The following is a 133,494-nucleotide window of genomic DNA, read 5'->3' as shown; positions in this document are numbered from 1 at the left end:
AAGTAGCAAAATGCAAGATCCTTGTTCTCTTAAGGACCTTAGACCCAGCTCTATGAAATGGAGCATGAACCAGAACATGGGGGTGGTAGTGAAGTTTGTCTGTGGAAGCCAGGGAGGGGCACCACTTTCGCCTCCTTTCAACATCAAACTCACCATTGAGCTGAAAAGAGTACAGTTAGCTGACAGCATCCAGCTGCAGCACCTTCAGGAAAGAGATCATGCTCTTGCCAGCCAATAATGAGCACTGCAAGGGAACTCAGGGCCATTCCTTCCCAACAAGAACTGTCTTGAATGGGCAGCCTGATTCGGGGCTCCCTGATGATTTTGTCAGGCCAGCTTTATGGTCCAAGGCGTTTTGCACACTCCTGCTTCCTCTCCTTTATTCGTCATCACACCCCACTCCAATAAACGTTTTAAATTATTAACTTGGCATCAGCACCTGCTTCCCAGAGGACCCAATTAGCATACTATCCTGCTACTGTATCTCTAGTACCTTGGCAAGGCTTGGGGCAGAGTAGAGCTCCAAAATCTCTGCTGAGTAAAGAGTGAACAGATGCAAAGAGAAGGTGATGTTCTAAGCATAGGGCTTCCCATGAGCTGTGATGGGATCATCCACCCACGCTCCGGTTCTTTCTAATCAGACTTAAATTCTGGTCCTCCTGTTATTGTCAAGTGTGAATTGAGACTTTCATCCCCTGAGGCACTATAATGGCCCTCCTTCCTCTTGAAATGACAAAGGAGCTTTTGTAGATATTATTTGCAGCAGCTCCTTTTGACGACCCATGCCGTGTCCCTCAGCTTGAGGGGCATTATTAATACATGCCGACTATGCTCTAGCTCAAGTGTCTGCCTTGGTTCCCCATTTCTTTCCCTTTTACTGAAGCTGTGGGAACTCATTCATTCCACAAGCCAGTGAACTTGGATGTATAGGAAGTTAGTAGCCCCAGAGCATCCCCCAAAACAGAAAACAAGAATTGGTGGCCACATGCTCCAGCCTTTTATCCTTAGAAGGAACAGTTCAGAAGCTTCTCAGTGGGACTGAGGCTCAGTTTCCCACACTGGTAACCAACCCTATAACATCCTATTTACTGGCATTTTCTCCTTCCTTGTCTCACTCTGCCTTTCTCCCCATTCCTGTGGTCTGTTTTTTTTTTCCCCCAAAAAACCATCTGCAGCCAAGTTGTTAACTCAAATTCTCCTCTCGGGGGAACTCAAACTAAGATGGTATTAAATCTGCATGAAGTTTATGCTCTTCAGTGGCCTTGGATCCATTCCACAGAAGAGCCCATGGCCCTCACTTTTGCACCCAGCCCCGTGGTTTGGGAGTCCTGGTGGCTGCAGGACCCAGGGTAAGTGAGGTCCTCGTGTTCTCTCCCTTCCATGCCCTGTTCTGGTGCCCTCACACCAGAAGCAGGCGCTGATGCCAAGTTAATAATTTAAAATGTTTATTGGAGCGGGGTGTGATGAAGAATAAAGGAGAGGAAGCAGGAGTGTGCAAAACACCTTGGACCATGAAGCTGGCCTGACAAAATCATCAGGGAGCCCAGGATCAGGCTGCCCATTGAAGACATGCCATGGTGGGAAGGAATGGCCCTGAGTTCCCTTGCAGTGCTCATCATTGGCTGGGAAGAGCATGATCTCTATCCTGAAGGTGCTGCAGCTGGATGCTGTCAGCTAACTGTACTCTTTGCAGCTCAGTGGTGAATTTTACGTTGAAGGGAGGTAAAGGTGGTGCCTCTCTGTGGTTTCCACAGACAGACAATCCACTGGGACTGTTCTGTTTTCATTGACACTGACAGGGCTGTGTTTTCAGCTGGAGACACTGAGTGGATAAAACAGCACATAAATGTGACCTCCTTTCTTCCTTTCTTTCCTATGGGCTGACATGGCTATAGAAGTTTCCATGTCTATGGGGCCCATGTGTCAGCTGGCCTACTGTCTGCTTTTTTGCTTTCTCTCTGGCATCGCTCTCTTCTTCCTATCAGGCAGTTGAACTGGGTGACTGTCCTGGATGCCGAGGTCACCTTAGATCAATGAACTCCTTCTTGCGTATTGGCATTTTTCTGGTTAATCCCTAAGCTCCAATAAGTCTGCAGTATTGACTTTTGACTTGAAGCTGCTGAGGCTCACAAGTTCAGGCATTAGGACCAGTCCTCTCTTCCAGATGTGGCAGAGGCTGCTACGGATTCACCTGAACCTGTTTCTTTTTCCTCCTGCTCAAGCCCCCAGTTGACTCTTTCCAGCCTGTTGCAGCTATGACCTTGTGGCTGCATTTTAGCCACTGAACGTGGGTGACTGTGATGCAGTGATGCAGTAGATTTGGCTCACAGTGGCTCCAAGAGCTGGATGTTAAATTTTCAGGAATTTTGTGAGCTGGTTCTGAAGTTGCTGTTGGTTTGAAATTGAACAGGGTGGAGCATTTACATCATGAGAATTGGCAAATGCTACAGATCAGATTTTTATCAGGAGAGCTGGTTGTTAACCATTCACCAGCACACCACTACTTGGATACCTCCTCCAGGACTGACTTATAAAGTCCTCCCACACATAATCCATGTTCTTTCTCTTTCTGCCACTGAATGGAGAGAGCCATTGGGACTGAGGGGAGGGCAAAGCCACAAGATGGAAGAAGCCTAGGACCTGGAATGACCACATGGAAGACCTCTTGACCAGAAGCATCTATTTTGAATGACAATGCAAGAAATAAAATGTATTGTGTTCAGTCAACAAGAGTTCAGGTTTTATGTTACTGCTGTATTAGTCCTTTTTCACGCTGCTGATAAAGACATGCCTGAGACTGGATAATTTATAAAGAAAAAGAGGTGTAATTGACTCACAGTTCCATGTGGCTGGGGAGACCTCACAATCATGGTGGAAGGCAAAAGGCACGACTTAAGTGGCAGCAGGCAAGACAGAATGAGGCCAAGTGAGAGGGGAGGTAAACCCCTTATAAAACCATCAGATCTCATGAGAGTCATTCTCTACCACAAGAACAGTATGGGGGAATCACCCCCATGACTCAGTTATCTCCTACTGGGTCCCTCCCACAACACTTGGGAATTATAGGAGCTACAATTCAAGATGAGATTTGAGTGGAGACACAGCCAAACCATATCACATCAGATAGCATTACTTCCACTGACTAGTATATCAGAGTTTGGATAAGAGCAAAATTTGCATTAACTTAACAGTTATGGCCGGGTGCAGTGGCTCACGCCTGTAATCCTAGCACTTTGGGAAGCCAAGGTGGGCGGATCACGAGGTCAAGAGATCGAGACCATGGTGAAACTCCGTCTCTACTAAAAAATACAAAAATTAGCTGGACGTGGTGGCGCTCACCTGTGGCCCCAGCTACTCGGGAGGCTGAGGCAGGAGAATTGCTTGAACCTGGGAAGTGGAGGTTACAGTGAGCCGAGATTGTGCCACTGCACTCCAGCCTGGCTCCTGGCAACATAGTGAGACTCTGTCTCAAAAAAAAAAAAAAAAAAAAAAAAAAAAAAAAGTTATATGACTGTGGTTAGGTTGCGTGATCTAGTTCTTTTTTCTTCCCTCTCTGAAATGGAGATAATGAAAGCATCTATCTCCTAGGGTGCGTGAAGTTTCAAATGAGATAATGAGCATGAAGCCCAGTGCCTGGTGGAATAAGTACATAACCAGTGTCTGTGATTATTCATGTTATCCTTTGCATAGGGTTTTGGGTCTAAAACTTGATGTCCGCTTTCCATCTGGCATTGTTCCTTGTGTTACATCCTCTCTAGGAACCTCATGCAGTAAGGAGGCTTCATTCTGGAGCAGATTCTGGGCATTTACCAAATCCCTGGTTATGATATCTGCTCCAAGACCTAATCCCACTATCATTTTTCATGACTGACATAGTAATACAATGTAACATCTAACAGGGGAGAAGGTAGAACCAGCTTCCCTCCAGAAGAAGTGGGTTTCCTCCTGTGATTTCCTACTGAAGCTTTGCAAGTACCAAGGTATAACATGCTGAAATGTGAGGACTGTATCTCAGCTACTTTGAGCAACAGGCTATGTTCCCTAAATGAAAGGAAATTCAGCAGAGAAGGTATTGTACAATGCAATCCTAATGTAGCATCTTGGCTTAAGCCCTTAGCAGATAACCTTGAGTGGCTTTGGACACATATGCAGCTGGGTGTTTCTGCTCCTGCCTCTTAGGAAGAGCTCTCCTTTTGTGAAAGGATAATTTGTGAGTAGGTAAAAGAAATCAATTGATGCCTGGTCATTGCTGTGCATTTCTCTCAGGCACCATTACAAACCAGTTTGTTTTGATAAAGATTTACTGAGCACCTACTATGTGGCAGGCACCATGCTGGGCACTGAGGACATCACAGGGGAGTTGACGATGGGTGTGCCCACAGGAATCTCTCACAGTTTACTGGGGACCAGGGTGTGCCCTCAATCCTCAGAAGCCAAGGCAGGTGTGCTACTGTCCCTCTCCCCAAGGAGGCAGGAGAGGGTGGCCAGGGGCTCCAGGGAGGAGGAAGAGAACCAGGAATATGGGCTGGACCACATTAGAGGACCTTGAAATCCAAGCCAGACGTTTTAGAATCACTGATGGTTTTGAAGCAGAAAACATGTTCAGAGCTGGCTGTCAAGGAGAACAGCCGAAGGTGGGGCCAAGGTGGGAAGGGTGGGAAGAGAAAGAAAGCAGAGAGGTCAGGCTGCAGCAGGGAAACACGGTTGCTATCAAGCATGGGCTTGAGGGTCAACTGGCCCAGATTCAAATTCCAGCTCCACCAAGAATTGGCCGTGGGACCTTTGGTGGGTTCCTTAACCTTGCCATGCACCAGTTTCTTGCTCTGTAAAATGGGGATGGCAGCAGCACCGATCTCAGAAAGTTTTTGTAAGCACCAAATGGGGCCGTGATCCTGAAGACAGACACCTGGCACAACTGTTCACTTGGTAACCTGTAGCTCTAAGTATGCTCATCAATTAAGAGCCTATGATGTGGAATCAGGCACTGTTCTAGGCACCAGGATAAAATTAAAAAGATAAACCTGGTAACTGGCCCTGCTCCTGGAAGAGACAGACCAGCATCCTCATCCACTAGCATCTATTGACTGCTCACCACTTACTATTCAAAACACCTAATGTGCTTTATCTCAGCATCCTATGAGGTGGGTACTATTACTTATCTGTGTATTACAGATGAGGAAACTGAGGCACAGGGAAGTTAAAGAACTCAGCCAGGGTCATAGAGTTAGTAAGAGGTGGAAGCAGACTCAGCCCAGACCTGTTCTGACACCAGAGCCCAAGTACTACGTTCACACAAGAGCAGTGATAGCACACAGAGGACCCCCAGTAAAGAGCTGGGGGGCAGAGAAGGCGTCTCAGAAAACATGATGTCTAAGTCAGGACCAGAAGCCAGGTGAGTGTTAACTTGTCCACAACTCACCCATTCTAAGTGACTCATTTCCCTACATTGTAACAACTTTTTTTTTTTCGAGATGGAGTTTCACTCTTATCACCCAGGCTGGAGGACAATGGTGCGATCTCAGCTCACCGCAACCTTCGCCTCCCGGGTTCAAGCGATTCTCCTGCTTCAACCTCCCGAGTAGCTGGGATTGCAGGTGCCCACCACCACGCCCAGCTAATTTTTGTATTTTTAGTAGAGATGGGGTTTCACCATGTTGGCCAGCCTGGTCTCAAACTCCTGGCCTCAGGTGATCCACCTGCCTCGGCTTCTCAAAGTGCTGGGATTACAAGTGTGAGCCACCAAGCCCAGCCATTTGGAGTGCACCCTACAAATGATGGCATGCCATATGCAGTGGTCACTTTTTATTCATAAAATCATCCTAGAAAAAAGGATTAACAGGTAGGGGTTCAGGTGGAAGAGGAGAGGGAGACGTGTATCAGATAAATGGGGGGAACCATGCACAGGTCCTGAGGAGGGGAGGACCTAGCCCCCTGCCCAGGGGGACATGTACAGACTCTCCTATGCCCAGGGCTGGCAACTTCTTCCCCTTGTGGTTAGAGATGAAACATGGAGCTGAGCCTTCCAGGTGCTTTCTCCTGTGCAGAAGGAATGAACACTCCTGACCTTCCTCAGCAATCAATTCTGCTGAGATCGAAACAAGGAAGTGTTACTCTTGGCATCCCCATAAAGACTAGAGATGAGAGGCCCTGGGCTGCCCGTGGCACCAGGCAGGACCTGCAATGGGGTCAAAACCAGCACAAACAACCCTCCCTCTCTGAGTGGAATCCATATGACTTCCTGTTGTGCAGCCCCACACCCTGCAAAATGTCTCTTTTTCCCTCTGTTCCTTGTCCTTTTCATCCTGCTCTGCTATCTTCATTTTGCTTTTCTGGCCCACATGCCAGGCTGTCTCAGTATGGAATTATTCCCTCGCCCTAGAGAGAGCCACTGGGGGTTGGGGCTATATCTTATTCCTCATTATGACTCTCACTCCACCTTGTGATGTGTTGCACAATGTCCTGCACACTGAAAGTGCTAAATGAATGCTTGGTGCATTGAATCAGATGAAACCCAGAATCTCATTTCAGGCCACTGAACTTTACAGTGAATCATCATGCTGATGCTTATAAAAGATCTGGTTCAGGGCAGTCCCGACCATGAAGATGTCATTGTGGTTACCTGACTTTATTTTATTAGCATTCCTTCAATCCCGTCCCCAATAATGACAGCATGGAACCTGGGGAATTTTGAAAAGGTCCCAGATATAATCTCTGAATTTGAAATATCATCATTTCTAGGAACAAAGCTGTGAATCTAGATTTTTTTTAAAAGAAAACACAGAAATCCATTGAAAATTGGTTTACTCAAAAAGGAAAATGTATTGGTTCTTGCAATTGAAAATCAGAAGTGCACTGACATCAGGTGCAGCTTGATCAAGGGGCTTGGATGAAGTTATGCTCCAGCAGGCACCCCTGCTGCTTTATATTTAGGAGGTCCTGAGTCAGACACCAGGACATGTATGCAGGGCGAGGGGGAAGTGATGCTGTGACAGGTTTGTTTCACGTGCCTACCACCCTGGGGCCAGGGAAGCGGGCTGGTTCCATGCAGACCTCATGGATTAGAAACTGAGTTCTATTCCCAGAAAAAAAGGGAATGGATATACTGGGTGGGCAAAAAGAATGGCTGACCCTTATGGTTCCAAGAGAAATTCTAATGGACAACTGGGAAGATCCAGGGGAGAAGACAGAGCTGGCTTTGAGGTCAGACAGGCCTGGATTTGAATCCTGGGTCTGCTGGCTGCATGTCCCTGAAAAAGTCACTCTGCTGCTCAGGACCTCTGCATTTACCAACATAAAGTAGGAAGAACAACTCTCTGGCTGTGAGGGTGTGGTGAGGTTCAAATAAAGCAGTGGATCTATGCACCTGCCCTTATGTCATTCCTGGGATACAACAGGCCCTACCAAAGCTTGCCACTATTCCCCAGAGACAGAGCTGTGTGGAAGGGAAGCAGGGAAAGAGGAGGGAAAGGAAGTGACCTCAGGCCCCTGCCCACCAGCCCTTCATTCACTCAAACCAAATCACAGCTGGGGAAGGAAGCAGGCTGGAATTGTCACCAGGAGGCTGGGAGGAACAGCACTGAGGAATGAAAGGGTCCAGCCCTCTGCTGAGAGTAACCGGCCATTACTTATGAGCCACGCAACCTTAGCCAGTTATCAACCTTTCCTTCTCATCTGAAAGTCGGGCTGTTCATTCCTGGCCAGCTGGGCTGTTGTAAGGTTAATATTGTAGCACTAGGAACAGTGGCTGGTACAGACTCAGTGCATGGACAGTAGTTCTCTCTCCCCACCTTTGCCTGGAGGGGCAAAGCTGGACATCCACCCAAGCCAGAGAGCTGGAATAGCAGCAGGGTGAGAGTGAAAATATTCATTCATTCATTCATCTTACTGTGACTGCACACCTCTTATGTGCCAGACACTGTTTTTGGTGTTGGGCATGTAGTGTGCTCAAGGCTCTCCTAGCCCCAGCTCTCCAGAGCTTCTATTTCCGGAACGAGAACTTCAAAAACCAGAAAAGGTTAGCGGAGGCAGCTTGACAGCCCATGGGACTCCAGATCCAAGATGTCATCTATGCCGGAATCTTCCACTGACCCCCCACATCCACTCTCCACCCATCTCCTTCAACGATCTGCATGAACCATCAACAGGTGCCTTTGTCTTCTGACTTCCAGCTGGTCCAGCCAGTGGGAAGTTCCAGCAGGAGCTAGGGAGTGGGAGGGGAGTTGGGGTGTGATGTCTATGCCCCTGGTTCCCTCCCTGCCATGGTGCTGCAGGTTGGCTGACTTTCCTGGTGCCTGTGGAACACCTTCTCCTATAGCTGCTCTGTCTGAGTCTGGTGGGGGTGGATTCTCCCCTCATCTCTTAGGCTGGGGGTAACAGTTCTGCTCTGTTACTAGCCCTGAGGTACTGCATTGTTCTCTTCTGTTTAATTGAACTGGCCTAAACTTTTGAAAGAGTTCCTTCTGTACCCAACCAGCACTATGGTCAGCTGGCTTTGTGCTCTTTGAGACTGAGGAAGTCTAAAGCTGATTCTTCCCCAAGAGGGAACTTTTTATAGATTCTTGAGATCCATCCCACCCCAGTGGGGAAGGCCTCTTACCTCCAATTCTCTGGATCAGAGCACTTGCATTTTTCTCTGGCTGTCTCCAGCCTCTGCTGCTGGCAGTCAACTCCACAAGGTTGCCTTTGTGGGGCTTCCATTGCCTTTCCAGGTGGTCTTCTTGGGGAGGATTGAATGTGGGCTCGCCCCGGCTCTCTCATTCTGGAGTCACTCATGCAGTCCATGGGAAACATGATTTCTATGTCCTGACAAACTCAAGGCAGCTGGTCCCAATGGAGCCACCTCTCTTGGCTTGTGCCAACTTGTCATTCAGCTAAACTCTTGTCCTTGGGACGCCAGTCCTCTGTTATACACTTCTAACCTGCAGAAACTCCCTACTATATATACTCAGTCATCTCCTTGAAGCCCATCTTTAGACGTGAATGGGGAGGTACTCCCTGCCCTCCAGGAGGGGTGGGGCTTATCTCACATCTGGGTCTTTTAGAAAACACTCCCTGTAAGCCCTCTCCCAAGCTCCATGTTGACCCTTACAAACCCTCAGTGTGAGCAAGCAGTTGTCTAAAAATCTGCTTTGCTATCCATTGTCTGCCATATCTTGGTGCCTCACTCAAAGCTGTTAGACATCCCGTTGCATAATTTCTGTGCAGCTATAGGAGAAGACTGGAGATGGGATCCTATGGCTTAGAAAGAATCAGAGTGAGTGATGGAGGTTTGAGTGGTCTTCCTGTGGGATTGAGGGCAAAGGACCTCTTCCCCGAGTCCCTGTTTTTTCGTCAATAGGATTTCAAAAGCACTTCACGGGGAGTGATGAAGAATTCCATGAGGCAGAGCATTGCACAGGGTCATAGAGGGTTCTTGGTCATCAGAGTAAATGACTGTTCTTGGTCATCTGCATGTGTGAAAACTCATTTACTTTCCACAACAAGCCTATGTAGCAGGCTCTATTGTTAACTGTAGAAAATAAAAGTAAATAGAAGTTCCTTTTCAAAGCTTTCTTCTTAGCTTATTAAGGATGAATGATAGCTTCTTCAAAGGTTGATTTACTCTAAAGACTTTTGTTAATAATCCTAAGTAGCTGTTAGTTATAATAAAGAAACAGGTGTAGTCTGTGTTCCTAGTTCTTATACTGTAGCCCAGATATCTGCCCTGACATGTCTGGATAAGCCCAGGCAGGCCTCAGCCCATAGTTAATTGTCCTTCCTTATTTGGAAATGCTATTGTTTCTTTAAATCTTTCGTAAATGACTTCCTCTTTTCCTTTGTTCTCACTTTCCTTTACCCTTTTAGGAAAAGTTTTGAGTTATTAGCCAATCAGTATAGTTTAGATTGAGAGGCCCAGCTCCAGCTGGCCCCTCCTACTACACAGCATAGCGGTAGGGGCCAGTCCATAAGGGATAAATACGTCTGCCTTTCCTTTGTTCTTTGTACTCTTGTGGCAAACTGCTGGCAAATGTACCCTTTCTGCAGAAAGTAAAGGTGTCTTGCTGAGAGAAAATTTATATTCGAGTGCTACTTCTTTTGTGGCACCGAAAATTTACATATACGTTAACACTCCTGTTTCACAAGAAAGATATAAATCATGAAGATGTTGAGTAACTGGTTAAGGTCTTCTGTTTAGTAAGAAGTAAAGACAGGATCTGAACTTAGAGAGCTGAACTCTGGGATGTTGCTCATCACTGTGCCCTGTAATCTCCTGACAAGTGATGGTTCCTTCCCCCATCCCTTGAATTCAGTTCAGCTGGCTTGATCCCAGTCCTCCCTGCCATGCATCCCGCACCCAGCTCCATTCTCACAGTAGCTCAACAAGTTACACAGCAGATTGTGCCAAAAATTTGGAGTTATAGCTCATGGATGAGCATTTGGAGGCATTTGCACAAATCTGGGTTTTGGAACAAAGCTGGCTCTTTATATACCTGACAGCCTGCATGCCAGACTTCCAAAGCCAATCTAATCTCTGCTCTTGGACAAGGATAAAATCTACTAGCCAGCTGTTAACAAAGAAAACATATATCTCATAACTTGGCAGATAAGAGTGCCACACTTCCAGGCCACATCAGAAAAATGGTCTGTCTGCTTTCCACCACCTTGCTACCACCTCCTTGACAGGGTAGCCAGCCTGTAGCCCACAGCAGCCTGCACATCAGAAGCTGCCACCTGTTTCATCAGCCAGGCAGGCAGTTTTCACCTGGTTGTGCCTTTGGGCTAGTCATCTGCTTGGCCTGAGCCTCTTTCCATGGACTAGAGGATGCCAAAGGTCCCCCTGGCTATAACAATAGATTGTTGCAGGACAGTGAGGGGCTCAGATGCTGAGATAGGTCCACAGACAACCAGACAAAATAGAAGTCAGCATTTTGAGATCAGGTATGTTAAATAAAGGGGAAGAGGGAAGGAAGTAGAGCTTGTGTTCTCAGGATCTCAGAACCCGTTCTTATCTCTGTTCTTCATCCTGTTGCACATGGACCTTGACTGTGAAAGGAGATTCTGTGTGGTTGTCTTGGGTTGAGCTCTTTTGATTACAATTGATATAATGCAAACCCTTCTTCTTAAGTTCCTGGGACCACAGCCCAGGAAGGGAAGGGCTGCACGTGGGGCTCAAGGACGCCTATGCATCTTTGTGTTTTACGTCCTCCCTCTGTTCAGCCAGCTTCCCCCCACAGTCAGGAATCAAATAATGTGCTATGGAGTAGTGGGTAAGCATAGGGGCTCTCATATCAGTCTGCCTGGGTTACAACTGCAGCCCTTCTACTTAGGGAATCTGTCCCATGAGCAGTTTGTTAACCTCTCTGAGCCTCAGTATTCTCCTCTGTAAAATGTTATCTCATAAGGTTTTGCAAATATTATTGAGTATACAATAAATTCCAGCTATGGCGATGGTAATGATGATAATGATGATTATGTTGGCATCTCACAGCTTTGCCATTCAAGGGACTCTGATACTCTACCTAACCTTTTGTTCTAATTGTCCCAGCCAAGATAAGGTGACTAACACTAAACCATTCAACTCTGGCCACATGACAGTTTACTCTGATTGACTCACTCATGAGCCAGTTGAAAGTAAGGGGGGAATAGCTGAGAGGTGGGTTTTGAAAGATGGCAGCTTCTGCTAGAATCACATCATATTAGAGAAGAGCACCACACAGAAGAAGGAAATCCTGGTTTTGCAAACCAAAGTGAGGATGTTCACTAATAGGTACAGCAGTAGATTCACCATGAGGACTAATAGGACCTCTGACTGAACAGGACTTCATAAAACACCAGGCAGGGCTCTGGCAATGTGCTCACAGGGTCATATGTTTTGTTGAAGTACAATATTTTAACCACTGCTGGCTAATGCTACTAACTTTTTCCAATCTGGTTTCCCCTCCACCACATATTCCTTCATGTCTGGTGACACTGAGGTGTGTTTGAGCATATTTAGTGTCTGACTAAAGGAATTATCAAGTTAGGGACAGATTTATTTTGAGTTTTATGAAATAAATTGATTTCTTTCACAGTTACTTTCACATATAGTTAAGCTATTGCTAGCAAGAAGAGCTTCCAGGAAAATTGCCACTCATTGAACTGATTCAGCTGGCATCATGACCAAAGGTGAAAAGAGGCCAGACATGAATTCTTAATATGAACATTATCTATGGTACCCAGCACCAGAATTGTGTGGTTAATGGAGGAGAAGCAAGGTTTGAAATATATAAGAAGGAAGCTTGTCTGGAAAATTTCTGATTGTTTCAAGCTTCCAGAGTCTCATAGTTGGATGGTTTTAAACGTGACAATTTGGACTTTTCTTTAAAAAGATGAGGTTAATGAGAAAGTCTGCACCTTATACAACTGTTCAAGCCACATACTATGAAGTCTGAGAAGCTACAAGATGCAAAAACTTTATTCAAGATGTTGGTGTGTAGCGGCGTTTTGAATTTGCACTTCCCTGATAGCTAATGATGTTTTCAAAAGATTGTTGGTTATTTGCATGTGTTCCTCTGTGAAATGTCTGCTCAAGTCTTTTGTTCATTTTTAAAATTGGATTGTCTTTGTTTTTATTAATGAGTTATATACAATCTTTATGTATTCTGACTACAAGTTGTTTGTCAGATAATGACTATTTATTTTCTGATAGTATCTTTTGAGGAGTGGAAATTCTGAATTTAATGAAGTCTAATGTATTAACTTATTGTTTTGTAATGAGTGTTTTCTGTCTCTAGTCTGCCCAAGGTTGGGTAGATATTCCCTTGTGTTTTCTAACAGAAGCTTTATATATTTAGCTTTTACCTTGGTCTTTGACATATCTCAAATTAATTATATACATGGTGTGAGTGAAGGGTTTAGATTCATTTTTTTTCCAATAGGGATGCTTAATTGTTTGAGAACTATTTGCTGAAAAAACTCATTTCCCCATTAAATTGCATGGGTACCATCATCAAAATTAATTGGCCTATTAGTTATGGGCTTATTTTTGGCTTTCCTATTCTGTTCCATTGATCTCTTTGTTTCTCTTCAAACCAATGCCACGACATCTTGTTCACTGTAATTTTAAAGTGAGTCTTGAAATTAAGTGCTATAAATTCTCCCACTTTATTCTTTAAAAAACTGGTTGGTTATTATACATCCTTTGAATTTCAATATATATTTCAGAATCAGCTTCTCAGTTACAACTCAAAAAGACAGCTGAGATTTGATTGCGATTGTACCGAATGCATAGACCAAAGCTAGGGAAAACTGAAATCTTAATATTAAGCCTTTTGATTCATGAACATGTAATAATATCCACTTATTTAGATCTTTTTAAATATTTCTTGGGCCAGGCATGATGGTTTATACCTGTAATCCCAGTGCTTTGGGAGGCTGAAGCAGGAGGATCAATTGAGACCAGGAGTTTGAGACCAGCCTTGGGCAACATAGCAAGACTCCCTCTCTACCAAAAAAAGAAAAAAAAAAAAATCAGCTCGGTGTGGTGGTGAATGTCTATAATCCTAGCTACTCAGAGGCTGAGGAGAGAGGTTCCCTTCAGTCCAGGAGTTCAAGGCTGCAGTGAGCTATTATCATGCCACTGCACTCCAGCCTGGGTGACAGAATAAGATCTTGACTCTAAAAATCAATCAATCAATCAGTTGGTCACTCAATCAATCAATGTTTCTTAGCAAAAGTCTATAGCTTTCATGCACAAGTCTTAGACATATTTTTAAAATTTATTTTTAATTGCTTTGTATTTTTTGCATTTATATTTTGCTTCCAATTTGTGGGGGGAAAGCAGTTAGTTTTTCACCATTACATATAATTGGAGTTATAGTTTTTCTGTTTACATATGATTTAGCATGCTGAGAAAATTCTCTATATTTCTAGTTTGCCAAGATTTTTTAAAAATCATGAATGAATGTTAATTTTTTCAAATGCTTTTTCTGCGTCTACTGAAATGATCTTATGCTTTTCTGTCTTTATTCTGTTAATATGATAAGCTACATTGATTTTTAATTGTTAAACTAACCTTGTATTTCTGGGATAAGCCTCATTTTTCTCTTTATTTATGGAAAAGTGTAATTTGCAAATTTTAAAAGGACTCTTACATCTATAAAAATGTCTGTATTGATTTTGGAATGAGGCCAATGTTGGCCTCATATAATGAGTTGGGAAATGTTCCCAACTACTTTATTGTCTGAAAGTGTTTGAATAGCTTTGGTATTATTTATTCCTTACATGTTTGACAGAATTCAGAGAATTTATCCAGGCCAGCATTTTATTATGGGGGAGGTTTTAAATATCAAATTAAATTATTTTAATAGATATAAGGCTATTAGGTTTTCTATTTCTCCTTGAGTGAAGTTTGATAGCTTGTGTCTTTGCAAAATTTATTTCATCAAATTATCAAATTTATTAACAATAATTGTAATATGCCTACATAATCATCTTAACGTCTATTGGTATATAATGATGTCTCTTCTTTTACTTCTAATATTGGTAAAAGCATCTTCTCCCTTTTTTGATAAGTCTAGGTAGCTATTTATAACTTCTGTTGATCTTTCCTTAGAACCAGCTTTTAGTTCATTGACTTTCCTGGTTTTCTGTTTTCTATTCCATTGACTCTGTTCTTACCTTTATTATCTCCTTCTTTCTACTTAAGTTTAACTTGCTCTTCTTTTTATAGCTTCTTAATTTGGAAGTTTAGATTATGTGAGAGCTTAGATTTGTTTATAGGTGCATACTTTATGTTTCTTGATGCAAATGACAATTCTACTTTTACTATAATTTTCCATTTTTTCATTTCTAGTATGTAAAATAAAATTTATTTTTAGGCCAGGTGTGGTGGTTTACACCTGTAATCCTAGAACTGTGGGAGACTGAGGCAGGCAGACTGCCTGAGCTTTGGAGTTGGCGATCAGCCTGGGCAACATGGCAAAACCCCATCTCTACTAAAAATGCAAAAAATTAACCAGATGTAGTGGAGTGTGCCTGTAATCTCAACTACTGGGGAGGCTGAGGCACAAGAATTGCTTAAACCTGGGTGGTGGAGTTTGCAGTAAGCCGAAATCGTGCCACTTCACTCCAGCCTGGGTGACAGAGTGAGACTCTGTCTCAAAAACAAAATTATTTTTGTATGTTGATTTAGATTTCACAATCTTGGTAAATTCACTTATAAGAAGATCTAGTAGTTATTTGGTAGATTCCTTAGGGTTTTTATGCACAACTATTGTCTGTGAATGAAGCCAGTTTTACTTTTTCTTGTCCAACCTTTGTAATTTTTATTAATTTTTCTTTCCTTATTGCACTGGCTGGAATCTCCAGTACAATACTAAATAGAAGTAGTGACAGCAGATGTACTGGTATTAATACATTTCTAATCTTTTACCATTAAATACTATGTTGGCTTTTAGTTTTTCTTCAATGTCCTATTAGGTTGAGGAAGTTATTTTTGGTCTCTATTTTGATGAAATAGAAATAATTTTTTTAATGCCTCCTTTGAATTGAGTATTTTCATAGTGTTTTATTACAATTCATTTATTGGCTTTTTATTTATATCTATTTTTAGATTTTTTTGTGGTTCCTCTAGGGATGATAACCACATTTTCAATTTATCACAGATTTCCATTTATTAATATTATGCCACTTCACACGGGCCATAGGAAGTGATCATCCATTCAACCTTGCACTTCTTCACACAGTCTTCTTCATACATTTTATTTCTGTGTGTGTTCTAAGTCTCTCATTATATTGTTACTCAAGTTGATATAAATACCCCCATTTTATTTTGAAGAGATTAAGAAGGAAAAGGTGTTTTTATACTTACCACATAATTACTATTTCTGGAGATCTTCATTCTTTCATGAAGGTCAGTTTCTATCTGGTATAATTTTCCTTCAGCCTGAAGACCTTCTGTAACATTGTTTTGTTTCTGTTCATACAGTTCTTCTAGTGACAACTTTCTCATCTTTGGATTTATTTTTATGTCTTGATTTTATCTTCATTTTGATGGATATTTTTGTTTGGCATATAATTCATTTTAGGTTGCCATTTTTTTTTTTCTTTTAGCATTTAAAAAGTTTCATTCATTGTCTTTCATATTTTATTCTTTATTAAAAGTTCATGGTATTTTTTATTACTGCTTCTTTGTGTGACTGTTTTCCCCACTCATACCCCTAGTGGCTTTTTTTTTTGAGTCAGAGTCTCGCTCTGTGCCCAGGCTGGAGTGCAGTGGCATGATTTCGGTTCACTGCAACCTCCACCTCTCGGGTTCAAGTGATTCTCCTGTCTCAGCTTCCCGAGTAGCTGGGACTACAGGCACATGCCACCACACCCGGCTAATTTTTTTATTTTTTGATAGTGATGGGGTTTCACCATGATGGCCAGGATGGTCTCAATCTCCTGACCTTGTGATCCACACACCTTGGCCTTCCCAAGTGCTGGGATTAAAGGTGTGAGCCACCGTGCCCAGCCCCTAGTTGCTTTTAATATTCTTTTTTTAATAACTGGTTTTCAGCAATTTGATTATGATGAATCTTGCTATGGTTTTCTTGGGATTTGTTAAGTTTCTTGGCTCTCTGAGTTGAACATTTTTTATAAAATATGAAATATTTTTTGCTGTTATTCTAAAAGAACATTTCTGTGGCAAACTTTCTCTCCTCTCCTATGGCTCCAATACATTAGACTGCCTGATGTGTCTCATGTGTCAGCAAGACTCTGTTCATTATTTCTGAGCCATTTTTCTCTTTAAACTTCAGTTCGCACAGTTTCTATTGCCCTGTTTTCAAGTCTAGTGACATTTTCTTATGTAGTATCCAAACTGCCATTAACTCCAGCCAGTGAATTTTTATTTTTATTTTAGATATTGTCTTTTTTGGTTTTAAAATGTCCACTTCGTCTTTTTATAAAAACTTTCACTTCTCTAAGAGAATGTCCTCATCTGTTTATTCCTTATGTCCATCTTTTCCTTTATTTCTAAAATACATTTTAACAACTGCTTTGAAGTCTTTTCCTGCTAATTACAAAGTCCCTGTTATCTCTGGGTCTGTTTTCTTTTTTGTTTGTGTCATACTTCTTTTATTGCATATTTGAAATTGTGGATGCCATGTTGTTGAGAGTCTGGATTTTATTGTCTTTCTTTATAGAATATTGTATTTGGTTTTATTTGGCAGTTAATTTACTTGCAGACTAGCATGATTTGTTTTTATAGGCTGTTTTAACCTTTGTTTGGGAGTTAGAGTAGTCTTGATTCTATGGCATGACTTTTAGAGGGCCTCAAATGCATGGTGCATTTAGCAAAGCCTCTCTACTATGGATAATTGGAACTCCTATATGTCCTGGCACTGTTTGATATCCAGAATCTCTGTTTAGCTCACAGACTCTCCCAGCAGCTACTCTCTGCCACACAATCAGCCTTCTAACACACAACATATTATATTGCAATAAACTTAAGGGAACTCCTATGCAGGTTTCTGGAGATCTTTCCCTGGGAAGTTTGTCTTTCTCCAACTCTACACTGCAGATCCCAGGCACCTCAGCAGCCCCAAACTCTGGTTTCTGTCTCGTCAGCTCAGTGACACTGCTGTACTCTGCCTGGGTTCTTCCTTCCCATACTGTGATCCAGATCATGCCTCCAGATAGAATGCCAGGGTCATCTTAGGGCCCATCTCATTCCCCTCTGTCAGAGATCAAAATCCTGTCCTTCCTGTTGCCTAATGATGCTGAAAGCAGTTGCTTTATATATTTTGTTTAGTTCCTAGTTGTTTATGGCAAGACGGCTAATCTGGTATCAGTTACTCCATCATGGTCCAAAGAAGAAGTCCCTTCAGAGTTTTAAAATAGGTACGTTGTTGTGGGTTTTTTTAAATTATTAAAAAAGTTCCCTTTAGCATCTAATTTTTCATTTGTGATTTTGCATTCTTTTTCTTAAGGAGGAACCTCAAATAGTAGAACCCACAAAACCGAATAAGCCTCTTCTAAGATTATGTTCTTGAATGAAAATGAAAGTTCATTGCACAAACGTAACAAAAACTTCCACAGAAATCAGTGAGGAGGAATGGGGTGCTGCTAGGTTCAGGACAATTCAACTGGGGAGTGTCTGAAATGGAAGCTTCTCCATGTCATGGTGTATCCACCTCTCTCTGCTTGTGTCAGCTAGTGCTGAAAACAACCAGAGAATCCCAGTGGTATACAACATGTCACATTCACATGTCTTTGGGTTTACAAGGGTGGCTCTATGCAGGCTGCAGGTGTGTGGGCTTCCTGGAAAAACTTGGATCCTTGTTGTATTAGTCAGGGTTCTCTCGAGGAACAGAACTAAAATAGGGGAGTTTATTAAGGAGTATTGACTCATAGAATTACAAGGCGAGGTCCCACAATAGGCCGTCTGCAAGCTGAGGAGCAAGGAAGCCCATCCGAGTCCCAAAGCTGAAGAACTTGGAGTCCACCACGGGAGAAAGATGTAGGCCAGAAGACTAAACCAGTCTAGTCTTTCCTCGTTCTTCTGCCTGTTTTCATTGTGGCTGCTCTGGCAGCTGGTATAGATGAATGCCCACCCAGACCGAGGGTGGGTCTGCTTTTCCCAGTCCACTGACTCAAATGCTAATCTTATTTGGCAAAACCCTCACAGACACACCCAGGAACAATACTTTGCATCCTTCAACCCAATCAAGTTGACACTCAATATTAACCATCACACTGGTGTGTCATTTCCAGACTCAGGTTGTGGTGGCAGCAGACACCCAGAATACATTCTCTCATGATGATGTCAGAAGCTGAAGTGGGAAAAATCCAAATGTAAAAGCACATGCCAAGCTCTGCTTGCATCACGTCCACTAACATTCCTTTAGCCAAAGCAAGCTATGTAGGCAAACCCAAAGCACACAGCCAGGAAATTAAACTTTGCCATTCTCAAGTCATGGGACATGAGGAAAAGGCAAACACATGACACTCTCTTCATCTATATATAATATATAACTCTTTTCTATTATATCATCCATATATAACATACAACTCTTAGAGTTATAATTAGACCAATTAGAATAAATCATTCGATCTACCACACTGTCCATGTTTTCTGCTCCTCTTCTGGTCACCTTACTCAAGCCTTTAGGCATGCATAGTCCCTTAGAGTTTCCCATCCCTCTGTATGTCATGGAAGCTCTCAATAGACTCATTCTTCTGACCAACATTTTTACTAGAATCTCCTATTTCTGTCTCTTGGAAACTGGATTGGCTCAGCCCATCCTTTTAAGCCAAGCTATATATATACATCAAGGGTCCTCAGACTGTCCATAGAAAGGTCAATGCTTGGGTCAGGCATTCATCCTTGGACCAAAATAGGGGCTGTTCTTGAGCAAACAAGAGTCTGGTACTGTTCTCCTGCAGAGTACTTTCCAATGGCAAGACAGCCACCGCTAGAGAGGAAGCTGGGCATGGATGGCATCATGACTGGCACTACTGAGTGAATCATAAGAACGCCTGAAGCAGTATTTGCCTCAAAGAGTCTTGTACCTGGCAGGAGGCATGAGAGGTGGCTGGGGCTGGCAGAGGTTGGGAAAGTAGTAAGGGAGGATATTGCAAAAGAAGGAGTGTACTGGTCTCTTCTGGGAAGACTGGGGATAAGATAATAGACAGGAACTAAGTGATATTTAAAACATCTGCTCACCTGTATGGCATGGGCACCAGCCAGTAAGAACAAGCTACTAACCAATCAGAACAGGTGTCGGCCATGACACCCAGTACATCTGTACTGGCTCCTACCAGCTGAAGACCAGCTCTGGAAGAAGGAAAGGAAACAGAAGGGAGGATCTAGGATAAGACTCCCAAACCTTGTTGTACCTAAATTTTTGGAGGCATAATTGAATAATATGAAGTATTTTTACTGCAAGGAGCAACAATTAGTCTAGTGTGTTTTTATCCATCTCTGGAGATTCTATTTAGATATCATTGTGTCCTCTAAGCAAAAAATGCTCTGACAATTCATTTGTCTTAAGTCCACACAGCTAGTAAGTGGTAGAACCATTAAGTTCCATATACTTTTCAGTGAGAGCTCACTTAGCAAGAGGGGTCTAGAGTGACACGCTGGTGGTTAGAGGCAGTTACTAAGATTAATCTTGAAGAAGCTGAATGGAGCCTGTTACTCCTATGTCTTTGGGAAATAATGATAATAACATTGATTCAGCAAGCACCTTGCATGTGCCAAGGACCATGCTAAACGCTGGGCATGCACGATCTACAAATCCTTACAAAGCCCTTGACAGGGGGCATCCCATTTTGTAGATAATGAAGCTGAGGCCCAGAGAAATGATAAACCTCAGAAATTTAAATGTCATCTACTGGCGCAGAGACCCAGAACACTATGGTGACTTCTTTCAGCAGCTGTGACTGGTTAAGTCTCTGCAAAAGTAAGGAGGCAGAGGAGGAGACGTGAGCACTGGCCCGAGAGCACAAGGATGTGGCTAACTCCTGACTGTGACTGGTTCGAGGTGTCCTGTCTCATCCACGCCACAAAAATTCTTCTGAGGACCACCTGGAACAAAGAGGTTAAGCTATCTGTCTACACAGAGGGCTCTGAAATCGCAACACGCACACCTTTGCCTTATGAATAAATATTTCTGTTTGTTCTCTTTATGGATAGAAGACAGCGTTCAAATCCTAAATCACTGAGGAAGAGACTATTGTGCTTACATTTCAATATGTAGCTACTTCCAAGTTCCTACTATTTAGTTTTCCAATCACATAGATCTTCGCCACCATCCCAAGTGAAACTGCACTTAATTTTGACAATAAAAGGATTTTGAATAATATGAAGTATTATTGTTGCATCTGAATCTTGTATCTTTATCATTTTTTAGGGAAAAAATTTAAATACACATATCTATCTAAATATATCTATCTCTATAAATTCTTTCATCTCTGCTATATATTTACTTTTTATCTATCTATCATCTCTATAAAATTTGTAATTTCTGTGATTAACCGCTAGCAGAAGCACATATTTCTCAGTTCCCCGCATGATATTATATAAAGATGTAATCCACACAATGCTGAGAGACCAGAATTAGTAAACTCAAAACAAGAAAATGAAGGCTCAGCAACATTGAAGGTGTGATCCAAGATCAACAGGCAATACGTGGCAGTCTTGGGACTTGAACACGGGTTTTCTACTTCTGAATCCCAGTTCCATTTCTGGATAACTTCCTGGCTCTCAGGAAAAAAGGGGGATGGTCCTTGAGGAGTGAGGATTGGCTTTCTGCCACACTTATTGCTTCAGTACTCACAGGCAATGGAATGACCCATCAACTTTTCTGGTGGAAGATGTGATAGGTGAGAACTATTGGCAGCTTGGGTGGCCAAGCCAACATGAAGCCAGAACAGCCCCTTGAAGCTGAGTTCGCATTCCTCTTCAACACTGAGGCAGTCTCAGAACTTCAGAACCCAAAGTTCCACAGCACAGTCTTTAGAACTAAAAACACTAAAGCGGGCTCTTTAGAAACAAAAACAAAGTTACCAAAGAAAGAACATGGCCACAGCCGGGCGTGTGGCTCACACCTGTAATCCCAGCACTTTGGGAGGCCAAGGCGGGTGGATCACGAGGTCAGGAGTTCAAGACCAGTCTGGCCAACATAGTGAAATCCCGTCTCTACTAAAAATACAAAAAAATTAGCCAGGCATGGTGGTGGCCACCTGTAATCCCATCTACTCAAGAGGCTGAGGAAGGAGAATCACTTATACCCAGGAGGTGGAGTGTGCAGTGAACCGAGATTACGCCATTGCACGCCAGACTGGGCAACAGTGAGAGATTCCATCTGAAACGAAAAGAAAAAAAAGAAAAGAAGAAAAGAAAAAAAGAAGATGGCCAACCTCAGTCAGGCAGTGACTCCAGAAGCTGCGACGACAGAGTCTTGGATGGTGAGAAGGGGAGAGTTATGGTAACTGTGGGCAGGATGCCGCATTGTGGCGGCTGCCTGGTTCTGTTGTGAGAATTATGAATCTCTTCGAAAACTGACCGAGGGTCTAGGCAAGCTAACCACGTATCCACTCCAATAGAAGCTACCACTGTTCATCCTGTCATGCGCAGGCTTGTGAGGAAGCGCCTGAAGTCAACCTTCCCTGGCTCAAGGTCTTGGCGATGAAATGTCCTGTCTGCTTTGATTTGTGGCTGGCCCACACGGATGGGTCAGTCAATCTGTGCCGTTGGCCTTTCGTGCTAGAAACAACCCCTTCCCGGTTAAGAGAAAGATGACATAAGGGAGACATAAAGTGCCGGCTTTAAATCTTGCCAGAATTAAGGCTGACTCACCTCTCTGTGTTTGTTCTAACTTTGATACCTTTAGTCCCAGTGAGACAGATCCTAGTTAAAAGCACTGTCCTCTTATTTTTGATTAACTGCAATGCTTAGGGCTATTCAGCTACGACCCCCCTGCTTCCTGCTCTTGGCTGGGAGGTGGAATGTTGCCAGTGCCCCAGGAGGATGTTGAGATGTGCTGTCTTCTTGGTAGTTAGGGGTGGATGACAGAGTTGGACGCCCGGGCTTTGAAGCTGAGCCATGTACCTGGTGGGCTGCTGTGTCAGGAGGCAGGGACGATGACCTTTTATACCTTCCCATGGAGACATGCAACTATGACTCATCTCATTCTGGAAAAGTTTCCCCATGACTCCCTAAGGAAATGGAGAAAGTAAACAAGCACACCTCTTAACAAAGTCTTTTAAGAGAAAATTGACAGTTACAGAATCTTGTTTCTTGTGGCGACGTGTAGCCCATCTTCTGGGAAAAGTATCCACAGTTTTATGTAACATGTTTATGAACAACAGAAAATATTGACAGTCTGTTCATCCCATCTGCTTCCCATGACAGGGAGGAATCATTACAGAGTACTGCCAGAGGGTCTCCCGGTCCACACGGGCATCTTTCTGGAGGTGTCCTGTTATAGGGGTCCTGCCTTTAGGGAGGTAGAGGCCACAAGTCTCCTAGGTGGGCTCTTTCAGAAGAGGAATCAGGAATTTGGCCTCTGAAACTTTCTCTTCCCAATGCGTGGCGTGGTCCTGGCCAGTCTGGGCTCATGAAGTCCCTGTTAGGAAAGTGCCTAAAGGGCCAATGGGATTGTTGGCGGAGAACAGTGAGACAGGGAAGGGGATGGCTTTCTCATGCTCCGCAGGCAGCTGGTAGGAAGGGAGCCCCCCAGCCAAGCATGGGGGTGGCCACATGTAAAGGAGAGGAAAGTGAGCTGATGCCCTGGTGCTTAGAGGAGGAGGAAGGGGAGGGAGAAAGAGGGAAGCATAAAGAGGGGGACAGAGGGAGAAGGGGAGGCAGAATGGGAGGGAGAAGAAGAGGCAGAAAGAGAGAGAGGAAGAAGGAGAGGCAGAGAGGGACCGGGAAAGAGGGAGAGGGAGAGAGGAAGGGAGGGAGGAGAGGGAGAGGCAGAGAAGGAGGGAGGAAGAGAGGGACTGAGGGAGAGGCAGAGAGAGTGGAAGAAAGAGGGAGAGGCAGAGAGAGGGAAGAAGGAGAGAGGAGAGGCAGGGAGGGAGGAAGAGAGGCAGAGAAGGATAGAAGGAGAGGGAGAGGGAGAGGCAAAGGGAAAGGGAGAGGGAGAGAGAGAGGGAGGGAGAGGCAGAGAGAGGGAGGGAGAGGCAGAGAGAGGGAGGGAGAGGCAGAGAAGGAGGGAGGAAGAGAGGGACTGAGGGAGAGTCAGAGAGAGTGGAAGAAAGAGGGAGAGGAAGAGAGAGAGGGAAGGAGGAGAGAGGAGAGGCAGGGAGGGAGGAAGAGAGGCAGAGAAGGATAGAAGGAGAGGGAGAGGGAGAGGCAAAGGGAGAGGGAGAGGGAGAGAGAGAGGGAGGGAGAGGCAGAGAAGGACAGAGGGAGAGAGGGACAGAGGGAGAAGGAGGGGGAGTGACGGAGAGGGAGAGAAGAAGAGAAAGTCAGAGAGGGACAGGGAGAGATGGATGGAGGCAGAGGGAGATGCAGAGATGGAGGGAGAGGGAGATGCAGAGAGGGAGGGAGAGGGAGATGCAGAGATGGAGGGAGAGGGAGAGGCGGGGGGGAGGGAGGGGTGGAGGGAGGGAGGGAGAGAGGTATATGTCCTTGAAACTTGCTGTAAAGGACACCACCTGAGACCACTCTAGGGGATCATGGGGGAGGTAAGGGCAATGCTTGGGATGCTTTGAAGAGGAAGGCTGCGTGGTTCGTAGCAAAACATTGACAATGACCTTAAGGGTCAGCAATAAGAGAACAGGGGACTTTGCGTCGGTGCGTCTAAACCACAGAGTGCCGAACAACCATCACAAGGGCTTGCCCATATAGATCCATTGACATGAAAACATATCCATAATTGCCAGGGACAAAATTATCTGGGGGCCGTGCTCATAGCATGAGGCCATTTTTTGTAAATTACAATATCCAATCTATTGTTTATAGGTCAATTTCTGGATGGCCATTCAAAGATGTCATCTAGAACATCTTGTGACTCTGGGGACAGTAGCTGAGGAGTGTGCCCTGCCTGAGGGCAAGCAGATTTCAAAATTCAAGGAAAGTGGACTCATCAAACAGATATGCAAGCCACCTGCTCTATAAATTACACACTAAATATTAATTGTGGTTGCTTCTGGGTGGTGAGATTTGGGAATTACCTGAATTTTTAAAAAGTGCTTGTATAGAATTTTTAGAATTGTAATTCTTTTTTGACTGTGACTATGCGTGTGTGATTTATGAAAAGACAGGAGTAGGACCGAGCTGCCATGTGAACTTCCATTTCTGTGGCTGGCATGAGGCCCCTCTCTGGGCCTCCCTGCAGGTAAGGGCAGCATGCAGACTGGAGGGAGCGAGGCCAGGAGGGGCCCCAAAAAACGTTTGCCCAGTGGCTCCCTGAGTGCCTTCATGAAGCAGCAGGAGTTTAGCATGACCTGAGCATGAGCTGTGGGCCAGGCCTGGCGCTGGCAGCTTCAGCTGATCAGGCTCCTTTAATCCTTACAAAGCTCCTCCAGGTGGGGCTGTTGTTATCCCCTCCTACAGATGAGGAAAACTGAAGCTCAGAGTTCCTGTGAGCTGCCTGCAAAGTCACTTAGATTGAAAGAGGCAGAGATGGGACTCAGGATCAGGTTTCTGGCCATAGGGCAAGTGCCCCGCGGCTCCAAGCCACCAGGCTACACTGCCAGCAGCACACTGGCCCTCCACTGCTGGGACCTGAGCTTTCAAATTTGCTTTCCCAGGGGAGAGGTGAAAGGCCAGTTGGATTATGATCAATACAGGGCCAGCTGTATTGTGATCAAGAAGTGCCAGGGTGATGGGAATCCGTATCTTGTGAGACTGAGCTAGCCAGATGGCTCATCACACACACCACCTGGGGCAGGCAAGGTGCTGACGGCTGGTGGACGTGGGGCAAAGATCTAGTTCTGCTGGGTTCTGGCTGCAATTCTGGAAAAGTCAATTTGCTTCTTTTCCTCATCTTGTAAAGTGGGGATAAACACGCACATCTCATGCGATTATTCTGTGCCCCACGGGATGAGAGGAAAGTGCTTGGTAGAGTATATGGCCTTGGCGTTGTTTTGGGTATTGCTACTGCTGGCCAAGTCTGGGCTCGGGGCTCACTCAGATGTTGAGGATCGAGGGGCACTGCCTGCCTCTCCCTTCCATGTCCCTTCGCGATGACTTCAGATCTGGGGAAAGCTGAGTTTGCCCAGTGCGTGTTCGTGGTCTCTACTAAATTAGAAAGGAAATAAGACAGGGCACGCTGGAGCCGTGGGTGATGCTGCTCTGTCCAACCCTGAACAGGCAGCTTTATTTCCAGGCTGTGGATTAGGACAACCTAGAAGAACCATCCAGGGAGCAGAGGACTGGAAAGGCCCTTTTCCCCCTTAATACATTTCAAATTAGTATACTTGAAAAATCACTGAGACTTCCGCAGTCCAAACAAAACAGTCTCCATTTAACAGCATCACACTCAGTTTTTTAAAAAAATAACACTATGTATAGGCAAAGGAATGACATTGAATTATTTCATATCCCATAATGTTGAAAGAAGAGACATCAAGTACTTTTTTCCATTGCACCTTTATTGTTTATTCTGTTAACTGTTCAGAATTTTCATACAGTCTTTCTAGAATCACACAGAGCCTGAGTAGCTCCTTCTCCCTGACATTAATTTCTAACCAGCCTCCCCTCGTCTCTTGTCCTTAGTGTATGATATTCTGCCAGTGTCCAAAAAGTTCCCAGGGTTTTTACGGGGAGGGAGAAGGGCGTGCGGTGGTCTTCCTGCGGCTTTCTCACCTCTCCACCTCCTCTCTTGCTCAGCAGCCTCTGGAGCCCCAAGGGTGAAGGAATCAGATGCATCGGGTTTGGATCCTGACTCCACTAGTAGCCGTCTGATCTCAGGGACATTTCTTGATCTCTCTGAGCCCTTTATTCTTCTCTACAATGTGTGGGAAAGACTCCCTCTCTCACGGCGTTACTATGAGAATTCAATGACTCTAGGTAGCTAAAGCATCTGGCACAGTGCCTGGGCACACAGTATGTCCTATATGCACCCTAGCTTCCTTCCTTCTGGCTGGGAAGAGAAGACATCTGATAAATCAATGCCAGGGCCAGCTGCTCAGGGGCATTTGCTTTATAAAAGAGCATGTTTCCCTTAACAGAGCACAAGAAAGGACTCTCTAATGGTGGAATTTCAGACACCATGGCATGGGTGAGGGAGAGATCTGGAGGCATAGACAATAGAAGCCTCAGAATCATTTGATCCAGCCAGGCAGACTGCTGCTGCTTCTGCCCAGGGTCAAGGCTGGTGATACAGTTTGGCTGTGCCCCCACTTAAATCTCATCTTAAATTCCCACATGTTGTGGAAGGGACCCAGTGGGAGGTAACTGAATCACGGGGGCAGGTTTCTCATGCTATTCGCGTGACAGTGAGTAAGTCTCACGAGATCTGATTGTTTTAAAAAGGGGAGTCTCCCTGCACACGTGTTCACTTCTCATCTGCCACCACGTGAGACTTGTCTTTCACCTTCCACCGTGATTGTGAGGCCTCCTCAGCCACGTGGAACTGTAAGTCCAATAAACCTCTTTCTCTGGAAATTGCCGAGTCTTGGGGATGTCTTTATCAGCAGGGTGAAGACGGACTAATTCAGCTGACAATGGCAGAAGGAATACTAACTCTCTCGTTAAGGCCATGCCACTGTAGCCAGGCAAGGGCCTATTTCAGGGAGCCAGGAGAAGGGAGCTAATTTGTTTTAATTCAACCATCCCTACCAGAGAGGAAGTAGCTTCATGTGGGTGTAAACCAGGGGCTTTAAAAATGCAACAGTCCTTTAGGGCAATCATTAAATCCCCTCCTCGTGCCCATTAAAACTCACTTGTCACAGGGCTATCCTCACAGCCTGAACCACCATGAGCTCTCAGGTGGGAGTTTACGTGTCATTTACACCCCACCCACTTTTGAAGAGGATCCCGGGTATCTTGTAAAGGAAGGAGTAATGCACCTAGTACTGAGCTTTCTGCTTTGTTCTTCCTAACTCTCACGGTACATGACCACTAAAATCAAAATCTGATAAACAAATGGTCACAAGAATGAAATAATAATGCTGCCAGTAAGAAGGTGAATATTCCGTTCAGAAGTTCATCTGCAAACATAGCCATGCTCTTCTTTCTCAATGGTAGTCCTTTTCATTTTAAGCTGATCTATCACTCAGCCCTTATTCATCATGCATAATTCTCAGTAAAGATATGGTGCATCTAGGTCTGCATGCCCACAATCGTTTTATATCTCCGATATAACAACAAAAACCACTCAATGGACAATCTTAAAACATGCGCCAACCAAAACCATGGCTGGTAGTATGGGAAAATGTCCTTCAGACGAAAGAGGCAGAGAAACAGAGAACAAGAGAGAGAGAGAGAGAGAGAGAGACAGACAGACAGACAGACAGAACAAGAGCGCAAAAGTAAAAGACTCAAGATGAGACAGGAGAACATCTGCAGTTGGGGAGGGGCAAAGCAGATAAAACCAAGGAAAGCTCTATGGATCTGGGAGTGCCTCTCCAAGTATTTGGTTCATGCTAAAAAATAGAGCACATTTATTAAAAAATATATATTTATAAACCTTGATATGAACAGATACACACGTCGAGCCAATGAAAAAAGAAAAATAAGTTATCTCCCTGGTATCAAATAGACACTTTTGATGAATGGGATGCCTGTCAAAGGGTTGTCCCTGTGGTTTTTCCACTAAATAGCTCATCAAGTGAAGATGAAACACTTGTCCTGGGAGACACGCGTCTGAGCCATGTCCGCCCTATTCATCTTTTCAAATACGTGATATCTGTCAGTGATCTGGAATAATGAATGTCTGCACCCATCCGCTCACCGATGGTGTCAGAGGCTGGTCTTCCAAGCATTCTTCTGGGCCCCCTGCCAAAGACGTTGAGTTCCTAGTGCTGCGATTGAGTTTTGTTGGAATCATTGTGCTTTAGTGTCTTCTGCTCCCTGCAGCAGGACTGGTCTATTTGTGTGACCTTTTATAAAGTGTGAAGGTGCATTTGATTGGGTGGCGTGTGTGGGTCAAGTCTGCTTGTTCCTGCAGGGTTCGGCCAGTGATCCGCCAACACGCAGGACTCCTGTCTTTGGCCATCCTGAGGGCGCTGAGGATGCTCTGGGCCATTCACAGGGTGGTGTATATGTAGACAAATATGATCACAATCAGGTTCAGAATGGTCCCGATGATCCCCAGCATTGCCAAGACACTCTCCTCTTTGCTTTCTTTTTCTTGACCTCCTCTGTCTTCATCATTTCCACTCGTGATTACCATCTTGGTTGTAAATGTCTTTATCTTCCTCGCCAGGCTAACCTGTAATTGGAAAGAGACAGCACAAAAGACGGTCATTTATAAGCATCCCCTCCAAGCCAGGCAGAGCTGCAGGGGGTGGTGATCCCACGCTCGCAGGCGAGACCATGGCGGGGGAATGACAAATCACACACACGGATCCCATCTTGGGACACCTTGCTCTTGGCCATGGGAAAATGGCAGAACACAACTCATCAGTTTAGAAGATGAGCGTCCTGACACTGGTACTGAGAGAGGAGGCTAGAAGTCTACCCGGGCACCACCCACTTGGTTGAGCTTGTTTTCTTCCTTTCCCTTGAAGGAGAAGCCGGGACAGCTGCACTGCAGTCAAACTAAAGTCTGTGCCCTCCGCCCTGTGGTGGGAATTTCACACACGCTCACATACTGTGTTACACTCAAGAAACGTGCTGTCCTGAGTATCCATGAAGTACGTAGGGTGCATCACAGTCCTACCATACTAAAGCTCTGACTGCAGTATGGGTAGGGGTGGCTGGAAGCCAGGGAAGGTGATTCATTGAGACCAGGCAGGATGGTAAGGGGTCTATGCACGGTGTGGATGACTAGTACCATGAGAAATTCTCATAATCTCTGGTAGAAATAGATATTGCTACAATCATTCCAGAGAATTTCCTGGCATTAGCTAGAAAAGTGAAGAGACGTATTCTACCACGGGGCACCTGCTCTGCCAGGTGTATACCCTAGAGAAAGCCTCACTTCTGTGCACCTGGAGACGTGAGCAGGACTGCTCCCATGGGCTTCAACTGCCATAGCAGAGAACTGGAGGTTACCCAGATATGCACCGAGCGGGGAGCAGATGAACATGTGGTGGTCAGTCTCTACAGTGGAATATTATATGCCAGTGAAATGAATCAATGACAGCTACATGCAACAATGTGAACAAAGCCCAGACACTCAGCGGAGGGAGAGAGCACATGGCAGACAAATTTGTGCAGCAGTTTGATTCTTAAAGGCTCAAAACAGGCAAAACTAAGTCATCTATTGTTTTAGAGATGTGCTCTTTGATTTTCATAAAAAGCAACAGAATGATTAGCACTAAAATGGCTAGCACAAAACTCAGGAGAGTGGCTTTCTCCAGGCAAGAGTGGAGAGGCTGCCTTTAGGGAGGGGAACCAGTGGCCTTTAGACACTAGTCATCTGCCATCTGCTAAGCTTTAAACTGTTCCTTTAAACTGCAGGCATATCTTCCAGCTACTCTTTTTGTATGCATGATATATTTTGCAATAATCAAAATAACTTTTTATTTTCTAAGACAGAAAACATCGCCATCCAGGAGGCAGACTGGGCAGCCAAAGCCTTCTTTTCCACCAATGACTGATCCACACCTTATGTAAAATAGGACCAAAGTGCATGGTGGTGACAGCCTGTCCACTTGTGATGTGATGTGCACCAGGCCAGGCCCCTGGCTACACCTCCTCCATTACAGGGCTGCACCTTCAGAGCCAGAAGGCTTTTCATGCTTCAGGGTTTGATGATGGTTAAGTTTATGTGTTAGCGTGACTGGGTCATGCATGCCCAGATAGTTGGTCATGTGATATTCTGGGTGTGTGTGTCAGGATGAGATTAACATTTGAATTAGGAGACTGAAGAAAGCAGACTGCCCTCCTAAATGTGGGTGGTCACTGGCCAATCAGCTGAAGGCCCGAATGAAACAAAAAGGCTGACATCCCCCAAAATTCCTCCTGCCTGCCTGCCTTCAAGCTAGGACACTGGCTTTTTCCTGCCTTTGAACTCAAACTGTCAATTTTCAGGCAGCTCTTCCTGGGCCTTGACCCTGCAGACCTTCGGATGGAACCACACCACTGGCCATCCTGGGTCTCCTGCTTGCTGACTCACCCGACAGATCTGGGCTTGCTGGTCTCCAAAATCAAGAGTCAGTTCCGTATAAGACATCTCTTTATATGCACCTATATCTATCTTACTGGTTCTGTTTCTCTCATTCAAATGCTAACTTAGGGCACATACCCAGGAAGGATCACAAATGGGAATCCAGGAATGTGGAAATGTGGCTGGGAAACGAAATGCCAGCATGCCTCTCTCTCTGTGCATGTGAGCTCCTGAAAGGGCTGGGTCGCTCCTTACAGAGCAGCTCTGGATCCGGAGCACAGTGCATGTGAATGAACATCTGTATGAAGGAGAGGCAAGCACATCAGTGAAGAATGGAGGGACTGATGCAACATGAATGTATGCCTAAGTGAACAAATGAACGCCCTAAAGGCAAGTTTCATATCTTCACAACTCTGGTTTACTAGAGAGGCCTACAGAGGCCTATAGCTTGGCTAGGGAAAGCTTCTAGTTGATTCGTTTGATCTTCCTGCTTTTTCTCCCCTTGTATGCTTTTACTGATGTACAGTAAACATATAGGAAAGTGCACAAAGTCTAAATGTACAGCTTGATGCATTTTCATATCTGTTTAGCACTGAGATCAAGAAACAGAGCCTTCCAGCACCCAGGAGCCCTCTACAGTGCCCTGTCCAGTCACTATCCCTACCTCCTGAAAACCACTGTCATGGCTTCTAACACCATCGACGAGTTTTGCCTGGTTTTGAATTCTACCTAAATGGAATCACACAGCACATCCTCTTTCGAGTTGGATTTCTTACTCTCGACACTGTATTTGTGAGATCTGCTCACATCGTTGTGTATAGCTGTGGCTCATTCACTCTCATACGTGAACAGTATTCCATTGGATCACTACACCCACAATTTATGTCTCTATTCTATGGTTGATGGGCATTTTTACTGCTTCAAGTTTGGAGCTATTATGAATAATGCTGCTATGAACATTCTTGTACATATCTCCGGGCAAGCATGTGTATACATGTTTCCCAATATTTCATATGAAGTTTATTAACATAAAGCTGAAAAATTTTACAGTGAGCACCCATAAACTCACCATCTCAACTCCATGACTAACATGTTTCCATAGTTGCTTTATCTCATATCTGCCCATTTCTTATTCATCTATCTTCTTTTATGAGTGCATTTTAAACTACATATGTTATCATCACTATTATTAATTATTATTTTGACACAGGCTCTTGTTCTTTTGTCCAGGCTGGAGTGCAGTGGTGTGATCACGGCTCACTACAGCCTTGACCTCCTGGGCTCAAGCGATCCTCTTGCCTCAACCTCCCAAGCAGCTGGGACCACAGGCATGCACCACCATGCCCAGCTAAATTTTTAAAATTTTTTTTGTAGAGACTGGGTCCAACTATGTTGCTAGGCTGGTCTTGAACTCTTGGGTTCAAGCAATTCTCCTGCCTCAGCTTTCCTAAATGCTAAGATGACAAGCGTGAGCCACCATGCTTGGCCTAAACTGCAGATATTATTTCACTTCCCCTTAAACACTGCAGCCTGCTGCACGTTTTAATTACAGGTCAGTATTTATTTAGTTTTCTCTTTTAATATAAAATTCACATGTGCATTTCCTATTGACTATATACAGACCTAGAAAAGGAGCTGCCAGGCACAGCGTATGTATACATTTGATGTTAGTGGATACTGCTCAACAATTTTTCTTTTTTGAGATGAAGTCTTGCTTTGTAGCCCAAGCTGGAATACAGTAGCGCAATCTTGACTCACTGCAACCTCCGCCTCCCGGGTCTCGTTTCAAGCAATTCTCCTGCCTCAACCTCCCAAGTAGCTGGGATTACAGGTGCATGCCACCATGCCCAGCTAATTTTTGTACTTTTAGTAGAGATGGGGTTTCACCATGTTGGCCAGGCTGGCCTTGAACTCCTAACCTCATGACCTGCCCTCCCTGGCTTCCCAAAGTGCTGGGATTATAGGCATGAGTCAATGCGCCAGGCCAACAGTTTTTCAAAGTGGTTGTGTCTGTTTGCTAGTTTGCAGGTGTCAGTGGACACCCCCTTTTTATTTTGGTGATGCCATGCCTCAAACTTCGCATAAAGTCATGAGAAGTTGGTTGTAAGAACCTTAGAAATTCATTCCCTTTACTGCCCTGGACAGATGTCTATCCAAGCACTAGTCATCTCTTTAATGGAGTCTCTGATTTATCATCTATCTTCTTAGAAAGACCGCAAGCCCTTGGAGGCAGAGCTTTTGAATCCCCACCTCCCAGCATGGTGCCAGGCACAAAGCGGGCACTTAAGAAAATTGTGCTGAATGAGTGGGTGCTGTGGGGTAACCTGGCATCTCCCAGTCTCTGCAGGCCAGGGAATAGATGGCCACAGTTGGTCTAAGAAGATGCAATTAGTGCTGCCCTTATAACCAAAGACCCATCATCACAGTCACTCAAGCAAAACAAAGTGCCTGTCATGAAGGCTACTTGGTTTCAAGGCTTAATTTAGCCTCTTCCCTGAGTTAACCTGAGATAACTCTGACTCAGGAGGAAGTGGAGGGGAATAATCAGGTCAGCTGTGTTTACTTTCTGAGGACTCTGAAGCAAACAAAGACCTAGAAGAGACCTTCTCTGACTCACAGAAGGGTTGCAAGCGTTTGTTCCCAAGTTGCCTAAGTCATCAACTTGGAAACTTGAATTCCCATATAGACGCCACGTTGGGAGTGTGGCTTGATTCCCAGGGAAGTAACTGAGGGCTTCCTTAAACAGAGTGGTTAGAATATTGTTTTCTTTGGGAAAAGCTGTCTGGTCAAGGTCTGGAGGATGAACAATGATGGAGGAGACTCACAGAACCCAGAAGATTAGCCTAGAAACCAGAGCAATGACAGAGATGGGAGAGGAAAGCAGAAACAATAAGCAGCAAGTACAATAATAACTGTACATTTTTAAATGGTTTAGAGAGTGTAATTGGAATGTTTGCAACTCAATGGATAGATGCTTGAGGGGATGGACACCCCATTCTTTATGATGTGTTATTTCATATCATGTGCCTGTATCAAAACATCTAAAGTACCCCATACGTATATACACCCATTATGTAGCCACAAAAATTAAAAATTAAAATTAAAAAAATTAAAAATAAATAACAGGCAAAGGCTGGGGCCAATGTCTGACATAAAGCTTGCTAAAGGGTATACATTCATTTATCCACTCACTCATTTACTCATTTCACCTAGGGGCTGGGTGAAGGGAGAAGTAGGGATTGACTGATAACAGTAAAGGCGTTTCTTTTTGGAGTAATGTGACAATATTCTAACTTAGATTTTTAGTGATGGTTGCACAATTCTAAATACATTAAAGCCATGAAACTGTACACTTCAAATAGGTGAATTTTGTGGTTTGTGAATTATATCTCAATAAAGATGTTAATTTTTAAAAGACAGTATTAGCAATAGTATCTGAAGTACAAAGTGCCCTGAAATAAATCTAATAAAGATGTGTGAAATTTTTATAAAGAATATTGTAAAACTTGACTGAAAGACATAAAAGCAGACAAACATGAAAAGGAAGATATACCATCTTCATGGAATGCTAGATTCAATATGCACAATTCAATATCCTAAAAACCTCAGTTTTTCCTAAAGTATTCTATAGGTTTGTTGCAGTTCCAGTCAAAATTTCTACAGGGTTTTTGGTGATATTTGACAAGTAGATTCTAAAATGTATATCAAAGTGCAAAGGGATAATAACACCCAAGATATTTACTAAAGAATAAGGTAGGAAGATCTGTCTCATAAGACATCAATATGTCTTAGGTCTAAGGCTTACACAAGGCGAAAATGGGTCTTTAATGAGCAGTGTTGGAACAACTGAGTCTCTATATGAAAAAATAAATGAAGTCAAACCAGCAGCTCATCAGTTCCAGATAGATTTAGATTATAGATAAGAATAGAAAGAGAACACTTTAAAACTTTTATAAGGCAATATAAAGGAATATCTGTATGACCTTGGGTTAGAGAAGGTCCATCTTAACAAGACATAAAAGCTCAAACTATAAGGAAAACTATGAAATTCAATGACCTTAAATTCAATACCTGTTTATCAAAAAAAAAAAATCATCAAAAGTGAAAAGTTAAGCCTCAAGCTGGGATATATACTATACATCATTCTAGTCTCAAATGAGTAAGAAAATGATAACTATCCAGTAGAAAACTGGGCAAAACCATGTCCAGCCATTTCTCAAAAGAGTAAACAGCCATGAAGAAGCTAAACCTCAGTATCAGAGAAATGCAAATTAAAACACAGTGAGCTACCATCAAACAGCCATCAGATTGGCAAGAACCAAAACATCTGAGAAGACCACCAAACACTGACAGAGTCTGTCGAGCAACAGGGACTCTCCAATACCTACTGCAGGAGTAGCAGTGGATACTGTCACTTTGGAAAACAGGATGGCATTATCTTGTAAAGCCAAGCATACTCACAGCAGGGGACCCTGCCATGCCACCTTGATATACACACTGAGTACAGCTGCATATGTGCAGCAGGGTACATGGATAAGAGCATTTATAGACAGCAACATCAGCAGAAATGGAATGCTGGACACAGCATCAACGGCCATCTGCTATGGCCTGGATCTACCATTGTATGTTCTAACACTGGAATAACACACAGTGCTGAAGAAAAAATGAAATGCTGGAACATGCCATCACATGGATGAATTGCAAATACAATATCAAGTGAAAAAGCATGTTGCAAAAAACCACAGTAAGGATGCTTCCACTTATGCAGGAAGTTCAGATATAGGGAGAATCTAACTATACATATATATATATATATATATATATATGTATGTATTATTTTTTTCCCCTAAGATGAAGTCTTGCTCTGTCACCCAGGCTAGAGTGCAGTGGTGCAATCCTGGCTCCCTACAACCTCCACCTCCGGGTTCAAGCAGGTCTCCTGTCTCAGCCTCCCAAGTAGCTGGGATTACAGGCATCCACCACTGCACACAGCTAATTTTTGTATTTTTAGTAGAGACAGCGTTTCACAATGTTAGTCAGGCTGGTCTCGAACTCCTGACCTCACGATCTGCTGGCTTTGGACTCCCAAAGTGTTGGGATTACAGGCGTGAGCCACTGCGCCTGGCCGAATCTAACAATATTTTTTTATGGAGATATAAGTGTGATAAAAACACAAAGAAAAGCAAGAGAATAATAAACCCTAAAGCTGGCATAGTGGTTCCCACTAAGTGGACAGGATGGAGAGGATGCTCAGGGACTCTCTAAGCCACTCATAATATTTCTCAAGCTGGTGGTGGGCTTGTTCTTTATACTTACATTCTAAATATGCTTCTCATATCTATTCCATAATTAATAAGTCAATTAGTGATTTAATACTTGTTAGTTAATTGCATAATTAACAATAAAACAATACTGATATTAAATAACCAATTAGCAAAAAACATTATTTTTAAAAACATAGGGTTTTAAGGACTGGGCATATTCAGTGCTGTGCTGAATGCCAAAAGAAGCCCTGCATGGTAACCAGGAAGGGAGCCACTTTTCTGAAAAGACAGAGTGCTCCTCATCAGCACCCCTACTGTGCCAAGGCGACAGGCAACTCGCTTTCAAACACAGTTCCCAGCAAGCCAGTCCTCTGCCGGGCTGCTTCTGATGAGCACACTTGAGAGTTTTTAATCATTTGCTTAATTAGGATGCATGTCTTGGAAAATAAGCCACATGAGTATACAGTGACACAGTGCAGTGTGTGGCCTAGGCCTCGAGGCTGCAGGGCAGCTGGGGAGAGCCCTGAAGCGGGAGGCAGGGTTCAAGGTGGAATCTCAGCTAGTCAGGGCTAGAAGGCACCCAGGTCGCAGCTCACTGAGTCTGCTCAGCATCCATTGTCTTTCTTTTGATATCAGTGTCTTGATTTTCCTCTGGAAAATTACCCTTCCCAATGGAGGCTGTCAATCAGGCTGCCATTGGGATGGGTCTGGATCCAGGCTAAGCCTATAAGATGCTCTCTCTCTAGAGCTTAGTCTTAGGTAGGGTGATAGCAGATGGGTCAACTATAAACACTGACTCATGCTAGCCATGGTGCTGAAATGAGATTCCATTAGCTGCTGCTGCCTGGATGCCTGGAGCCAGGCTGATTTCTGCCCTTTTTAATGCTCAGTTCACCACTTCCATCTAACCCATGAACTATCCCATATCCCTGCAAAAATAATGTTTTTGCTTAAGGCAGTACGAACCCATTTCTTACCAGTATCTGTTGCACACAACCAAAGAGATTTTACTTGTACAGAAAAGGTATTCAAGTTTACTTGTTGGCTTCTTTGAACTCCCCCTAGAAGAACAGTCAGTGCTAACCAAGCCTCCTCTTAAAGAGTTCCCATTATTCTGGAATTTACCACCTCTCAGGATGTATATTCTACCTGCCAACAGCTCAGTCAGGACAGTTCTTTGCTTTAAAACAAAATATTCTTGCTTAGCTTGCATACACTGAAACTACTTTTATAACCAGGAACTAAACAAAAGCAAGTCCTTGTTATCCTCTGCAAGGTAGCACCAGAGTTTTTGAAAAATTGAAACTGAAGGAATGACAATTCTGGCTTCAGATATAGCTGGGATCCAATCTTGTGTCAGTGGTTTATCAGCTGTGGGACTGGGGCAAGCTGCTTCATCTCTCTGAGCTTCAGTTTCCTCATTGATAAAGTATGGGTAACAGTAGCTTATAGGATTAAACATAATGGTTCTAAGTCTCCTAGCTTGATGAATGATGGCTACTATGATTAAGTGGTGATGATGATGACAGCAATGATGACAGAGGCTCATTCTCATGACTTCAAGCCCTTTTGTCCAGCTAAGCGCCTTCTGTTCCCTGCTTGTCCACATGGCCCCTCCTAAGCACGATCCCTTCTCCTGGGAAGGCCCACCCTAAAATCACAGCACGCATATGGAAAACACTACTCAGAAAAAGTTTTTTCAGCCCAAACTGGGCAGGATTGTCCTCTCCCTCTGGGATGTGGCACACCCATGGATGCTAATAAGACCCACTTCATTCAGGCTGCCACAGCATGCCGTGACTCATAATGCTGCAAAGCCACATTGCTTCCTCCTGTTTGTGGAAGGTGAGCACTTTTAAGCCAAGAATCAGACTTAGTATTTACATGACAGTCCAGGGGGCTGAAATCTGTCCACGGTGCCAATCTGCTGAGTTCACCTTGGCTCCTAGGTGACTGTTTTCCTACATAGCCACTCTCCTCCCAGCTTCTGATCATCCACACTGGATGTGCACACTCTCCATACAGTTGTCTAAATGACTCACCTTCCAGTTTTTGACTAGGTTTCCAGCTTAAGGCCAACTAGTTCATTAGCAGTCTTCCAAGGTTGTCCATCAGTTACTGTTTGCCTTCTTCTTTGGCTCACATTTCTCCAAGGTTGCTATAAAGTCCACCTAGGGACTGGGCATGGTGGTTCATATCTGTAATCAATCCCAGCACTTTGGGAGGCTGGGGCAGGTGGATCACAAGGTCAAGTGATCGAGACCATCCTGGCCAACATGGAGAAACCGCATCGCTACTAAAAATACAAAAATTAGCTGGACATGGGTGTGTGTGCCAGTAGTCCCAGCTCTTGGGAGACTGAGGCAGGAGAATCACTTGAACCTGGAAGACGGAGGTTGCAGTGAGCCGAGATCACACTACTGCACTCCAGCCTGGGTGACAGAGTAAGACTCCATCTCAAAAAAAAAAAAAAAAAAGAAGTCCACCTAGGACTTAGAGGTCTGTAGGTTAATGACCCTGTTGGACAGGTCACGGCTGAGCAATATGCAAGATGCTGGGTCCTGGCGCATTCTGTGGCCTCTATTTGCTGCTGTGGTTCCCTCTTTATTACTTCTCTAGACCAATTTCTCAGAGTCAGTTCTAAGAATTGGAGCTTGTCCCTTGCCATGCCAGTCAATGATCGATAGTAAATTGGGGAATGAAAAATCCGTGTGATTATGACTCACTGATACATTACCTGGCAGTTGAAAATAACGGTGACCATTCTCAGCAAACTAACATAGGAACAGAAAAGCAAACACTACATGTTCTCACTCATAAGTGGGAGTTGAACAATGAGAACACATGGACACAGGAAGGGAGACATCACACACCGGGGCCTGTCAGGGGATGGAGGGAAAGGGGAGGGAGAGCATTAGGAGAAATACCTAATAAATACGGGGCTTAAAACCTTGATGATGGGTTGATAGGTGCAGCAAACCACCATGGCACACGTATGCTTATGTAACAAACCTGCATGTTCTGTGCGTGTATCCCAGAACTTAAAGTAAAATTTAAAAAAAAGAAAGAAAGAAAAAAGATGGTGACAAAGACCATGTGGTAAAAAAGGAAGATTCCCATGATGTGATAAGGGGAAAAACACAGGATATTAAAATTCAGTTCTACTTACGATTGCAAGTAATATTTTTAAAACCTCACTTGTCGGCCGGGCACGGTGGCTCATGCCTGTAATCTCAGCACTTTGGGAGGCCAAGGTGGACGGATCACGAGGTCAGGAGTTCAATACCAGCCTGACCAACATGGTGAAACCTCATCCCTACTAAAAACGTAAAAATTAGCTGGGCATGGTGGCACCCACCTGTAATCCCAGCTACTCAGGAGGCTGAGGCAGGAGAATCGCTTGAACACGGGAGGCAGAGGTTGCAGTGAGCTGAGATTGTGTCACCACACTCCATCCTGGGCAGCAGAGTGAGACTCCGTCTCAAAAAAAGAAAACAGTAACAACAACAAAAAAAACCCAACCAACCAAACAAAAGACCTCCCTTGTCTAGGAAAAACGTGCCTGGGAAAAAATTCAGAAATGTTCTGTAACACAGTTGATTATGTTAATTTACTTTTATCACGTTCCAAGAAATCAATATATAAATAAATAAAACTACGAAGACTAAACACCGCATGTTCTCAGAGTGCTTCTGTTTTCCAACAATCCTGGAAGAACCTCAGCAGCCAAGTGACAAGAACAATGTCAGCGTGCAAGGAGAAATCTTTGTGTCAGTACCTCTCTGCTTGAGAGGCTGGAATCTGAAAACCAAAAGGGGTCATTGCTGTCTGTGAAAAATGACACACGAGGGAGGTTCTGACAGCCTTTCTATAATACAGCAGAGATGTTCAGGCTGAATAGGAGTTGGCTTCGGTGTCATTTACTTCTAGTACCAACTTGTTTGTCACAATAATGCCAGTCTCAGAACTAAATCTTTGCTCCCCGATGTGCTGAAAGGTACCAGACATTCTGGAAAAGGAAGATGGGGACTATTCTATCCAAATTCTTTCTATTAGTTGCTGCCTGCCTTCAGTGGAGTGGCTCAGGCTCAGCTGTAATCCCAAGTGTTTCTCCATCTTGAGAACATTTCCATATTTTAGAGTGAGGAAGGTTCACGCTGAACCTATCTACAAGGGCAAGCTCCTGCCTGGAAATTTAGCATAGCTGTTTGACAAATCGAGCAGATAAGGCCAGAGCACAGAGGAAGCAGCAACTTCTCCCCTCCAAGAAGAGACCTCAGTGGTCACCTAAAACACAGCCGCCCATAGCCATGGGCATATACAAATGGAAGACAAGACCTCTGGCCCTTAAGGAGCTCATGGCGCAGTGAGGGGAAAACACAAACTGATCATTATAGTGATGAGTGCCCAGAGCACTGCAGAGAGGTCATGCAGCAAACTGTCCCCAGAAGATGGGAGGTCTGAGCTGAGATGTCAAAGGCCAGTAGGACCATCTCAGCTGACAGCAGGAGAAAGGCACTGAGGCAGGTACATGGAGAGGCCATGAGAGGCAGCTGAGATGGGTGGTGGGGGCAGATGCGAAGAAAATGTGGAAATGCAGAATGGGAGGTCGAGTGGGGATGGTGCAGCAGCATGGTGAAGGGGTTGTCATACGAGCTGAGGCTGGAGGGGGAAGCAGGGACCAGAACAGAGGCCCTTGTAAGCCATGCAAGGAACTTGTGGAATTTATTCATTAGACGCAATGGGTACGTGGATGTTCAATTCCTGTTTGTTTTCTCAATCACACACATGCACTATGTATACTCTTGTATGCATTAGATACTTTATAAGAAACTTTTGAAACTCACTTAGCTCCTAAAATCAAACCACAGTAAGTAAAAGGGTAACCGGCTCTCTAGGACTAAACCTCTGGACAGGGTGGCCACCAGCTCTGGTGACATTCTACAGCTGTCTTCCAGGCTTTCAGGAGATTTGCTGGGAGCCTCTGAGTGGCAGAGAGCCTGCACCCAGGCAAGGTCTTCGTCAGGGGCTGGGCAAGAGTTTTCCAAAGGACAAGCTCCTCCACATGTGCCCATGCCCAGCACAGAATGGCCTGGCTGTCAACAGACGGCCACTCAAAGCAGATGGCAGGCAGGCCATCCCTGGTGATAGGAATTAGTCCCAGGAGTTCCAAAGAGCCAGTGAAGAGACAAAACACCTGTAAAGCATTCAGTCTGATCAACGAAGGTTCATGATGATTAGCATTAATTACAGTGCTGCCCCTCCCTAATTGCCAAGATGTTGCTGGATCTAGCTTTGTACTTCGTATCTGCCATGGTGGGGCCAGTTGCTACTGTCCAGCCATACAGCCACACATGACAGAAGTCATAGCTACTAATTAGTAAATACAAAGTCCCTCCATTCATCTGCCCACTCTACAAATATTTATTTAGTATTTATGCTGGCCCCATTTTGTTTTTTAGAGATGGGGTCTCACTCTGTTGCCTAGGCTGGTCTCAAACTCTTGGACTCGAGTGATCTGCCCAGCTCTGCCCATCTCTGCCCAATGTTGGGATTACAGGCGTGAGCCACCATGCTCAGCCAAGACCCTATTCTAGAGACACAGCGACAGCACAGACAAAAATAAACGTCATCCGCATTTTAGAGATAATGAACTGAGACTTAAAATAATTAGTGAATCTCTGCAACATTCCAGGAACTGTTTGCAGGTACTAGGGATATGGCAGTGAAAAAACGAAAGAAATGATCATAAACTGAGTTGCGATTTAAATCATGTAGCTGACATGACTCCCAGATATCTGCCATTTCCTGCCTGCCCTCAAATGCCCACCACGGTCCATTTCCGCCACTGCCTGCTGGGGCTCCAACCCCTGTGCATTGGGTCACACGCTCTTCCTGGCTTGGATAACTACTGCTGGCCGTTTGAGGCCTGACTCCACTGGGAGCATTTGCCAGGACCCCGTCTTTAGATGTCAGGGCAACTCCTGCCTTATTCTGTGACCATCTCTTTATTTGGGTCCTTCCCCACTAAACTGAGCTCCTTAGGAGGGACAGGCCTGAGTGGGTCTGATTCACCTCCATGTCCTCTGGACCCTGAGCTGGCCTGGAGCAGCTGCGGTGCTCAGTACTGAGAGTGAGTGCATGCCCTGGCCATGGGAGGCAGCTGAGATGGGTGGTGGGGACAGCCTAGCCCAGCCCGCCTAGCTGGACTTCCCCATAAAGAGATGGCAGCAAGGAGAACCTTGCTTATTTTCCTTCTCCACTTGAAGTCTGATGAAAAGGAGGATTAGTGTGTCACGTGTTGAGTGAGAAAAGTTTAAACACTGATCTAAAGAGAGAAAAAACAGCTCCCTGTACTGACACTTAAGGGTAATCAGTATTTCCCTTGCTCACCGAGAACACATATTTCAGTTGTGGGAAAAGTTAATTCTGTTAGTCTAGACTTCCCCGGGGAACACAAGTCATCAGGTAGCTCTGAGACACAAGGATGCTTCAACAGCAGAGATGAGACCCAGGTCTATGGTGCGGATCTCCCGCCCAGCAACGTCGCCCCCCTGCCTGCCTGCCACTTCCACGGGGCCATGGACCCCACTTGCCAGGCAGACTCTACTTCCAATTCCCAGGACTAATGGGAGTAGGGGAAGGACCCAGGGATTTGGGTTCCAGGTATGGCCCTCAACGAGCTGTGTCACCTAAAATACATCAACCTCCCTCTCTGGTCCTCATCTGTAATGGACTCATGATGGGCTCAAACTGGGTGATAGCCAAGGCCTCTTATGGCTCCAATAGTGTACATGGAGAGGGGAAGAAGGCCATAATCTGAGAAAACTGACTTTGAGACTCTTGTGATCCCAACTGTGTGACCAAGGGCAAATCTCTTAACTACTCTGAACCTCAGTTTCCTTGCCTCTAAAATGGAGCCAATAGTAGAGTAACCCCAGCTTCTTCATGAGGTTGTTAGAGGACAAAATGAGGCAGCGTATATGAGAGCCCTCAGTAAGCGGTCAGGGGGAAACCAGCATCTGCTCTTCCTTGATTCTAAGAGGACAGATGGGAGGACGCACTTTGCCTGACAGATCATTGCCTGATGAGAAAGAGCCTCTATCAGAGTGATGGAGCAGCAGGCCGTCTGGAGCGGCTGAGTAGGCAGGAGCCCCACCCCACCGGGTGCAGCTGCAGCTGCCCAAACCACGGCTGCAGACTCAGGCCTTCCTGCACTCTTGGGGACCCAGGAAGTCACTCCTGCCCTCACAGCCTTGGAAGTGCCTACTCCCACTGTCTGGCTTCTCTCTGCTGTTGACAGAGAGAATAATTTAAAAAATAAAAATCTATTCTGGCTGAATAAACCATGGCACATCCACACACAGAGTACTATGTGGTGGCAAAAAGGAAGGAGGCTGGACCTTATAAATGGACTTGGAGAGATTTCAAGGACACAATGTTAACTTAGAAAAGCAAAATGTGAAAGCGCATGCCACATACATGTGACATACAACAGCATGCTACACTTCATGGTAGAAAGGGACTACGAAAATGTATGCATGCATCTGCTCATTTGTGCAAAAGAAATACAGGAAGGGTAAACTAGAAATGAAAGAGACTGGTTCCCTGGAGGAGGTGGGAGAGAAAGGGGTGCAGAGATGAGTGGGGTGGGACCACGATGGCAAGGATGCGGAGGAAGTGATGTTTCTCTGAGTGTATCTTATGCTATAATCTGACCTTCAGGACCATTGCTATGTTTAGCATGTCTTTCATAGGTCCACACAAAACAGTTCAACCCAACCAAGACCTGAAGGGAACCCAAAATGGAATGTAAACATTAATAAGTGGACCAAACCATCGCAAATAAATAGTATTACCACACAAGCGGGTGGGGAAGAAAAGAACTCACCTAAGTAAGTTTGGAAAACAGTATTTTGATTGGATAGCATAAGGCTGAAGACAAAAAGACTGTCCATAAACACTGTCACCCACTCAGTAATTGAGTAAATATGCTTCTCACGGGGGCATGGGTTAATAAACCTGAAACTACTTTAGTGTATACTAAAATTAAATAAATACATTTTAGCTAACAAAAGCTGGGTTTCTCGCCGTTGGAGAAAAAAGTTGCAGGAAAGGAGAAAGTTAAAATGAGCCTTGTGATGTTGGACTAGAATCAGAGATACCTGTACAAACACATGGTTTTTAATATACATTTAGGTAGGTGGACACAGAAATACAGATGAATGTGCATGTCTGTATTAGCGCCTGTCCATGTCATTCCCAGCTATGTCCCCTAAGAGGCCTAAAAGCAAAGACAGCTGAGTAGCAATAAACGTACCTGGCACCCAAACCTTGGTTTCTTTAAGCCATTCTCCAATAAAAAGAACCAGGGTTCCTTGGAGAAGTGGTTGATTCCACAATTGAGGAAGGGAACATACAAGATAAGCCTTGAACATCCTGTGATGCCAGAAAGTTAAGGAAGTGTGCCCCAAAAAGGTGGAGCTGGAGGGGCTGCTTGAAAACGCAAGAGCAAAGCTGAAGAAACTCCTAACGGCCAAAGCTGGGACAGTTTGAGCCAGAAAATAAATAACCACAGTATTAGATTATAAATCACAGGATGAAAGAAATATCTATGAGTTTTTATTGACATAAATAATCAAATAAATGGGGGAGAAAGACCAGTTCTTTCTCACAGTAGAGTTCCAATAAACAAATGCAGGAATAAAAAGAGAGAGAAACAGAAAAATCACCAGTAGGCAATCACCACAGTAATAATTACTGCGGACAACATCTATCAATGGATGCTAAAACGAATGAATTCATGTTTGAGGAGAAAGAGATTCACATGGTCTCAAAGTATGTCTTCCACGATATTTATCAATTAGAAAGAAAAGATAGTAACTTCACAGTGAAACCTGGCAGACATCCCTTTAACCAAGTGATCGAGGTCAATGTCACGTGATGTCAACACCATGAATCCCAATATGAGGCACCAGGACGGTCAGCACTTCACCTCTGTAAGATCCTTACCAAAAATGCACAACCTCAGTCCAAAAAAGAACTTCAGACACAATTAAACTGAGGGACATTCAACAAAACAACTGACAAGTGCTCTTCGGAAGTTAGGGTCACGAAGATGAAAAAAGACTGAGGGACAGCCCCAGATTGGAGGGGACTAAGGAGACATGGCAACTGAGCAGTGTGGGATTGGGAAAGGGATCCTAGAATGGAAGGACATTCGTGGGAAGACTGGTGCAATCTGAATCGGTGTGCAATTGAGTTAGCAGTACTGCACACTGGTAACTTCCTGGGTTTGCTGATTATACTCAGGTTATGCAAGATGTTCACTGGAGGGGAAGCTGGGTGCAGAAACTCCTTCTACATTAGCTCAAAATTTTAAAAAGAGGATGCTTAAGTCCGTTATTCAATGATTTCACAAACACTTAGGCCAAACCACCAGGGCCTTTGCTAAGTCCTACTTAAGGATTTGTGCTAGTATCAATCCCTCAAGAGGATACAGCAAACAGAGGCTAAGGAGTGTTGGATTTGAACCAGAGCTTCCAGGGCCCTGGTGGAATGAGCTGGTTTTTGGTGACAGGCTCTGGGTCAGTCTTTGGCTATGGAAAGCCCCAGAATGGAAGGGAGCTCTGGAACACCCTGCACAGGTCCTCAGCCGGGGCTCGTGTCCTGAGGGGAAGAGGCTATAAACTCAAGCCCTGTGAGGTACCCAGCCAGGGCAGCCCCTCCACCTCCTGGACTTTTCTCTGCAGACTTACCTGCCATGGTTCTCAGAAGCAATCAGGGCCCAAGGCCTGGAAGGGGCTCCCCACCTCTCTGGAGCTGAGCCTCGAGGGCTCTGTGTTCTGAGAACCCCAGTTTCTGTGTTTCAGGGCTGACACGTGGGCTTTACCAGTACACAGCCGTGGCCCACTTCTTCAGATTCTGGCTGAGCTCCTGTCCCAGGAGCCTGCTTGGTGACCCTGGCCTGGGCTGCTGACTTTCATGCTTCTCCCTCACCCACCAGAGAGAGGGGTCTGCCCTGCACCTGCCTGGTGGCGTTGGCTGTGCTCCTGAGGCCTGGAAGTCAGCCTGCCTGCCTTCCTGAGTCCTGCCAGGGCCCACCTGTCCTCTCCCACTCCCTCCCACCGTGCTCTGCCCATCACCTGCATGTCCTCCACACCCGGTGCCCCCACGAGCCTTGTATGTTGACTGCTTGCCTAGGTTCAGTCTGTGGCCAGATTGACCTTTTCCCACATCCCCAAAGAGGCAGGTCCTGGCCTAAGCCAAATATTCAGGCCCCCTCCACCCAGGAGACAGTGATGGCCTGTCTCCAGCAGAATCAAGAAAGGCTCCAAGTTTGTGCTGAGGGACTTAGCAGAACCCATTTACAGAGGAGTGGACTATTACACATACTTAGCTCTCCAGGATCTAAGAAATCCACCTTGCCCAGCGATGGGGAATTACAGATGGCCACAAGTCCTTTGACACTCTCCCCTTCCAATCAGGAGTCAGGGGTCCATCCTCCATACCCTTGGGTGAGGGCCCATGCAGGTTCCTGGGCCAGCCTTATAGCCCAGCAGCTTCCATTTCCTGTGTCTTGGAAGCTGGCTGCCATGTCAGTATCTAACTCCCCTGAGGCTACCTGCTGTGAGGAAGCCCAGCTAGCCAGGTGGAGAGGAATGGGGACAGAGAAACTCTACAGCCCTGGCTCTGCCAGCCAGCCCAGCCCAGTTGCCAGCCAGTGGCTCCAGCCCCAGCCACCATCTGCCCCTAGTGCCTGGGAGACGCAAAGTGAGAACCACTAGCTGAGTCCAGTCAACCCACAGAACCCCCATGAGATAATAACAATCTTCTGTTTCAAGCCACTGAGTTTTAGGTTGGCTTGTTACACAGCTATAGGCAACAGGAACACTGGCTAAAAGAGGCTTTTGTTTGCAATCCTTAAGGAAAAGAAGGTTTTTTTATGAACATCAATTTTTTTTTAATCTGTAAAGTGAGGAGAGTAATTCCACGGGTAACTGAGCAAGAACTGTGTGAGCAGGCCAATGCTCATTTGCGATCTCTGTCGAATGCTTGTCGCTAGCGATCTCAAGGGGACCCTGGGCTTCAAGCTTGGTCTTCCTGCACAGGGACAATCGTGCTGATGTCATCATCTCTTACTTCCTGCTCCCTGAGTGACTGTGGTCAGCAGTCAGCAGAGCCCCTAGCATTGCTGACTGCTTCCCACAGGCCAGGAAATGTTGATGGATGTTTATATCCATCAACAATTTTAATCCTTGCAACAACAGAAGAGAGGAAGGTGCTATTATCACATTTTATAAATAGGCAAAATGGAGTCCGCGAGATGGAGAAACATCCCCCCATTCCTCAAGGTGTGAGACAGCTGGGCTGTGCTCTGAACGGCCCCACTCTATTGTTCCTGAGCCTCAGTTTCCCTATCTACAAAACGGAATAACAACGCCCACCTGATTACTGCTGTATGGATTCAAGGGGAACACAGTAGTGGTGCCTGGTACACATTTTTCTCTCTCTCTCTTCACTGCCACGTTTTATGGCTCAAAGTTGCAAATAAAGGATATTTACTAAGAAAATCTATGTTCTCATTGTTTTTCCAAAGACCCACACATGAAAAGAGAACGATTTTTAAGGAAATCCAGCTTAGAGACCCTGCCAGGATCAGAAACAGAAGCTGAAAGGAGTTCAGGGAAATGCAGACACCTTCCTCTTGGCAAGACGGAGGTGACACTGTCTCTAGTCTTTGTCCCCAAGGTCCATGCTGAGAGGTTCAAATAGAGCATGAAAGTGATGTGGCCAGACTGTCCTTTTATGAAGCCGGCCTCCCCACCCCATCCCATGATTACCCAGCACTTGTGCGTCCCCATTTCCAAATGCTCCTGGGGAGATTGGGGTTTGCTAAGGGCACAGAACAACTCCTGTAATTGTGATTTCCTAGCGCTCAGGTCTTGCTGAGCAAAAGGCTTGGCCGTGCTAGTGATGGATCAACAGCCTGTATTTCATGAATATTTTTCTTTGGCGGGCTGCACCCATCAACATTTCACTTAGGCAGGAGCATTTGCATTTTAATGTGATTTTTTTCCGACATGACTAGACAGCTGGGTGGGTTTTACCATCTCCTGAGCTACAAAAAAAAAATCTCATCTCTGCATATGGATTCCTCCAACTGTGTTTGTGTCCAGGTTGGAAATAGTATCCTTCTGAATGATAACTTTTTGAAGAAACTACAACTGACATGCAGGGAGAAGTCAAGCTTGCAATTTTGACCCAATACTTGTCTAGACTAATGGGGGTTAAAAAAAAACTTGAAAAAAAATGACTTTGCTGTAAGGTGCTACATTGAAAACATACACATCATGCTACCCCTGCCTAGCTGTCTAAATTCCTGCTATTTTCCCCTCTCTTTCAATCTCAGCACAACTGAAGGACTGAGGGTCCTTGATCTGCTTGAAAATACTACCCCAGGGCCTTTACACTGACTGTCTCTTCTACTGGAACACACTCTGCCCAAACTTGTGCACTGGCTGTTTCCACCACAGCATTCAGATTGCTCAGACACTGTGTCCCTGCAGCAAGTCTTCCAGGACACCCTGTCTATAAAGGTCCCCCATTCCCATCACTCCCTCCATGTGCTCTATTTCATTTTCATCAAAATGCTGAAGGAAGTAGGATTCTCTACTCCAAAGTATGTTAGTTTTTTCATTTCTCCTCCCAACTTTGAAGAGAAGCCACTTGACAGCAATCTTGTCCTTCACTTCAGCCCCTATGCCAAGAACAATGCCGTCTGGCGGAGGCTCAGTAAGTATTTTGTGAATGAATGAACATGTGCCCATTGTCCAGAAAAGGAAGTTGTGGCTCCCTGGGGTTAAGTAATTTGCCCACAATGGCACTGCTAGGTGCCAGGGCTGTTAACCCTTGGGCTGTCTTGGGCCCAAGTCCACAGGATGAACTCCTGTGCTCTACATCTGCAAAATTGACATCTCCTGCCTCTGTCCCAGAATATCCTGATTTACTGGCATCTATATGGAGCCTGGTGCCCAGGAGAGGCTCACAAAATGCTTTCAGGAGGAGGGTCTGAGTACATGAGCAGAATCCCTGGCCCCTGATTCTCTGGGGAGGAAGAGAATGTTCAGGCTTTCCCAGTCTGACCACTCATTGAACCCTCATCCCCTTCTCTACTAGTTTCACCAGATGGTTGCCCAGATTTCTGCTTCAGTATTTCAAGGGCTGCATGAATCACCTCCCAGAGCAGTCCACAAGCAATGGCTCCTGTCAGCTCTGCCGGTCAGAAAGATCTAACGCCGAGCCAGACAATGGCACTTACTTGCTTCTCCGTTAAACGCACACCTTCTGAAGCTGTTGCCTGGACTGTCTCTTACCCATTTCAAACATTATGCTAGAAAATATGAGAGAGAAATCAACGCATGAGTACTGAAAATAAAAAGGGGGGGGAATATGCTCCTAAAACATATGTAAAGGGCGCAAAAGTAACTAACCAACTAAACAAACAAACAAAAGAAGCAAAGAACCACATGCCTTCAGCCTTGTCTCACCACACACAAAGGCCGGCTACATTTTTCCTTTAAGAGCCTCTGTTTGCCTGTCCACAAAATGGCGAAGTGGAGTAGGAGGCTGCACCCCTTCTAAGGGGAATTGCTTCTCCCCTTTTGCCATGATCTGTTTTTAATGCCAACGGTTCCTGAAATGTGGCACAATTTGCTCTCCAAACTAGTATGCACTCCAAGGCTATGTGGAACCACTGGCCACCCTGTCATAAGCAATGACAGCTAACTTGGATTAAGGCTTACTATGCAACCAGCACGGAGCCCAGCACCTGCCCCGGCTGGCTCATTTACTCCCCAGCACAGACCTAGCATGAAGGAGGCATTGTGCCCTCCCCAGACAAGAAACCCAAACCGCATGGCCAAGTCCTTTGCTGCCCTGGACCCCCGCTGACTGCAGCCAGCAGCCCTGGGACAGTCCTGGCACGTGTGCGCCTTTGACCCCTGGTTCTTGCTCAAGCCATGCCTTGCCCCCTTTACTGGTTCCATCTAATAACACTCAACTTGCTGTCCAGCCCAGCCCCAGTGCCGTCTCTGTTCCAGTCTGCCTCAGTTCCCCCGAACACAATTCATGGCTCCTATCCCCGCAATCACGCAGCCCACTAACTGTACCTCCCAGCAGCGCAGCCTTCCCTCCGCCTCACCATGCACCTGTTCACACGCTTGTCTCTCCCTCTGAGCTGTAGGGCCCTTGAGGGCAGTTGCCACATCTTAACTGCCTCGGCACCCTTCTCATCTCTCGTATTTAAGCACAGTTTTATGCTTACGGGAAGATTTCATATACATCTGCTGAATAAATGGAAAACAAATAAAGGAATAAAGGAAAGCTCCTAGTAAATGGCTCCATCTCAGATTCTATGTGATCTAAGGAGCTTCCCAAAGCTGGAGGACTGAGAAATTCCTTTAAATGATTTTACTGTTTCCTCTCTGCAAGCTGGAACATTCCAATGTTCCAGGAGCAGAAGATGAGGGTGACATGAGCTAAAGTATCTATGGTTTCATGGTTTCTTCCACATTTTCCTAATAAAAAGGGGGGGAAAAATGTGTCCCCCTAAAATTCATATGTTGAAATCTTCACCCCCCAGGTGATGGTATTAGGACGTAGGACCTTTGGAAGGAGATTGGGTCCTGAGGGTAGAGCCCACATGAACAGAATTAGTGTCCTTATAAAAGGGACCCCAGACAGCGCTCCACCCCTCCCTCCACTAGGTGAGGAGGCAGCATGAAGACGATCATCTGCAAACCATGGCAGACCCTCTGCAGGCACTCAATCTACCTGCACCTCGATCTTGGAATCTCCAGCCTCCAGAACTGTGAGAAATCAATGTGCGTAGTTTATAAGCCACTCAATTTATGCTATTTTGTTATAGCAGCCCAAACGGACTAAGATATGCAGCCTGCCTGCAGTCAAACACCCCCTTGAATTATTCCGCATGCAGGTGAAGATTTACTTCTAACCAAGCCTCAGGGACCCAAGAGTCCTTCCAGTGGGTGCTGCTCCATCGTGGTCCTGAACTCAGGGCAGAGGGTCTCTTGTTCTGAAAGGGAGAAGCCTGAGATTTTTGTGGGGGCTATAGGATACCTGGGAGTGGATTCTGGGGCGTCACCTTTGGCAAAGGACATCAGGCCAGTGAGAAGCAACCAACCATCCCAGATGTGGCTGCATGGCCTCCTGACAACCACAGAACTTCTGGGACCTCCCGCATACCATGCAGGAGGCACAGACCAGTGATGGGAAAGTCAGCTTCTCCCACAGCCCCAATTACCGAGAGATGCTGGCCTCCATACAATCTGTGAAGTACTGGCCTAAACTCTACCTGAAATCAATCAAGTTTTGGGGGGAAGGGAAGCAGAGTAGAAATCAAGACTAGGGGTTGGTTACCAGCTACACATTTCTACATGGGTGACCCTGGTCAGTTACGCAGTCTTTCTCAGCCTGTTTACTCATTGGCCAAAGAAGAATCTCACAACAGCTGCTAGACTTTTTTCAACTCGAAATGAAAAGGCACAGGAGAAAGTGAGTGGCAGGAAGAGAAGGGTCAAAACAAGCAAAAACTGACCCTAGAGGAGACAGAAATAATTCATGGACTAAAGCAAGCAAACAAAATGCTCTAATTACTATTCCAGCACTCAGTATACTAGTAGCTATGAAATGAAAATAGATTCTAGGAAAAGAAATGATCAGAGACAAAAGTTCTCAGAGGTTAAAAATGTTAGTGCCAACATGTTTTTTAAAGTAAAAAATAATCAAAACGACAAACTGGAAAATGAAGTCAATAAAATCTAGAATAAAGAGCAAAAAGGCAAAGAAATGAGAAAAATGTAGAAGAATACAGTCCCGTTCTGGAAGATTTTAGAGCTGACAAGTAAGAGGCTCAAATATGGAGAATGGAAAACAAATGACAGTTTTAAAACAATCAATTCCATTACAGTCTCCCAGAGCTGAAGGATGTGGGCTTTCAGAAGAAAGGGGTCCACTGGACACCCAGAACAATGAATAAATGAAGACCCACCCTGGGGACTATCCTCATGTAATACATGAACCCCACAGATGAAGAATTCTTAAAATCTTCCAGAAGAGAAAAATAGAAAATAGATTATCTACAAAGAACCAGGAATCAGACTTCTTATCAGCAACAATGAAAACTCTAAAGTCTTCAAAATTCTGAAGGCAAATGATTTAGAACCTGGAAATCTACCCTCAGTGTGAGCATAAAATACAGACATTTTCAGACAGTTCATTTTCCATGTACCTTTTCTTAGGAATTAACTTGAGCAACCAGAGGCTCCAACCCAGGAAAGCAATGACGGTGAGCAAGCCCAAGATGCCCGGGGGCAGCAGCCTTGGAGAGGATGCAGTACCCTGGGTAAACGAGGGGAGAGCATCCTGAGAGGGGTGAGCTCTCCAGAAAAAAAAACAAAAACAAAAACAAAAACAGTGGGGAAAGGCTCAATGGAAAAGGTGGTATGAAAAAAGGAAGACTATGAAAAAGGCACATAAGACAAGAAGAGAAAAAGAAAGGCAGCCAGAAATCCCAGAAAAAATATCCTGAACAATCAAGTCATGATCCAAAGATGAAGCAAACTACAATATGGCATGCTTCCAAGAACTGACATTGTGTAGGGAGGAGAACCCACTCAATTCTGTTCTGGGCCATTCTGCTTTGAGTGGTCCAGAGGTTCTGACATTGATCTCCAGAGAAGAAAAGGTCATCCCAGTGCATGAGTTAACCCAGCATTAGATATCCCTGATGTAGCAATAATTATATCAATGTCACCTACTGTTCTCAACATTCAGAGTCGAGCTATGGACAGTGCATATGCTAGAACATTCGGGATGGGATGCAAACTTCAGCAACCTTGAAGGAATGTCAGCCTGGAGGTAGTAGGTGGGTGGCACTGTGAAGCTTGAGAGGAAAGACAGGAGAAACAATATGGATTAACAACCTCACCTTACAAAATAAGGAGACAGATGCACTGCGCAAGGATGCTGGAGAAAAATGCATCCAAAGATTAAAAAGCAACGGATAGAAGCACTTTAATAAGCATGGATGAAACTGGGAGGAGGCGGAGCCACTAGTATGGCGGTGGCTTCCGCTTCCACATCAGGAAGTCCACGACTGGGGCCCAGATGCACTGTCTGGATGCAAACCATGGATCACTCAAAGTGGGGACAAGGTTGTGATGAGGATTAAATGAGTTTATAGGAAAAACATTCCCAGAACAGTGCCTGGCACAAAGCAAGCATTCAGGATGTGTCAGGACTTTTATGATACATTTGCCTACACAATTTGATCTGTGACAATGTGCATGTGTTAATTAAAAAAATTTTTTTTTACTGTGAAATAAAAAAATATGCCAAACAGAGCCATGTGAAGGAACAAATGCCAACGCAATCCCGAATCATGGCATAAACTGTAAAGTATGATTTTAGACCCTGCTAAGCAGGCAAGGCAGCCTGCTCCTGGAGCTGGAGAGTGTCATGGAAAATACGGAGGGTTGTGGTGAGGAGGCTTCCCAAAGCCAGGCCTGCAAGGAGACCCTGCCCTTTCCCACACTGCACACTGCAGAGCACTCTGCTGCCGCATGATACGGACATAACCAAGTGTTATTTTTTGCAAGCGGAAAATAAATGTTTCCACCTTTTGGGGTAGCTGGGCACTTTTCACAAATGGCTCGCAAGTGGGATTCAAATTGTTACTCTCCTGATTCCATTTTTATTTGCAGAGTAAGGCAAACGGAGGGGAGGCTTTCTACCTCTGATTTTGTGAAAAGAAAAGAGAGGCTCGGAATGGCCTCTAGAGTTCCGGAGGGTGTAGTCCAGCTCCTGGCCCGCCCTGGCCCATCCCAGTCCCTTAATGGAAGTACCAGCTTTATTCCAAGCAAAACAGGCAGGAGGTGCTTCGTCCCAGGAGGTGGGGCTGCAGTGAATCTTGTTGCCACAAACGAAGTCTCCAGTGGGTAGAGGGTCATGCCTGTGCACTCCCCCTACTTAGCTGGAACAGCCTAATCTCTATTTCTGGGCTTCTGCCTCAGTTTCCACACTGAGCTTGAACACTGACACCCTGAAACCCTGTCTGGCTCACTCCAGTGGCCTCCTTCTAGAAGACCAGACTCTGAGCTCCATTCTCCCACAGCTGATTGCATAATCGTTGAGATCAGTAGGAAAGGCAGCAAATGTGTAGATGCAGTGAGAGGCGTCGAGGGGTTGGGCCAGAGAGAAGGGCGGGTTTGAATGTCCACTCTGTTCCTCACTGGCAGAAACATTTCTTAACCTTGCTGAGCTTGGGCTTTCTCAAGGATTCAATAATTTAACAAATATGCAACCAAGTGCCCACCTGGGGCCAGGTACCATCCTAGGTGTCAAAGATTTGAGAGATGCACAAAGCACATTGCATGCCTGCAAGGAACTTACCAAGAAAACCACCATCTTGTGGTGGATGCTATGACCGGCAGGCGCCGGGTGACAGCAGCCCAGAGACACCAGAGCAACAGCCTGCAGTGGGAGGGGCTAGGGTCAGAGAGGCGGGCTAAGATCTGAAGGAGGAACTGAAGGGGGAAAGTGTTCCGGTGGAGGAAACAGCATGTGCCATGGCTCAAAGGAAGGAAAAACAGGGCCTGAAACGCCTTCCTGAGGTCTGGGGCGCAGGGTGCTGGGGCTCAGCGAGATGCCAGAGAACTATGTCAGGAAGATCAGAGGCCCTGGAAGTCCTTGGAAGGGCTTTAAATCATTGGTAAAATTCCCACTTCGTAGCAACGTGAAGTTGAGTGAATCGTGATCCTTGGAGGATCCAGTATTGTTTTGTGTCGGGAACTACCTTGTAAAACAGTTGTTAACATGACCAGCCCACTTCCTGGGTTGTGACTTGCCTCATTTGACAACTCTCCACTGCTTTGCCTCCCATGCACACGCACGTGCACACACACACACACACATATACACACACGCTTGCATCACACACACTCCAAGAACATGCACACGTGTGCTTTGCTGGAACTCAGCTCTTTGACTCCTGAGCTAGAACAGGGCCCCACATTTCCCTCACCCAATCAAACCAGCATGCAGATCTTTCTATGCTGCCCAGTCCTAGCTTCCTGCCCTTCCCACTGGCCCATGCTCTCCTCCCACTGGCCCATGCTGTCCTCCCACTGGCCCATGCTCTCCTCCCACTGGCCCATGCTGTCCTCCCACTGGCCCATGCTCTCCTCCCGCTGGTCCATGCTGTCCTCCCACTGGCCCATGCTCTCCTCCCACTGGCCCATGCTCTCTCCTCCCACTGGCCCATGCTCTCCTCCCACTGGCCCATGCTGTCCTCCCACTGGCCCATGCTCTCCTCCCGCTGGTCCATGCTGTCCTCCCACTGGCCCATGCTCTCCTCCCACTGGCCCATGCTGTCCTCCCACTGGCCCATGCTCTCTCCTCCCACTGGCCCATGCTCTCCTCCCACTGGCCCATGCTCTCCTCCTGGGTTAGCCACATCTGCTCTTCCTGCCTGGACTGCCCTCCTGCACATGGCTCACTGCTACTCTTCCTTCAAGACGCAGCTCAGATGTTCCCTCTCTGGAACACCTTCTATGACCCTCATCTGGCTTCAAGGCTGGTTCTGCACTTCCTGCACTTACCCGGCAGACAGCATCTGCCACCATTCTCTGGAGATGCTGGCTGTCTGGCCTGACGCCCTGCCTTGGCCATTTCTGCGCTCTCAGCTCCAACCTATTGCCAGGAGAGAGGCAGTGCCCAGCAAGAATGTGTGGCTGGGAAGGACACTCCATCCCGCGTACCCTGCAGCAACATGCATGTGCTGTGGACTCCAAGAGGGAGCCCCCTGCGGCTGAGGACAGGAGGTCTCTGGGTCCTCACTCTCTCCTTCACTGCAACTGTACCTACACCTTCCCTGTGAGTCATCCCAATCCCATCTGAGCCTAGCTTAAAAGAGTCCTTTCTTTTAAGATCTCTTGAAGCTCTGCAATGTGCAGAGAAGGAGGCTGACCTGTGGCAAAGCTTGCTCTTCCAGGCATGGCCTTAGGGGCCTTTTGTTTTATGTAACATCCCAACAATCTATAGACCTACAGCTCAGCACCTGCAGAAGGTCATGGGCCGGGTTCCAAATCTCCTTTCTCAGTCGATTGGGAACAGTTTACACCAAGAAAAAAATGTTTTGATGAGCAGGACCGCTGCCAGGGGCCCCGCAAACCCTGCTCTTCTTCAAGGTCTCAAATCCCGATCCTCACGTGTCAATCTCTCCCTCTCCGCCCTCCTCCTGCTAGTGTGGCTGTCCTGGGTTAAGGTGCTGGGGAAGGGGGACCCAGAGCCCGCTGGGTTCCAACAGAGCATGACGTTGTCTAATTTGTCTAACTCATTTAGGGGTCCCCAAGCCCTTGCACAGATGCAGCACATAGCGTGTGTTCAATGAGAGCTCGTTAACATCAAACACACTGCCTGATCCCCAAAGAGAGGCATTTCTGACAAAATGGCATTTTTCACTGAAAGGAGACCTAGACCAAGGAGATGTGTTCTTTCCCCTCAAACACTCTCAACATCCCACGGGACCTTAACGCTCACCTTACACCAGTGCTCAAAATCACACGCTAACCCAGCATGGATAATCCAATCAGCCATGGCTGCTCCTCTTCCCTCTTCTAGAAATCTGTCAGCTTCTCTGAGCAGTCATTCCACAAGGGGAGCTACCCAACCAAATAAGGCAAAATCGTCCTGCAACTTTGAATCAGCATTAGCCAGGGTGGCTCTGTGTGCCAGGCACTCATGGGACCCCCATGTACATTTCTGCAAGGCTGTTTGCAAATGACTGAACAGACCCAGGAAGACTGGGCATGTGCCCACATGGTGTAGCCACAATTCAGAGCTGGTGGTGAATCTTTACAATGAATGCAGCGTCCGTGAGCAGCTTTTAAAATGCCTGGTGCCAGGGTCCAGCTCAGACCAACTGAATCATTAATACAAAGTGAGGAGGCCCGGGCATGAACATTTTCAAATGCTCCTGGGAAGATTATTCTCATAGACAGCTGGGTTGAGAACTCCAGCACTTGAGCTGGAGCCTTTGGCAATGGGTCTTGTCTATTCTTGTTAACTGAGCATCTGCTGTGCCCCTGGCATTCTGCTGGCTGCTTGGGGGGTCCACGGTCTTTCAGAAGCAGCTACTGCTCTCAGGGAGCATCCAGGTAGCTTTAGGAATCAGGGCCACACACATGACCCGAGGACAGACCCAATCCCTTAAGGCCATAAGGCGTAAGGGCAGCCCCTTCCCTGTTAGCCCCTGACCACTTTTGATTCTACTTTGCAGCAAACTTTTCCTTTAAGGGTCAAGCAGTCAATATTCTTAGGTCTGCTGACGGCACTCCCCAGCCAGGTTACTCCAGGTTTCTCTCTCCTAAAACCCTGGATTCCCATTCTGCAATGCTGACTTTCCCAGGCTGCCTCCCATGCTGCCAAAAGGAAGCTTCCTCTTTTCTAAGATCCCAGGTTGCACCCCACCTCTCCCATTCCCCCCATACCCACTCCCTTGGGTTTCCACTAGTCCTTGGCAGGGACCCTCACGGAACTCTCTAGAGAGTCTGTATTCCCTCTCTCTGGTCTCCTCTAGAGAGAACATTTTCCCATCCCATTGGCCATAGTCACTGCAGACTCAGTAGATCTGAAGCTTGACACATCTTCAGAAACTCACTTTAAACTGCAACAAGTTTTCAGAGGGGCCACCTCCTTGCCCAAATCTACCACCTTTTCCTATAAGTGGCTCCCACTGGGCTACATGGCCACCTATCCCAGCACTGAGAGACCCATCAAGGTGCTGTCTTCAACCCTATTCTTCAGTCAGGTCCTGCCACTTCATCCTGAGGCATCTCCCAGATAATAAGGAGAGCTGTGGGCATTTCAAGTCGTGCATGGTTTTAATACGCATCATCTCATGGAACCCCACAGCAGCCCTGCAGGGTACTCAGAGAGTGAAGAGACTGCCCAGGGGAATCTCACGGGGTCACAGCAACATGGGACTAAAACTGCAGAAACATGGCAGCACCCATGCACCTGAAACTGCTGGAGGGGAAATGGAAGATGGGCAGGCATCCCTGCCCTAGTGACGCTTGTCATTTGGTGTGGAAAAAGAATCAGGCCAGCTCGAATACCTAAGCTCCATGCCACTTCCCCAAACACAGCTTCCTCGGCCACCCTGAGATTGAAATGATGCCCTGACCCAGTAATGCACCAGGTGCTGCCAGGAACCCTGAGGAAGGCGACACATCCAGCCGGAGGTGGCCCTGCTCCCTGGAACACACAATGTGCTCGCACTGCCACCCACTCACTGAGGCCATGCACTTGCAGCATCTCAAACAGATGCCAAAGCGGTGCAGCCAGTCCCCAGCCTGGCAGCAGCTGACTTCATGCCCCTCCTGGCAGAGGGACTCGTGTGCACAGCCCCTCCTGGAAGCATCTCATGGGCCTGAGCAGGGGATGGAGGAGAACCCAGGGGTGGGGGGGTCACTGACCAGGCACAGAACCTTCTGGGTAAGAGCATGGTCCACTAGGGGCCCCCCGGTAGTGTCTCGTTGTAATAGGGGACCTGTGTCCCCCCAAAAAACATGCTCAAGTCCTAACTGCTAGTACCTGTGACTTTAATTGGAAATGGCATCTTTGCAGATGTCATCAAGTTAAAATTTGGTCACAAGAGTCAGGGTGACTAAACCCAATGACTAATAGGTTTTTCTCTTCATAAGAGAAAAAGAGAGGATTTGGACACAGATAAACAGACACACAGGGAGAAGGTCATGCAAAGACAGAGCCAGAAGCTGGAGTGGTACCGCTACAAGCCAAGGATGCCAAGGATTGTGGGCAACCACCAACAACCAGGAAGAGGCAAGGCTCCTCCCCTGGAGCCTTCTGATGGAACGTAGCCCTGCTGACACTTGGACTGCAGACTTCCCATCTCCAGAACTGCAAGGCCATACATTTCTGTTGTCTTAAGTCACCCAGCTTGTGGTATTGTTATGGTAACCCCAGAAGACTAAGCACCCAGCTAGGACACGTAACACACACCAGAGCCAAGATCAGAAAGAGCCTGTCACCTGTCTGTGTAGTGAGCACATAGTAACAGGGATATGAACTTGGCAGCAGAGACTATGGTCCAATTCCTGCTCCATCCCTTAGGAGTTGTGTGGCCCTGGGCAGGCTCCTGAGCAAGTCTGAGCCTTTTTCTTCGTCTGCCATTTGGGGCCAGTAAGCCTTGCCCACCTATCCCAGACTTGCTAAATTTGATCTGTGCCTGTGAACGGGCTTTCTAAACAGAACTCATATGAATCTCAGAGCTCTTGTGGAGAGAGGGCAGAAGCTATTCCAAAAGACAGTGGTTTTCTCCAAGAAAAGAATCAACCGTCAAAGTCGACGTCATGAACACAATTGCTGCCAGCCTGTGTCTTCAGACTCAGAAGTGGGCAAGTGACATGTTCCTTTCAAGCTCCAGGGAAAACCCCCAAGAAGGTGAGACCTCGGCTCTGGCTTCTAAATGGGGATGCACTTTCAGAAGTCAGTCAATTTGAGTGTGTCTGCATACGCCAAACATTTGCTCTATTTAAAAGTGTTTGCCAGCACAGATTTCTAATTTGTGAATGTTAGTTCAACCTCCACATGGCTGAAGGGCTATGTTTCTAAATCACAGACTAGATCACGTCACTTCCCTGCCCCGCAACTTTGGCTGGCTCCAGACACAGGTCGACTCTTTTTGTTGCTGTCTGGGTTGCATTATTTTTGTTAAAAATGATCTCAGAGGACTTCGAGTGCTGTGGGTCCCAGTGAAAGCCCAGAGACTGATTCAGCTCTGTGACCAAAGTCTCAGAGGTTAGTGGTGAAATGGGAAAACCAAGAACAATACACTCTGATTAATTTAATTACATGTGATTAGTTTGATTCATGAATAAATTTAAAATACTTTCAAAATTCTAATATTAAGGTCTTCCAGTTGTCTAAAATTATTTATCATATGCTGATGAGAGAGGGCAGATTAAAATTGGGCAATCTTACACCAATTCCTCAACTAAATAAATGTCTTCTTCTGTGGACATCAAAGGCTGGCAACCACCACCCTAAACCATGAATTAGTTTTGAGGCAAAGGCATAGCGAATGTGCTATTTCTTTCTCTCCTCCTGCACACCCTATCTGGGAACCTGTCCCAGTGACAGAGGCAGCTTTCCCTACCATGTGACCCCACCTCCCAGCCGCAGCTGTTTAGAGCAGAGGGCTCCTCACCAAGCCAGGCCACTCCACTTCTCTCCTGGGAATTTAGGCCCCAGGGAGATGGAGTGAGCTTTGAGGCCACACAAATATAGGACTGGGGCTGCCATATTGGGGTGACCATTGTTTGGCCATATGCTCAGAGGACAAGAAGAAAAACCCAAAGTTGGGAAGGGAGGTTAGAGACAAAAGGTGCCAGATGGTGAGACCTGGGGCTCCAGACAGAGAGGAAGGAAGACATCCTGGTCGCTGATGGTTTCATTTCTCCTTCACGAAGCCAGACTACGCTTCTTGCTTCGATTTCCATGAAATGCCCATTTCTTATAAAAAAAAATCTCCCATCGCTGGGAAGCTAGAAAAGGAGAAGTGCCTGAGCGCAGGAATTCAAGGCTGTGGTGTGCAATGATTGTGCCTGTGAATAGCCACTGCACTCCAGCCTGGGAAACACAGTGAGACCCCATCCCTTGGGGGAAAGAATCTTCCATTGTTCAGAATCATTTGTCAGTTTTGTTTTTTTGTCTTTGTGTCCCTCAAAATTCCGTGAGGACAGAGACCAGATAGGCCTCATGAAATGCTCACCATTAGGCCTGGCACAGGGCGGCTGCTCAGTAAAAAGTTGTTTCCTAAATGGCTGAGTGGAGGATTCATGGATGGATGGGCTGGCTGGGGTGTCGGATGTAGGAGCCGTGAGAGCAGCCATCTCTGCGCCACCACCACCCTGCACGTGCACAAGAAGTGAGGTCCTTCCGGGGCTCTGCTTTGAGAGACCAGCCAGAAGCCAGACAGGGGTGATGGCTCCATGGGCTTACAGGGAAGACGAGTCTCTGCTTAAGTTCTTCCTCACAAGGGAGGTCTACCCTTGGTGAAGGACCAGGAGACAGGAAGGCCAGAGTCACCAGGAACAGTCAGCTCCCAGTCACGGGGCTTGCCAGGGATGCAGAGAACCTGAGAGTTCACAGCTTAGGAGAGGACAGCAGCCTGCTAAGTGGTGGCCGGGGCAGAAGAGTGAATAGTGGAGGTGGAGGAAGAGGAGGCAGTGGGGGGTAAAGAGGGAGGGAGAGAAGGTGATAGGGGGTGGAGGGGTGGAGAGGGAGGGAGAGGGGGTGATGGGGGGTGGAGGGGAAGGGAGAGGAGGTGATGGGGGAGGAGGAGGGAGAGGAGGCAGTGGGGGGTGGAGAGGGAGGGAGAGGGGGTGATGAGGAGTGGAGGGGGAGGGAGAGGAGGTGATAGGGGGTGGAGAGGGAGGGAGAGGAGGTGATGGGGGTGGAGAGGGAGGGAGAGGAGGTGATGGGGGGTGGAGAGGGAGGGAGAGGAGGTGATGGGGGTGGAGAGGGAGGGAGAGGAGGCAGTTGGGGGTGGAGAGGGAGGGAGAAGAGGCGATGGGGGGTGGACAAGCCAACTTCTCCTTCAGCTGCATCAGGCACAGTAACCAGGGCCCACAAAAATGTTCCAATTTAAAATCAGAAGAAAAACAATGAACTTCTGGGTAGGAGAAAATGTTTAAATATACACATTAATGTGTTCATCTTTATTATGAGCTCAGTCCTAAGAAATAATTTTTAATTTTTCTTTTTTTTTTTTTAATTGCGTTTTAGGTTTTGGGGTACATGTGAAGAACATGCAAGATTGTTGCATAGGTGCATATGTGGCAGTGTGATTTGCTGCCTTCCTTCCCTTCACCTATATGTGGCGGCCCAGGATCCAAGAAAGTGAGAATGTGGCTCCAGGTGAAGGGAAGGGAGGCCAGGGACAGCAGGGGAGGGGCAGGGAGTTGGTCTGCCCCAAGGGCGGTACCAAGGCCTCTCTGAACCTGAGGGGCAGCACCTGGACTCGCACACAGCTTTGCGTCCTTCTTCAGAAAGGACATCTGAAGAGGCAATAGCGCACGTGCTTACAGAGGTCCTGTGTCAGGAGCCTGCGGTGGTTAACATTTTACACTTCAGAGGGGTGACGGGCCATGCTCAGGATCTGACGCCCCACTCTGCTGCCTTCCAGGGGTCTACCTCGTGTAAGTCACCTAAACACTCCATGGTGACATAAAATGTACTAGCATCTCTCGGTACTCCTCCCATCAAAGGATGGAGTCTAACTGCCCCTCATCCTCTCGAATATGGACTGGCTTTAGGGACTTGCTTCCAACGATATGCCAGAAGTGATACTATGTGACTTCCGAGGCTCGATCACCAAAAAGTATACAGACAGACACCCCCATCCCCTACAACTGCTTGCTCTCTCTTGGGGCAATGGAGCCCTAGGTTACAGGTGGGTAGTACAGCTACCCAGTCACAGGGAGCATCCGCAGAGCGATGGGGAGTCTCAGCCGCAGGCTGTGCGCTTCTTCTCACGCAGGCACCAGATACGCGAGTGAGGAGGCCTCCCAGATGACTCCAGCCCCAGCCATGGTCTCACTGCAACCTCACAGGAGGCCCCTGGCAAGACCACCTAGTTGAGCAAAATGAGTGATTACTCCTGTGTTCAAAACCATTATCTGAGGTGTTTTTGCATGCACCAATATGCCAAGCCTCAGTATCTTCGTCTGTAAAATGGGAATAATAAAAGTAACTTCTTTATCAAGCTGTTATACACATTCAGTGGAAGAGTGTGGGAAGGACTTATTGCACAGGGTCCTCACCCCAGTAAGCATCCAGCATATATTAATAAAAGCTGGGATGACCATTAACTGTTGTTATGCCCATTTTTCAGAAGAGAAAACAGGACTCACAAGGGCTGAAGCAAATTGTCCAGGAATCACACAGGGAGCTTGAGCATAAGCTCAGATTTCAATCCAGGTCCGTCCAGTGCCTCACAATCTGATTCTGAGAACAGCTTCAAATAAAAGGTGCACGTCCCCCAAAGTGACTGTGGCAGCCATCAAAATCCTGTTGAAGAACTGCCATTTCAGTGGTGGGATTGTAGGCACAGAGCGTCATCAGCCAAGTGCAGCAGAATCTGGGAGATACTAGGTTCTTTCCCAGGAAAACAAAAGGAACTGAGGTCAGGTGCTCAAAATGTCTTAATACTAATTACCCTGAATAGCCACATGTAACTCATAGACGCTCTTTGGATATCCATCATCTGGTCGGGTCCCCAACCCATGAGGACAGTTTTCATAGCTTTGCTCTCCTCTTTCATTAAAATGAGAGTCAATAAGGTGGCGAAACCTGTGAAATGTGCCAGCAGGTAGATTAGCTCTGCCCGAAACTGCAAACATTTACGGACCTCCCAGGATTATTTATCTAATACATGTATTCACTAAGTTTGGGGGTAATAACCTGGGAAAGTTTGCAAACAATTCCTTTATGTTCCACGGGGCTGCGATGGATGCATTTTATGAGCAGGAACTGTACTTACAGATCTGCCTAATAAAGCCCTGAAGGTTTTACTGTTTTGAAGTCAGCCAGTGGGGCTGTCATCAGCTTCACATGCATCTAGGAGAACCTGCTTGATAAGGTGAGAAACAGTCGGGAGAGCCAGGCTGCCCCAAAAGCTCGGCCAGCCTGACCGGGGCACCAGTCCCTTCGCACACTGCATCCCCATCCGGTCACTCACAGGCCAGGAGTAACTTCGAGGCACAAGCAAGGTTCACCCCAGGTACTGAGGATCCAGGAACAGACAGTTGAGAGAAGGAGACAGAGCCAGCGATGATATCTCACGAGGTGGTTTGGGCTAAGTGATGTATGTACCTAAGTGTGCACTAGGAGCTCTGAGAACCAGGATGCAAGGCTTTCCTGGGACCTGAAGGTGCATTTCAGGAGCCCTGGAGCTCCTAACAGGGAACTCGGCCCCATCAATTTCTATGCCCAGATCCTGACAACCGTTCTAGTTTGCTCTGATAACTTGCTACTCAATTCCTTTCTCTGTTTGCATTAAACTTCCATACAAGCTTCAGAAACCAAGAAGCAAACAAAGGGCCAGACATCTAGGGGTCATGCCCAGCCCCCTGCTCTGGGTCTGGCTTCTAAGAGGGAAGACAGATGAACAAGGAGAAAGCCATGTCCTCCATGCCTGGTGGGCAGCAAGGCAGTGTGAGGACAAACTGTCCATTTCCAGGTGGACTGCTGCCAGCATTGGGCACTGGGCACTGGCTGGCCTCAAAGATCACGACCGACTCCAGAACGATTTGATGTCCTGCTCGGCCACAATTCCACTTCTCTTCTCTTGGCCTCGATTTTTTGACCTGTAAATGGGACCCATGGAGGGTGCAGCTGCGTTCTTTTCCCAGGCCCTGGGGTGGGGAACCCTCCAGAGGGTGGCAATCTTCACTAGGAGGCTGACTGCCCGGGATGCCATGCCCTTGGCACCATCTGGCAGTCAGCCAGCCATGAAGTGGGCTCTCTGCCAGGCCCAGACTCCACAGAAAACAGCTAAGAATTTGCCCACTGGCTTGTGGAACACGCTTTCTCTCTCTCTCTCCCTCCTTTTCTCTCTCTCTCTCTCTCTCTCTCTCTCTCCCCCCTCCCTCCCTCCACCCCCCCACTCTCTCTCTCTCTCCCCTCCTTAGAAATAAGAAGGTAAAGGTCAAGGATAGTATGACACCCGTGAGCCTGAGACACTTCTTCCCTTCCTCATGTTCCTCTGTCCAGCCAGGTCTGCAAAAGTCACTGGCCCTGCTGAGCATGTGATTACAAAGCGAATGGTCACTGAGTGGCACCACCCTTTGATTCCAGACCATGACCCCCTTTCCCACCCACTGAGCCCACTGCTGGGGGAAGCTGGCTGGTAAAGTGTGCCCTGGATTCTTTCAGCTGTGGATGTAGGTCTAGGAGCATTGTTTTTAGGCCAGGAGCAGCCTGAATGCATTTGCAGAGGCACAGGGAGACCCACGGCTCGGTGAATCAGGCTGGGACACTGCCCGCTCCATTTCCTGTTGGCTAGAGTCCACAATGGCTGGGCAGCAAGTGCTGAAGCCAGCAGCTACCTCGCTTTCCTTCCGAGCCCCAGCGGGGTTGGCAAAGTTGGGGCCTGGGCGGCAGGGCCCAGAGGGTCAGTCAATAGATAGACAAGCAGAGACACCGCAATCAGAGAAACGGTGCCTGAGGTTACACCCGGGACAACCACGCTCATTTCTGCACAGTATTTCCTCCGAATGTTTTACACATCTTCACTATCCTATAATATAGAGGGTATGGGGGGGTCATAAACAGGGCTACCAGCTATTTTTTTTAAATGCAAACCCTCATTCAAACCCCTCCCACAGCTTCCTGTCACCTGTAAGATGTGGAACGCTCCCGAATCTAGCATTCAAGACCCACTCCCATCTAAGCAGGAGTGACCCAGCCTCGTCTCTGCCCCGCAGCCCCAGCCTGACTACAGACCTACAACCCACCAGTCCCCTCTAACCGCTGTGCTTCCGCTCACACTTCCCTCCTACGTGGAATGCCTTTCCCGCTCATCTCTGCTCAACAAATTCCTTCTCATCTCTCAGGGCTCAAGTCAAATGCCTCCATCCTCCCCTGGCCAAACCCATCTTTCCCATCTCTGCCTTCTCAGAGCGCATTAATCTCTCAAATTAGCTACAGGTAGTTACATAACACATTTTCCCCAACTGTTTCTGAATCCGTAAAAAGCTGGGAACATCTCTACCTTCATCCTCCACCCTGCTTTGCTAATGGCCTCTCAGTGAAGGCTTGGCCAATGTGTCCAGAGCAAGATTCCCAAAGAAGACCGATGCTGAGAGTGAAAATACTTCCCTCCATATGATTCAAGGTAAAGCATCTGCAATGCCAGACCCCAGAGGGTCTGGAATTGTCCGGCGTTTTTCACTCCGATGCACTGCTGGGCAGAGTGGCCTTCAGAAAACCAAGCCCCGGCCCCACATGCCAAGCACATGTCCCATCTGAGAGACTCCACAGATCTTCCAGCTATGCACTCAGCTCGCCTTGGAGGTCAATCTCACAACTGGGTCCATCTTTCCCTCCTACTTGCCAAGGGATTGATACTTCTGAGTACAGTTTGCTTAACCTAGGCCCCAGGAGGGTTACTATTGATAAATAGGCCAAAGCAATTTCTCAGTAGGCTGGGGAAAGAAAGTCCAGAGAAATACTTTCCAGACCACACCATTTCATCTGTCAGCAAGAGCGGCAGTCAGAGATAAAACCACACAGACACATATTGTGGGGACCGCAGTGACTTGACATAGCAGGTGTCTTGTGAATAACTGTCCAAAGAGGAGAAGGAGAGATGACAGGGCCCTGGGATGAAAAGTGGCCGAGTTCATAGTCCAGCCCAAGAGGGATGCAGTCTAGATCCAGAAACTTCCTCTGAAATAGAGTTCTCGAGCCACTTTGACAATGCAGTCCCATGATAAGTGACCCCATAACACAGTGCCCGGAATTAAAGAGCTGCTTCTAAATTTACTTTTACTATGGTGGTGGGCAAGCACAGAAACAGATTTGCCCAAGTGGGCTTAGGAGTATCAGGCTTCAGGGGTTTTCAGCATAGCGGCAGGACAGAAAACAGAGCTTCACAGGGCTGCTCCCCACCTACCAGGGTTAGCACCCTGCCTTGCCAGTCCCCAGGTCCTGTGGCTCCTCAAAGTGAACGCCTGGCAGCTGGGTGGGTTCTAGGGCTGTGGCACAAAGAGGGAAGCAAGGGGGCAGGTGGTGGCAGAGGAGGTGAGATGGAGGGCCAGATTGTGCAGGGCCCTGAGGGTCACCTTAAGGTCCTCGGCTACTGCCCTTAGAGGTACAGGGGCCCTGAAGCTCTCCCAGCCTAGGAGAAATGAGATCCTTTAAAAGGCCTACTCTAGCTACCATATGGGAAACTAACTGTAATGCACAGAGGAGGAGGAGCAGGAAGCCTGGTGAAAAGAGAGCCGAGTGGCTTGGCCAGCACGGCGGTGGATGAAGGTGGGGACAGTGGCCAAAGTTGGGGATAGTGGCCAGCATGAGGGTGAGTGCCACACTCTGAGTACTTTAGAGCAGGGAGAGGCATTACTGATCTGCTACCCGTGAGAACCAGTGCTTCTCGAACTTCACTGTGCCCGAGATGACAGTGACCTGGGAGTAGGTTAAAAATACAGATTCTGGGCTCCCATCCCCACGGGTTCTATTCAGCAAGTCTACAGCAAGGTCCACTGCATGCATTGTAATAAGCTCACCTGGTGTTTCCAAGGAAGTGGTCCCTGGATCACACTTGGAAAAACCTGCAGTGGCCCAATCTTTGCACCTGAGACCAGTGAAGGGCCAGAGTGGGGGGTGTGGCTTGGCCCTAGGCACTCAGGTGAGAGGAGAGAGAAGACCCCCTGCCTCCCAGCCTGGGTTCTCCCCACCAGCCCCAGCATGCCTCCAAGTCTGCAACAGCGAAGTTCCTCTAGATTCTGAACAGACTCCTTAAAAAGAGCAGAGGGCAACACTCCAGGCCCACTGAAACAGTAGCAGCCTCTGACACACTACAGCTGTCTGTGTCCACCAATGCAGCCTCAACGCCTAGCAGTGCCTAGACCAGAGCCAGTGCTCAGTAACTCTTTGTGAAACTGTTGCCCCTGACATCTGCCTGAGGAAACAATGATGGTGTGTGTGTGGGGGGGTGAATCCCAGTAATCAGACAGGACCAGAGAGAGGCATGCCGTGTGGAGGAGATGGCTCCATGCCTGCACAGATGGACAGAGCTGCTCTCAATTGCCACAGGGACGTCCTCAAGCAGACCCGAGGACAATCGCCCTGGTGTAGAAGCTGCATCTACGGAGAATTTTCAGACCGAAGCAATGTTATCTTGTCAGTAAAACTGAGACAGGAACAGTCTCAACATTCCCTTTGAGAAGCCAGGTGTATTTTTCCACTCCTTCTTTTCAGAGGAAGAACACGAGATGTGGCTTTCAGTTCTACCTCTAGACTTTAACACTGCGAAACTGGGCTTACTGTTTTGGAAGCATGCGATAAAGCCCTCTGAGCAAGTTAAAGGAAACTCTATCCATTCATAAATCATTTTAAACTTGCATGCGATGCTCTCCAGGTGTGTTCACGTTATTTAAAAATATAAGACTTACCAATATTGATCATTAAAAAATGACTGTCATTATCATCCACTTTCTGAATTAAAGGAATCAAGAAGTGGATCAGGATCCCCAGACCATATTAGCAGATAGAGGCGGAGAAACGTGGCACATCAGGAAAAATATCCTGGGCATTCTGTGTTTGCTCTTTTGCTCGGTGATGTTAAATGAGGTACATATAGCAGCTCATCACAGATTATTAAGAAACAGAAGCACCTGGGAATACACTGACCCTCACAAAGACCTTGGGAGTCAGGTTTCAAAAATGCCAGTCCGCCAAGGCATTCAGCCTCGCCTCTCTTAGCCACCAGGAAGGACTTAGGAAGGTGGAGGTTTTCAACCACATGAAGTACCATCCGCACCTGTCATAAGCCACATACAAAGACAACAAGAAACACAGCTAAATTTCTTCAGTGAACTGATTCTGTGCTTCTTGTTGCTGGAAATGATGTGAAATAACCGTTCACAATAATCACATCCAGAGGCCGTGAACTTCTCTCTTCTTATCCCCTCTGGTGACTGCAAAGCTACTCCTGCATTTCTACTTTTTAATAACTACACATATTAGAAATCTAGCCCCAAGCTGAAGCCACGGGGCACCTGTTCTCTCAAAGTTTGGGGGCAGAAGATGCAGACTCCACAGGCCGCACTGAGGACACACACTGGTTTTCCTCATTTACCAAATCAAAAACCTGTGCTGAATGCTGAGATGTGGTATTTTACGGACTGTAGATGAATCACAGTAGAGCTTTCTAACTCACTCCATCTGCTTTTTCTCATTCATCACCTATCAAGAAACTTGAGGCTTTCTGGCACATAAGCAGCTCAGTGATCAGAGGAGATGGAAGGAGGGGTCTGTTGGTGAAGACATCATTCGCATGACACGGGCAAGGCCGGCATCAGAGATGGAAGCATCGTCAACTGCTAGCGAAGAAACCCAGCCTGAGAATCATTACCAGGATGTAAAGCCGAGCGATGGGGCCCGAGTATTTCAGGGATTTTCCTTTGCTCTTTGTAAATTGTGTGTTACAGACAGGACTCTGGAATCTCCGGTCCTGGGAATGGCGGATGTTTGGCCAGCTCGGCACACGGCGAAGAACAGCAGCAGCTACACTCACGAGTGACATTCCGAAAGCTGTCCCCAACATCAGATATGACGGCATCTCTACTAGGTGAGACCTACCTTTCCTCCTGAGTCCCAGAAATTCCTAAGAGCTGTAGGTGAACCGTGAAGGTCTTACATATGTTCCTCAGAATATCTTCTCTAGTCTGTTGTTTGGGGGAGGATTAACTCACGGACATCCTGGAGGAGGAGAAATGGTTCTTTTGAAAGTGTCCGTTACTTCTATTGTGTCCCTTTTTTAGGAGGCGCAGCCTAGCAACAACTTCTCAGACTGACGTCCCATACGTCAGTTTGTGTTTACCTCCCACAGAACCCCAGGGGGATGAACGTGGGACCCAGAGGAATTCTTTTAGCTTTTCCCAAAGAACTATCAGCACGAACCCTTTTAGGGTTTATACTGGCTTATTTAGGGATCTTTTTGGAAACAGACACATTTGGCATCATGCAGTTAAAAGAAATCTAATCTCCTAACAAAAGTCCTAGTGAATTTAGAAGTTTATTGACAGCAAAATCACCTCCGTATGTTACTGATGTCAAATCATCTACACACTTTTTTTACTGCCATGGTTATCTAGAAATTGGGGAAGAAAGACACAATTTGGTTGCCAGACAGACACACTGCAGTAGCGGTGGAAATGAGGGCTAGCAAGCATTGATTTAAACCCCAGCAGAGTCCACTGAAAACCTTGCTTGGTTCTGCCATTCAATAATTATTAGAGACTGAGAAAGACACTTGAGCTGTCTGAGCCCAGGTTCCTCAACTCGAACGCAGGGTTAATAATACCTACTTTGCAGAGTTGCAAGGACAAAATGTTTAAGGCTGGTGGTTCCTTTCTCACGCCCTCTCTATCTGAAAATGACTGTAGCTTCACCAGGGAGCCTGACCTCAGACAACACACTTCCTTAGATGTTACAAGGGTGCCTGCATGCAAAACCTGGCAAAAATACCACTGCCAAATTGACAAACTTCTTTCTTACCACTTTCCAGCTTCAGCCGAGTTCAAGGCTGTAACTTAAGCACTCTCCATTTTCAAAACAACTGCAAACAGTAATTACATACTTCCTCTTCTTACCTTCCAGGAATAGCCTGAGATTGAGGTATAATCTCCAAGTCCCCTGAACCCTAAAGCTACACAGATAGAACGTCATATTCTTCTTACCCCATTGACCCAAATTACATAATGGTTCTTGCAGGGATCCTAGAGAGGGTCATGGCCCATTCTAGTGCTCTCGGATTTGTGGTGAGCCTCTACCGTGCAAGGGGACTCTGATAGGGAAGCTGGCATAATCATCTTTAAGATCACAGCTCCATCTTCCTTCACGCATTCAGGGTACGGAGTCTCCACGTGGGGTAATAAATAGCATATCTTCTATAATCACCAATTCCTTATTGTTTATAGGAATGTCTAATTGAAATGTTATGTAACCTGAAAGTACAGAGCATTCTGGAGCTATTAATAACCAGCTATATCCCAATTTTGAGGATTCTTCAAACTTAGAATTGGAGGGCGATGTCTGGTATCAATAATATACACACATATACATGCAAACATACACACCCATTGCCTATATGTAAACCCAGACCCAGCCAATGGAAATGATTCGTCCAAGGCCACAAAGCCAATTAACAACTGGGTCGGGAATAAACTCCAGGTTTCCTGGCCTTTGGAAGCTGCACCCCGATCAGTCCAGGTGTGCCTCCTTCACGGATGCAGAAACGCCACAGCACTCAGGGTGAGTCCCCATGATGCTGTGTGGCAGCTGCAATCATGAGTGCATGGTCTCACCCCTGACTTAAAGTAGTAAGCAAACAAGGGAAATGTCTCCTTATTTTTTACTTATGACACATAACCCTCTCGTTCTCCCAAAGAAACCCAAGGCACTTAAAACATATTTTAACATGAGGCCATTTTATGTATGGTGGGGAAGAGTTCAGCTTTAGAGATCTTATAGAAAAAAAAATGTGGGTTTAAGACAAAAAAGGAAGAATTTATTCTTGATTGCTTATTTTCACATTGAGAGAAAAAAAGCAAAAAATATGAGAAAACTAATGAATTAAAAAATAAATATCAGTAACAAGAGTAATGTTTTGTGATGTAATTCAGCTTTGGCTGTGAGTAGTATGCTCTATGACACAAAAATCATTAGCATTTTCAAAAGCAACTTAATGAAGATTGTTTCTCTGCATTCATTTTTATTCAAAACCTTACCAGTTAATCCTGAGAAGCTAAAACACACAATGCTGGGAGATTAATATCCCCACACAAGATGCATTCTTTTTCCTTTGTAGACCCTATGAGCCTGTCAAAAATGAAAGCCTCTGATTCTGTGAATTTCAAACAGTCACAAAACCCACTGAGAGCCAAGTTTCTGGGAAAAAGGTGGGACATGCCTGTTTCATTTGGGATTCAGCAGCACTTTAAGAGGTTCATTAATCCACATCTTGAAAAGACCAATGACAACCCCATTAACAGCCCATAGGTCAAAGTGATGGATTTAGCTCTAATTCACAGCCAAAAACTAACTCAGGGTCTGAACATCCTTGAGGCCCACCTTCCCTGTCCCAGGCCCTCTGCAGCCAAGCAAAGGCAGGCTCCACGCATCACTAGTATACTCAGCAAACAACGGAGTTGAGAGTCTGAAAAAATCACTTTATTTACTTGCAGTAATTGTTTGGGCTGGGAACACTTTACCTATGCAAATATGATTGATTCTTTCTGGGGAAGGGGCAGGAAAAGCTCCCCAGCTTGCTGCTTTCTAGCCTGCTGGGCATCTTGTTAATTAATTGTATGTCATCATTTCTTAGGGGCTAATGTCATCTCTCCTCCTGAAATGCCTAACCCATCCCATAACCCCAATCTGACACCTTGGAACATTTTATAGCCACCATGTGTTAGCCCAATAAATAATCTATTAAGCACAGCTCAAACTTCACCTCTTTTGGGCTGAACCTGAATCTCGCAGCTCCCTGGATACCAAGTCCTCTTCTTGGAAATCAACAACCCATTCAGTGTAGAACGTTAGTACAAACGACTGGACTAAGACACCCCAGCTCAGGCCTGTAACTTACTAGTTCTTTCACTCATAGAATCACTTAGTTGAAGGGTGTCTGAGGGGCCAGTCAGTCCAACCTTGCTCTTCACGAACAGAGACACAGAGGCCCCTTACTGCTAAAGGGACTTTCTCTGCACAAATGTACGTGTAGACAACTGAGCTCAACACTGTGACTCCACCGATGGAACAAGCCCCTCAGACCAGGACCAAATGATTCCATGTGGCTTCCCCCTTCAGGATTAAACTACATGCATTTAAACAAACAGTTAACAGTGGCAAGCCAGGGAACTGGGGCATGCATCAGGCATCGTATCTGCATTAAAACTCCTTTTCTTTTGGGCTGAGAAGTGTGAAGTTCTGCTGATACTGAGGGCTGGCAAATATGAACCAACACTGGGCCAGCACCTACACAGATCTGGGATCAGCCCCTGCTCCGGTTAAAACCAGGGGCAGGTAACCTTGAGGAGCCCTCCCCCCAGGGAAAGGTTTAGTATGCAGTTCTCAGGCCTAGCATGTGCTGGGCACAAAGGAGGAACCACTGTCCTTTCCATCCTTCAAGAGGCCTGGGAAAACAGAATCCCAGGAAAAAGAACACCTAAGAAAACCTATTAGCCTCTCACCTGAACTAAAAAGTAGCTTTACACTTGCAGTCCACATTAGGGGTTAGCAGCAACGTGATGGCAGGATGGACAAAAAGTGCCTGCTATCAGCAATTCATTTCAGCAGAACAGAAACTCATTGGAACAAGTATTTTCACACACATGAAATGACTCTTGAGACGGAAGCAGTTAGTAGAAGAAATGAGACAGGTGTGTTTGTTACAAAGGGATCAGTCTGACAGGGAAGGAGAGGACCCTGGTTTCCAATCCTGGTCTCCCACTTCCTCACCTTGTGACCTTCATTAAGTCATTCAACCTCTCTGAGCCTCAGTTTCCTCATCTGGGCAACGGAGAAACGGGGACCTATTTCCCAGAGCGGTTTTAAGGCACATTGCCCGGCATGGCCTGGACACCCACTAAATAAGTTGTTGCCCCCAAATGCTAAGTCTGAACCCAGCTGCATACACATGCCATTATCTAGACCAGACAGGTCTCCCGCCTGCATGTCAAGCCCACATCTTTCTCCAGAAGGCAGAGAAAAGCACCAGGTCTCCAGGGCGCCCAGGCAGTTCAGCCTCCAGGCGGGGTTTCCGGGCAGGGGAAAATGAGGGATTCATTCGGAAGCCCCGAAGGTTTCCAGGCTCCGGCTGGGAAAGGAGGGTAGGACAGGGACTTGGAGGCGGCCTCCGGGCCCTGCGAAGGGGGCTTTGTTCGCGAGGGGGAGGGCCTGGCTTACCGAGAAGCGCATCCGGAGGCGGTTGGGGGGCGCGCGGGGCACGCAGCAGAGCCACAGCCCGGCCCGGGCTCGGAGCGTCGGAGCCGCAGGAAGACGAGGAGGAGGAAAAAAAGGAGGCTGTCGCCGGCTCCTGCCTCATTCTCCCGGGCAGCGTTGACCCGCGGGCAGCCGCCGGATGGGGCTGGCCGCCGGGCGCGGGACCCCGTGCGCGCTGCTCATGTCCCCGTCTGCCGCTGGCGAGGTGTGCGCGCAGCCAGCTCGTCTCTGGGCGGCACCCGGGGGCTCCTCATGCCCCGCGCCGGGGCTCGGCGGGAGGACTTCGGGGAGACATCGCGAAGGGAAAAAGAAAGAGAGAGACAGTGTGAGAGCGCGCAGAGCTGCGCCCCGCAGGGGCCGGGGCGGGCGGGCGCCAGCAGGACCGCGCTGCCCCACCCACCGCGCCTCCGCGCCTCCGCGCCCCGCGCTGCGCGCCCAGCGGGGTGCCGAGGCCCAGAAACTTTAGCACATGGCCGGTCCAGCGGCCGTGGTGGCCGAAGCTGCCCTGCTCTTCGAGCGCCCCACACTGCTTCCTGCCCCAGCCCCAGAGCGCAGCTTACCGGCGCCGACCGCGACCGCAGCGGCGGGCGCCCACCCGGCCGCGCGCAGAGCAGTGCGCACCTGCGGGGAAGGAGGAAGGCGCTGGCGGCGTCGGGGTCTCTTCGGGTGGGGTGGGGGGAGAGGGGACCTCGGCGGCAGCGATCGGCGCGGGTTAAGGCATCCTGGGCGGGGGCTGCGAGCGAGCCGGGTGTCCGCAGGCCCGGATAGGGGAGGGTCCGTGCGCCCCCCGCCGCTGCGCCGCTGCTGACGACGCGCGCGGGCTTCCCCGGCTCTGGTCTGCGGAGCCAGCACCGTTACCTAGCGACTCGCTCCGGGGAGCCCACGCTGACGCGCGCGACGAGCCGGGCTGCGGCAGGCGAGGGGCGGGGAGGGAGGGAGGGGAGGGGGAGCTCCAGTGCGGCGAGAGCCGGCGGTTGCGGGCCGAGCTCCTCCCTCCGCCTCCCTCTCTGCTTTGGGGAGGTGTCCCGGGGAAGACGTGGCCTCCGCCCGGCCCTGGAGGATGGGAGGCCTGTGCGGGGCGAGGGGACCGAGGGAGACACTGAGATGCTCCTGTCCCCGCAGTGGGGATGCAGCAGCAGGTGGCGGCGACGTGACCCGTGGCGGCTTGGCACCCACAGGCGAGCGAGGAGCCCGGCCCGGGCAGGAGGGTGGCGAACGTGGCTGTGGGTGTACGGGACACGCTCCTACCCACGTGGCGTACATGGGGACCTGGGGACGCGGGTGGAAGAGGCGCCTCCTCCTTCCTCTGGTCTCCCTCCCTCCTTCCTGGACATTTTGCTCCTGCGCTGTCTCTTCATCATGGAAGCCCAGGTTGCTCCGTTCCCCACTCCCAGTTCCTTCTATCTTCCAGGTAACAGGAGGCTAGCCCGGCAGCTGAAGGCAGTTACATCGTGGTCAAACCACTACACCCCCAACCCCTGCCGCCCTTTGGCGCCTCCTATCCCATCCCCATGTCCAGTTGCCCGCCTTGTGGGCCCTGTAACCTGCCTCGGGGCGCCTTCCGCTTTCAGGACTTGGGACCTCTGACACAGACTTGGGTTCAAATCCAGGCCCCTCCAATTGCTTGAGGTACGCAGGACGTTTTTACCGTCTTCAGTAAGATGGAGTCTTTATCCCCAAAGATAATAGCTAAGTACTAGTACCTAAAGCCTTCCATGAATGTGAACATAGATTTCTAGAAGCTAAGCAGCCTGTCTCCTACCCCCCAACGTCCAGAGAAGTGAGGCAAGTGCCGGGAAACGTGGGCAGAGCAAGCAGCCACCATGGCCTCTACCAACGAGGGGGGCAAATTGCCCGGATCCGCTGGGTGCCTCAGAAGCAGAGCTGGGGGAAGAACCCAGACATCCTGATTAGCAGGTTCCAGGGCCCTCCGCTGGGCCCCTTCCCCAGTTGGGTGGGGCAAGGAACCTTCTGCCCCTACTTCTCAGAAGATCCTCTCGCCTACGGAAAGGCTGCCTGCCACAGAATAGGACCTGCCTGCCACCTCACCCACAAGACCAACCCACACCCTCTCTAGCTGGCCTTTCTGTCTTCCTCTCTGGTCTGGATGTGGGAAGAAAGATGCAGAGGACAGACCCTGCAGAGATTTAGGGGAATCAGGCCTGCCCAGGAACGCCCACACCCCAGCCCTGCATCTCTACAGGAAAGAGCCCCTCCAGGAGGGGCTTTGGGAAACCCCAGAGCCTGAGTGGTTTTTGTTGGCTTAGTGACAAGACATGTCCTCCAATTATTATTACTGAGATGCCAGTAACTCCTGTTGAAAGACCCTGCAAGTCGATTGAAACAGAAACCTGTGTCAAGAAACCAGGGTCCAAAGGCCACACTTTTCTGAGAAAGGCACTTTGCATCCCAGCCTGCGTATGACAGTTGCATTCCAACATTTTCCAGTGAAATTGGGAGTAACATCTGAATCTCCCAACCAGTTATTATGGGTGGTTACAAACTGGGAGCTGGTCCCCAGAAACTCCAGAAGGACTATTTCTTGGTGCCAAATTGGCAGCCGGCTCTTTATCCAGCCCCAATTTCCCAATCTGCAGGTAGAGTTTGACACCTAATTTAGTCAGGGAGTCCAGTGCTTACAATAAATGAAACCTCAGAGCTTGGATTCCAGGCATCCAACTATTCCAGGAAACAAAGCAGCCTGCAAGGAAGTGTCTCATTCAGGGTTTGCAGAGATTTGAAAAATGTTTGGGCATAGCAAAAGCCGGCACATACATCTTTTATTGGTGCATATACGGCTGGAGAAAAGGGCAGCAGGGAAGACTCTTACATTACATAGTCATTCTTCATTTTTTCTCAAATATTAGGAAGTGGGGAGTGCACAGGAAAGCCAGGATTGAGGAAGCCCATGATCCCTATGGCCACACAGGGATTGTTCCTCAGCAATACAGTGGAAGAATATCTCCCTAAATTTGTAAGGAGTATCTACTGAAGTCAGGCACAGTGTTAGGCACCAGAGATGCAAAAATGACTTAGATAAGTCCTCTGTCTTCTGGGTCCTCGTAGGGGCTTTTATTGAGGGCTTAACCCATGCCAGAAACTCCAGGTACCAAGAGTTTTATTTAGGAAAGCTCATTTTAACCTCACCAAATGCTGTAAAGTAGGTCCATTATCTTTTTTTAGGAAGGGAAGCTCAAAAAGGTTATGTAAGTTTCCTAAAGTCATGCAGCTGGCAAATGACGGACTTGGGGAATTGTAACCCAGTCTTCCTGACCCCCAAACCCAAGTTCCTAATTTCCTATGCGGTCTGCCAGGCTGAAGGAAAAGAACAATAATAACATAGCTAGTGGCTACTTGAGACAGGATTGCCAATGAGATGTGTATATGAGTCACCAGCATAGTTCCTGGAAGAGTGAGCACTTGATAAAAAGGTAGTTATTATCATCATTAGACCCCCACAGTTGTGAATCGATATGCTCTATCTTATAGAGGTTACCAAATACTATTCTTGGAGGGGTAGAGGAAAGTGTCTATACCTGTCTGCAGGAATGGCAGCTGGCTGCCCAGAGGAGGTGGCATCTGAGTTGGGTCCCCAAGGATGCATAAATATTGGGCAGGTGATAAGGCAGAAGCAAGAACAAGCTAATCAGGAGGAATATGCAGGGTAATAAGCAGCTCTTGTGTGCAGGAGCTGAGCGAGACTCAAGGCAGGAAGACAAGAAGTTGCAGAGATGGAGCAAGTCCTAGGGATGCTGAAGGACACAGGTGGAAGAAACACCTTGAAACTGTGCAGGAACTGCCCTTCTTTTGAGCCCTTAGGGAGGCAAGTAGAGAGGGAGCTCGGGGAGTCCATGACTCCTGTTAGTGCTGGTTTCCTCCCTGAAGGAGCAGGCAAGGCCATCAGCTGAGTCTGGCCCATGGGGTGGTGAGTGTGAAACAGTGGAGCAGCTAGCTGGAAAAGAGGATGCAGCCTCCAGGCAGCCACCCAAGCCAAGACTTAGTAGCTGTGCTTGACTGAGTTGCCTCCCATCATTCAAAAGGACAATGGGGTCCTGATCCCTACCAACCGCCACACTTTGCAGGGACGTGGCAAGGCACACAGTACACTTCACCAGTCCCTCTGTGTGAGAGGGCTCCGCAATCTGCAATGAGTGTATTGTTTGCATGAGGGACATAAATAGTACATCTGTTCCAAGCTTTTTGCAGATATTAGCCTATTGGATCCATTAATCCATTTGTGCGGTCATTCATTTAATAAGTGTTTAATTGAGCACTTACTAAGTCATGGGGTTGCACCAAAGAGAGACCCTTCCTTGGATCTAGGAGACTGAGGAAGGCTTCCTGATGAGGGAGACTTCTAAGATGAATCTGAAAGATAAGTGGGAGTCAGTCAAATGAAAGGGAAATGGTTTGGGGGTTGGGGGGCAGAAATATTTCAAGTACAGGAACAGCACTTGCAAAGACTTTCAAATACTGAAAAATAGAGCCCACTGAGAAAGGTCAAACTTAGCTGTTCCTTTTAGAGAAGAAACACTATGTGTCGTGCAGTCAGATAAGTGTGTGATACAGGGTTGGGGGTAGTAGGACCCAAGAGGGAGAAAGGACTTCCTTAGAAATGACTCAGGAAAGATTGGAAGCATCCTTCCTTTCTAAAAATCATTATCTCTACTGTTAATGACTTTTTTTTTGTATAGTGCTCTGAGGTTTTCAGAACCTCTCATTTCCCACATTTCATTGGCTCCCATCATATACATGGGGGTTTGGTCTGGAGGATTTTTCAGTCTCAAAGCTGATACCTGATAGACCCTGTGACTTGAAGCTGGGGCTTCCTCCTGGGTGGTCTTGTCCTGAAAATTGTTAATACTTGCATGTGGCTCTTTACAGTTCACAAAGCATGTCCATCTTCCTGAGCTCACCTGGCTCTGTCAGCATCTCCACCTTCAAAGGAAGAAAATGCTAGTCCAGGGAGGGGCAGCATCAATCCAGCAGAGCCCCCTGGTTAGTGGGAGGCCAGGAGGTTGACTGGCCGGGCTTACCCAGACAGGCTGCAGCCGCTGGGCTGAGCAGAAGTTTGACTCATTTGCATTCACGCGAATAGGACAGCCTGCGTCAGTGGCAGGGCCTGAGTGAACAGTGCCATAAAGCACAGGTGAAATGAAGTGAGGAGGACTCAAACATTTGTTTAGGATCGGCTTTCGGGTTGGAAAGGAGGTGGTGAAAGATTGAAACTAGGACAACTGGGAAGAGCTGAGAGAAGTGGCGAACACAAAAGAGATCATTTGGAAAGAGGATACCATCAATTTCAAATAGCTACAGGGTTTTCTTAAAGGAGAGAGCTTGATTAGCTCTTACAGGTGGCCCCAAGAGTTGGAACTAGGCCACCAGGAAGATGATTGCTTTTCTTCAAGACAAGGAAGAACACCTTAACACTTAGAGCAGTGGTCAGCAAACCACAGTTCATGGGTCAAATCAAACTAACTGACCACTTTTGTAAACAAGGTTCTAGTGCCCACCCATTAGTTTTTGTCTTGTTTGTGCTGTGAGAACAGAGATGAGTACTTGCTACAGAGACTGAATGGCCCACTAAGCCTAAAGTATTTAGTATCCATCCCTTTACAGAAACAATTTGCCAATTCCTGACTCACAGCAATCCAAATAACAAATGGGCTCTCTTGGTAAGTAGTGAGTTCCCCATCACTTGTGGCATTCAAGCAAAAGCTGAAGCCTTGTTAAGCAGTCATGTTGAAAAGGGTCTGAGTAACCCGTAAGGTCCCTTTGAGATTGTAAGGGTCCAGCAGTTAATGACAATTATTCAAATTTCTTTGCTGCCTGCCAGTTACAATTGTCACAACTATAGATGAATAATCTATTTATGGCGCAGCCTCAGCAGGCTTTCAGGACTATAGCTTTTCATGGCAGTATCTGACACCCATCAAAGTGAGCAGTAGCTTTCTCTGCCTAACATGACAAGATAGATGAGGTACAAATTCAGGCAATCTCAAGGGTGAACATCTGTTGGCAATTTTACACCCAAGCCTCCCCTGCTGGGAAAGGGGCACTCATTGATGAATAAGCTCATTAATGAAGAACTTCGTGGATCATTTCTGGGCCACCATTATACCCACGTGGCTCAGAATTACTGTGTGTGTGAAAGGGATTAGGTACAGCATCAGCAGAGTTAGTTTTGTTGGGCTTCTGTTGGTGTGTCTGGGGACATCATTCTGCAAACTTGTTGCCAGAGCTTGAGCTGGACAAAGCACTTGCCCTTGAGGAGCTGATCACCCCAGCCCCACCTAGCTTGACCAGACTGTGATGAGGACCTGGTAGATTCCAAAAGCAGGCAGAGATGTACTCGGGCGGTGATGTATCTCTCTAGCAAAGCAACAATACTGCACAATGCTATTAACTGAAATTTGCTTTCTTTCCAAGTAGGATCACACGCAGAAAAATAAATAAATAAAAATCATCTCTTAGAAAAAAACAAGGCTGTGACTGTTTCGTTATCTTTTTCTCAACCAGATTGAATACTAACAGGTTCAATTTTCCCATCTCAGACTGTCTTGCAAACACCATGATGTGATGGAAACGAAAGAAAATGTTCTTATGTGGTAACCCACAGCCTGTGTGCAGAAGCAAAGATTTCCCAACCAGAAACGAGTAATGTTCCCTTATGAATAGCATCGGCACAGGCCAAATTGATTAAATCCTGTTTCTACTGTCTTTGCACAAAGACTGCTTCCCTGATCCTAAGTGGCCCGATCCAGTCCACACCACAGTGAATTCCAGGAACTGATTTTTCTAAATCCCTCATTGCTTTGAGTTTTCATTCTTTTCTCTCATCAAAGTAAGACGGCAGCAACAAACTCATTTTACATTTTTATATTTTACATTTTTCTTGCTGCTGTTTTTGTTTGCAGGTGACAGTTACATAATCAAGGTGGTTGGTTGCCATTGGCAGGATTCCCCAGCTGAGAGGCAGATACCCCTAAGAGCTTTTCACCTGAGAAGCATTCGGATATTATTTAGGCCTTAACGCATCCATTCTCATTCATTTAATCATGCTCAAAACCTATTTGAACCAAACTCACGCCTGCTCTCCGGCTAAGAGAAATCTTGGTGTGGTGGCTGTATTTATTTAGAATTTTAAAAGACCACAGAAAATGTCAGGGATGTCCACCTGGTGAGACATAAAAGAAGCATCCCATAAAAATTCTGCAGATGGGGCCAGGCGCAGTGGCTCACGCCTGTTATCCCAGCAGTTTGAGAGGCCGAGGCGGGTGGATCACGAGGTGAGGAGTTCAAGACCAACCTTGCCAAGATGGTGAAACCCCCGTCTTTACTACAAATACAAAAATTAGCCAGGCGTGGTGGCAGGCACCTGTAATCCCAGCTACTCGGGAGGCTGAGGCAGAGAATCGCTTGAACCTGGGGACAGAGATTGCAGTGAGCTGAGATCACGCGACTGCACTCCCGCTGGGTGACAGAGCAAGACTCCATCTCAAAAAAAAAAGCCGCAGACATTTCATGCCTTCTCAGGGATACCCTAAGTCCAATACCCTTTCATCTTCTATTCTCATTTTTACCTGTGATGTGGATTGTCCAGTCTCAGTGCTGAGGTCTCCTCTCTAGCCCAAACTTCCCCTTTGACCTCCCCACCAGGCTAGAGGACACACAAACCTTAGCCCCGTTTTATTTCTCTCCCCACCACCAAAGCTTGGACAGTGTTGAATTCCTAAATGAGAGAGTTCTTGTGTTGTTGTTATTGTTTTAATGATAACTCACGGTGCAGGGGGCACGATAGTAATAGCCTTGTCCCCAGTTAATTACAAACAAAATGATTCTTAGATATTTTATTTATAATTACTCGATGTCAGCATGCTTAGTTTCAGCTCCCAAGGTAAGATGGGAGAGCACTGTTAAATTAATTGCTTCATGCACACTCGAGCACACTTTACTTTATTCCAAGGATTAATATTAATGTAGTAATTCAGTTCTGCTGGGGAGATTGTCCATAAAATAGACATATCCATAAAATTACTAAAAATGTAAAGGTTGTTGACGTCCCTCATTCTTCCTCTTAGTCTCAACTCTCCATAATGTTAATTGTTCTAAAAGCTGACAAATATTCTCCAGTGACAGGGAAGCCACGGTAATTAAGAGACGACATGCCACAGAGCTGATCTGGGATCAGAGACCATTTCTCGAACCACCACCCCCCACCCAGTTAACCACGTCATCTGCCGAGTTTGAAGCAAAACATCATATGATCTCCTCAGTCACGTTGAAGGAGAGTCTCTTAGTGAATGATGAGGAAGGCAAAGGACTCCTCATCTTGTCTTTCAATCTAGATCCTTCCTAATACTTCTATTTATTTTCACAAACCAGCCAGAGGCTGACTTGGCCTGTCTGAAGCTCTGCATAAAGCCAAATCCAGCTGGAGTTCCTTGAACTAGATTTCTCTAAACGAGTAAGGAAGGCGGGGCTTTGGATGACTTACAAATATCTCATAAAACATAGGAATGTTTAATTGCTAGGGTGACCATATTAACAATCCATTTAGAAAAATGTCTAAAGACATTTTGTTGATTAAAGAAAGATTATGTTTTCCATAGGAAAAATGAAGATATACACATCCCTGCTTAGTTTTTTCATCATCATCATCATCATCACCATCATTGCCAGCATTAATTGAGCCTCTATTCTGTGCCAGGCCCTTTCATGTGTATGATTTCAACTTAAAAATAAAACCACCACAAGCACACATCATGATTCCCATTTTTCAGATGAAAAAGCAGTGACTGAAAAAGGCTATTTTTAATCTTCAACGATCCAAACTTAGCTAATGAATATTTCCAGCTGTTAGAAGCCATTAATTTAAAGCTAACAGTAAAATATACATATATATGAGTAGGCAAAGGCTATTGCTAATAAAATGCAACAGCTGTTACATCAATGAACAAAAATGCAGAACTTTCAAGAAATAATTGCTCACTTTTCAGACTAACAAAACAAGCAGTGGCTGACAGACTTACCTCTTTGCCTTCTGAATTGCAGGTATGTCAAATTACTGTTATTTTCAGAGTTCACCCACTCAAAACACACTCACCGTACATACTCTGGACAAAGAAATAACGTTCTTTCATCTCTTATCTTTTTTTTCTAAGCAGTTAAGATTTAGGTATCAGCAACCTTGTTAAAACGTCATTGGAATTCATTACATTTTTCGGGATCACTGAAAATACAAGTCCAGAGGGTACCTCTCTGTTAGCTGCCAACCCACTTCAGTCTTCTTAATTCCTTTCAAAGTTCGGTCGCTAACTGCATTTCATAGCAGCCTTTACATTTAAAGAGCAAAGTCCTGCTGTTGGCTTGAGTAGACCGGGAAAGGCAGATGAAAGTGAAATGGGTGGATACGAAAATGCCTTTATGAACTCTCCATTTTCCAATCAAATTGTTTCCATTTTAGAAGTGGATGGCATCCTCAAGGGGTGTGTGTGTGTGTGTTTGTGTGTCTTTAATCAAATGGCTGGAGAAGTTACAAAAGAGAGAGATGCACGTGATAGTACAAAAAGCAGGAAGCAGCGATGGGTCTCTCGTGATGGCTTTGAGTGAATACTCCTCTGGGGAAGAAAGAACAAAAAAAGGAAAGCACAAATACAGCAAAATCTGTCCTACAGAGTCAAAATCTGTTGGATCAGCCAAGTTTTTCTGGCAAAGCCTGTTACCCTGTTTACCCTGTTTACCCTGTTAATCTTAACTCTTACAACGGGAGAGTGACTAATATCTAAAGGTTGTAATCTTCGTTGGGGGTTGAACATGATGGAGGAATGATAAAGAAAATGCAGACTTTTTTTTTTACATTAACTTGGGAATGCTACATTAAAAAACTAGCACAATGTTGTCCTTCTTTCCCCTGACATAAAGCCACCTCATGAATGTGGATTACAAATCCAGCCATGGTCCTGGACCTTGGTGCAGTGCCATCAAGAAACATGTACGGTCAGCACCAACCCTAGAAACTGAGGGGTTTAAAGCACCGAGAGATATTTTGTCTGTCTTTCGCTCTTATTCCAGAGCTAGATTTCTGGGAGAGGTTCACAGGGCCATACTGGTTCTTCCAGTAAGTGACAGACATGCACAGATTGTGAAAATCTACTAAGGGTTATTTCTCCCTTATGCATAGGTGATGTTAGTGCTGGTGGCTGTAGCTACTGTTCATTGAACATCTACCATTAACCCTACAGAATGCTGGCATTCCATATCTTGTTTTATATAATCCCTCCACCAAACCTGACAGGTGGTCCACATATTCCCCACACTTACAGAGTAGAAAGCCAAGGGTCAGAAACGTTAAGAACATGCCCAAAGTCACTGCATCAGCTGTCTTTTGCTGTGTAACACATTCTCAACGCTTAGTGACTTAAACCAACACACACTTATGATCTCACAGTTATATGGGCACAGCTCAGTTGAGCTTTCTTCTCAGGGTCTCTCTCAAGGCTGAAATCTGTGTCAACCAGGGCTAGGAGCTCATCTGAAGGCTCAACTGGGGATGTATCCACTCCAAGCCTTTTCTCAGGATATTGTTGACACAATTTAGCTCCTTGAGGGTGCTGGACTGAGGGTCTCACTTCCTAGATGACTGTCGGCTAGCAGCTACCGTCAGTTCTTTGCCACATGGCCCTCTCTGGTATTGCAGCTTGCTTCATCAAAGTGTGCAAGGCAAGAAGACAAAAGGGAGAGCTGCATGGAAGACAGAAACCATGATCTCATGTAACCCAATGATAGAAGTGATATCCCATTACCATTGCTGTATTCTATTTGTTAAAAGCAGGTCCTGCTCACATTCAAGAAGAGGAGATTATACCAGTGTGTTAATCCCAGGAGACAAGGACCAGTGAGGATATCTTATAGTATGCCCACCACACCACCCATCTAATTCCAGTAAGTGCCCTTGCCAGCATCTGCTGTTCGCAAAGCACTCCTATTGCTACTTCCTCCTTGGCACACATTTCTTATCCTTGGAGGCTCAGCACCAGCCACCTTCCTCCAAGAAACCTTCTCTGGTAGCTCCCACCTTCCTTTATCTCTCTCTCCCCAGTGAATCTACCTAGTACTTAATTAAGTACAACATGCCACAGAGTAATTGATACAGCAGCAGATACAGCAACTGAGAGTCAGTTCCACTTTTTGTGTAAGTTCTATACACACTTTAAAGGGGCACATGTTCTCAAACCATGCACTGTGAGGACCCAGGGTTCTGCAGCGCTTCCTCCAGGCTGATATTTTGGAACAAAAAGGAGGGCAGAGTTCTAAACCCAAAGACACCACACTCCTCTTATTGACTTTATATTAGATTTAATTTGAAGAAAGATTCCATGCTCAGTGTATATTTAAAAGACACTTGTCAGAGAAGCTATATTACAAATGACAGGTTTCCCACATAGTCCACCACTGTAATATTTCTTTAGTAAAATGCATTTAAAAATTCAAATTTAACCCTAGGTGGAGAGGAATATCCCCAAGAGTTGCTAAGATGGGGTGGGGGGAGGATGTGCAGAAAAGAATGGTAATTTACTAAGTATTTTTGTCTACTTAAGAGAAAGTACTTCTTTATGTGCCTCCTAGGATCCACCCAGAGTTATCCTTCTCTCCATTCCCATTGCCTCAACTTTATTTCCGGCACTTGTACTTCCTCACCCGAATGCATCAACAGGTTTCCACCTGGCCTCCTTGCCTCCAATTCATCCTCCACCCTCTACGACAAGAGAGCTTCCTAAACTACAAGAGTAAGCATGCCATGCCCTTACCCAAACCCCATTGATGACATCCCCTAAGACAAAGGTAAAATTCTGGGTTGGCTCATGAAGCCTTTCATGGGCAGCTGTCATTCATGAATGTCTTTATCTGTCGAACAACCTCTCTACACTTTGACAGTTCCCATATATGATTCCCACATTCCCATGGTGGAATAAAATCAGCATCCACAGTAACACATTCCAGCCTTTCTTGCAGCTCAGAGGCAGGCAAGTGACCTGGCTTCTTCCAATGAGACCACTCCTGTGACATCTGGATGCCAAAGCATTACATGAGGCAGCAGACCCAGTGGTGACCTGGGAGATAGTCTCCTGACAGGCAGAAGGATAGGGAATCTAACTTCTCTGGGACAGCTTGTGTTATCCAGTAAGGGATGATTGGTGCCAACAGTAGGCATGGGCAACCCATGTAGGATGACACCCAATAGGATGTCATCAATGGGGTTTGGGTAAGGGCATGGCATGCTTACTCTTACAGATGTTCTGGTTCTACCACCATGGCTGCATAGTTTCTGACTGCATGGTGTCTTAACCCTGTGAGCCACCTAAGAGAATGGAGTCTGTGATGTGTCACTAGGAATTCTGACTAATACCAGGTCTTTTACGTCCCAGTCCTGGAAAATTTCTTCAGCCTCTTTCTTGGCACTTCCCTAGCATACTCTCCACACTGTCATCTGAGTGTATTATAGATGTTTGGAATCAACCTGATACTTCATTTTTTTTTTCTCCAGCACCTGGGCTTTTTCACATGATGTCGTCTGTGTCTGAGGCATTCATAGTTGTCCCTTATTTACCCAATTACTTTTAGTTCTCAGTTGTTATCTTAGGTGTCCCTTTCCCTGGATACTTTTTCCTGACTCTCGAGTCTGTGTAAATGTCCTTCTTCAAGATATGTACTTCCCTTATGGCAGCACACAACTGATTCTAACAGGCAATTAACTCATCTACACCTGCCTCTATATCACAGGCAAAGAACATGTGTACAGTGTTCACCGTTTGCTGTGGGCAACTACAGTTTGGCATGCCCATAATTGCACTTTTTCTCTTGCCATGGGAAATGTTCTATCCAATTCAATCAGCCAGAATGGGGGCTGCTGTCTCCTGCTAATTTCCACCTCCCTGGCCTCAGTGGTGAGTAGTGTGGACACCTGACATGAGCTGGGATGATCAGAGCTCTTCATTAGGAATTTTCAACAGGAAAGGAGAAAAACTGGTTTTCAGATCCACCCAGGGTTCTGATATGGGTTCAGGGATTTTAGTGGCCATGGCCTTCATGTTGTTCACCTATTGTACAACAAATTACCACAAACTCAGTGGCTTAAAAAACATACATTTGTTATCTCACAGTTTCTGTGGGTCACAAATCTGAGTACAGCTTTGCTGGGTCCTCTGCACTAGGGCCTCATCTGAAAGCTATAATCAAGGTGGGGGCTGATAGCCCTGTCTCATCTCAAGGCTCAGATGAGGAAGGATCCCCTTCTGAGTTCACATGGCTGTTGACAGAATTGGGTGCTGTTGCCCATTGCCTGAGGATCTGAGTTTATTGTTGGCTGATGTTGGCCAGAGGCTGCCTTCAGTTGCTACCTGGCTGTTGGCAGAGGCTGCCGCCCTCAATTCCTTGTCAGTGGGGCCTCCCTAACAGGCCCACTGGCTTCATCCAAGCCAGCAAGTAAAAACACGTTAGCAAGAAACATATTACAGTCTTAGGTAACATAATCACAGAAGTGACATCATTTTACATGTGCTACATTTATTGGTGAGAGGTAACTCTCAAGTCATGCCCATACTTAAGAATAGGAAATTGCGTAAGGTTGTAAGTGCTAAAAGGCTGGGATAATTGGGGCCACCTGAAACTGTCTGCCACACACCTTCTGGGTAAAAGTCATTTTGGAATAAAAGAATAAAGCAGAAAAGAAAACTAAGATTTGAGAGTGTTGCACGTTCTCACTCCAATTGCACCAGACTCCCAGATGGAATCCTACACGTTTGGTTCATGACCCAATAAATTACCTGACATTATTACCCTTTCCCCCTACATAAGCCAGTATGTTTTGTGTGCATTTCAACCAAAAAGAAAGTTTCTAACAACTAATATATAATTGTACTTTTAGTACCTAGAATAGTACATGAAATATGAGAGATGACCTTTAATTATACTTTGTTAAATCAAATTGAGAATGCTGCCAGTTGTTCAAATATTTTGGTAATTTCTTTTCTTTTTTTCTCTTTTCTTTTTTCTTTTTCTTTGTTGCTTTTTTTTTTTTTTTTTTTTTTTTTGAGACAGGGTCTCACTGTGTCACCCAGGCTGGAGTGCAGTGGTGCAGTCATGGCTCACGGCAGCCTCAACCTACCTGGGCCTCAGGTGATCCTCCCTCCTCAGCCTCCCAAGCAGCTAGGACCACAGGCACACATCACCATACCCAGCTAATTTTTGTGGAACCTGGATTTCGCCATATTGCCCAGGCTGGTCTCAAACTCCTGGCTCAAGCAATCTGCCAGCCACAGCCTCCCAAAGTGCTAGGATTACAGGCTTGAGTCACCACTCCTGCCCTGCTTTGGCAATTTTAAATCACCAAATCATAGGATGTTGGAGCTTAGAGCCCTCTTTTCAATGTGCTCGTTTTACATTCTGAAGAAATTGAGGGTGAGAGAGAATAAGTGAATAATGTGACCTTGGTTATACAAGTAGTTACATAGTGATGGAGCTGGAACAGAGTTCTAAATCCTGACTCTGCATCTGGTCCTCTCGGCGGGAAAGAAACACAACTAGACCCTAATGGGAGAGGATGGGTAACTCAGGACCATGGAGAGAGACTTCCATATGCCGGCTCCTCTGTACCCTTAGCCTTGAGTGGCCAATGGTTTGAGTCCCTGAATTAAGTATTGCAATAAGAATATCTGGTATACCAAGTAAAAACTTAACTGAGTGAAATTCTTTGTTTTGATATGATTAACAGTCTTAACAGTCTCAACAATATGAGAACTATATAGCACATTCCTCTTGTGGCTGTGAGTACTACATAATTTTCCTTAATGCTTGTCAAAACATGAAATTTAGATAAGTTGCTGTTTTTAACAGAATTTCAGTGATTCTTGATAATCAATTTGTTTTAGAAAGAAATCAGCATTCTTGCAGTACAATGATCTAAAAATATGCTCTAGGAAAAAAATTATTTTATAGCCTTATGCAGAATGCATGTCTTTTTTGCTGAATAATGTTCTTTGCTTCTGCAGAGTCATGTGCATTCCCCACTGGCTTGGTTCACATAGTCCAAATAGTTGAAATGTTTTGCTTGCTCTTTTTAATACTTAAAAGACGTCAGCATGCATTTTGGCATAGTTGGAAATGGCCCGCAAGGACTTCTCTTTACAATATTTGAAAAAAGTTAATAATGTCTCAAATTTGCTAGTTCTAGAAAATTGAACATAAATATTTTCAGCTGAAAAATATTACCTGATTCAAACTTCTCTGATTCTGCAGTTTTAAGGCAAATTGCGTGTGACTGTGGTTTGTAAGCATTAAAGCATGATACAAATGTTAATCGTCCTTGTTAGCAATAATAGTATTATTGCTGTGAAATTTATTAGTAACAGACCTGGGGGCAGATGCACCTTCTTCGTTTGACACACCCATAAAAGAGATAGCTGCAAAGATGGTAAAAAATGGTACTTCCGTACAAGAAGCTGGGAGAGGACGGTTATAGAACTCACTAAGTGGGGTTGGATCCATCTTGGCCAGCAGATTTTGAACTCCTCAAAGTCTATTCATCTGCCCCTTCCCCATGCCAAACACTAGATTCACAACAAATGTTCCTTGCTTTGCAATGAATGACTTTCAAAGCCAAGTTACTCAAACTGAGCAGTTACGCTTCTTGTGGAAGAGCTGAGTTTACCTTCTCCATCAATCACATCCTTCTCTTTTGATTTCCTTTGAAATACCAGTAGTTGTAAAACTTCAAAATGATGCTAATTAGAAATTGGTGTAACTCATAGAGAAAATCAAAGATCTTTAAAATGGCAGCAGTGAAGATGAAATATGACAAAGGAATGGACAAAACGGGTGGCTGTTTTATTATGCTATGTAGCATTTAATTAAAATTTTAACATAGGAATCTCAGTGTAGGAAATCTCTTGAATGTTTTAAACAAAGCCGCATCTTTCAAAAAATGAGACATCGTTGATTTTTGTCATTGTAACTCAATTACTGACCTATGTTGATTACTGTTATCTGATAAGGCAGGTTCACTATCACTTTGTTTTGGCCAGCTGGGGGTAGTGGGGGAGGCTGGTGGTGATGGCCCTTATGTGTCTAATACTGGTTTTTGATCTTTCTCTTTCCTATCCTATTGTCAACTCCATAGAATAGAAACTCAAGATGACCATGATTGATGTTTCTGCCTTTTACTAACAATAAGACCTTAGCAAGAGATTTATCTAAGTCTTTGTCCTTTTATCTGTAAAACGGAGACCATAGGCTTGCTTCAGGGGCTTCTTACGGTAATTAAATTAATCTACATAAAAGTACTTTGTAATCTTATAGGGTTTTCTCTGCTTCTTCCTCCCTCTCCCTCTTTCCCTCCCTCTCTTCCTCCCTCTCTCCTTCCTTCTTTCCTTTCTCCCCACCCCACTGCAAACAATAGTTGTAAGAGCATTTCTACTTGGGAAAGGCATGGAAATCAGCAGCAGCAAAGGTCTTCCAGGGGATTTGCAGGTAATGGGGTGGATCATGGTTAGGGTATTACTTACAAGCGATTAAATTTCACATTGAATCTAGTAAGTTTGTTTCTAAGAAACCTTTCAGATTTTATCTTTCTTATTATTTTTGTTACATTTGCTGTTGATCGTTGAACACTTGGACAATAAGCCTACTACTTGTCACTTTACTGGAAAAGTTCTGTCTTCCTTACTAGCCTTCGAATCATCCATGTCTTTCCAAATGAGTTTTAGAGATATAAACACACAGAGCTCGAGAACTTGGAAGGGACTTAGAGAAAATGTATTCTGGTTCCCTCATATTGTGAAAATGTGAGATACCCCGAGAGACCAGTAAGTCAGTAACAGAATTGAAAATATAATCCAGGTTCTCGTCAGAGGCTCTTGTTGCTACTTGAAACCACTCCCAACTCTGAAATCTGTTCCCATCTTCCTGTTGTCAACGCCTTCCTCTCAAGGCATCATCACCTGTTTTGTAATCCAGTCATTCAGGATACAAGGTGAAACTAGCAATGCCCTGGATACCGTTCTTCCAGAGAAGAAGCCACTGATGAGTGATCGAGTTTGGCATCACGGGCAGACACATTCTGGTTTGGTCACTTTGGGATGACTCCTACTTGCTTGGTGTGTTCTGTGGCACTCTAGAGACCTGGAAAAAAATTCTAAAGCTAGTGAAATCCCCAGCTTCTTATCTACACTGGGACATGTTGGAAAGAACAGAGAACTGAAGGCCTGAGCCCTGGGTCCTGGCCCTAGCTCTTCCCCTTGCTCTCCATACGACCGTGGGAATACGTCCCTGAGCTTTTTCATTCATGTATATGGCCAGACAGCGTTTCAGTTCATTCAGTCATTAACACTCATGCTGGGCACCGGGAATCAACCCACATTCAAAACATTGTCTCTGTTCTCTGGTGGGACAGTCTAGTGGGGAAGGCAGACACACAGAAAATATATACTGGGCTGCAGTACCTGGGATCAGGAAAGGCTTGATGAAATTGTACCAGACGTAGACTGGAGGTAATGTCCAGGAGAGACTTTACAACAGAGGTAAGGTTGAAGGTGAGGAAGCACTGAAGGAGTCTTGGAAAACAGGTGGATATCAGAGGTAGAAAATAGTATTCACACATTTGTTTACATTCATCCACCCATCCATCCATTTATTCCATTAACAGGTGGTAAGCATCCCCTACAGACCAAGAAATTAGGAAATGAAAAGCACAGTCTCTGTTTCCAAGGAACTTCTATGAGCTTGAGCAAAGATTTCAGGGCCACAAAAGAACGGATGGGTTCAGGAAACAGCAAGTGACTCACTCTGGCTGGAGCAAAAGCCTCCTATGTAGCAACAACAGGAAAGACTCGAGAAATGGGCGGGGCCTCGTATACCATGAAAGGCCTGCATGTGCAGACAGGTCTCCACCCACCTTCTCTCTGCTCTTTGAAACCATGGTGCAGACAGTCTAGGCTTGTGCTTCAGAATGCTGGCTCCCTCTCCAGTCTCACATACTCAACCTCTCTGTGCCTTGGTTTACCCATGTGCAATACGGGATTAGTAATAATAGGACTAGCACATTGTGTCTGTTGAAATGGTGAAAGGAAATAATTCATGCAGGTCCCTAGCACAGTGCATGGCATACAGTAAGAGCTCAATGCAGACTGGCTATTGCTTTCATTTCGGAGGGGCTCACTGGGTCCTGAGTATTCTGGCCTGGCTGGTATGTTTTACAAGGAATGTCTTTGCGTTGGTCCTCCAGCCCCACCCTCCGAACCCTGAGCTACTTCTCAACCAGCAATGTGATTCTTTCATTCCCTAAAAGACTCCTGTCAGTTTCAAACATTTTGCATGAACCCCTTCGCTTTAGAAAGTGGGTTTTCAAAAATAAACGCAATTTAGGATGACATACTTTCCCCCTGCCTCCTACATTTCCATGAGCCCTGTTCGGCTGGGAAGAAAATCAGCCAGGGGTTCTCAGTGAGTAGCTCAGCTGTGGAAACCCTTGGGCTATAAATAGTGAATGTGTGTGGGTATTTTTTTTTATAATATGATGGACTCATTTTCCCTGATCATAAAATCCATGGCTTCTATTTATAGCTACAATGTTGCTTGCTAGTACTGAGGGATTTTAAAAATAGGCTCCGGGAAAGGAGATGTGCTTGGCTAACTCTCTCGGTGTGGAGGCAGCAGAAGGGGCCTGGAGATTTGAGCCCGGGATTTAGGGTCTTTGTGTTAACCCCATGCTGTCTCTGAGTTGTCCTTGGTTCCAGGGTCCCTCAGGTCTTGTGCTTTCAATTTGCATTACATTGCTTGGGTGAAGAGATTTATTTATTCGCTCATTGAGAACTTGCTCTGAGCCAGCCATGCTGCTATGCTTTGGGAAAATAAACAGAAAGTTCACAGTGCTGAGGCGCTCGCAGCCCAATGGGCGACCCGTAAATACATACAGGATTACAGGATGAAAATGTGATAAATGCCACTGCACAGGTGTGAAGAAAGGCTTAGGAAGCACCAAGAAGGTACATGTAATTATGCCCATGGCAGCAGGAGAGCCCTGGAACAATGGCCTCAAAGATGTACAGGTCCTAATCCCTGGAACCTGTGAATGTCATATAGCAAAAGAAACTTCACAGATGAGATTGATTTCAAGATCTTGAATGGGGGATGGGAGATGATCCTAGATTGCCTTGTGGGCTCAATGTGGTCACAAGGGCCTCATGAGAGGACAGCAGTAGGGTCCGAGGAGAGAGAGAGAGAGAGGAGGTGATGTGACCACAGAAGCAGAGATTGGAAGGTGCTATGCTGCTGGCTTTGATGATGGAGGAAGGGACCATGACCCAAGGGACGCAGCCCCAGGAGATGGAAAAGGCCAGGACACAGCTTCTCTCCTAGAGCTGCTGCAGGAGAGCACGGCCCTGCCAACACCTTGGTTTCAACCCAGTGAAAGTGATTTTGGACCTCAGGCCTCCAGAACTGTAAGAAAATTAATTTGTTTTTTTAAGCCACCAAGGTTGTGGTAATTTCTTTCAGCAGAAGCCATCAGAAACTAATATACCGCCCAAGGTACTGATTGGTATTGGTACTAATATATCAACCAAGGACTGTTGCAAGGCCCATCTGATGACCAGAGTCACCCATCCTCATTCTCTTCGGATGGCACCTGAACGCCAGTTGTTTAGCTGAACCCCCTCTTTAGCGGAGCTTGCATTTCAGTGAGGCAGGCTCACCTCCGGCTCTAGGGTAGGCACAGGGTTTTGGCCTAAACTAATTAGTACAGTCACTTTTCAGGCTCAGGGCTGAGCATGTGACATACATGGATCCAGTTAGGTGAAAGCCCAGGTTTTTGTTTGTTTTAGAAACAGGGTCTCACTCTGTTGCTCAGGCTGGAGTGTCATGCTGTGATCATAACTCACTGCAACCTTGAATTCCTGGGCTTAAGCGATCCTCCCACCTCAACCCCCGCAGTAGCTGGGACTATAGTTATACATCACCATACCCAGTTAATTTGTTAATTTTTTTGTCGAGACGAAGTCTTGCTCTGTCACCCAGGCTGGATGGAGTGCAGTGGTGCGATCACAACTCACTGCAACCTTGACCTCCTGGGCCCAAGAAATTCTCCTGCTTCAGCCTACCAAAGTGTTGGGATTACAGGCATGAGCTACCATGCCCGGCCAAAAGTCCAGGGTTTTGTTGGATGGTGGTACAAGGAGATGCTTTCTCACTGCACCCCTGCCTCCCACCTTTGAGGATAAACAAGGAAGCGCATCTTCCCAGGAGGCAGGGTCCATCTGGAAACCATGGAGGAAGACTCATCCTGAAAAGAATGCCAACACTAAACAAGTGGAACCTGGAGATACTGAGAGAAACAGGATCCTGGTTGTGTCCCCTGAGCTGCTGGACTTTTCAGATGCATAAACCCATTACATTTTCTTATTAAAAATGGTTTGAGTCTGGTTTTCTCTTACTTCCTCCTAAAGTATCAAAATAAAGACTAGAGAGGCTCTGCTATGAGCAGAGTGGGGGGAAAGGGGAAAGAAGATGAGAGACAGGTATTGTGATTGGAATCTGCATTTGGTAGAGAGCCCAGAAGGCCAGCCTCCCTCCCATTGCAGGAAAGTGTGACCTGGGATCAGGTCCCAGTACTGTGGGTTGTCAGAGCTGAAAGAAGCTTGGCCAGGATTGATTATAAACCCTTTGTTTTGCAGATGAGGAGACAGAGACACACAGATAGAGAGGGGCTTGTTCAAGATCACACAGTGAGTTAGTGACTGACACAGAACGGAAGCCTCGTCTTCATTTTCCTGAGCTGGTCCATCGGACTCTGCTCAGGCCCAGCTCTACTGAATGGCGACAGGTCAGCCCAGGGCCAGATCAGCCGCATATACACAGATGCCCAGAACCCCACCTGGGCAGTCCACACACAGGGATTCTAGGCGACCCAGGTTCAAATGAGAAATGCTTTTGTGTTTGCTGTATGTATGTGACTCACTGAGGAGACTAAGACAGTTGAACAGGACCGTGAATTTTTATTCTTTTCTGTAGCCACAGCAGCCTGGAGTGGGGACAGAATATGAGACTCAGAGTCCTGGAGCTGAGTTGCAGCAAAATCTGCCTCTTACTCTGTCTATGCCCATGGATAGGTTGTTTAACCCACTGTTACTTCACTTGACCTTTCTACATTTCAAAGGAAGCAAAACGACAGAGATATTGGAGGCAAGGTGTTTTCTGAATTGTAAAGTGCTGGACATCCACCACGATGCACATCACTCGGCTGATTCCTTCTCCCCTGAAGGAGCTTTACAGAGACCGGGGACCTTGACGGGCATCTTTGAACTCAAATGCTCCAGCCTTCCTTTGTTGGATATTTTCCCTGGCCAGAAAACACATGGGATCAGCATGTCAAATAAGACAACGATATTTATTTGTTAAGCTTTGGAGACATGCGAAAATCTTTCCGGGAGGTTTGACAGTATGCAAGCTATTTCTTTCTGGGAAACGGTATGAGATTGTAGCTAAAAAGTGCATTTCAACAAATACGAATGCTCTTTTCAAGCCATCATTGTTCCTAGCTCTGGGTTCAGAAGGAATGTCTCATTTCCTCTGCAACAACCACAACACACTACAAGTCAATGTCTAGTCCATGAAAGTGCAAGATGAGCTATCCTGGGTTCAATCAAACAGAGCTTTGAAGTCAAATCTGGGTTTGCTTCCCAGCTCTACCAAGAGCTCACTGTGTGACCTTGGCCAAGGGGCTAGGGACTCTTCTCTGGAAGTCAGCTCCCTCTCTAACTGTCACTGCCTTTCAGGTTTGCAGAAGGATTAGATAGCGTATGTGCTACCTAGTTTATAACTTGGTCTGTGGTGGTCATTATTCCATTGGTGTTGTCATCCTAACCATCATGATGGGCAGAAACAACAGTGGGAGATGGAGCGGGAACAGGCTTTCAGTAGTCCACAGCATCCTTAGGCAAGGACCTAACTCCACAAGAGGATTCCATTTATTTAGCCAGTATTAATAAGGATCCACAAGATGCCCACGGAAGGGATGCTGCTGGGATGAAAGAACCAAGATCATTGCTCTCAAACAGCCCACAGTAGTGTGGATATAAATGTGAAAATTATCACACAAGACAGAAATAAAGAAATGCTGAGAGATGAACAGACAAAGAGACCTATAAGAGGAAACCATGAATGCGAGCACTGGGGATCATACAATTGTAAACCCAGTAGGAACTTCAGCGATCAAATGATACAACTTCTATTTTGGTGGACAGACTGGTTCAATTCCACAAATAGTCAAAACGGAAAGTTAAAGATAAACCTCCAAGTGTTAGGGACAGTGGAGATTTTGATGGTGCAATCAAGCAGGGATCGTTCAATCATTGATTTCCGTGCAGTGAGAAAGATTTTTTTTTTCAGTTAAAACACTTTCAAAATTTTGTCCTTCCTGCCAAATTCAGGGATACATGAACTTTCCCTCGACCACAATGGAGTGTGCAGTGCAGAAGAGTCTGCACATTGGCGAAGACAAACTAATTTGTGCTTTTATCACTGAGTGCATCTGTGTAGTATTAAACTAGGAACTATGAATCGCAAATAGTGAAGACTGTTCCTGAATTGTGACCTTTGAGCAATTACAGACGGAGAGAAAGCAACACTCTCTGTAGTGTCCTAAGAAGGCCCTATGATGCTGCTGATTGTCCACTGATATCCACTATCTCTGACTTCTTTGCTTAAAAATCCCAATTTTCAGGAGACAGCAAGAAACCCAGCTTAAAAATAACCCCTGCATTCCCCAGCTATTCTTTCATAGAGTTCCAGTCAATGAGATGTAGGTAGAAATTTTGGGATTGGGTTCTAAGAAAGCTCCCCAAAGGGAGCAAATTCTTCTCTGGTGCACCTTTTCTCTTTTTCCATCCTCCTGCCTGAAACGCAGATGTGATGGCTGGAACTACTGCACCACATTGCAGCCATGCAAACAAGACTGGAACATCAGAATGTCACTGGCCCTGAGCCAATGCTGGCCACCCTCTACTTCTGAACTTACCTATTTATGAGAACAATAAACCTATAATGCTTATGTCCTTGCTATTTGGGTTTTCTGCCATGTCACTCGAATGCAAATCCCTAAGTGATAAATGCTGATAATATGAATATAATCCAACAAAAACTTGTTTTTAATTTAATTCAGTTTGTTTTAAACAGTTTTATTGAGATATAATTAATATACAAAAACTGTACATATGGAACATATATAACTGGATGAGTTTGGATGTATGCATGCACCCCTGAGGCCATTACCATAATCAGGTAATAAACATATCCATCTTATCCAAAACTTCCTCATGCCCTTTTGTCTTTGTTTCTTATGGTAAGAATACTTAACATGAGATCTACCCCCTTAAATTTTAAGTACACAATACAGTATTGTTAACTATAGGCACGATATCCCATCTCTAGAACTTATTCATCTTATATAACTGCATCTTTTATACCCATTGATCAACAAATCCCCATCTCTCCCTGGCAACCACATTTTTCACTCTCTGCTTCTATGAGTTTGACTACTTAGACACCTCATACAAGTGGAATCACAGTATTTGTCCTTCTGTGGCTGACTTATTTCCCTTAGCGTAATGTCCTCCGGGTTCATCTATTTGGTCACACATGGCAAGATTTTATTCTTTTTAAAGGCTGAATACTATTCCATTGTGTGGATATACCACATTTCCTTTGCCCATTTCTCCATTAATGGATATTTAGGTTGTTTCCAAATCTTGGCTGTTGTGAATATGCTGTAATGAACATGGGAGTGCAGATAGCTCTTAAAAATCCTGATGTCAATGAATTTGGATATATATATATATATATATATATATATATATATATGCACTCAAAGTGGAATTACTGTAATTTTAACTACTGTAAAAATACCTAAATTCAGTAATAGCTTTTTTTTAAGTAGCATTGTTAAATGTACATTAAAGAAAATTTAGATTACGATGTCACCCATTTATGCCACCTTCTTCTCTAGTTTCATAATTCAAGTTTAAGCCCAGGGCTTACATAAGTCAGAGTCTGAAGTTTCACTCACCTTGGGCCATTGGCATTGATGCAGAGCAGTGTGGAGACATGCTGTTTTCCATAATTTCTGTGCATGACCTTCATTCTTTAATGCCTTAATTCAAAGCACACTGAAGAACATTGGCACTCTGTCTGAGTTTCCTATTTGGTTAAACTCAACATTGTGTTTTTTCTTAATTGAGTTTCTATTGCTGGAAGGTAGAAAGCTTCTCTTGGAAATCAGCAAGATTCTGACTCATGACTCCTAAGTCACCGTCCTTCATTAGCATGGGCCGGTCACACTAACTCTCCCAGCTTTAGCATTCTCTAATCCATTCTAAGGGATTAGTCAATTTCTCTTGCCACCAGCTAAATGCATTGCCTGACCAGTGCCATCCTTTTATATGTGTTTCACAACAACAAGACAAAGGCTTCGTTATATACGTTGTGAATTAACATACTTACCACCCAGAGGAAAGGTTGTTGCTTTTCAAGACAATGAGAAAGTGTGGGACCCCTCTGGCCACAAATACTGTTTTACTCTTAGTAAATTGACCTCCCACAGATCTGTACTCAGGTCCTTCTGCCTGTAATAGCTTCTGTTTTAACACTGCCCTAGAATGTAATCTTTTTGAACACATTGCAAGTGACAATTAGGGATTCAGTTTAAGATAAAATCCAACTCTAGATGGTGCTGCCAAGTCAAATAACTCAAATTAGGTGACAACACCTGACAGGCAGAAGCAACATTTGCACAGAGGACAAGTTCTTTTAAAAATCAATTTTAAGCTGCAGCTTGATTTCAAGACCATTGACATTTGAAAAGACAGGATCTTATAATTGAGGAAATACAATGTAATAACTGTCACATGAAATTGGCTAAAGTTAATTTTTTAGTAAACTCTATATTAAATAAATTCCATATCATGAGTTCAGCTCACATCAATAATTTTTCTTTGGCATCTGCATAGCATTCAGAGGTAAAAGAACTCTTTCAGGTGTCATTAGAGTCCTTACTAGACTTGAAGATCCACCAGGCAAAGATGAGGATAGTCAGGTTCTATGGTCACCGCTTTACCTAGCACTGTGTCTGCCACATAACTGGGGTTTGAAAATACTTGATTGAATGCTGAATGACCTCCCCTGGCTGTGACGTCAGGATTCTGCTGTCAATAATGATTGGAACAGCTGTATCCTGAAACAGCAGCATTTGAGCTTGGCCTGCATGGAAAAATGGGGAAGGAAGGGAGTGAAAGATGGCCAGTGACAGAGGAATATATTGGGAGGGAATAGAGTTTTAGCTAAAGGAACAACAGCAAGAACAAAGCACAGAGATAAAGATATGCCAGGAAGTCCGTGTGACAAGGTGGGGGCTTTCCGTGACAGAGGATTCAAGAGCTAAGGAGGATTCATGACTGGGGAGGTTGAGGTAGGACAGCTGTAGGTAGAGCATTCCGCACCTTCCCCGCGTGCTATGGAATCACGAATCTTTCCAGCCCCATTTGGCAGACATTCGAGAGTTATGACGTATTTGACCTTCATCTTATGTTATTTAAAAATGCTTTTCAACAGTCAGGTCAGCACGAGCACTTGAGCCAAAATGATGAACCCTGTTTTATTTCAAACTAGACAGCGAGGTTATCACTTCTAACCTTAAGTACAAATATGACATTTCCTGCTAAACAAACTCCAAGTCAAACTCTAATTATCCCAAGGCTGCCCTTTCCAGCGTTCATGCCTCAGTGTGACACTGTACACCTAAAGAGTCCCACGTCTAGATTTTTGAAAACCTCTCGCCCTCTGATTCTGACAGTCCTTAAGCATGTTTTGTTGTAATTAGACCTAAGGATAAAATAGCTGGGCTACTTGGGCAGAACAGGACTCATCTGTTATATTAATACCTCTTCCAATAGCCCCAATTAAGGATGGTACTATGATGGTTAAATGGCATCCCCCTAAAAGATATGTTTGAGTCCTCCTTTCCAGTGTCTATAAATCTGACCTTATTTGAAAATAAGAAACACGCAGAATAATGAACTAGACCCCTATCTCTTGCCACATACAAAAATCAAACCAAAGCGAATTAAAGACTTAAATCTAAGACCTCAAACTATGAAACCACTACAAGAAAACATTGGGGAAAATCCCTAGGACATTGTCTGGACAAAAATTTCTTGAGCAATACTCCACAAGCACAGGGAACCAAAGTGAAAATGGACAAATGGAATCACAAGTTAAAAAGCTTCCGCAGGCCAGGCACGGTGGCTCACGCCAGTAATCCCAGCACTTTGGGAGGCTGAGAGGGTGGATCACGAGGTCAAGAGATTGAGACCATCCCGGTCAACATGGTGAAACCTCGTCTCTACTAAAAATACAAAAAATTAGCTGGGCATGGTGGCGCATGCCTGTAATCCCAGCTACTCAGGAGGCTGACGCAGGAGAATTGCCTGAACCTAGGAAGCGGAGGTTGCAGTGAGCCGAGATCACGCCATTGCACTCCAGCCTGGGTAACAAGAGTGAAACTCTGTCCCGGGAAAAAAAAAAAAAAAAAAAAAAGCTTCTGCACAGCAAAAGAAACAATCAGCAAAGTGAAGAAACAATCCACAGAATGGGAGAAAATATCTGCCAACTACCCACCTCACAAAGGATTAATAACCAGAATATACAAGGAGCTCAAACAACTCTATCTATAGGAAAAAGAATCTAATGATCTGATTTTTAAAATTAGCGTAAGATGTGAATAGACATGTCTCAAAAGAAGACTCACAAATGGCAAACAGGCATATGTAAAGGTGCTCAACATCACTGATCATCAGAAAAATGCAAATCAAAGCTACGAGATATCATCTCACTCCAGTTAAAATGGCTTCTTTCCAAAAGACAGGCAGTTAACAAATGCTGGTGGGGATGTGGAGAAAAGGGAACCCTCATTCACTGTTGCTGGGAATGTGAATTAGTACAACCACTATGGAGAACAGTTTGGAGGTTCCTCAAAAACCTAAAAATAGAGCTACCATATGATCCAGCAATCCCACTGCTGGGTATATACTCCCCAAAAAGAAAATTAGTGTATCGAAGAGATACCTGCACTCCCATGTTTGCTGCAGCACTGTTCACAGTAGCTGAGATTTGGAAGCAACCTAAACGTCCATCAGTCCATCAACTGATGAATGGATAAAGAAAATGTGGTACATATACACAATGGAGTACTATTCCGTCACACAAAAAAAGTGAGATCCTCTAATTTGCAACAACATGGATGGAACTGGAGTTCATTATGTTAAGTGAAATAAACCAGGCACAGAAAGACAAATATTGTATGTTCTCACTTACTTGTGGAATCTAAAACTCAAAACAGTTGAACTCATGAACATAAAGAGTAGAAGGATGGCTGCCAGAGCCTGGAAGGGTAGTGGGGGAATTGCAGAGGGAGGTGGGATGGTTAATGGGTACTAAAAAAAGTTAGAATGAAAAAGTCCTACTATTTTATAGCACAACAGGGTGACCACAGTGAATAGTAACAAGTGTACATTTTTAAATCACTTAAAGGTTATAACTGGACTGTTTGAAAATCAAAGGATAAATGTTTGAGGGGATGGATACCCCATTCTCCATGATGTGCTTATTTCACATTGCATGCCTGTATCAAAACTTCTCATGTACCCCCAAAAATACATATATCTACTATGTACCTACAAAAATTTTTAAAAAAAGAAAATAGGGTCTTTGTGATGTAATTCATTTAAAATGAAGTCATATTGAATTAGGATAGGTCCTGGTCCAATGGCTGGTGTTATTAGAAGAAGAGGGAAATCTGGACGCAGAGACCCAGACACAGGGGAGAAGCCCATGTGAAAATGGAGGCAGAGACTGGAGTGATGGATTGTCAGCAACCACTGAAAGCCTGGAGAGAGACATGGAGCAGCTCTCCCTTCACAACCCTTGGAAGGAACAAGCCTTGCCCACACCTTCATCTTGGAGTTCTGGACTCCAGAACCATGAGACGATTAATTTCTGCTGTTTCAGGCCACCCAGCTTTTGGAAATTTGCTATAGCAGCCCCAGGAAACTGATACAGATAGGGACACTGAGATGGGGTGACTTGCCAAATGTGCTAGAGTAAGTTTTTCATAAAACAGTCGCAGGTTCATGCTCTGATGTCTTGGGCACACACACAGCTCAAATGGAAGCATGTGTTGATCTCTCAGGCTGCATGTCACTATGCTTTCTATGAAGGGAGGAAACAGGAGAGAGCAAAGGAGTTATTGCTGGTTAGTGCTGGCCCTCCAGAGCAAGACAGCTTTCTTCCCATTCAAATCACTGTGCTCTGCTTAGTTGCCTAATGAATTTCTGTCACATACTAAGAATATTCTCAAAACTATAAACTTGACTATGTCTCATGAGCCCAGAGACAGGTTGGTGCATTCCATTTGCCATTCATCTGCTCGGTTCCCATTTAACCAGAGTTGTTTAAAGAATGATAAGAAGAAAATCAATGTGCATTTTAGTTCCATTAAGAAAATGAATTAATAAGAAAATTCTGTCATACATACAACTCCTTATAAGATCCATTATCTGACTCTATTCATAATTCAAAATCTCTTTAATGAGTGAATTTTTTTTTTATTAGAGAATTCTATTTTACATTTCAAGGACTTCACTGAATAGTCACATTTGGGATAAGCTCCTTTGATCAAATTTCCCTGGGCTTTTTCAGAATATTCAAAACATCTGATGCAGAAAACACTAATATAAAGAATAAGACCCAAGCCATGTTTTTGGAATTTGCGTGCCCAGAAATTCCAAGCCATTAGCTTGCATCCCTTTACTAAATGTGATGCCATGTGTGATGGGGGTAGGGGAGGTAGGGGCAGAAAACTGGAGTGGAAAATACTGACTTTTAGTGTCAGATATCTGTACACTTGAATTCTGCTGTTTATCTGGTGACCAACTCTGGTAACTGCTTTAACCTCGCTGAGCCTCCTTTTTCCCTCTGTATCTTGCAAAGTGACTCATGGTTGTAAGAGTTCACAAAAACAACATACACATTTTGGGTAGGAAACCTACTTCCTGAGCAGGAAGAAAAACTACTGCATTGGAAAAAATAAATGCAGTAGGTTCAAGTTGGAAGTGTAACTGAACCCAAGTTAGGCTGCTCTATGCTCAAAAGCCAAACACCAGAGACAAGAGTTGATGAGAGGAAATGCAGGTTTATTCAACAGCTGGCAACTTAAGGAGATGGTGGGCTAGTGTTGCAAAGAGCATCTCCGTGAGTACAAATTTCAGGCTCTTTTTATGTTAAGTGCAGAGGGAACAGTAGAGGGTTGGGATCAAGAGGTGACCAACAACTGCAGGCATCCGGGCACCGGCAAGCTTCTGAGGAGGCTAAGAACTTCTTTGTCTTTGGTCTGTTCACACTGCTCCCACACACCTTTGAAAAGACATAGTTGTTTACATACTTCCCCTTTAACCCTAAAGTTAGTTTTAAAAACCACATGATTGCTGTCTTTGCATATTATCTCAGTGCTCTAAAATTATCCTTGCCTATGTGTAGTAATGGATAAAGAACCTTAAACAAAAAATGGAGTCAGTTATGTCAGCTCTTTTGCTGTTTCACTGCTACAGAAGACTATGAAAAGTAGTAGAAAGTTTGTGGAATTATGGAATGTGTATACTTGGAAACATTTCTTTTGTTGTGGCAGTAGGAAGAGAAAGTATGAAATCAGGGACATAAGGAAACAGGTAAGATAAGGGAGAGGAGGAGGTTGCAGAGTGCTGGCCTACTTGTGACCTCAGAAATGATGTTAGCCAGGACTTTAAACTGATGTCAACCAAAGATACAGGAAAATCTGCTTAAGACCAAGCTGTGCAGGCATCCACCCTGCTTTCCTTGCATAGGGGTTCCTCCTCACACAGGTTAAGTAAACAGTGACAGGGACAGAGCAAGTGCTCTTCTTTGGAAAAGGCACTGGAGTGGGACTTGGGTAGCATTTGGTAGAAGATGAAAAGAGAAATTGTATAGAGGCAGGAGAACATATTTGGAAGGGCTTGAGTACATCATAAAAGTGAAAGAGAGAGAGAAAAAGAGGGAGAGAGGCAGACAGATAGACAAACAGACAGAAGAGAGTTGGACTGCATGACTGAGAGCATCTCAGGAATGCCAGCTGGTTCCCCCATGGGATGGTTGTAAACTGGAAAGAAGCTACCTGCCCCTAAACCTACATTGCCTCAAATGCCCTGCTAACTGTCTCACCACAGTGGGGCCTGGGCTGCGGGAGTAGATTCCATGGTCTTGGCAGTCCATGTGAGTTTGTGTAACTATTGTGGTTTTGATAACTGCAGTGGGTGGCCACCTCAATTACTTTCCCACCCGTTCTCACAACCAAGAAAGGTTTAGCCAGCCCAGGGGGAAAAGGTTGCTGATACATATATAAAGTATCATGCTTATAATTGGCACTCAATAAATGTCAACTTATCCACTCCTATAGTTGTATCAGAAAAGATAAGAATTGCTCGTCATAGACGTGCACAGAAACTGAAGACACTTTGCACAGATACACAGAAACTGGAGCTGTGTGTTTTTTTTAAAGAATCGTTAAAACAATCCAGTGATGTACAGCTCTGACGTACTGCTTTGCCACCAGGGGATAGGGGTGGAAGAAGGGACGAGAGTGAGTTATTAGTTATAGGGTCCAAAGTTTCAGTTACACAGGAGGAACAAGTTTTTGCAATCTAGTGCACAACGTGGTGACTATAGTTGATAATAACTCACTGTATATTTCAAAATTCCTAAAAAAAAAAGCAAAATTCAAATGTTCTCATCACAAAAGATGATAAATATGTGAGATGACAGACATGTTAATTAGCATGATTTAATTATTCCACAATATATACATAGGTCAAAATGTCACACTGGACTCCATAAGTACATATAATTATTATTTATCAATCAAAATTTTTAATACAAAAAGCAAAAAATAAAAATAAAAGGAACTTAACTATTCCTATAAATAAGTGGAAAAAGCCTTGGGCAAAGATGCAAAAGGCTGGGAGCATGGATTTAACCATGACCTTACTTACATATTACCAGCAGAAGCCCAGTTAACTCCTTCCTTCTCACTGGTCAGCCCCAATGATGAATCACTCTTGTATTGTCCTGAGGTCAGCAGATCACTACGATGTGCTCTGTATTTTCTGAAAAGACCTAGTGAAGGTCTTTCCAGAAGGCAAAAATCCTTTCTAAGTAAAGTGGAAGTAAAAGAATTATCCTTAAATGATAAAAAAAAAAACTAAACATTTTTTAATTAATATTTTTCTTCATCTAAACTGACCAAATATTAAAAACAGATTTGTAAAGGTGATAACAAAAACACTGTTAGAAGAGCAGCAAAGAACATAGAGAGTTCAGAAACAGACATGTGAATTCAGAATATGAGTAAGAGAGTATCATCAGTGGAGAAAAAAGGACTATTTAATGATTGCATTGGATAACTGGCAAAATATTTGAATAAAAAATTCCTTGCATCCTTCCTTATATCACAATGAAATCCAGATGGAAAAAGATGGAAATGTAGGAAATAGAATCACAAGGTAACAATGCTAGTTATTAATCGTAAGAAAACACTAGACAGCCTCTGTGTTGGGCACAGCGCCTGACACATTCAAGACACTCAATAAACATTTGTAAAATCGATTAATGCAGTGCTTTTTATGTGCCAGATTCTCCATAGAGGAGTGTTTGACATGTTTCTTCTCATTTAATCCTCATAACAGGGCTATGACACAGGATATAATAGTTCCCATATATTATGGATAAGAAACAGAAGCACAAAGATTAGATAACTCCATCGAGGATCACTCAGCTAAAAAGTGTGGGGATGACATTTGAACCCTGAAATTTGGACTCCAGGGCCCTCTCTTGTTTTCTGTGTGTGTGTGTGTACACATGTGTGTGTGTTTCTGGTAGATTACAGTTTTTATCTTTTTATTATGGAAAACCTTAAATATATACAAAGATGGAGAGAATGTACCATGGGCCCCTGTGGATGTATGTATCACCCTCCATTTAAAACAGTCCTCATGGCCAGTCCACTTCATCTGTATCCCCACAAGCTTGGCTCCATCTCAGGTCACTTTGGAACAGATCCCTGACTTCACATCATGCGCAAATATCTCTGCATGTGGCTCCAAAAGACACAGGCATCTTTCTTTGAACATAATCTCAGTTCCATCATCCTTCTAACAAATAACTATATTTTAATAGCAAATATTCAGTCAGTTTTCAAACTTTCCTGCTTGTTTCACTTTTCTGGAGAGAGAGATTCATCTAGTGAAGTTATTGGACATGGCTCTCGAGTCCCTTCTGCCCCACGACTACCCTCTTTTCCCTCCATTCTTGTGAATTCTCTGTTGAAGAAGTCAGGTCACTGGTCCGCAATTTCCTGCTGTCTGGGATCCACTGACCGTGTCCAGTGGTGTCACCGAACATGTGCCTCCATCCCTGCATTTTCTGCAAACTGGCCATCCAATTCGATTGAATCCATATAGTTTAGTTTATACTTAGAAGATAATATATTTTTGGGGGGATGGAGTCTCGCTCTGTCGCCCAGGCTGGAATGCAGTGGCATGATCTTGGCTCACTGCAACCTCTGCCTCCCAGGTTCAAGCAATCCTCCTGCCTCAGCCTCCCGAGTAGCTGGGACTACAAGCACAAGCCACCATGCTCAGCTAATTTTTCTATTTTTAGTAGAGACAGTGTTTCACTATATTGGTCAGGCTGGTCTTGAACTCCTGACCTCAGGTGATCCACCTGCCTCGGTCTCCCAAAGTGCTGGGATTACAGGCGTGTGAGCCACCGGCACCCAGCCAAGAATAATTTTTTTAAACTGTGAGGTGAAAGAAGAGCCTTCCCTGGCTTGATGAAAGGAGAGGAGAAGTAAAAGGAAGAGGAGGGGGAGGACAAGGAGGAGGAGGAGGAGGCCGCAAAGGAGTGCCCCTTCTGTAGGGGCACAATTGATGGACAGCTTCAACTTGCCTGGAATTCACACCACATTTGCCCCAGGGCCATGCTTCCCAGGGCTGCTCACAGCCAAGGACAGGAATGCAGGTCCCTTCCTGAGACAAGACACTCCTCTGAGGGTGACTTGGTTGGAGTCCAAGTTGGCCTGGCTGAAACTTTCTTGGAACTGCGGGGCAGCCTGATGCTCTGTCTACTCACCCCTCTTTTACTGGGGCTGTATCTTATGGCCCTTCTCACCCTCTCCAGGTCCTCCCCTTTCTCACTAACTCTCTCCACGCCTAATTCCATCTCAACATCTGCTTCTCAGAAGGACTCAACCAACAAACCCTCCATGTTTCATCAGATGAAATGATGAAAACAACTGATGATTATCACAGTGTGCTGGAGCTTGCATGCTTATCTACCATGATGAGGGGTAGGAGTGGTTAAAATCATTCTAAAGAACAGTTTAGCAACCTGTCTCAACATTGTGAGTGGCTAACCTCTTTAAACCCAAATTCCGTATCTAAGATTTTAGTTTAAAATGTTCATAATAAAAAAGAAAATACATATTCATCTCAATTGATGAGAAAAAACATTTCATAAAATTCATAGCCTTTCATGATTAAAAAATAAAAGGCTCTTAGCAAAATAGAAATAAAAGAGGACTTCCTTAACACAAAGAAGAGATGTCTTCAAGAAAAATGGCAGAAGGCAAGAACTGTGTCTGCTATGTACAAGGGCCTATCCCTGGCTCAAGGTCAGTACCTAAAAAGTCTGTATGGAATGAATGAAAGAAAAAGGGAATGGTCCCTGACTGTGTTTTCAGCCCCATTTTCCGATCCCTCTTTACATGCCTCTACTTCAGCTGAACAAAATGACTGGCACTGGCTGCAGTAGTCTTAGAACTGCACTTTACTGAGCTGGGCACAGTGGCTCACGCCTGTAATCCCAGGACTTTGGGAGGCCAAGGTGGGCAGATCACCTGAGGTCAGGAGTTTGAGACCAGCCTGGCCAACATGATGAAACCCTGTCTTTACTAAAATACAAAAATAAATTAACTGGGCTTGGTGGTGTGCACCTGTAGTCCCAGCTACTTGGGAGGCCGAGGCAGGAGAATCGTTTGAACCCAGGAGGCAAAGGTTGCAGTGAGCTGAGTTTGCACAACTGCACTCCAGCCTGGGCAACAGACCAAGGCTCTGTCTCAAAAACAACAACCAAAAGAACAAAAAAACCCGCACTTTATTGAGCTTCTGTGTGCTGAGTTGAAAGTTGAGCATCTGACAACTGTCTTTTTTTTTTTTTTTTTTGAGATGGAGTCTCACTCTGTTGCCAGGCTGGATGGAGTGCAGTGGTGTAATCTCCGATCACTGCAACCTCTGCCTCCCGGGTTCAAGCGATTGTCCTGCCCCAGCCTCCGGAGTAGCTGGGACTACAGGCACACGCCAACATGCCCAGCTAATTTTTGTATTTTTAGTAGAGATGGGATTTTACCACGTTGGCCAGGATGGCCTCCATCTCCTAACCTTGTAATCCGCACGCCTCAGCATCCCAAATTGCTGGGACCATAGGCGTGAGCCACCGCACCCAGCCAGAATAATGTCATTTCTCATTGTCACTACAACCCTGAAAAGTGGAGAGAGATCCCCACTTTACAGAAGAGGAAAGTGAGGCTCATGGATGCCAATAGTTCACTCGTGGACACAGCTAACAAGAGGCAGCACTTGGATTTAAACCCATGTGACTACCCTGAGGGGCTGTGCTCGCTCCTCCCTATCACAAGGCCTCTCTGGGGCAGTACTAGGATATATAAAGACCTCGTCCTTAACGTTGAATGACCTGATACCTTGCCACTTGATGTGAAAAATGACACTGTCCAGCCCACTTCTCCTGGCTCTGCGTGTGCATTATTCTCCTCTGCGTCTCGTGCGCACTGGAAACCCAATTGGCCAGCATCACTCTGCCCCATGTGAGAGACCCTGCAGCTACCCTTGAGAGTCTAAGCAGTGTTAGTACCAGCAGTTGGAGCTGGGGACAGGATGGAGGGGACACACTGTGAAAAATGAAACATGTGCATTTTCAACAGGCTCCTCCAAGATCATGGCCTCAGGCTTCTGTTCCCCACATCCTCCTGGAAATGGTTTAATCAGAGGCTGGAGCCACAGAACTCACATCTTCATTATAGCCCCAGGAAACAAGGTGCCAGGTCCTCTAGAGCAGCCTGCCCAGAGCACAGCATGTCTTCTGCTGATGCCAATTTCAGCCATTAAGCTTCAGCCACCTTGACAGTACCGATAATAATTTGCAGGGGGTAGGGAAGATCTAGTTTGCAGAATTGTAGAGGCTGGAGAGCCCTCTGGCTTCACTAGTTGTCTTCTAATCCAAGCTCCTTTAAAAATATTAGCAGGTAATTAAAACTAGCAAGAACAACAAAACCACGCTGTTACCCAAAAGGCCAAGTGCTTTCCCAGGTGACATACTTGGCCAGAGGCATAGTTTTGGATGGAAGTTATGGGTTCTGTCTCCTATCTGATGCTCCTTAGATTCTGCCCAGATCCTTGGGGACATGACTGCCCCTTAGGGTCCCTTCCCATCCTAAGGGTGCATGTTGTGGCTAAGAGCATATGGTGGTCTCAGCCCAGCTGTGCTGATTGCCAGATGTGTGGTCCTAAGCAAGCTAAGAATCTCTTTGTGCCTCAGTTTTCTTATCTGCAAGATAAAGATGATAAAAAGTGATACCAATCTAGTGGAGTTGCTGGGAGGGTTAAATACATTAACATATACAGATAAAGTTTTAAATATAGTGCCCAGTACACAATAAGCACTCCATAAATATTGGCTATTGCTATATGAATTGGTAACCTTAGATCAATAAGCTGTCTGGTACCTTTTTCAGGAGTGAAGTTAAAATGATTTGTACCCAGTTTATAGCAACTCTTGAATGAGTGAATACATGAATAAATAAACAGATGAATGATGAGTGAGTCAAAATACTTCTGAATGATAATTAACGGCTTTGATATTTTTCTATATGACATGTCCATTGAACAGAATTTCCTCACTTTAAGTTACCAACAGTGCCCTCAGACACCATGACTTCCCAATTACATAAATATTTAGGTGCAGGGGCTTTGCTGGGTGATTAGATCTCCAAATTAAAATAATCTTCTTAGCCACAAAGATATCAGGCTCTTCCATGTTCCAATACAGGCTAATTGAGGCTTTGTTTCAGGAGAAGAGGGAATCCCAGCTATGACTGACATTCATTTAAGCTCACAAGATGGCTTGTCAGCTGACGAGGAGTTGGAGCATAGGAGTGAAAGTTAATGACACAGAGAAACAGAAATAGATGGGGAAGGTAAAATTATCTCTCGTTTAGGAATTTTCTGCTCTGCCAGGAGCACAGTTAAATTCATACCATCTTAGGATGCCAGAGATGAGGTTTGCCTTGGAAGTGCATTCATTCTGTCACCATGTAGCAAGCATTATGTGCAAGGTGCTGGGCCTGAGGGTGGCAATGCAGTGGTGCCCCAGGTCAGCCCAGCTCCTGCCCGGGGTCATGGAGAACGGAGGGAGACAATGACCTAACATTTCAGAGTGCTCCGACAGACAGTTGTGAACTGGGTTCTTATGGATATAAGAGGGGGAGATGGCTCTATTAGATCTTCCTTTCAGGATCAGGGAGACTGTGAAGGGGAGGGGACACTTGAGCTCGGGCTTCAGTGGACGAAGAGAAGCTTGCCAACCAGAAAAGCTGGAAGGCTCCCTAACAGAGGCAGCAGGGGGCCAGGGCTGTTGAGGAACCTCCAACCTTTGTCATGGCTGCAACAGCAGTGCAAGGGTGTCAGGGAGGGGTGGGAGAAGGGAATGGGTGAGGCTAAAAGAACGTCAGCTCTTTCCTGGCACCATTGCAAGGCTGAGTAGGAGGAGTCTCCATGGAACTAACCCATCCCCTCATTTTCACAGAGGAAGAAAATGAGGCCCCTGGACATGGACATGAGGTGACTCCCCCAGAGCCACAAAACAGGTCCATGTTGGGGATCTCCAAATGCCCATTCTGATCCTTTTCACCCCCTCTACTGTCCTTTCTAAACCTAGAAACTGAAAACAATTGTAACATGAAACAAAATCTACTCAGAGAGAGGCGACAGAAGGATAAAGATTTCTGGTTAAGGCTGTTTGAAATTGAGTTCCTGTTCTACTTAAGAGCTCAGAAACTCAGTTCAGTCATGTGTAAAGTAGAGAAGGTTATATTTTCCCACGTAGGACTACGTGAGATAGAGGTTGTGAAGATACACAGCATAGTGCTTGGAAAGCAGGCAGAGAACAGCCAGTAGCTGCCATAACGATTCACGGGCCGAGATCTTATTGGTGCCCATTGGTAAGTGGGAGTCCCAACTCAGCTCATAAAATGAATCTGTAGACTGGTGGTATTTTCTTGGAAAATCCTCAAGGAAAGGCGCAGGTGCCTGTGTTAATGGTCTCCTTTGACTTATCCATCCTCTCTTAGCCAAACTAGTGCAGGGCCACCTGGGATTTCTATCCTAATGCAAACCTGCCTGCACAGCATTGGTATTCTAAGCAGCTTTGGTTCTCTGAAACGATTACCCATAGTTATTTGGGGCACTAATTTGCATGTGGTGTTTATTGCATTTTGAAATGCTTCTTTTGTTTTCAGCCCAGCAGACATAGTGGAGGAGAAGCATGGGGAGAAGTGTAATGTATTTTAATTTGGAGATAGTAAACAGTCTTAAACCAAGCCCTGAGATGTGTCTTTGAAGCTGGGAATGCACTCGGGTGAGAAAAGTAGGAACCATCCCTGCAAAGCATGCATTTCAATAGCACACTGCATTTTTTTTTTTTTTTTTGAGATAGAGTCTCACTCTGTCACCCAGGCTGGAGTTCAGTGGCGCAATCTCAGCTCACTGCAACCTCTGCCTCCCGAGTTCAAGCGACTCTCCTGCCTCAGCCTCCTGAGTAGCTGGTACCATAGATGTATGCTATCACATCAGCTAATTTTTTTGTATTTTTAGTAGAGATGGAGTTTTACCATGTTAGCCAGGATGGTCCCATCTCCCGACCTCGTGATCCACCCACCTCGGCCTCCCAAAGTGCTGGGATTACAGGCGTGAGCCACCGTGCCCAGCCCACACTGCATCTTTTAAACAAAGAGTCTTGGATGGCATGTGATTGTCAAACCAAACAGGTAAAGGGGAGAAAAAAGTACTTAATTAAATTGCATAATTAAAGAACAGTAGGCTAGCCTCATCTTATAACAACTAAGTCCTGGTGAGTCAGCCTCACTCCATGGAGTAAAACGCAAAGCCTTTTCACCACACTCTTCTTTGTTGCCTCTTAGCAGCAGGTGACCTGGTTGTCTGTTCTACCTCCTCGACATTCTCTCCTACCCTGACTTCCAAAGGTCTCTACTCCCTTGGGTCCCCTGCTTCTCTCTGACCACTTTCTCCTGCCCTGAAAGTCTGTGTGTCCCCAGGGTCAGTCCGAGGACCCTTCTCTTTGCTGTTTCTTCTTCCTTTCTTAGTAATCTGTCATTCTTTGCCGTGCTGTCTCCAGGAGTGAGACCCTGACTCATGGTAGGTTGTCCCAGGCAGCACTCTCTTGGTTACAATGAAAACCTGTTGATATGGTTAGGCTTTGAGTCCCGACCCAAGTCTCATTTGAATTAGAATCCCCATAATCCCCATGTGTCAAGGGAGGCACCAGGTGGGAGTAGTTGAATCACAGGGTGGTTTCCCCCATGCTGTTCTTGTGGTAGTGAGTGAGTTCTCATGAGATCTAATGGTTTTGTAGGGAGCTCCTCCCCCTTTGCTCGGTACTTCTTCCTGCCGCCTGGTGAAGAAAGTGTCTTTCTTCTCCTTTGCCTTCTGCCATGATTGTAAGTTTCCTGAGGCGTCCCCAGCCATGCTGAACTGGGAGTCAATTAAACCTCTTTCCTTTATAAATTACACAGTCTTGGACAGTTCTTTATAGAAGTAAGAAAATGGAATAATACACCAGTTATCCAACCCCAGTAAATGGAAAAGTCATTGAATGCAGTTAGCACCTTTCTTACTTAAAGGACAGAGCTTCAGGAAACACAGAAGAGTCTCTGGCCTCTTCCAGCCTCTTCTCTCTAGGGCCTCATGGCCTTCCAGTCTGGCATCTCTCACAGCCTGTGTACCCTCTTGTTTCTGCAGACCAACTACTCAATCTCTCATGGTTCTGGCTTAGCAAGACACCACCTCCAATTACAGCCCTCCAGGTCTTCTTGTTGAATGGCTACCACCTCTGACCTCTGTGACTCAGTTCCTCTTATTGAGAGTTTCATTGACTCAGCCCAGCCCACAAACAAGCCAGTCTTGAGTCATGTGGTCAAGCTTGGTCCAATTGGCTATGGCAGGGTTGAGGTCATATGACTGCTCTTTGCAGAGGAAGTGAGTGGAGCCGATTAAGTTAGAAGGGGAAGTTGGGTGTGGGAGGCAAACTAATTGATCTGTCTACTCTCCAGGCTTTTGATGAATGTTCCATTCAGGAATGTTACTTTGAAAGCTGGGAAGAAGGACTGCCCTGTTCTTGGGATTGATATTTGTTTCTCTCAATCAGGAGTTTATGGCTGGATTTCCTTTTCTATCTTCTGTTTTCTTGTGTCTGAAATGCTAAGAGACTAGGAGTGGGAATAAGAGGTAGAGAATTATGACTTAGACTTTGGCTCTTGTGCAGTCTCTGATGTAATGCTATGTGCTAGGAGCTTGAATACCTTCTCCTGTCCCTGCTGTGCCACTTCCCAGCTGGTCGGACCCTGGCTGGTCACCTACCCACCCTGATTAAACTGCATGACAATGTATTGAATTAAATGATAAGGTCTGTTCTAGCCAGCATGAATTCTGTCCTCAGTCAACAGTCAATAAACATTTATTTTTATTACATGTGTGATAATGAAGACTCTCTCCCTCCAGCAGGTGCAGAGAAGCAAAAGCAGAGGCTGGCATTTGCTGATTTCTTAGGCTATTTCCAGCCCTCACATTGACTATTTTTCAGCTATCACTGCCCCCAAACTGGATTAATGTCACTCTGCAAGAAATAACTAAAGAACAAGAGGGCAAGTGTGAGAGAACACATAAGACAAGGCTGCTTTCCAGGAGGGAAATGGAAATGCCAAGAATGCAATTGTCACCAGAGAGGAATAGGGCCTGCCCAGGAGGAGAGGAGGCTTAAATCTCTCCCACTTTGAAACTCTTCCCAGAGCTCTCTCTAGTAGTGAGAGGGAGAGAGAAGTTATGTGAAGAGGGTTGACAGAGCCCCATTTCTGAGCTGGCCTGCTCGCCTGATGAGGAATCAGACACACCAAGTTCAAGACTTGGCTCTATAACCCCAGGGCAAGTTGTCTAAGCTGTTCTCTCTGTTTTCTTAGCTGAAAATGGGAGATTAAATACCTTTCTCCAATGGTCACTGTGAAGAATGTATGATGCTATGTATGGAGATCATGCCAACACAGTACCTATTCAAGAGGCGTGAGCTTCCTCCCTCTCAAGCTGGGAGGCCCATCAATCTCAGAGCTGATGGAGCACAGTGATCATCCATTTAATCCTGCAGAGAAGGAAACTGAGGCTCAGACAGGGGATGACTCTTGCCCGAACAATGATTAGGGCCCTGCTGCTGACTGCACAACTGGGTTTCCCTAATCACAAGTCCTGTGGGCCAGGCTGGTGGGATCCTGTGCCTGTGGATGAATGCTAGCACCCTAAAATGGATTGTTAACAGAATCAGTGACCTAACCCTCACTCAAATCTAGCAGACACTGCAGAAACCCTGAGCAGTTGCTCGATGTTTGGGAGTTCATGGTATTGAGCATGAACTTCTGGAAGCCCTCATTGAGTACAGACACCATGGAGATCCCAAGCCAGAGCTGAGACAGGACCTGAAGATATCCCCAGAAAACTCATCAGGGTAGTGGAGAGACGGAGGGATGGGCCACCTAGTTCTGAGGATCCATTCCAAGCCAACTGCCTTCACTACGGCAAAGCCTTAACCACTGAGTAGATTCCTCTTGTATCTGCCTGCTCAGCATCCATTCCATTCATTTTAGTGACAACACCTCAGATTTCCTTGGAGAACCACCCCTCTCCATTCTTAAATCCCAGATTTAGTTTCCTGACTCTCACTCTGTTCTCCATCCTCCTCTCCCGGGATGGGCATAGCAACATGGCTAGCTGGCCAATCAGAGTATGGCATTCTCCTCTGCCTACAGTGATTGGTTCAGAAATGGGCACATGACCCAAGCCAGACCAATTAGAGCTAATGAAATTTAACAGGTATGCAAATTACTGACAAAGAAACCCTCTGCCTTTTCCCTCGTGAAAGGATAGGGTGTAAGCCTGGAACTGCCACCAAAAAGAGGTAGCCTGTCAGTGACCAGAGCCTCTACAGAAATGTAGGTTGGGAGGCCTGCATGGATATAGCATGGGGCAGCAAAGCTTCAGAGAGAAACACTTCTGATCTCCCAGCTCTTGGTGGCTCTGGGAATGGAACCAGACCCTGTCTTTGGGGCTGACTCCAGCTTTGTTCCAGAAGGTACAATATTGTGGTCATTTTGGTGCTGCAGATAACTGAAAGGACAGTGTTTTCCCAGTGTTCCTGGAGCAGCGCTGAATAATCCCAATGCAGTGACTGCTCTGTGTAAAAATGTCAAAGACTGTTGTTACTGTGGGCATAATTAAGGTGTGAGCAGTGATGGGCTGGGAGATGCACTGCCTGGAACCCTCTTCAGGGAAGGGCCTGTAGCCCAGTTGCTGGGCATGCTGTCAGCCCGTTCAGGGATGCCTCAACTGCAAGTGCCCTTACCCCCAAGGCATGGACACTTTGGGCCCACATCACTGCTTGTCTTCTCCCCCTATCCACTCCTGAGTCCTTCCCTTACCTCCCATGGGAGTTGAACCCAGGGACAAACCCTAATACACACCCTGCATGCTAAACTTCTCTGGGACAGCTTCACAGGGAACCCCATTGCTGCCATGAACCAATGCTTCCTCTAGTAGAATCCCATGAGAGAATTAGAGAATTGGGGGGCAGGGTGGGGGGGCACAAATGGCAAATGGCGAAATCCAGTGAGAGAATTAGAGAATGGTGGAGGTGGCGCACAAAAAACAAAGGTTGTAGCAAAGGATGCTATCACCTGGTACAACTCGGGGCTAAAAGGAGGAAATGTCCATGAGGCACCCCCCTCTTTCCCTCCAAGTAGAGTCAAGGCCAAGGAACACCAGGAACGCAAGATCCCATACTGATATTTATATGCTTCTTTTAAAATAATTTCTGTATGTTGCCCTGAAAACCCAGAAAAGTCTCTTAATTCAACAGCCTTAAGCTAACTGCGCTTGTGGTGCCTCTGGTCCATATTTGGACTGGAAATTGAAGGTGCAGCTCCCCGGAGACCATTCAAAGCTAACCAGAGGTGATAGGAGGAGGTCAGAGCAGCAGCTGGAGTGAGAGGTGACAGGTCAGAGCAGCAGCTAGAGTGAGAGGTGACACCCTGCAGTCAGGACAGCTGGTACCCAGATCCCCTGGCTCCGGACTTGCTTCCTGTGGTCTTACCCTGGAGGGCCTCTGGCTAAGGAATTGTGGGCTTAAGGGGAGAAGTAACTTCCCTGAAAACCGGGATTTGAGGACATTAGAGTGACCCCAGACTTAGGACATGTTTGCTGACTGGCCCACAGGGAACATGGCTAAGGGAGGTGGGATAAAGTCAACAACAACCCCTCACAACAGGCCATGGGGGAGGAGGAGCACCCTGGGGGAGGGGCTTGCTGTGTGCTGCACCCTGGGGAGAGGAGAGCAAGAGAGGGGAGGGGAAGGGAGGGGAGGAGAGCGGAGAGGAGGGGAGGGACTATTTCCTGGTCTGCTCCAGCACAGCGCAGGACCTAGAGGACTTCTAGATGGTGAGACTGAAGCTGGCTGTGCTGGGAGATCCCCACCCTGTACCCTGAAGGAAAGGGCAGGACTGAGCTGTCATTCCTTTAGGCTGCATGCTCAGGAGTGGGACCCAGAACCAAGGCTCCTGGCTCCCCACCCTTTCTGCAGCCCCAGCGCCCTGGTGCAACCTCTCAGTCACTCTCAGGACAAAGGATCTTGCTGAATGCAGAGAGTCTTCAAGGAATAAAATCAAGGATTTTTAAGCGTGTGGTCAAAGCCTCACATCAATGCAGCAGAGTGAAGGGGGTTGCTCCATTTCCCACATGGGAGTATTGGGGTGCAGAGACATAGGGAGAGGCCCAGGATCACAAACATAGCGAGTAGCAGAGCTCCTTGAGCTCCCCCTCTGCCCCCAGGCTGTAGCAAAGCTCCTGCTTGCTGTATTTCTGCCCCAGTCTCCCATTAAGGCTGTGAGCACAGTTTAAGCCCATTTGCTGAATGCAGCTGATGCCATGTGAGTGATGGGAGCTCCAGCCCAGCCTTAATAGACATTTTCTTATTCGGTGACTGTTCCCTCTCCAGGGAGCCAGTGGGGCTGTTAGGGCTCTCACTGCAGTGTTTACAAGATGAAGGGGCCCAGTCAGGAGCTGCAGAGGAGTGGAAGGGAAAGGCCTGAAACAGAAAGAGCAGGGTCAGAACTGGGGCATGGTAGGAAAGAGGCGGGTGGCGGGTGGAGGGACGAGCTTCAGGAGCACCCCTGCCCTCCCAGCCTGGGACACAGTCCTTGGCTCAGACTCTATCTCAGGAGAGAGAGGGCAAGGGGAATTGCAGTGCACCGGTTTGTGGGGGACACTGAGGACAGGGCCACCACACAGAGCCTCTCTTCAGTTTTTGCCATCACAGCCACACAGGGAAACCCACATAATGATCTTTTTGGAGATGAGAAAGCTAAGGCTCAGAGAGGTTAAGCAACACGTCCAAGGCCACACAGTGTGCCTGGAATAAGAACCCATGCTCACCTGAAAGCCAGGCCTCTGCCCTTTGGGTCCAGCATCTCCACCAGCAAGCAGGCAGGGCAGCCAGGAAGGCCCCTCTGTGGGCCCTGCCCTCTTTAGCACCTGGGGAAGACTTGCATTTTGACCTGGGGACCAAGCCACTTTCAGTGTTCCAAGAAGCCCTGTGCCTTACAAAGATAACAAAGCAGATATTTGCCTCCCTTGGTTCAGTGCCCTGTGTGCAGAATCCATTGGCAGGAACCCTGGAGGGCAAGGGGCTGAATGAGGGGGTGTAAGCAACCAATCCCACCTCAACCTCCAGTGGCAGGTGCTATTATTGTCCTCATTTTGAGACATGAAACCGAAGGCTGCCACAGCAGAACTGTGTCCCCAGCACGTGTGGCACCAGAGCCTGCTCTAACCACTGCCTCGTTGGCCTCGGCTGGTACAGTCCTCAGCACAGAGGAGACTTGCCAGGCATGTTTGATGAATGACTGAATGATGCTTGGGCGATGCCTTATTAATCCGTGAGCTCCCAAAACAGGGAACAGAGTCCTCTGCACATGTGTCTCCATGGCTAGCCTCATACATGAGGTATGCGTCTGTGTAGGCTGACAAACCACTCTCCTGGGATCTCTGCCATAGCATGTGGCTTCGGTTTTCCTGCCTCTTCCCTTCTCTAGTGACAGGGTGATCTGACCCGACCATTTGCTTCCATGAATTTGGGGTTGGAATTGCAAAGGCCAGGTGGCCACAAGCCCATACCACCACAAGGTGTTTCTGATTACAGAGCTGGGGAATCTCTTTGGAGTCACTGAAATTGGATGAACAAAGACTTAGTTTTCTGAGACAGGAATAAGGAACCAGCCATAGCTCCCCTGAGGGCAGGCAGGGGTCCGCAGGGCTGGGAAGAGAGAGCAGAGCCCGATTTATTTTTGCTTCTGAAGCGCCCATGGATAAGACGGGCCCATTCTTTTAGTCATTCTGCCTGAATGGGGTGAAGCTGAGGCTGGGCACTTTCCCCAACTCCTCCAAGAAGGCTGAAATGTTGGTGGAATTTTCTTCCTTTAATGGACAAAGAGGGGCATATTAGTTTTCTGTGGTTGCTGTAACAATTCACTCCAAGTTGAGTGGCTTAAAACAACAAAATTTATTCTCTCAAATTCTGGAAGCCATGAATCAAGAAAGAACCTGTTTCTTGCTTCCCCCAGTTTCTGGTAGCTGCAGGCATGCCTTGGCTTGTGGTCACATCACTCCAATCTCCACCTTCTTCTTCACATCGCCTCCTTGTGTGTGTATGTGCGTGCGCGTGCATGCGTGTGTGCATGCATGCATTGTGTGTGTGCATATGTGTGTGTGCGCCCTCCTTCAAGAGGCTCAGAGTCCAGTGTGGAAGTCCAACCAGTATGTACTCAATGACTATCTTTTGCGTTATTCCATGAAGCAAATCACTACAAAGCTGTGTGAGGCACATTCTGTGGTCAGAATGTGTGGCTGATGGGGTGGCTCATGGTAGTAAGGGGTGAATCCTGCCTGGAGGAACAGGGCAGGCTGCTCCACAAAGGGGGCCTTTGAGTCTGGCCTCAGAGGAAGAAGGGGACTCCAAGAAGGAGCATAGACCAATGAAAGAGAGCAGGCCCAGGGTTGTCTCTGGAAGGTCAGCAGTCCTGCGTGGCCAGGCAGAGCCCAGGCTCATTGGATGAGAGGACATATTTGGAGAGGTTCAGCTTCAAAGGGTGGACAGGGGGCATTGCAAAGACCCTCCCTCCCCTTCCTCCACCTTGCAGCCTTGGCACAAGTTTGGTCTCTGCTGCATTAACCTGGATGCATCCTTCTCTCAAACATGACTTCCTCAGAAAGACCTTATCCTGGCTACCCAGACACCAGCACTCCCCTGTGATTTATACTCATGGCACCCCATGCTTGTCTTTCCCAGCATTTATCTGATTTGTACACATGCGAGAGGCAGCCCAGTTTAATGCATGAGAGCAGGACACTGGATCAAGACTCCCAGCGCACACCTGGCCCCACCACCTACCAGACAGGTGATGTGCAGGGCTGTGTCACTGCCCTGGTTCCTTACCCATCCCTGCTTACCCTTACCATGCCAGTTTGCAGTACCCTTCCCCTGTGGGCAGGGCTTGCTACCTGCCCCTGTGTTTGGCCACTTGCTTTGCTTTAACCAGTGTAATTAGGGGGGAAATGACAGGGTACCAGCTCTGAACCTACTGCTTGCTCTCTTGTACTTCTGCCATCCCTATAAAAAGGACATGCCTGGACTGGCCTGCTGCTTTCAGAAGAGGAAAAGAGGCATGTGGAGCAGAGCCAAGCCCCCACTGGCTGCAGGCACATGGATGAGAACAGGAGAACCACCTCGCTGAGCCCAGCCTGGATCAGAGCTGATACTCAGCCAACAGCTTGTGAGAATCAATACGTGGTTGTTTTAAGGCACTAACTTTTGGGACTGGATTATTATGTGGCTATAGCTAATTGATACAGGAGACCTTGGGCAAGTTAATCCATCTATGCCCCCATTTTCTTTTTTGTGGGGGAATGAATAGTACCTGCCTCATGTGATTTTTATAAGGATCAGATGAGTTAACAATTATACAGCACTTAGGTGCCTATATACACATTTGTTTAATAAAGTAAACATCTTTGTGTTTATTTGAATAATGCTTGTCTCCCCAACAAGACTCAATAACTGTTTTCTCATAGTGTCTCCAGTGACTAGTACAATTCTTGGTCCATAGAAGGCATTTAATAAATGCCTGCTGCATAGATAGTGGACTTTCCTAACACACATATAAATTATAAGAGCAAATATGGAACTTCCTTTTTAAAAAAAAAAAAAAATGCTATTTAATGAGCCCTTACCATGTGTCAGGCACAATGTGAAATAACTTAGGTAGAAGTAGGTAGAATTTTTATGCTCATTGTAGAGACAAGAAAACTGAGGCTCGAGGTTAAGTAACTTGGCTGCAGTCACACAGCTGGGAAGTAGCAGAACTAAGATTTGATCCCAGTCTGAGTTCCTGCATTCTTTCCTCCACCCCAGCAGGCCTCCCTGTGTGTAGATGGCAAATCAAAGCCAAGATTATTTCCTACTGTGAGAAACGGCTGCAGGTAATAAGGAAAGGGTCAAGTTCCCAAAATGGCAGACTCAGCCTGCAATGGGAAGCGGGCCCTCAGAAGGGAATCTGTAATTAGATGAATTCAGCTTCCTTTTGTGGGAGCATCTGATTGATGCTGTCACTGCAGGAGGAAGCCCAGTGTCAGCATATTCTCCAGGGTCATGGGCTGGCCTCTCCCCTAGTCGCCAGCTCCATTTTCTGAAGGTGGTTTATTGGAGTTTGCTCCCTGAGGGCCACTTCCTGAGCAGAACATGAAGGCAATAGCAAGATGCTTATGTGGACATTTTGTTTCTTGGGCAGGCGTTGGAAGGGTTGGGAAGCCCATAGTAAGCAGGTCTGAGCAGCCTGGGACTCCTGGGGCTCATATGCTCTGAGCTGCTGAGGGAGGCTGTTGGCGCCTCCTTGGCAGACCACTGTGAGGCCAAAACAAGAAAGGGCCTTCTGTGAGCTCCCTGCCTGCTGCTGCAGCCATTCCCCACCCACTAGGAGCTTCACATTCTCCCCTTGGACCCCCTGAAAGGTGGGGGAACCGGAGGACATGAACCACAGCACCAGGAACCATGGGTCTAGCAGTCTGGTGTCAGACGCATTCTACCAGCTGTGCAGACCATGAACACAGTGTCTCTGAGCCTGAGTTTCCCTGTGTGGAAATTAAGAACTCTAACTGCTCTGGAAATCATAGTTCAGTCCCGAAAGAATAAAAATATCTATGCACTTATTCAATACCTTCTACATTCTAGGTCCAGGGCAGTGCACTTTATATATATGATCTCCTGCAATCATTTAAAAAACCCAGTGAAAGATTGTAGGATTGATTTACTTTTTATTTACAAATGATAAAACTAAATCTCAGGAGATTAAATAAAAGTCGCTAGGAGAAATACCTAATGTAGCTGACGGGGTGATGGATGCAGCAAATCCCCATGGCACACATATACCTATGTAACAAACGTGCACATTCTGCACATGTACCCCAGAACTTAAAGCATAATAATTTTTAAAAAGTTGCTTACAGTTTTAGCTGGTCAAACTTTGGAATGTCCACTCGGCATCATTTCCACCTTTCTATTCCTAATAGAATCTCAATTTTATCCATGTAATTTTCTGTCCCCACAGGAAAAGGTGACCACATCACTGGCTCCAGGACTCAGTCTCACCACCTCCAACAAGCAACACGTGTTGTTTGGTAGCTATGCTGCTTGTCCATGGGTGAGCACATGACTTTGGGGGGGAGGGTCTCCTGAGCTAATGATGTTGTCCTGTGTGTAACCTCGGTTTCTACACAGCAATCTAATGAGTATGAAGAGAGCCACCCTTAGGATGAAGCCAGTGTGAAGCAGAGATAGAAGATGTGGAATATCTGATGACACTGAGCCATTGAACCAACCACTCCTGAAGCTTGCCCTCCATCTAGATTTCCTGGGTAGTCAGATAAGCAATTTCTTTATTTTTCAGTCTAGTTTGAGTCTATCTAAATCACCCTGAAAGACACAATTAATAAATGGCAGACATGAGGTAAACTTTCATCAGTTCAACTTTTTTTTTAATTATACTTTAGGTTCTGGGGTACATGTGCAGATCGTGCAATTTTGTTACATAGGTATACACGTGCCATGGTGGTTTGCTGCATCCATTCCCCTGTCATCTACATTAGGTATTTCTTCAGTTTGAATACTAGCTTTGTAAAATGAATTGAGAAGTGTTCCCTTCTCTTCTGTTTTTAGGAAAAGTTTTGTATAGAATTGGTATTAATTCTTCTTTAAATCTTTAATAGCATTCTCTACTGAAACATCCAGATGTTTCATCTTCAGGGAAACATCTAAAGATGTTGGGGGGCAGTTTTAAAATTATAAATATAATTTCCTTAATATTTATAGGTATACCCAAATAATTTTTTTCATATTGGGTGAATAGTGGTTATTTGTGAGTTTTTGAGGAATTGGTCTGTTAAACCTGAGTTTTAAAATTTATGTGCGCAGAGTTCAAAGTATTTTCTTCTTATCCTTTTGAGGCCTACAGGGTCTACAGTGACATTTTCTGTTTCATTCCTATTATTGCTAATTTGTGTCATCTTTGTTTTTGTTTTTTTTTGATCAGTCTTGCTACTGGTTTGTCAATTTTATGGATCTTTTCAAAGAACCAGCTGTTTATTAGTTTTTCTCTATTGTTTTCTGTTTTCAGTTTTCTTGATTGTTGTTCTTTTATTTATTATTTTACTCTTTTTCCTTACTTTGGGATTATTTTGGTCTTATTTTTCTAGTTTCTTGATGTTGGAGCTTAGATAATTGATTTGAGACTTTTCTTCTTTTCTAGAGTGTCAATTCTCTGCTAAATATGTCCCTCTCAACACTGCTTTAGCTGTGTCCAACAAATTTTTTAGGTTGTATTTTCACTTCCATTCTTTTTAATGTAATTTTTCATTTTCTTTAAAACTTCCTTTTTGAACCATGAATTGTTTAGAGGTATGTTGTTTAGTTTCCAAATGTTTAGAGATTTTATCTGTTATCTTTCTGTAATTTACTTCCAGTTTAATTCCATTGGGTTGAAGAACATACTCTGTATATTTTTATTTCTTTTAAATTTGTTGAGGTTTATTTCATAGCTCAGGCTACAGTCGATCTTGTTATACGTTCTTTAAGTATGTGAAGAAGATGCATATTTTGCTTTTGTTGGGTGATGTGTTCTACAAATGCCAATTAGATTCTGTTGGTTGACTGTGTTGAGTTTTTGCATATTCTTGAGGGTTTTATTTCTAGTTCTTTCAATTGTTCACAAATGTTGAATTCTTCAACTATAACCATGAATTGTCTCTTTCTTATTTTAGTTCTATCAGTTTTTGCTTCACACATTTTACAGCTCTGTTGCTTGAAACGTACTCATTTAGAATTACTATTTCTTCCTGGTAAATTGACTTATCATTGTATAATATCCCTTGCTAGCTCAGATAATTTTCTTTGAAGTCTACTTTACCTTACATTAACATAGCTACTCCTGCTTTCCTTTGATTAATGTTTGCATGGATATATATTTTTTCCATCATTTTACTTTTAACTTGCCTTTCTCATTATGCTTGAAGTGAATTTCTTGTAAGAAGAATATAGTTGAGTCATGTTATTAATCTCTGTCTTTGAATTAATGTGTTTAGGCAGTTTAATATACATTGAGTGTAATTATTTACATGATAGGCCTTAAGTCTTATTTTTCTGTTTGTTCTCTCTGTTTTGTTCTTGCCTTCTGGCGGGTTATGTGGACATTTTTTAGATTTACAAAGATTTAGAGTTTTGATTTATCTATAGTGTTTTTTAGTGCATCTCTTTGCGTAGTTTTTTTTTCAGTGATTGCTCCAGATATTACTTTATATACATAATTTATTACACTCTTAACATTTTTGGAGTTTGAATAAAGAATGATACCTCACTTCCCTTAATGACTCTTTACTCTCCCTCATGTTTAATATAATTGTATTAGTCCATTTTCACACTGCTATAAAGAAATATCTGAGACTATGCAATTTATTGAAAAAAAGAAGAGGTTGAACTGACTCAGAGTTCTGCATGGCTGGGGAGGCCTCAGGAAACTTACAGTCATGGCAGAAGGTGAAGGAGAAGCAGGCACCTTCTTCACAAGGTGGCAGGAGAAAGAGAATGCACAGGGTAAACTGCCACTTTTAAACCATCAGCTCTCATGAGAACTCCTTCACTATCAATATGACAAAGACAACATGGGGGAACCACACTCATGATCCGATCGCCTCCCACCAGGTTTCTCCCTTATCATGTGCAGATTACAATTAGACATAAGATTTGGGTGGGGAGACACAGCAAACTAGATCAATAATTTTCTTAATTATTTCTTCTACATACATTTAGAACGACATCAGATGATGCTAGAGTTTTTGCTTCAAACATCAAACACAGTTCAGAAAACCAAAGAAGAGAAAGACCACCTATCGTATTTACCCATATTTTCACTTAGCCATGTTCTTTCTTCCCTCCATGTTCCAAGATTTCTTTTTTTTAATGTTTCCTTTCTGTTTAGAGAACTGTCTTTAGCCATTATTTAAGGCAGGTCTACTGATGACAAATTCTCCTAATTTTCCTTCATCTGAAAATGTCTTAATTTCTCATTTATTCCCGAAGAGTATTTTCACTAGATGTCGGATTCTGTATTGACAGTGCTTTGCTCTCAGCACTTGAAAATATTGTGCTACTTCCTTCTGGTCTCCATATTTTCTAATGAGAAATTCACTGTTATTCTATTTGTTTTTCTCTTATAGGTAAGATACTGTCTTCCTCTGGCTGTTTTTAAAGATTTTTTTCATGTTTTTGGTTTTCAGAAATTTAACTATGATGTGTCTGGGTGTGGATTTCTTTGGGCTTATCCTGTTTGAGATTTGCTTAGCATTTTGAATTTGTAGGTTTGTATGTCTTGCCAACTTTGAGAAGTTTTAGCTATTATTATTTCTTTAACTACTTTTTCAGCACAATTCTTCTCTCTCCTTTAGTGCCCCCTGTGATACAAATGTTAGCTCTTTGTTGTAGTTCCACTGACCCATGAGGCTCTGTTTATGATTTTACAGTCTGTTTTTCGTATGTTGTTCAGATTGAGTAATTCCTATTGTTCTATCTTCCAGCTCATTGATTATTCGCTGTATCCCCTCCATTCTGCTGTTCAGCCCACACACTGAACTTTTTATTTTGATTGTTGCATTTTTCAATTCTAAGTTTACCTTTTAGTTCTTCTTTATATCTTTCAATTTTTGGCTTGTTTTTGTATTTCTTTGCTGAAACTTTCTATCTTTTCACTTGTTACAAGCCTGTTTATGATGGTTTGTTGAAGCATTTTTATCATGATGCTTGAAAATCTTTGCCAGATAATTCTAATATCTCTGACATCTCAGTGTTGGTTCTATTGATAGTCTTTTCTCATTCAGTTTATGATCTTCCTGGCTTATGATATGAGAAGTGATTTTATTTTAAGATCTGGACATTTTAGCTTTATGTAATGAGGCTATGAACCTGAGTGTTTTAGCTATTTTTAATGACTGCTCTAGCAGGGGAAGTGGGAACACTGCCTTTTCATTTTTAGGCAGAGCTAGAAGTCCTGAGTTCGCATTTGGCTTTGTTTATACTTGAGAAGGGGGCTCTCCGTCTCACTGGATGAGAGTGAAAGTCCAGGCTCCCCACTTGTTCTCTAGTGATATTGTTGGGAAGAAGGCCTCATTGTCAGCTGGTAGAATGAAATTCCTGGCTTCCTAATTGGCCATCTCTGACATCAGTGGGGGTATGGGAGTTCCTTGTTAAAACCTCATGAGATTGAACATCTAGGCTCTTCTTTTGTCCTTTTCTGGCATGGATAGGGGCTTCACGTTTTTGTGTGTGAAGTGTTGGCTAATGTAGAGTAGTTATTGGGAGCAGATTTTGTTTGACCCTTTGATTTCGTCTGCTCCTGTTCATGTTTCTGGGAGTGCTGGCTTCTTCGCATCCAATTCTGGGACATATGAGAAAAAAAGAAAACCCAAAGAACCCACCACCATGTTATTGCTTGGGTTCTGAGGTCTCTAGCCTTTTGACTTCCCCTCTGTATCTTGCAGGATCTTCATATGTTTATCTTGAATACAATGCCTAGGGTTTTAATTGTACTGAACAGGATGAATAGAGGAAAACACACCTACTTTTTTTGTCCTTAGGCAAGTAAGTCCCCTCAAAGATACACTTGTAGTTAAATAAGCAAGGTGCCAAACAGAGAGTATGCTCTGTGTGAGCACACATATGTGCAAAGACTCTGGTTGGAGAGTCAAACACAAAACACTAGTCACACAGCTTCCACGGAGACTGGGGTCAGGGAGGAAGGAAAATGATGCTTCTCTCCATATTCTTTTGTAGTATTTCAAATTTGTGCCACGTGCATGTGTCACATTTTCAAAAGAATAAACAGTTTTTAAAAGAATGCAGCATGATGAACATTTTTATATTATCCAAGAATATTTTCCTGACTGTCTGCCTAACCTTGTGTTCTGGGCTGAATTGTGTCTCTTCCAAAATTCATATGTTGAAGTCCTAACTCCTAGTACCTCCGAATGTGACTGTATTTGGAGATAGAGCCTTTAAAGAGGCAATTAAGTTATACTGAGGTCATCAGAGTAGTCCCTAATCCAATATAACTGGTGTTCTTATAAGAAAAGATTAGGACACAGACATGCACAGAGAGAAGACCACATGAGGACAACGGGGGAAGACAGCCATCTGCAAGCCAAAGGGTGAGGCCTCAGAAGAACCCTTGCCAACACCTTGATCTCCAGGTATTGTGAGTAAATAACCCTCCAGGACTGTGAGTAAATAAATCTCTGTTGTTTAAACGATGCAGTCCATGTTACTTTGTTATGACTGCCCTAGCAAACTCGTATACCTTGTTTGGAGATGACACTGAGGGTATGAATTTGAGACCTATGGTAAGTGAGAGACCTGAAAGAGATGGCTCTCTGGCTGCACCAGACCAAGTCCTGCCAGTGTGCCTACTGCAGGGTCCGTGAGGCCCAGGTTGCCTCTAGGATGACCCACCTGCCCAGCCAGGACTCCCTAAGTGGGGAAGCCTGCCTGGCTCCAGACTTTCTGGTATGGTGAATGAAGACTGGGGAACCTTCCCAATACAGCATCATCAGGAACAACACTGATACTGAGCCTCACCTGGCTCCTTGTGTACATTCTCAATTGGTTACACACCCAGAGGGAAGAGGAGGGATTAAATAGGTTCCCTCAGACTTCCAACAAGAGCAGCCCTGCAGTTTTTTGGTGCAAATGCTTTGAAGAGCATCATCCCATATGTTATGCGAGATCTCTTGTAAAAAGGTCTGTGGGACGAATCCCACTCTGATCTCAACATCAGAAGCATCTATTATCCACTTAAAAGCTTGTTCTTCCTTTACAAACAGCAGAGCCTGTCTTGCTCTTTGCCCAGACTCTTTCTACTGTGGTGGAAGACAGGCTAGTTGATAATTAGCTAAGGAAATAGCCTTTCCATCATTTTTCACTCTTCCTCCTATGATTTTTGGGGTTTTGGGGGTTTGTTTTTAATCTGTCCCTTTTTTTCTGATTCTCGTTTGAGTCATTTTTAGTATTACCTTGCCCATGTTTTGTTGCAAGCTCTCAACTCTGAAGATGAGCTGATGTGCACATACAACCAGGTAGAGAGAGATAACCCACATTATCTTGTACCTGTAATATTCAGTAATAACAGTATCATTTATAATAATGGTGAATGTTCACTGAACATTTTTATATACTCATGACTTTATGGTGCACATTTCATGCATCGTTTCACTTGATCTTATGATAACTGTCTAGGGGAAGATATTATTGTTGTTAGTTCATAGAGAGAAACAGAGGCTCTGAGAGATTATGACATATGGCCACAGTTCACCTTGTTTATATGTAACTGATTGTGTATTTGAAACCAGGCTGTTGAATTCCACAGCTTTTAATCAATGACATGCTGCTTGGCAAAACGAAGGGCAGGTGTCTTCCTTGTGCCTGGCACATAAAAGATACTCATCCCATAATTGTCAAATATTAGCTCTGTGAGACAGGGATTTTGCTCTGTTTTGTTTACAGCTTGGCACTAAATAGGTGCTCATTAAATATTTGCTGAAGCTATCAAATGAATGAGTGCATGAATGAATGAATCAATGAACATGAGAATCAAGAGCTGTGGGAATTCAGAGAAGAGGAAGTTTTTTTTGTTCCTTTGCCCAATTTGGGTCAGGTGAAATACAAAAAGAATCCACAACAGCTCCCTCTGATACCAGCAGTAAAAAAAATCCTAACATTACAAACAGGCTCTGTGTTGCCCAGTCTACACCTCAGGAGATATCACTGGGGGCATGGGAGAATGGGGAGGGTGGAGATTCCACATCCACCACAGGAGAGAGAGGGCTCCAGAGGAAACCACAGATCTTCAAGCTGCACACAGGTTTGCAGTATGCACAACTTCTGCCGGGGGCCCTGCTTAGATATGTGGGCTTGAGTTGCAGCACCTCTGGGTGCTAAGTGGCTGGGCGCTGGGCATGGCTGTCCCAGGCATGGGTTATGTACATAATTTAGAACGTAAAAGTACAGAGATGCTCTTCAAGTTGTTCCCAGTGGCGATGTGCATTATCAGAGGGGAGGAACCATCCACAGAGAAGGCAGTGATTGCTTCGGGAGTGATCGGAGGGTGGGATTTAGTCTCCCGCAGCCTAATCAGTTATTTGCCCCCTTCTTTGTTATGGACAACTGACGGTTTTCAGTCCCATATAGAGGGCTATGAAAATACCCCAAACCCACATCCCTGCCTACAAGTCCCTCACCTGGTGACACAGGTGCTGTTACAGGCAGAGGGTTCACCTCATGCTGCCTCCCCTGCCCCTGTGGCTTCATTCCTACTGACTGCGTGCTCGCAAAAGATGTGTTACAGTGCTAACCCCAGTACCTCAGAGTGAGGCTTTATTTGGGAATGGGGTCATTGCAGATGTAGTTAGTTAAAATGAGGTCGTATTGGAATGGGGCAGGCCCTTAATTCAATTTGACTAGTGTCAATATGAGAAGAGAAAAGACATAGAGAGCGGAAGGCTGTGTCACAACAGAGACCTGCCAGAGAGGAGCACGAGAAGCAGAGATAAGAATGAGGCAGCCGCCAGCCAAGGAATGCTGAGCCTTGCCAGTAACTGCCAGGGGCCAGGAGAGACACATGGAGCACACTCTCCTTCCGACCCTCCAGAGAGAGCCAACCCTGCCCAACACCTGGATTTCAGCCTTCCAGCTTCCAGGATTGTGAAAAAATTACCTTCTGTTGTTTTAAGTCACCCAGTCTGCAGTGGTTGATTACAGCCACTGTAGGAAATGAATACCCTTAGCCATGCTGCCCAAGTGCCAAGACAGTTCTCAAATCATATCTTTCCCATGCTCAAGAACCTTCAGTGGCTCCCCATTATCTTCAGGATAAAGTGCAATTATGTGACATGATTCACACAGTCTTCACAATCCGGCTCTGCCTGGTCCACCTCTCTGGCCTCCTCCCCTAGTCTCCCTGCCACTGTCCTTCCCACTGAGCCACAACAATGCCTTCATGAACCCCTTCTTCGTCTGGAAAACTCCTATTTATTCTTCAAAACCCAGCCCAAGTGTTCCCTCCTTCAAAAAGGCTTCCAAGTTCTATCTGAGCAGAGAGAGCCAGCTACCTCCTCTTCAGTGCTTGAGAGCACCCTGAAGTACCTTTGTGATGGCAGATAACACGAGAATGTAAGCTCCACGAGGACAGGCAGTTTATTTCGTTCACTGTTGAGTCCTCGGAGCCTAGATAATAGTCATTCACTAAGTATTTGTTGAATAAATATGTGAATTAATGGAGGAAAGAATGAATGAATGCAATGTGCTATAATTACAGTCGCTTGAGAGACTGAGCACCTTGGTGTAGGGACTGTGTCTCATTTGTCCCATGCACGTATGGATGGAAGGGAGAAACAGGTTTCTTTTCAGCATCTGTGATTGGAAAGGACGAGGTTTGAGGGACACAGGCCTAACGGCAATAAAATGAATTCAGACATATTCCCCAAAATAATAAAAAGGGATTTGCAAGCCTTCACATCAGCCGACTGTAACTGTTTTAAGGAAGCACAGAAAACAAAGAAGGTTCAACACAAGCAATCCTGCCGTAGTGTGTCCCCAGGTTCCAGAATCAATAGACATGAAATGTCATCAGGATTGTAGGACTGCAGCTGGAGGCCATTTTGTCCTGCCTTTGTGCAGCAGGTGAGGACACCGACTCAGGGAGGAAAGGAGTCTGCACTGGGTCACGCAGGAGGCAGCCATGGAAATGTCACGCTATCACTTGTCTGCTGCTGCTAATGCAATGTTAATGCTTCCCATTTGATCCCGGCCCTTAGAAAGTGAAGCGTCAAAGCAGGAAGGACCCTCAGAGACTGTTCAGCCCAAATGTGCTATCACAGAGATGAAAAGCAAAGCTCACTTACCACAGGGGAAGGAAGAGGGATGAGATAATACACAAAGGGATCACAAGAAGCAAAGTATGCCAAGAGCTACGTGGGGAATTTAAATGGCCACTTTACATCGCACAGTTGGGAGGGCTTCTCTATGCAGGTGACATTTAAACAGAGATCTGACTGACAAGGAGTCAGCCTGCTGATGATCTAGGGGAAGAATATTCAGGGCAGAGTAAAGAATTGTGCAAAGATCTTAGAGTCAGATGAGTTAGACCATCACCTCTGAAAGAGGAAACACTGCAAGATGGAAAGGCAACCAGTGACTCTTGCATGGCATCCTGTCTGAGGTCGGGTTCCCTAGAAATGGAGCCTGAGACAGAGATTCTTGTGTGAGTAATTTAAAGAGGAAGTGTTCTCAGGAGAAACCTGTAAAGGAGTCAGAAATGTGAAATATGGGAAGGGGACAAGCCAGGCAAATGTGTGGTTTAGGGGGGGTCTGGCCTCCTGACCCCATGGGGAGCTCTGGAGCTTGAGATACGCCCCAGAAGTCCTGGCAGAGGCAGGAGGTCTGGGTGGTTATACCCCGTATCAGTCTATTGCTGACCACAAGTCATTCCTGGGGGTTTGGCCATACATGCCAGGCATCCCTGGGCAAAGTAGCTCCCATCAACCAAAGGCCACCCTCCAAAAGAGTGCAAGCATGAGCTGCTAGCAGCAAACACCTGCCACATGTGGGAAATGAGGACGGCAGCCCCTGAGAGGAGGAGGGTGGAGACCAACATGACTCAGTGTGCCTGTGGCACGCCCTAAAGCATTTCAGGTACTTTCTCACCCACCGCCCCACGTGATATTCACATCACCCTGTGTGGAAGTCATCACCAGTTTGCAGATTTAGAAACTGATGTCTAGAGAGGGTAAGGCACTCACCAAGCTCACTCTGCAGGAAGTTAGTGAGCTGGGCCTCAGACCTAGGTTTTCCGATCCTGCAAGTGCTCTTTTGGCTACTTTAGACTGCCTCCGATGCATATATAAATACTCAGTCCAGAGATGCAGACAGTAGGTGCCATTTGTTGCATGCCTTTCTTCATGGTATATACATTTCATAGCCAGTGATATTAACAGACTTTTGAGGGAGGAGTGATTCCTGAAAGTCAGTGATCCTGTGGATTCCTCCTCTGAGCATCTGCTCAGAGCCTGGTCCACATCCCTGATTAGTTCAGGTGACCTGTACGTAGCAGAAGAAGTCATTCTGCTTCCAGTCTGAGTACCTGCAAGTCATCTCAGCAGAGACCCTGTGTTCCTAAACCTTGAGGTGAAAACCACAAAACTGATCTCACGCTGTTGTGGGTGCTCAGCTGCTTGCTTCAGGAATCCTCTGGAAAGGCAGCTTGCAGCTCACATTTGTGCCTGGTAAGCAGTGAGTCTGCCTCAGTGAGCATCAAGCCCCAAGCATCTTCCACGTTAGTCATTTTTACAGAGATCTTTCTAAAATGATTAAGATGCTGAACAAAATTTAAGTCTCTTCTTAATGACCCAGGGATCTTTGTTCTTAGTATGGGGCCAAAAGGAATATTTCTTTCAGAAAGTAGATACTGCTTGCCCCCAAACTAAATAACCCCAGATTTCTGCCCATTATAGGTTAAATTGCATTGCCCTACACATTCGTATGTTGAAGTCCTAACCTTCAGGATCTCAGAATGTGACTTCATTTGGGAATAGGGTCTTTGCAGATATAATGAGTTAATATTAAGTCATAGTGGAGGAGAGAAAGACCCTAATCCAATACGACTGGTGTCCTTATAAAAACGGGAAGCTTAGAGACAGACACACACACACAAGGAGAATGCCAGGTGGAGATGAAGGCAGAAATCTGGGTGGAGGAGAGAAAGACCCTAATCCAATACGACTGGTGTCCTTATAAAAACGGGAAGCTTAGAGACAGACACACACACACAAGGAGAATGCCAGGTGGAGATGAAGGCAGAAATCTGGGAGATGCATCTATAAGCCAAGAAATACCTATCATGGCTTGAAAGGCTGACAGCAGACCACCCTAAGCTAGGAATGGGGCACAAACAGATTCTCCCTCACAGCCCTCAGAAGGAACCAATCCTGCCTATACCGTAATTTCCAACTTGTGGCCTCCAGGACTGTGAGAATAAATTTCTGTTGGTTAAACCACTCATTGTACAGGACATTGTTAGGGCAGCCCTGGGCTAACCTACTACGCTTGCTAGTTATAATCGGGTTGACTTTTAAAATATTTTTTCAAGGCCGGGCGCGGTGGCTCAAGCCTGTAATCCCAGCACTTTGGGAGGCCGAGGCGGGTGGATCACGAGGTCAAGAGATCGAGACCATCCTGGTCAACATGGTGAAACCCCGTCTCTACTAATACAAAAAATTAGCTGGGCACGGTGGCGCGTGCCTGTAATCCCAGCTACTCAGGAGGCTGAGGCAGGAGAATTGCCTGAACCCAGGAGGCGGAGGTTGCGGTGAGCCGAGATCGCGCCATTGCACTCCAGCCTGGGTATCGAGAGCGAAACTCCGTCTCAAAAAAAAAAAAAAAAAAAAAAAAAAAAAAAAAATATTTTTTCAGTATCTTTTCTTGGTAATTTTATGTAT

At 45.5% G+C, this 133,494-nt stretch overlaps 1 protein-coding gene across 1 annotated transcript; it reads right to left on the bottom strand.

Annotated features, from left to right (window-relative positions):
• Positions 1–25,738: 25,738 nt before the first annotated feature.
• TUNAR (TCL1 upstream neural differentiation-associated RNA) lies at positions 25,739–73,802 on the bottom strand. Its single transcript, XM_064374507.1, has 2 exons — positions 73,745–73,802; positions 25,739–28,835 (listed from the first exon to the last, which is right to left on the bottom strand). The coding sequence occupies exons 1-2, from the start codon at positions 73,754–73,756 to the stop codon at positions 28,650–28,652; spliced, it is 198 nt and encodes a 65-aa protein (XP_064230577.1). The 5' UTR covers positions 73,757–73,802; the 3' UTR covers positions 25,739–28,649.
• Positions 73,803–133,494: the final 59,692 nt, after the last annotated feature.

Source organism: Aotus nancymaae, unplaced genomic scaffold (genome assembly GCF_030222135.1).
Source record: "Aotus nancymaae isolate 86718 unplaced genomic scaffold, 86718_ANA_hifiasm-v0.15.2.pri h1tg000011l, whole genome shotgun sequence".
Classification (NCBI taxonomy): domain Eukaryota; kingdom Metazoa; phylum Chordata; class Mammalia; order Primates; family Aotidae; genus Aotus; species Aotus nancymaae.
This window is presented reverse-complemented; position numbering and strand designations above follow the sequence as displayed.